The sequence below is a fragment of the Rhinichthys klamathensis genome, unplaced genomic scaffold, assembly GCF_029890125.1.
Source record: "Rhinichthys klamathensis goyatoka isolate OS25496 unplaced genomic scaffold, OSU_Roscu_1.1 h1tg000196l_1, whole genome shotgun sequence".
NCBI classification, from domain to species: domain Eukaryota; kingdom Metazoa; phylum Chordata; class Actinopteri; order Cypriniformes; family Leuciscidae; genus Rhinichthys; species Rhinichthys klamathensis.
Window position 1 is genome coordinate 3,214,321 of NW_026606722.1, and position 144,179 is coordinate 3,358,499.

Sequence of the window (144,179 nt, forward strand, 5' to 3'; positions counted from 1 at the left end):
GGTCACTGCTGCACACTAAATCTGAATGAGAATGTGAATTCCTCTGACATAATCTCACTCTTGCATTATTCATGGGGCGGCAGAGAGACAGACCGAGCGAGAAAGAAAGCTGTAACACGCAGTGGATGTGAGAACCGGAGAGCCTCCCCATCAACAGATGAGCCCACCTGTTTCCCTCCTGAACCTATCTCTCCCTCTCACACTCTTTTTCTCACCTTCTCCCTCTCTCTGGTCTGCTGTCTGTCCTCGCATCCTTTGGATCTCCGTGAAGCCTATGAGTGAGTTTCTCTTGGGGAGGAGGAAGGAGAGGGGGCGGCGTGCATGATGTTGTGTATCTGCATTCTGGCTGCAACTGTGCCTTCCATTCGCACTTAATCTGTCAAGATTTCTCCCCTCCTCACACATGAGATCGGTGCAGAAGTATACTGGCACTGGGAGAGAGAGCGAGAGAAAAGAGAGAGACAGAAGGAGAGAGAGTGTGAGCGCGAGAGAGAGAGAGAGAGAGGCTGTGTGTGGCTCAGACTGCGCAGTGATGCCTTGGCAGCTTCGGGAACCAGGCGCACGTTCGTTTCAGTAATATCCTCTTATTCCTTCTTCCAGGCTTCGGAAGAGGAGATGCAGACCATAAGGTAAGCAGCTTCACCTTTCTGTCGTTTTCTATTCTTCTACCCCTCTTTTTCTCTTCCTTTTATTGATGACGCTCTTTAAATGTCTGTTAAAGCAGTTTAAAGCAGGACTGCAGCAGGAATTCACCCCCGTGATGATGTAGGAAGCAGGAATAGCCCGCGTTCTCCACCGCAAAATAGGGGTTTAGTTAGTTGAAAAACCTCCAGCTTCTTTTGAAAGCTCAGTCGTTTTGGTTGGTTATATATCATAGACACATCCATTTGACTATTTACATTTGCTTTTCAGAATGTGCATGTTTCGTTTCCCTCTTTCCCAAGCATGATCGGAGAATACCTGTAGAGAGATAGCAAGGCGCATACTGGCCATTCCCAAACTGAACTGCGCCTTTCCATTGGCTGGAGAATATTCAAGCTGTGCATGTGCTGTCATCAGATCGCTGTTCCCTAAGGCGACATGAGAGATGGGGCTCGGGCAATTATTTATGAGCATGCTAGGTGTTCACTGCTGCTGCTGTATATTATAGTATAGAAGTCATGTGGGGGGGAAAGGGATGACTCAAGCTCTGTGAGGGAGGCTGGATGGATTTATTGGGGGTTTCCCCTCCTTCCCATGAATTATTAATAAATCACAGGGAGAAACAGAAATGTTTCGAGTCATGCTGATGGATTTTAGCTTACTTGTCTTCGTGTTGCTAAGAGAAATGAGAAACTGCAAAGTAAAGGTGCTTGCGAGGACTTGGCATCTATGATGAAGAGCACTTGTCACAGTTGGCAGAGAAGATGTCAGTTGGCAGAACAAGGGTCCAACATTCACTGTCTAAACATTTATTTACAAATTAAATTTACTGCAATGAACACATTAAAATGCAATCAAACATAGAAGAGATAGAAGTTTAGTTTAGTTCATTTGTATAGCACATTTAAAAACAACGTGAGTTGGCCAAAGTGCTTTACATTAAAACGATATTCCAACAGCATAAATAGCCACAAATACAGAAAACATTAAACACCACACCAAACCAAATACAATTAAAATGCAAGACAACAGTAAGAAGAAGAACATCGGTAGACTCAATCATCTATGTGCAATCACAGTAGGGGATGCAGTTCTCAGGTACTCTGTATAAAGTCTAGAACAACTCTGGGCAAACCCCCGAGTTCCAGTTTCAGCTCCAAGCATGATCAAACTCACCTGCCTGTTGCTTTCTAGTAGGGCTGGGTAAAAAATATCGATTTCTCGATATTAATCGATTCTCATTTTTACGAACCGATATCGATTCTTAAATCTCAAGACATTGTAGCGCGCATCCAATCCAATAAATCGCAATGATCTTTGTGCTTTGTTACTATTGATACTAAATAAAGTCTCAAATTTCAAATTACGTCCATTTTCTTACGAAATTCAAAAACATAAATACCATTTTGGCGCTGTGGCGTGAGATCGCTCTGGCTCAGCTCAGCTCAAGAGAAGCAGCAGCGCACATGATCTTCTCTTCCGCCTTAATAATACCTGTTACAGCGCGAAATAAACTTGAATGAACGTCTGAAACTGTGTTAAAAGATAGAGTACAACTTGTCGAAATCCGTATCATGTTACATGGAATCGCTCAATCAGTGTTTCAACCGTGGAAAGATGCCAGTAAAACAACTTGTAAACAATGTCATGTACGTCACATTTACCTCAGAAAAACCATATGTGACTATAAATTCGTTAGTCAGCTAGAAAAATTAACTCTAAAGAGGAGCATTTTGCTAAATATATGCACCATATTACATATTCAATAAATTCGATATTTAATGGATGTTTGAATAAATCTGGCAAGTTTTTATGACAGCTACCATTTAAATGTTTATATTTCATATAACTTTATTATTATAAAAATAAATAAAAGTGTAATTTAAGTGTTTGTATACAAATCAGTATACAATTACCAATATAGTAGGCTAATGAAGCCTAGTAGGCTACAACTGACTCCCATAGTTTACAGCATTAGTTAAGAGATTTGTTTTCCTTGAGAAAATTTGCCATGTATTGTACCTGATATCCAAAATAATCAATATTGAATCGAATCGAATCGGAATCGAATTGCAAGCTTGTGAATCGAAATCGAATCGAATTGTGAAATTTGTGTCAATACCCAGCCCTACTTTCTAGTGAACCTGGAAAACTTGATTAGCTTGTTCAGGTGTATGGATTGGGGATTAGGGTTGGAACTAAACTCTGCAGGACAGTGGATCTTCAGGGCCAGAGTTGAGAACCCCTGCTCTAGTATTGGTTCCTGGTCCTGGAGTACCAACACTGCACATTCTCTCTTATCTGACTCACCCATCTGAGGTCTTTACTAATGAACTGATGAGTTGAATGAGGTGTGTTTGATTAGGGAGACATCTACAGTAAGGGCCCGTTTACATGACAATGATGTACTAAAAATGAAAAAAAAATTCCTTTGCATTTTCGGTGTACAGCTGACAGCATTGTGAAAACGACCCCGTTCACAGGGATCTGCGAAACCGACTAAAAACACTATATTATTCTGCCAAGCCAGTAGTTGTCGATGTTACTTTGTAAAGGAAACACTACGCACCTATAGACTGAACACATAATACGCATGCTCGTCAAAAGTTTTTTTGGTTTTTTTGCGTTTTAAGGCCCCCAAAACGCTGTTGTCGTGTAAATGAACGGCCAAAACGCACAAAACTTTTAACGTTTTTTTGTTGAAAACAGTGTTGTGTAAACGGCCCCAAAATGTGCAGTGCTGGGGGAACTCCAGGACCACTGGTCTAGTGTACGCAATGTTTTAAATTAACAGTGCACCAAATTATAATCTGTCAATTTTGATCCTGCCTGAGCTGGATTGAATAATTAACAATTCATTTGAATTGATTACATGGGAAGCAGTCGTTGGATAACTTCCATTAAAAGCTGCATAGATGAAGTTGCTGCATTGTGTGGAATAACCATAAAATATGCTGAGGTCTGGATCTTTAGGTCAGCAATGATTCTGCAAAGGTGATACATGAGGGGTGGTGGACAGAATATGCACACATAAGGTGAAACACTAATTATCATCCCAAATTATTGCAAATGCCCAATATTGCCTTGACCCCTCAGTGCAGCAAATCTGATGTAACACACTGAAATCACTGCTTCTTGGTCCTTTTAATCTTCCTCTACAGAGTAGGACTTGCACCATTCACGTTTATTTCAGATATTACATTTCAAAGGACATGAAGTAACATTTGTTCAAGTCACCATATAAATAACCATAATAATATATTTGTGTGTGTGTGGGTGTGTGTGGGGGTGTGTGCATGAAATCTTTTCAGTCTGGACACAATATTTATTTATTATAAATTGGTATAGGTTAAAGAAAATACAACAAACACTATGATGGCTTTTTTTTATATTACATTAATGAGAATTAGGGGGGATGTGGGATGTGGGATGTGGGGGGGGGGGGTCAAAATATGATTCAGACATATTGTATTGATATATATCTGCAAAATGAATGCATGCATGGTTAGCCATTTCAAAATATGGTAATATTGTTGTTTTGTAGTATAGTTTGCTATGTAGGCTATGATATGTATAGAAATATATCCCGAGATGTGTATGAGAGTTGATTTCAAAAGTTAACAAAGACCAATCTAACAGAAATGTGCTTAATGTAATCAGGGGTTTAATGATTTGAAAAGTGTGTGTGGAAACACATTACGACAAGGGTTTTTGAAAAATATAATTATTTAGCAAAATTTTGAAATAATGCTACACCCCCTGAATGTCATCAATATAGTATTAAAAATGACTTCTGATCATATAAGCATAGATGGTATACAAGACTGCCCAAAACAGTTGCATATGATCATTCTGTTGGTTTCAGTTGATGTTGTTTTGAGTATTTACTCCATCAGTTGAATGATATCTGCAATGACGTGGCTGAAAACAATCCATGTTTTGCAGCCTTGGGCTCTGATGTTCTCTGTCTGTTCTGAAGAATCGTTTATTATAACATGTTTTAAATCAATCAGCGCTGCTATTTTTAACACACGTGAGCTCGTCTGTTTGCTCTTGTATGTGTTCAAATGCCCACATGTTCAGAATTTTTCCCGTACCGTTCAGCCTGCCAACATTCAGACTTGTAGGCTTAATATTTCATATCAGATCCCTGCCTCTCAGAGGTATTGGTGGTGTGTGCATGTGTATTTTCATTTGCTTAAAAACACGAGGAATGTATAAATCAATGAAATTGTTGAATCTCACGAAACTGTCAAGAACATGCACAACTTATATTTCGCACCAAAAGTATATAATAATGATAAAAATACAAATATTTTGCTTAAAGACAAATACTCATATTTTTAGGACCATTAGTTTTTTTTTATTGTTATTGTCATTATTTTGTTTTTCCCCCCAAAAAAGAAGTGTTCATTAAAGTAATTTCATATAGTATTAATTCATTTATTTTGGTGTGAAATATGATCATGTTCCTTTTGAGTTGCTGATATAACCTGTCCAGAGTTGGGTGTTGTAAAATACTAAGTTGTCAAATTACTGTAATTTAATTACTTTTCCTTGAAAAAGTAAAGTAAGGGATTACTCTTAATTTTTCTTTAATATATTTACAGTTACTTCTGAAGTAATTGCATTACATATTTTATAGAACAATTCTACATAAAACTATTAAAAAAAAAAATCTAATTTTAATGTTGAAACGCATTTTCTTTTAATGTAACCTTCTTCCTTTACACACTTTGGTCAGTTGGGGAATAATTTGTGCAATTGTATATTGTTTATTTGGAAGAATCAAGTTTTGTGTCTATCCTTGTATTGTTCAACTGGTCGACGTTGATATGGGATTTAGAAAGTAATCATTAATAAGTAATCCGATACTTTTTAGAGAGTAATTACATCATTACATTGTTGATGATGTAAGAGCTGCACGATTCTGGATAAATTGAGAATTTCAAATAAATGTCGCGATTCTGAACAGACAACTAAACAAAATAACGTAATTTACCAGAGGATCTGACAAAAATGATAATTGCTGCAGTCTGTTTAAAATGTTTAATAAATCTGAATTAATTATTTAAAAAAAAAATGGTTTGACTGAATGATTCAACAACTCATTTGTAAACACTTAATTGTTTCATTACTGAATAAATCAGTTTTTTTGAGCAAATCTCTTGAGTGAATGATTCAATGACAAATACATTTTTTAACAGTCTATTGTCGCCACCTACTGGCGTAACAATGTAATCGATACAATTGTTATTTGAAGCGTCGCGTTATTTTCAAAAGGTGATTTCTTCCGTACACATCAGTGTCTATTTCCGAACTATACACTTTTATCCCAGTACATCTGTGATAATATGAATATATTCATAACAAAGAAATAACAATACTGTGTTGTTGAAAATACTATTTGTGGAGCAGTTTCATACACTCTAAACAACGCTTGGTTGTTTTAACCCAAATTTGGGTCAAATATGGACAAACCCAAATGTTGGGTTAAAAATGTAATTTAAAATTTTAACCCAACTTCAACTTTCACTTTCAACTGTAATTTTTTTAATTACATTTTTAACCCAACATTTAGGGTTTGTCCATATTTGACCCAAATTTGGGTCGAAACAACCCAGCATTTTTTTTTAGTGTACTTATACATGACAACCGCTCTCTTTGGATCAGCGGCAGCACCGATGCGGATTTGAATGTGAATACACAGGCGAATCGTTGTCATCTAGGAATGAGATCGCATGGATGTCTGGATTGAGATCTTGATCTTTTAAGGATTAATCGTTCAGCTCAAGTAGCAATTAATTAATAACTTTTTTAGAGTCACTTACACTCTGGGTAACCTGTCCACCATCATTTGCGTTTTTGAAAAGTTTTGCGTACAGACGACAATGTTGTCAAAATAATCTCAGTTCAAATGGATCTGCGAAAACGATTGAAAACGCTGTATTCTGCTGCCAGGCCAGTAGTTGGCGATGTCACTTTGTAAAGAAACACTACACGCCTACAGACTGAACACGTAATACGCATGCGCATGATGTCACCGGTTTCACAATTCGTTTTTGTAGTTTACACAGAGACGATAACGATATCGTTTTCAAGAACGTGCACTTTGAAACACCTTTTCAAAAGTTTCCGTTTTCAGGCCCCCGAAACGCAGTTGTCAGGTAGATGAACGTCCAAAACACATAAAAAGTTGTGTAAATGGCCCCCTCGTTTTAAAAGTGCCAAATCGTAGGCATTAAGCATTGATGAAACAGCCCGTTCTCATCCCAAGGCGTCATCTAACTGACACTTTTGACCATGCGTCTAAATCCGACGCACATGGCACCCTTTAGCGTCAATTAGATGACGCTTCCGTTATGGGTAGGTTTAGGTCTGGGGTAGGGTTAGGGTTAGACCCAAGGGGGTAATCCATCGACAGGAAGTTGAAGCCGGCCAGGTGCCGCCATGTTGTAGCAGAACTTCACTTGCGTTAGCATTTCCATTGACTCCCATTCATTTTGGCGTCACTTTGACAGCGAATAACTTTACATCTAAGGCGTTTAAAGACTCCATTTGTCCATGATTTATTTCTAAAGAAACACGACAATGTATAAAGGGCTCCATTACCTTCTATGTTACATTATGGCCCCGTAGAAACAGATTTAGTAAAAATAGGCTAACGATTGCGTCATAACCACTCGACTCTCTGTCGCGCTGTACAGAAATTACCGTACAGACAGGAGGAGAAGCTCGCAGGCAATCGGGGGGACGTCCCGTCAAGGGAGAATCCCATAGATAATGAGTCCATAAAAGCAACGGAATACTTACTCCTGTATTGTTACTCCTGCTCACTCACGCCAAAGAACTCTTTGCTCAAGTTCCCCGTCTCTGCAAGATTAACGTTGGCAATTTTCACGCACAGCTACTAGAAGATTAACGTCTGTCAGACAGGTTGCTCACGTCATCAAGCTTAGTTTGAGTCGGTTTGAGTCTGCGCGTCAGGAACGGAAGTGCTCAAAAATCGCTAAAAATGGGCTTCAACTGTCTCAACTGAGTTCCAATGAGATGGCTCTGTCCACTTCTTATACTGTCTATGGTTAGACCACTAGGAGGCGCGTCTCATATTGACGCTTAAGGGGTACCATGTGTGTCGGCATGTTGACGCATGGTCAAAAGCGTCAGTTAGATGACGCCTTGGGATGAGAACGGGCTGGATGAAAAGCTTAACCCGACCAAAAAGTTCCTCCGGGATGACACATTTCATTCTCATTCGGTGTCAGGACATGATGGCGTCCCAGCAAACTTTCCTATCCTAACTTTCCACAAAAAAGCATCTCATCCAAGAGCAAAAATGACTCCCCAATTGATTTGCTGGGCACCATGACACATTTTAACATGGCCCTCGGCACAACGTGTTGCTGCTGCTTCCTGGAATCCCATTCCACCCATCAGATTTCCGTTGCTCATCCTCAATTCTGCCCGGATAGACTGTCCTGATTCATCTCCTTTTCGTTTATCTGCCATCTGCAGGCCGCATAATCCACTTAAACCATAATTATTCCCCGCTGTTTGCAAGTGGGTGGCTGGTGGAAGGAGGGATGATGCGAGAGTGAAAGAGAGAGTGAGAGATAGAGGCGAGAAAGACAGAGAGAGTAACAACAAATCAAGTCAGAGCAGATAAATGACTGGATTGTTCCAGTGTGCCTTGTGTGAGTTTTTCGGCTTTTCTTTTTAAAGCCAGAATGAAATGGCATTCACAAATCGTTGTACTTCCATAATATGAATATTCAGTGAGAAAAAGAAATGTAGGGCAGGGCTTGATTGTAGCTATTGGGAATTGAGTGCATTGTAAAAAAAGTGGGCGTTTCATGCCAGAAAGGAGCCAGACCTGAATGCGAGTTTACAATTGATTGTGGAGGAGTACTTCCGTCTTGATTTTTGAGGAGGATTTTTGGCCGGGAATGTGGAGAATGAAGCTCTAAGTTGTGTTTGCTAAAACAGTAGACTGAAATAATGCGTAAATAGTTATCACTGCTTCGGCTCTTACTTGCAAGTAGATTGTATTGCATTTTAAAATACTAATAATCAGACGACAGTTACTTTTTTATTGAGTCAAGTCACCTTTATTCATAGCGCTTTTACAATACAGATTTAGCTTTACAGCGATAACAGGTATATTATTCAGTTATTGAGTACCTGATTAATTAATATTCATAAAACGGCAGTAATTTTTTTTAATCATTTTCTGTATCTTTGTATTTTTTTTATCAATTTGGTACAATATTATACTATTAAAATCAATGTTATAAACAACTTCAAAATATAAAAGTAATTTAAAAAGTAGTCGTTACTTACTCATTTTACTGCAACAGTAAAAGATATTTGTTTTAAGAAATTAATAAATTTATTTAGCAAGGACAAAATAAACTGATCAAAAGTGACAGTAAATACGCAGGCTACTGTTACAAACAATTTCTATTTCAAATGCTGTTCTTTTAAACTTTCTATTCATCAAAGAATCCTTTAAAACACGTATCACAGTTTCCACAAAAATATTATGTACTTCAACATTGACAATAAAAAGGATAGTTCACCCCGAAATGGAAATTCTGTCACCATTTACTCTTGATGTTCTAAACCTGCATTAACTCTTTCTTCTGTTGAACATATGGGAAGATATTTTGAAGAATATTGGTAACCAAACTGTTTCTGGACCCCATCGACATCCTAGTATAAAAAAAAATACTATGGAAATTTGTTGTTACTGATTAAAGATACATATTCACAACAACACAACTTTTTTTTGTTGTTTATATTATTGGAGTAAATGTTGTACAAATGTTCACATGAGATACAATTGTAAATTTGGCCAATTTTGTTGCCATGTTGACTTTGAAAGTTTAGTTGATTCACGAGTGTTTGGTGCATCTTGGAGTCTATGTCTATGCAGCAATGAGTGTGTTTGTGATGAGGGGTTTCCTGGGAGATAATCTCCCTGCGTTGAGAAGTGCAGAATACAAAGTGGAGGTGAGATGAGAGGGCCGTTTCACACCTCTCGTTTTCTGTCGCTCTCATTCCTTTCTTCCATCTCACTCCTGCCCCTCTAATCTTCCAGCTCCACTTGTCTTTCATTCCCTCCCCTCGCGCCTCTAAAATGTCAGCTGCTCTTTCCGAAAGATCAAATGCAGCCAATGCAGTGGATGCAGCCCCTCGTGATATAAGACGCATTGACTTCCATGGCCTGCTGTGGGAGTATACTTGCCCCTCGTGATGTGGTAAATGTTCGTGGGCGAGGATTTAGGGAGATGTGTTATATTGACGCCCTGCAGTGATTCAGATGGGAGAGAGAGAAAAAAATGCGAGTGTGCGATGAGTCAGAGGTGGGGGAAACCAAAGAGAAATGCATAATCAGTTGTTGCAACAAATCTCTCCATCCTCACCTGATGGACTAGATGGAAATAAGGACAGGAAAACAGGAAAATGTATGTCTTTTATTGAGAGTATTTGTTCAAAAATAAAATCAGACAAGTAAAAAAAGTTTCCATAAATAGGGTTAAATGGGGTTTTATGCTGGAAAATATCAAATCAAAGATGGATAAACGAGGTGTAGTTGGTGCTGGATTTAAGAAAGCTTTTGGTAAATCATGATTTTTTTTTGCTTTATGTTATCTAATTAACATTTTTCAATCGAGGCCATAATGTGATTTAAATCATATTTATAAAATTGTAAGGGTTATAAACACAACATCAGAATATTTAGATTCTAACATTGGAGTACCACAAGGATCTATCTTAGGCCCACTGTTGTTTAGTATGTATGAAAATGATTTACCAAATGTCTGCCTGTCAAATGTAAGCTGATGATGTTATTTTGTACAGTCAGCAACAGGCTGCTCAGAAAATGACTTTTACGATGGATCAGGTTTCACAATGGCTTACTAAATGTTGTTTACACCTTTTTGCCATGTTTCATTTTTCTTTTCTTTTTTTACTAAAAGTGCAAATTATGATGCAAAACCACAAGTGTTTGTCAGTCCAGGGATAGAAACTTGAGGTCATACATCAAATTAAATATTTAGAAATACTAACAGTTTCTCTGAAAAAAAAAAACAAGTGAAGTGTGAAGAAAGTTAACACAGTGAAATTTAATTTAGCCAATTTTAGACTTTTTAGAAATAGTTTGGAAGGAAGCAGCAGCTTTATGTATGAACTCCATGATTCTTCCACATATCACAAACTGTATAACAACTGTATAAACAAGCTGTTAAGGTCATCATTTTATTGTTTCATTTTTTGAGTTGGGAACATTTGAGATAATATTCAAAACATCAACCTGCCAAGGGATTAAGGATGAAAATTAGCCAATTTGGCAAAATCTGGCGCATTTCATATATTGATGTATTATTAATGTGTATTGTCCTTGATTAAATAAACAAATAAATAAAAAATTGGTATCCCATTTGTGTGTAAATTAATCGAAAACAGAGCGTGACGCAGAAGGATTGTGATTCCACAGAACAAACCCTACATATTCACATATATGTTGACGCAGAACTAATATATATATATATATGTTATATATAACGCAGCCATTCCAGACGAGTTTAGACGTGGGAATATCGCAAATTAAATGTCTCACATCAGACCTCTGAGTTCCAGGCAATCAGACATGTTCACATGTTGACCCCATGATGTCGCTACGACACCGAGTGTATATCATGTTTTTCATGTTAACAGAATAAAAACAACTTAAAATCCCTTTGAAATCAGCTGTTGAACAGCAAAAACTAAGGTATTATTACATAAACTTAATGTCTAATGTTAAAGTTTGTTTCTACATTAATGCTCATCGAAAGTGGGACTTGCGACATCTTGGGAGTGACGTCAAATGACGCGTCTCACTGAGATTGGGGTTGATCGATGTATCTCGAGTTCACATGTCGAATGTCCGACTTTGAGTGGCGTTCCAGACGTTATTTCCAAGAACGAGGTGGGAAAAATTCCAAAGTCCGAGCTGTCTGGAACGCAGCGTAAGAAAACAGCTCAACAAGACAAGGAACAGGTGTGGAACTAATCAGAAACCATGGTAACAAACAAATGAGTGAGAACTGAGGGGTTGTTTACACAACACTCTTAACAACCAAAAACGGAAAACGTTTTATACGTTTTGGCCGTTCATTTACATGACAATGGCATTTTGGGGGTCTGAAAACGGGAAAACGATAACGTAAACTAAACGGTGATGCTCATGCTCATGCGTATTATGTGTTCAGTAGACGCATAGTGTTTCTTTACAAGGTGACATCGCCAACTAATGGCCTGGCAGAATAATACAGCGTTTTAGTTGTTTTCGCAGATCTGTGTGAACGTTGTCGTCTGTACGTGAAAAACAAAAGAAAAAAAGGAAAACCGTTTCCTTTTTTAGTACACCATTGTCGTGTAAACGTACCCCTGGACAGAACATGACTATTGAACTAAACAGGACATGATCGTGACACAAAAACCATGTTTTTTTTTTATTTTAACCATATGTTAGATTATCTTATTAACTAACATTTTAACATCTAAATAAATCTGTTACTGCTAGAAGGGTTATTATTAAAATCGTAATAAACGTTGCTATATGGCAATACTGTACCACAATGGAACATGGTCAAAAAAGTAGTTTTTTTTATAGAATTATGATTTTCTTTTCTATTTAATTGCACTTTTCTTTTAGAAATTGATAGATTTATATTGGGACTCATGCAAACCAAAAAATAAGAAGATCCCTGTCATTTATCATTCCCAACCATTGGGCGAACTCATCCTCACTCTCATCACATGGAAGAGCTAACTCTGCACTCTTCCTATTGCCCTTTCCGTAAAATGTTGCTGTATTCATTTTCTGAAAAGAAGAAATCAATTGTTATTTATACATAAATACAACTATACTACAATAAAAACTATTCAAATAAATAAATAACTGCAATCATATTGTTAATGCTACTATCTATAAAAAAAATCCAATGCGGAAATACAATACGTACATACATACTTTCATACAGTACGTTGCCACATGGAAACATTGATATTTTCTCAATTTACAGTTGACAAAGTTGATTTGTGAAGAAAAATATCTAATTTACTTATCAAAGACGCTGCGAAAATATCCCCCTTGAGAAGAGACGTTTAGAAATGAGGTTAATAGAGCAATTTCTGGAGCACTTCAACAGGTGTCTTCCGTGAGAGAGTTTAGGAGGGACGTGAATCCATAAACAGCACATCATTGGCTGTCCTATTAATTCCCATAGTGCAATATATTGTATTTTTTTCTGAATAACAAGAAAACGAGTAGAAATTAATTGTCTCCATATGGCAACACCGTACCATTAAGCTAGTTGCCAAGGAAACATTTCTCATTTTTATTTAATTTAAGTTGAATTAAATAAATAAACTAAATCTAAACTATATAGACATAAAAAACTAATACAAATTACAAAAACTTACTACTGCAGATAACCTAAAAATAAAATCCAATCTAAAATATTAACAAGAACTCTGATAGTCTGTCAATGATACTAAAATAGCATTGACTATTAGATACTGCCTGTGAAATGAAACCACTTCAAATGTCTGCAAAAGTCTAATTTTGTCTTGTCAAATTCTCATATATTTCTAATGATTATTGATCAAATGCATGAAATAAATATTAATTAATGATACCTAAATTAGATTGTAGTAAATGCCTACTTTTCAAATGTATGCATGTAATGTAGTCAAGCGCTCAAAATCACAAAATCCTAATCCCCATTGTGCACCCCAAAATCATTTTGCCCCACCACTTTTGGAGTCTGGTGCAACATTTGGTATCGCCAATTAAAATCATACCACAACGCAATAAATTTCACATATTCTGTTATGTAAGTTCTTTTAGTTAAAACTGAATTTAATGATTTACTCACTAATACTTACATTTTGCATGTCATTACAGAAAATGGATTCTTCCTTTAAATTGTGACAACAAAGTATTAACATAATTTGGACCCTTTCTATTATATGGTGGAATAATCTCATTAAAATTTCTCAAAGTTTGCAGATAAAGTAACAGCTTTCACACAAGCTCAAACATTCAGCCATGTTACTAAAGTTTTTGGAAGAAAAAATATCAAACAATTATTTTCTCCTATACAGTATAAGTTTTGGTCCCCAAAGTAACTAGCATCTAGTGAGTCATAGTTAAATTTAGGCAAAACCTGTTAACTATGACTGTTTCCTTCCACATATTTTTACGTGCAATTTGGAATATTACATAAAAAGAAATAAAAAAAAAAACACTTGATGGAAATGCCAAAATTAGCAAAATTTTAAAAAATACGGATCAGTTGAGGTGGATCATTTCTTGTCCGTTAAGAAAACACGCTCATAAATTTCCAACAAATTCCATTTTTATTACAAATATTGTGTGCTAAATTCCCAGGAAGTGACGATTTTGTTCTCTTGAACACATGGGATGGAAACGGTGCTTTATTCGCAAATGTTTTATAGTCCAATTTTGTGCATAAGTTAAATCCGCAACTTTGGATGGAAACATTGTATATGTGTTTTGTTTTTCATTATATATGTGTGTGTGTGTGTGTGTGTGTGTTTATCATACATTTATTTAACGTTTATTGCAATGCTTATAACAAAAGCACCTTATATTAAACTATATTTAGACGTGTTTTGTTCATTTTGGTAACAGGGTTGCAAAAATGTCAAACCTCTTTAAAAAATAAACACAATATCTCATATAAGATTTTATTTAATGTTTATTGCAATGTCTATAACAAACAAAAAAAAAACCCCACCTTAATCAGGGTATTAAACTGTATTCAGGCATGTTTTGTTAATTTTGGGAATGGTAACCCAACAGGGTTGCAAATATTCCTCATATAAGTCCTTTTCTGAAATTTAAGCACCTCCTTTCAAACTTTTGAAGAGTTTCAGGCCTTGTTTCGAACCCTATTAAGTGGAAAGTGTGGTATAAATATTCCCCAAGCTGCAGGGCTCTATAGATGAACTAGGCGGATCTACGTTCACAGAAGGTTGTGCATGTGAATACACTTTTGATGAAGTCGCAAGCTGTCTCATCGCGTTCCTACATTAATTCATCTCGTTGCTCAGGAACGCGCTTGTGACCCCCAGTCACACGAAACCTCAGTGCAGTGGCATCGGCCCAAAGAGGTTAATTACGCCTGTCGCCGCATGCTCGCTCTCGCCGCGACAGTTTCACGCATGAAGCTTCAAGATGAACCGCAAGTTTGATGACACTTTCTTAATTGCTGTGGCTATAGTTTTGTAATATGATTGCAAGCGCCACCCCAGCACTCTCTTTGCTCTGTTGGCAGGATCTCCAGCGGTCTGTCAGGACTGCATGGGAAAGCTAACCTCAGACTCGAGCAGGAATAAGCCGAATCCCTGGTAGGGAGCAGAGAATTTATACACACAACCCTCATGAGAGGTTGCCTACTGCGAAAAACCATGAAAAAGATATATATTGGGAAAACGGCCCTTAAAACCCCTCGAAATGGTTGTAAACATCAGAAAAAGAGGTAAGATGCTCTCTCAACCCCGTCGTCCGCCCACCGCAGTCATCCCATCAGCCATGTGCATCCGTCGAGTGCCGAACTCATAGTGCTGTGACAGATTGGTTCCACCCTCACCATCATGAGTGCTGTTGCTACAAGTGTTGGCCAATGAATGTGCTATTGTACACACACATACAGTGCGATAATCATGCTCTCCAATCCACTTGTGACTATGGAAGTGTTATTGGTTTGCTAAATAGGGCTGTTTAAAGGAATTAGTGAACCAATACACGAACCAACACTCTAGTGTTAGTCCATATATAGTGGGTAACAAGTGGAACAAATCATGCAGTGTCATATACAGACCCCTGTATATTACCTCCATCTTGTCTCCTTCATATGACAAATTCATATGAGGTAGAGTTCGGGCTAGTTGTCACACTCTATGTCAGTAACTGTAAGGTTATTAGTAAAAAATGCAAGGGCGTATATTTAGAAAAGGGTAGGTTAGGGCAAGTTGTCACATGTTTTTTTTTTTTTTTTAAATCCCCCTGAAAAACATACATTGGAGAAAACATTTGACAACTAGCTTGGTCTGCCGTTAATCCTGTAATAATTTGGACAGTTTCAGTATCTTTGCTAAATGTATTTTATATCTGTCTTTTGTGCCTCCACATGTTAATCATAAGCTGGCTGGCAGATTCACTGTATGATAATGAAAGCTGATTTTTGCTGGAATCAGATGAGATTGTGCAATTTGCATTTGGAAATTTGCAAATGGTTTATTTTCAGTGGCTAATTCTCACCTACCACAAAGAACATTTCTAATAAAACACATACATTAAATGAGACATTGTAGGCTTATGTGAATATTGTTCACTTAACTTAAAAGTTGTTAGAATAGGGGCTTAAATGTGAAATATAAGTTAACATTTTATATCGTATATTGTATTTATGTTGTTTCTACAGTAGGCCTGGGATCGCAAATTTTAATGTTGCATGGGACTATTTCCAATTATTTGTAGAAATGTGTTATTTACAGTGGGATTAATTCGTGAATGTTCTAAACACTCAACAACCCTAGTTTTTAATATTTAATTTGATGATTTTTTTGTTTATTTTTAATTCACTAGTTCACTTGCAAAAAAAGAAAGAAAAAGTGAACACTAGTGCATCGACTGAGGTGACCCTGAACGTGATTTCGGCTGAGCTAAACATAACTTCAGCCGAGCGATCTCCGACCGCCAACCCCCCACGCCCTGCTAAATGGCGTGTTCTTTGACATTTCTTGGAGTATTATGAATAAGAATATTGTAATTATTCATCATAATATTTTCATGGTACCAGCTTACTACATTTTGTAAAGGGAATTTTCATTTTCAGTCTGGCTTAAGGCTCCCCCTCCCCCTAGTCTCTATTGAGGCAGCACAAGTGATAATAGTGTGTGAAACTGTGCGGTGTGTGTGTTCCGCTGTACATGTGCCCTGCTGAGAATAAGTGTGTGTGGTCTTCCATGTGTGCTCGCTTCCAAATACATGTGTGTATCGATTGTCGGCACATTTATCTCTCAGACGTGTTAAATTCTCACTGCTTCAGACACGTGTTGTCTGACAGCCTGATCAAGCTTGGTTTGTGGCACGCCAGAGAAGTCATTATCGTTCACCACACATCTGTCCATCAATACAAACCCATTAAGAGCTGTCAGTGGTTTTCTTACGTATCGTAAAAAGCTGTGTTTGGCTCCATCCATCTCTCTCACCCCATCCGCTTGAGTGTTTGATCTATAAATAGATGTACATGGCATTGGTCATGTGACTAAGGATCAATGTGGGAAATGAGAAAAAAAAAAGAGTGTTGGGGATTAAAAAGGTCATCAAAACACTCCTGACACAAGTGCTAAACTAAATGCGATTAGTGGGTTATATGACAGTTATTGATCACATCAGTGACAATGAAGCGAAATACATTCGTAAATCTGGCCCAAACTGAGGTTTTGCTTCATGCAAAACAGCTGTTTTGTTTTTTACATTCCCATTATTGATCCTGAATCTCTGCCTGGTCCATGTAGAAAGGATTCAGGGGGTATTTTTGTCAGATTTTGTGTCTGTAATCACATGCGCACCTCTATGTAGCTCTCTGCAGGAACAGAAGGAAGACCTGCGGAAGCGTCTCTCTTACACCACTCATAAGCTGGAGCTTTTAGAGCGTGAGTTTGACTCCACGAGGCAGTACCTGGAGACAGAGCTGCGCAGAGCCCAGGAGGAGCTCGACAAGTTCACCGACAAATTACGCCGGTAAGGAAAGTGGCATCTGGCTTTAAAACAGTGGGGCTGTTACCGTCCACATATGCTAATTAACTGAACTTTTTTAACAGGACAATGGACTTGAAACTTGGCAATTGTCTTCATCCCAACTAGCCTACTTTGTACTTCGTTGGTGATGGAAAAGAACATACTTTTTTAGTGTGTAGCAAAAGAACATGGCAGTATGTTAGCATCTATTTAAATTCATCACTATACAAATGACTCGACTTTAAGGTTAATACTGTTTTCGTCTTTTATTACAAGTTTCTCTCTCAGTAGGGTTTTATATTAGTCAGAACACAAAGCATACACAGTATCTGCATATACTATAATAAATAAAAAACGTATGTGAAATTAATAGTATACTAATTTATAGACAATAAAAAAAACGTAACTGACACTGTAACATGATAAAGCCTACATTGCAGATGTAGTATGTCCGGATTTAATTCATATTACACACATTCATACAATATAGAACATAATTTTTAATGGGCATGAGGTTTATTCCTACTCTAATATATGATTTTGGATGCACCTATATATTTAAAAACCATTGTTTGTTTGTTTATTAATAGAAAAAGTCACCACTAAAGTGAACTGAAACTGCTAAAAAGAGTTTTGGGGTCATATTCTGTAGACAAAAATCAAAATGGAACTTTTTGGAGGTTGAAAGTCTGCTTGTATTTGGTCAGAAATGAATACAGTAACAACGTCATACTTACAGTGAAACATGATGGCAGCACTGTGATTGTACAGAGATATTTTGCAGCCGTTGACCTGGACAACGTACTATCATTGAAGAAAGTATAATTTCTGCGACATACCAGATCATTCCTAAAAAGAATGTCTATTTGTGTGTGAGCTGAATATAAATCGTAATTGGTACTGCAGCAGGACAATAATTCACACAGAATCCAACACCAATGCGGAATCAGGTGCGCATCTTAATGGCTAAAAACTAAATTAAGGTTATGGATTGCCCTATAGTCAAAGCCCTGACTTTAATCCAATAGAGAATACTTTTCACAGGGGACTTTATGAGTGTATTATAAAGGTGCATTCAGTAATTTTTTTCTCATTAAAGAAGTTTTACCCCTAGAGAAATAAACACTACTACACTAAAAAATCAGTAACTTAAAATTCATAAAAGCTTTTTTATTTTACACAGAGCAGGTCAACTCATTGGGGCCGCCATGTTGAGATCACATGACCAGTCAAATACTACCTACACTAACACAAATAAGCAGTCATGGCTGACTGCCAATTGCACATTTATGCAATGTAATCAGTAAACCAAAATGTAAATCAAAATATTCTCTTACACTCAATTTCTGTGAAATAGTTGAGAATACCATTCCAAAAAGTGAATAACAGAAAACATCACTGACTTCTTCAGACCGTGCACTTTTAAAAATTGCTTTTGGAAGGGGTTTGTGGACAATTTTATCCAAAAAAGAAAGTTGCACAGATGCACACTTCAAAAATCCACTGGAAAACTATATCATCCAGACACCTTTGCCTTAATATTTTAAACATACTATGATTTGGGATGCACTATTTCTTACCTAGCGTACTACTTCGGATGAATAGTAAGTGAATTTGGAGACAGAAATTGTTTCACTTAGGCTAGCCAGTGCCAAGTGTGTAGGAGTCAGTTGTACAGTTATGGCTTGGCAATGTGTTGGGCTCCTCGGTCCATTGTAAAATAAATGTTGTGAATTGATATTGCAACAGATACCATAACATAATGCGGAAGATGAACAGGTGCGCTGGTGAGAGTTTTGGCAACCGACTTAAAAAATAAATAAAACCTGGGATTATGTAACAGATGTGTCTAAGGAAATAAGGAAGGCGTAAGACCTTCTTGTGCGTGCAGGATTTGAAGAAAGACGTTTTGTTCATGTGTTTCCCACAGAATACAGAGCAGTTACTCAGCACTGCAGAGGATCAACCAGGACTTAGAGGATAAAATACACCGAAATGTGAGTGCACACATGTGGCCACACTCTAAAAAAAGCACAAATTATTCAAGAGGTGTCTGTGCGCACTGCTTTTTGTTTTAATGTGCGAATGTTTTTGTCCGTATGTGTTTACAAGTAGCCTACTCATCCCCCTCTTTAAATGTTTTTTTGTTCAAATGGGTTTTTGGATGAAAGTGTTTACATCGCTGTCCGCACTTTTGTCGATACGTGTACGTGTTTTGTGGTGTGACATATTAGTGAATGTGTTAAATGTACAATAGCGCTGAATGCACTAAGAGTCTATTTGAATATCAATACACTGCCACTGGTGCGGCTGACATTAATTACAGTCCATTACAACAACCTGTCCGCCTTCACATGACAGTGTGATAGTGAGTCTATTATGCTCGCTGAATCTGCATCACAGCCTGTTTGTTAATTTGAAGTTCGAAACAATTAAATTATAATTAGCCTGCCTGCCGCAGTACATCCTATGACCAGTACATGTCTGTATTAGGATCCACCCCTCACGGTTTACTCCAAGTTTGTAATAGTTGACACATTTTTTTTAGCAACATATTGCGTCAATGATGACCCTGAAGTTTATGGGTCCAGGTATGAAAGGAAAATTATGTGAAAATCATCGGATATCAGCCTGCTATTGATGTTCCTTAAAAGTACGCCAATTAATTCCCATCTGCTGCAGGGTGACTTAAGACGTGCACTGACTTCTCACTGTGTGAACTCGTCAATATTCCTACTGGTGGTCCATTAGGGCCTATATCATTGTAAATGCATACATTTTTTTCTGAAAATGTGCTCCTTTCATCCAGTCACAGCACCACGATGATGAGAAACGGGCTCTCAGCCGAGAAATCATCGTCCTGAACAATCATCTCATGGAAGCTAAGATGACCATAGAGAAACTGAGAGAGGATAATGTAAGAGAAATAATGACAATCTGATTTCTTTTACTCACGGAGGCTTAATGGAAGCCTTTTGGAGGACTGTGTATTTGCTTTGGATTATCAAATGTTCCTTTTCTACCACTCTCAATAGGACTTATACAGGAAGGACTGTAACCTGGCTGCACAGCTCTTGCAGTGCAATAAGTCACACTACAGAGCCCAGTTATCTGAGGTAAGTTAGCATGCATGCAATTTTAACAAAGAACAGCAGTTCTGAAACTACCTATAAGTGAAATGGTTTAAGCGGCAAAGCACACATCTGCTACAGTAAACATTTAATATATTCTGAAATACAATCGAATATGTCTATAACAATGATGAATAACAATAGAACGCAGTCTGTCAAAGTGCTGGATAATTGTTATTTATAGCACAACCTCTGGTCTCTATTTAGAGCCTATTTGCACATCCTCCACACAATACCTTTTCCAAAAGATATTTCATCTAAATAAACCCAACCATCCCCTTTAGTGCCATATTGTTTAACCACTAACTCTGTTAGCTAAATGTTTTTAGACTGATATGAATGTAGCAAATCAAGAAGCAGGATTCTTTTTATTTAGTGGGATATACTAGTATTTAGGTCAACTATAGTAAATCAAGTCCTCGTATAAAGAAAAATTGAGGTTCTGTCCCAATTAAGAATGAGTGACTATTCTGGAAGGGCGAAAGTGGGAGGAAGTTTAAATAATAATAGTGTGTGCCAATAAACTTGGCATTTTATTCATCGAATCTGCTCCATGCCTCATGCCAGTCCCACGATGTCTAGAACAGAGACTTATGTTGGCATGCTGCCTGCTTTAAAAACCTGTTCATACTTGATGAAGCAGATGTACCTGAATGGAAACATCAATGTGTCTGTAACAATGTGTTCAGGGAATTCAGCCTTGAATATTGTTTTATATGAGAATGTCAAAGAATTGGCACTAAGCATTCGTTAAAAATAGTCAGTTGGACATAGCTGAAGGTGTCACATGGTTATGAGAGTTTCCGTATAACAGAGAAATTTCTTTAAAAGCTGCCCAAAAGTCTTAAAAGCAAGAATACTCAGAAGGTCAATACATGTCGTATAACTTAGATATCAAATCGGATTTGTTGAACCAAGACCGACCCTATTGGTTTGAAAAAGGACTAAAATTTGCTTTGTCTTGGCTCCTCTTATCATGCTTATATAATTAGCCATGTTCTGTTAGCTAATTAGCTGCAATTTACTTTCTTCTTGTTGCTATGGTGAAAGAACTGAGGTAAGAAAAAAAAGAAAAAGAATTGTGATATTGGATTGATGCCTAGTTCTCTGTGTGTAGTGTCAGTGGCAATGAAATCTGTGGTTCTACCCTCTGGCCAATTTTCGCTAAATGAAAAACTAAAAACCATGTACTTACGTAGACCATTAGTACAGATTTGAAGTCTTAATATCTTTGACCGTCTGCTTTGCAAATGTACTTCCATTTCCAGTTCCATTCACCAATCTTGTATGTTTCTTACAGCCTCTTAAGGATATTGACCTGATCTGAGCTATTATTTCCCTTTTATCCCTGCCTGACAGGTTTCCATAACAGCCTACCCTTTTCTCTTTGTGTGCGAATCTCTCAACTCTTTTTGTTCATTGGGTACATCTAATGGAAATCTGTTTCACTCTCTCTCAGTTGCCTGCAGAGTTTCAGGAGCGTGTGAGCTTGCACATGGAGGGTTCTTCCCTCTGCCACTCCCCATATGCCGACACAGTGCCTGCCTCTGTCATTGCTAAGGTCCTGGAGAAACCAGATGAGGTCTGCAGCCGTCAAGCCTCTCGCTCACCTAGCCCACAACCCCAGGAACGCCAGGGCTTCCTCGTGGGCACCAGCCTTGTGGGTAGCACTGAGCGCCTCGGCCTCCGAGCTACTTACAAGTCAGATCTGTACAGCAGTGACACCGCACTTTATTGCCCTGACGAACGGAGACGAGAGCGCAGACCCAGCATGGACCTCCATGGACAGCGGAAGGTTTATGAACCCCAGAACTCCACTGATAGCAACCCAGAAGAGGGATCCATGGCACTGCAGCCTGGCTTCTCGCAGGACCACTTCAGGAAGTTTACAACCTCTCTGGGAGGCGGCTCCAGCTCTTACTCCAGCTTTAGTGCAGGAGGGTCCGAAGACAAGGGTCAGGATCCTCCGAGCAGTGCTGCATCTTCTCCTCGCCACCCTGCCCTTTACATGGAATGGAGGGATGGGGCTGAATACGAGCACAAAAGCGACTCTTCCTGGGAGAGGGAGAGTCCAAGCGCCTTCACAAAGGCCCATGCTTTCCAACCACCTGAGACAAGCCACCATCAGAATGGTAGCTCACCTATCTACAGCAGAACAATGTCCTCCTGTTACAGTGAACCTTACGAGCCCTTGCCAACTTCCACTTCACCCAGCATCACCTATGGTGACAGTCGCCGTGGAAGTGCTTTTGCTCCTGAGGAAGAAGAGCTGATTGGTCGGTGGAGGCAATTGAGTGTGGAGGATCTGAGTGCGCACTCATACCGCAGTCCCGGGCGGGCCTCACCTTACAGCTTCTCTGAGCAGCACTTCTCTGTCCGGCCTGCAAAAATTCGCCTTGGTCCTCTCTACAGTAGCTTCCAGGAGGGTACTGATGTATACCACCATCATGCTGGGGTACTAGACCCCTTCTCCAGCCCCAGCCCTGATTGCAGCCCAGGCCTACGGCAGCAGCAAAGCCAGCCTCACCTGTACCACTCCAAGGAGGATAGCCAAGAGTCTGAGCAAAGCCTCTACAGCCCCAAGGACGGTGTGGTGGCAGCTGGGGGACAGGCAACAGAGTACGTTGACGTAAGTCCCAACAGTTCAAATGAGTCACTGGACCATGGATCTCTGGAAATGGCTGCAGAGCTGCAGCATTATCAACCCGAGAGGCACAGCGTGTCCCCTCAGGGAACCACCCCACCACCTCCTCCACAACAACCGTACCAAAAATTTGGCACACTAGGGCTGTCACGCAAGGACAGTCTCACCAAGGCACAGCTCTACGGTACTCTACTAAACTAAGAGTAGGGTTTCCTGGTTAATCCTCTTTTATAGCTCTGTGGGACTCTACTAAAGTAAGAGCAGGGTATCCCGGTTACCTGCTTTTGTCAGTAGGATTCGAATGTTAAGCTACAGTTTGAGCCAAACACATGATGGGATTTTCTGTTGAATATTTTCAGTCCATCTGCTTTTTTCTCTCTATTTTTCTCTCTATTTATGTATCTTTTACAGTGTTTTCTAAACATCGAACATAACCGGCTCATGTTTCTACAGTTGATATGAAGCTCTAGCCTAACACTCAGCACTATTTGTATAGCCTATTTTGAAAGTTTATTAATGGTTCTGTGTGGTTTGTGAGAAAGTATTTTAAGTGCATTAGGTGCATTATGGATTTTTGGAAACTTGTCTTCAGAGAGATTATCTTCTTTGTTTTACCAAAAGCCTTCTGGGCTCAAAAAGGGTTTGTGAATGGACAGCACATGCTTTGTAAAAAGAAATGCTAATTTTGACAAGAAATTCGATCTTTTATTATATAATTTATGAATAGCTGTATTTATTAAGTATGCTATATCTATAATTGTTTAATAAATGTAACACTATGGAGAGATTGAACAATCTATATAATTGTAAATTATTTTTATTGCTATAAATAAGGCAATCGGCACAATTATACACGCTGCAAACAATTAAAAATGCCTCAAACGAGTTAAGTCATAAAAACAATTTGAGAATTAACTGACGGATATTGACGGATCGTTTCACAGATTTGTGAACAATACTTTGTGAAAATAATTTTGAGAATAACTCAGCATGGAATCATAATACCCCTAAGTCAGCCCGTCAAGATTAAGTCTCAACCAAAGAGATACTTCTAATCAGAGCCGGATTAACGCAAAGGCAAACTAGGCACGTGCCTAGGGCCCGATTGGCGGGATGGGGCCCAGACAGAGGGACAAAAAAAAAAAAAAAAAAAATGTACCTACAAATGTCCTATCTACAATTTATTTAAATATTTATTAATTAACTAAAAATAGTGACGATGTTTATCTTAACCATAGACTGTTACATTACGTCACATTAACGCCAGCCCATCAGGTGCTGCGAAGCAAAAGCCTAAATAAGCACGCAAAGAAGCACAGCTCGTAATGCAGGTGTGTGCGTTGTCGTCATCTATTTTGGAGTGATTGATTGCAATGTATTCTAAATATAAACTTGTACTGTAGATCTGCGTCATTTCTGGAAAAACCATTCACCGCTTTATTACGAGTTTAAAAGAGCGCGGGCGTCATTAACGTGCCCAGACGCGACGCTTTGAATTTGCGCGTACAATGAATAACATCGCGTCGGGAGCTGACTAAAAACGCTACAAAAGTAAAAGACAAGACGTTTGTATTCAAAGTTAAAAAGCCAACACACTACAACATTTTTAAATGTTTCAAATAAAGGATCTCGGGTCTATCTTCTAAATTCTGCTGATGATTAGATTATAGGGCTACCCTGTCTGACATCAGCCTACTTACGCCAATAATATCAGTTTAGAATTTCTTTTTCTAATCAGTAGCGACCGTGTCTTTCTCTTCCACTTGATTTGTGTATAGCAATTTAAGCAAGCAATGCAATGCATAATATCATATTACTTATATTAATAATATGACAATATCTGCAGTCAATATTGATTAAATGGGAGGGGAAAATCCTGGCCATACCAGCTATGAAAAAAATGATAAAAGCATATATCACTGAAGTGGTATTCTGGAACTGTGAATAAATTGAATAAAACAGCAAAATAACAATAACAATAAAATCTTCATTAAACAAAAAAGAGATTACCTTAGATGAAGTTTGATTAATATGTACATACAGTAGGCTACTGGTAAAAAGTCTGGACAGATTACTATTTTTAATGTTTTTGAAATAAGTTTTTTATTATGCTCTACAAGCCTGCATTTATTTGATCAAAAAAACAAAAAACAAAACAAAAAAAAACAGGAATATTCAGCAAGGATGTGTTAAATATATAAAAAGTGATAGTGAAGACAAAAAAAAACAAAAAACTTTTTAATAATAAAAAAAACCCTGAAAAAAAGTATCACAGGTTATAAAATAAATATTAAGCACCATTTCTAACATTTGATAATAAATCTGAATATTATAAAGTTTTCTGAAGGATCACATGACACTAAATTCAGCTTTGCATCACAGAAATATATTTTGAAGTATAGTAAAATAGGAAAACCATTATTTTAAATTTTTAATAATATTTCACTATATATTATTTTTCTGTATTTTTGATCAAATAAATCCAGGCTTGATGAGCGCAAGAGACTTCTTTCAAAAACATTAAAAATAGTAATGTGTCCAAACGTATGTACTGTGTAAGTAAAAACATTTAAAATTAAATGTTGTATAAATTAAAAGGTTAGGAATCATATATGTTTTAAGAGTTTTTTATTGGGGATGGGGGGGCCTCCAACATGAATATTGCCTAGGGCCTCCAAATGTCTAGAACCGGCCCTGCTTCTAATCTATTTCTATTCCAAATAGATCTGATACTACTCAAATCTATTGCTTCATCAAGTGAGTAAAATATCTTGAAAGCACTGGGCATTTTTTTTTTTTAACTCCTGATGTGTTTTGTTGGGCAATGGAATTTCTGAGGTGATAGTCCTTTTTGCTGTTTTCTCTCCTTTCTTCCTCAGTGCTGTAAGCCCCCTCCCTCAAGCCCTCTCTACCTCACGATTCAATCCCTCTCTTCTTTCTTAATCAGCTGGGATCCTGTGTCAGTTGACACAATGATGCATGACTCTGTTTCTTCTGTTTTGCTTTCTATATCTAATAAAGCACAATAGTTGCACCATGTCTGCCTCTTTAACTCCCTTTTGTTTCCTGCTCTGCTCCTGTCGGAGAGTGAGGCTGCTGCTGAGGTGTATTGGGGAGAATTTATAACTTCGAGTTCTGTTTCATACATGAAATGTTTCCTTGTACAGTGTGAATGACAGCATACAAAGGAAGGACCTTGGTCCTCCTCCACAAACGACCAACTACTTTTGCAGCATTGAATTTATTCAGTCTTTACAGTATAACAGAAGCACTGCATTTACACTCAAAACATTCATGTTAGTGTGTATGATTAAGGACTGTAGCCAGTAAACTCCCTACAGCTCCACGGTGAATGAAATTGATCTAATAATGGCTAATGCACAGCAGTATATAGCGGAGGTAATGAAGTTTAAACAGCCATTACTCTGGTTCACTTTTTTATTTGAGTAGTGACACCACCCTACAGTCTCTGCAGAGCCACAGCCTACGCATTTCCTTTTTTATTCCGTTTGGACACTGGGATGTCACAAACATTTTCAAATATATCTTGAAATAAGTCACAGGGTGGGAGTTGCCGGGTATACTATACAGCATAATGAAAAGATTATATTCAGAGAGGCTAAAGTGTCGCTATTTCACTTCATAAACGAATGAGTCTGTAAAATTAATTGCAGAACAACATTCAAACATCTTTAATCTATGTCGAGAGATATGCAATAAGTGTTCATGTTATTCTGTATTCATCTTATCTCTGAGCCATATGTTTCTTGGGCACGTTGCTCCTGTCATTTGTATTCAAGGGATATGTTGGACTCGATACTTTCAGGCTCTCATTCACAGAGAAGAGTGAGTCACAAGCCGGAGGCCATCTCTGAAAACACTGCAGCAAAGATATGGGGAACAGATGGACATTTTAATTTCCTGTCTCTTATCCAGCAAGTCCCTCAGGTACTTGGCCAAAAACACACCCCAAAAAAATCCATTGCACTAATGTTCGAGGTTTGAAATTGCCACATTTATGAAAGGCAGTTCTGCTTCTTCCCTTCACCTTCAAAGGCCCACCATGCTTTCACTCAGGCCCCACAGCCGCTTGGCTGTATGGTCATCTGTGGCTTTGGAAAGCAATTGTTCTTCTTTGCAATTAGCAAAGCATTTTCCAGACACACCTTCAACTTCAGGCGAGCATGCCAGGTATAGTGGGGTCTGAGCACCCTCCAGTGGGCTTTTGAAGAACAACCAAGAGACCAGGAAGAAAAGAGGCTTAATCAGCAGGGGTATGTTGACGTGTCGGCCCAATCTGGTCCTCACGATACCCGGAGTGAGGGCATTTACAGTGATCCCAGTACCATCCAGCTTGCTGGCCAGCTCACGAGTGAAAAGTAGGTTGGCAAGCTTGCTCTGGCTGTAGCAAAAAGCCTTGTTGTAATTATCTTCACTGTTCAAGTCCTCGAAGTTGATGCTGCCATACTTGTAGAGTTTGGAGGAAACCACAACGATACGGCTGGGAGCCGACTGCTTCAGGAGGTCAAGCAGGAGATGGGTCAGAAGGAAGTGACCTAGGTGGTTTACTCCCAGCTGCATTTCATAACCCTCTTCTGTCCTACTGTAGGGACACTGGTAGAGACCAGCGTTGTTGACAAGAACATCAATCCTTGGCTCCTCCTAATATTGTAACACAATCAGGTTTAGAAATTTTAGTTCATACACATCCAATCACACTTTATTAATATTGCACCTTCTGTATAAATGCAATAGAGAAAATAAACATTTGAAAAATGATTAATACATAGCTGTTTACCTTGGTTGAAATTTAAAAATACTGACAGATTGTGATACCCTTAAGTTCTCCGGCAGACTGTTTCTGAGGCAAGAATCAAGGACGGTGAAAACAATAACCTCAAGGAGGCTGCCTGAGGACTACAGGGATCAACTTGGGACGGTGGCACATCTAAGGCCCTGTTTACACCTGGTATCAAGATGCGTTTTGGTCGATCAGATCTCAAGTAGATGAGGGAGACATACCCATTCACACCTGGTGTTTTAATCTGTCTCTTTTGTCCTCTTTCAATCACTTATGTCCTGATTTCTTGAAAGGGAAGGTCTATGGGCGGATAAATGTATGAACCTTTTTCAGCTCTTTCGATCTAATGGACAAAATAAGCTAGGGCAAATTTACATATGAACACAACTGGGGAAGACAGAAAAACATACGGAGAGCAGTATCTTTAGTTTCTGCTTTGACAGCCGCTAAGATGACGCCATATGCTGTGAATGCGTGTTCATGCATTAGGTCAGTTGGCGGAGAGTAGGTGGACTTTTGCAGATGTTTGAACGCATTTGATCACATGAGCGTCTAGTACACTACGAAAGCAATCCGAAAGCAATGCGTTTTTGACTACCTCTGGAATAGGGCTGGGCGATAAAACGATAACGATAATTATCGCGATATAATTTTTCTCGATAAAACGATATCAAGAGGTCGATAAATGTTCGATAATGTGTATGCGCCAAAAGCGGAACGAAACTCATTTGAACCGCGCGCCACACGGACCGTTTATCCGCTCGGCTCAAAGTCCAAATGGCAGCGCGAGCTCACTAGAGCAGACGCGTTTACTCTGATCGGCTCGCTCACGAGATCCAGTGAGAAGCGCTTGAGTTCAGCGAAGAACACAAATGTCCAGTTTAAATCAGTTTAAAGGAAGATGAAACACCGCTGACAAACAGGAGAAACACTGTGCGCAACGATACAGTCAGAATCTGAATTGATACTGAATCTGTTTAGCCTACCATGGATTTACTGTAACGTTAGCCTAGTAATATTAACTGCACCATGACATGTGGGATATACATATTGAATTGTAAAATATTATTAATGTAGACAATGTATTAAATGACTAATGGAATATAATTACAGTATTTAATAATGTATTTAACTGTTAGGCTACTGTTTTTCATACAAATACCTAATACCATAGAAACAATAAAGTTACATTTTGCCATGATAGTGAGGTGCTATAGGTTATGCCTGGCTTTATCTGTGGCTATCATGATCTAAATGCATGATACTGGATGACCAATGGTTAATTTTAATAAAACTCAAACAGTTAGAATATTACATTTTACCAAATAAAAATGTGGTCCTTAAATAAAAAAAAAAAATAGATGTTACTGTTTTTGTTAATGAACATAAATTTAACATAGTAGCATTAGCTTGAGTTAGATGTAGATTTACTGTCAACTCACTGTCAAATATGCATTTCGAGACAAAACATGTAATTTGAATATTGCAGCCTGCACTGCAAACTGCTGAAGAAATATTTTTCTTTTCAGATATTTATTTTGTTAAGGAAAAATGACAAATGTTTGAATGTTCTACCTCAGATTTTTAAAACCACAACGCTCTGGTTTATACAACTTTCACTTAGGAGCAAAAATCTGCCTTTAAACTTGAAAGAAATAAAGATTTGACATTTATCGTGATAATTATCGTTATCGACTGATATAAAAAAAATATTGTGATAAATTTTTTGGGCCATATCGCCCAGCCCTACTCTGGAAGTGGTCCAAAGTGGACAAGCTCAAAACGTTTTAGACCCAATTTACACTTGTATTTAGCGTCGTCCACTTGTGATCCGATCAACGAAAATGCATCTTAAAACCAGGTGTAAACAGGGCCTAAGAGGGAAAATGCTATTCTATTTTCAGAATTTTGCGTATCGAGGCATTTACGCACTGCAGAACATGTAATTAGAATAGCTTTATTTAAATATCTTAATAAATGCACATGCTTTAAAGGGGTCATGAATTGAGAAATCAAACTTTCCTTGATCTTTTGACATATAAGAGGATATTGTACAATAAAAATATCCTATAAGTTTCAAATCTCAGAACTTCCTTGTTAGTCCAAAAACAGCTTTTATTGAAACAAAGCTCCCAAAACGACTCGTTTTGTATTTTGTCTCAGTCTGAAATCAAAGTGCGATGAAAGACCGCCTCTGCAGATCAATGCCTACTTCTACATCATTGCTTTTTTTTAGCCCCACCCACCAATTAATGGACATCATGTCATGATGTCACAGGATCGAGCAAAAAAACGATAGAGATGCCTATGAGGATTACAAGACATTTTGAAGTGCCTTCCTTGAAGTGCCTTTTAATATGCAAAGCTGCTATCCAATCACATCAGTGGGCATTTACTTCCAAGTCTTGAAAGCAGCACGCCTATCAAAGAGAGGGTCAAAAACAGGATAAAAAAAATAGCCTATTACTTCTAAATTAGGATGTTTTTTATGTAAAATTATAAGTGGACCTCAGAGAACATTTAAAAGAAAGAAAAAAAAAAGAGACCCCTTTAATAAACCTACATACACAGGACATCAGGGCTAGTTATTACATTAACTGACTCAAAACCTTTTAGATGACATACAGGATACAAAGTAAAACCATGCTGCCATGCTTTATATCAAATAGGTCACATTTGTTTTATGTCATAATTTCATGTAATTCATTAATTACATTTTCTGTTGGCCAAAATAATGGTTTGACAATTTAATGCATTTCATGTTATTTTTTTGTTGTTAAATTTCACTGAAAACTATCAAACTTTAAATTGTGTAAACCTAAGCACATTTAATGTGACTTCCTTCTCAATCAGGGTAGGCCTCCATAAAGTGTCAATAAAATGTAGAAATATGTTTTTTTTTCATAGCCAATTATGGTGGACATATTAAACTAACCAAGGTGTCATTTATGAAGACACAATTGATCAAGGTAACAGGATACCACAGTTACTATGATGCTGATATTTTATCATACTAATATGTGATAATAATAATTATGAAATCCCTTTAATATGTCCTTTAATAATTATTAAGCAGCAATGATGATAGTGGTCGTTAATACGACAGTTTAATTGTGCTATTAATTGTAGTAACAATTGTAGTGATACATAATTTTTCACATCATATTTCAGAACACTGGATAGCTCATTTCAACACACACGCTCACTGCTTGACCTTTACTTACACAACATGTAAGTTAAACGTTAGCACTCCTCATGGTCGATATGGACTAATTCAGCCATTTGCTCAATATATTTTGCACGGTTTGTGCTATTTCTGCGTTAATTAATAATTCATGGTGCAGTAGCCTATATTTAATGTCAAAGCAACACAGTTTCAGGGACTGAAAGAGAAGGCGAAAAATGTAAACAAACCCTGATAACTTCCTCGCAGAAGCTGCGCACAGAATGGAGCGACGCGAGGTCCAAGTGTTTGATCACGATCTCTCCCTGATTCGGACCGGCCTGATTCTTGATGTCCTGGGCCGCCTCCTCAGCCCTCTGCCTGTCCCGACAGGCCATGATCACACGGGCCTGCAGCTTCAGCAGCTCCGCTGCCGTCGCCTTCCCGATGCCGCAGTTCGCCCCGGTAACTATCACGGTCTTTCCGCGCATCAGAGCCGTAGGGTAACTCAGTAATTTCATTGCTTTCCGCCTGAAGAAAATTTTCCGGGCAATGAAGAGAACCCCACCGCCGAGGACAGCGGCTAAAACGACCGCTGCCGACATCAGTGCAGTGCAAGAATACCAAAGTGTTGAATGACAGCGTGTACGAGTGAGAGCCGTGGACCACATTACCCAGAATACACTGCTTTGTTATGGTTGAAAATATATTCCCTTTTTTGGAGGGGTTGACGGTTCAAGCCTAGTAGTTTTACACGGCATTGGCTACAGCATGAGTATACCTAAAGTTATAATCTTTTAAATTTATAATCTAATTATAATTTTAAATTTTAGATAGTTTATTTAAAAAAAAAAATCATTTAACATTTATTTGTTTGTTTGTTTGCAGCAGTGAAAATCCATCTATTCACACTCCAAACCGCTTATATTTTTATGTATAATCGCGGGGATTGATGTACAAATATTCAAATGAAATTTGACAACATTCAACATGCTGTAAAATACATTAAAGTTTGTTTTAGACCTGTCAAGCCCAAGTACATTTTGGTTACGAATGTCATGGGATTAAATCTTTTTTAGATATTTATAGCACTCATTTGGTTTGTTTTAGCCTTCAATATGACTTGTGGCAGATCTTATAGGCTATTTTCTGTGCAAACATGGATATTATGTATTATATTATAACAACATATTCATTATAACAGCATCTTTTCCCATCCAAAATTGCCACAAAATGTGTAATTTCTACCCAATTTTAAGAGTTGGTTTTTCTTTTCTTTTTCTTTCTTTCTTTCTTTCTTTCTTTCTTTCTTTCTTTCTTTCTTTCTTTCTTTCTTTCTTTCTTTCTTTCTTTCTTTCTTTCTTTCTGTGAAAAAGTGGAATGAAACAAAACAACTCAATACACTTAACAATATTTTTTAATTACAAATACAAATATTTGTTTAATACATTAACATATCTTAAGTGCAAAGTTTGTGTCAGTAATGTATAATAAATAAGTGTGCTAAAATGCTACACAACCAATCATATGTATTAATGACAAAAACATTTTATTCTAAACTAAATGTTGTTGTTATCTGTAATTTAACGTCACAGACCCCAAAACAAACTCAATATATTTATCTACTACATTCTTAAAAATATATATAAAAAAACATACATAAATACAGCAAAAAGGCTAAACACATATTTCTGTTAGTAATTAGTAATACTAGCTCATTTTGAGTAGAATTAGTATGTAAGTGGCACTCTGTAGATTAACAAGATCAGTGCAGATTCAAGAAAGAGAGGAAGATTCAAAGGAAGCAGACGAAAGGCTTCAATCTAAGGTTGCTAATACTGCTGGTGTGCTCGTGGTTCTTAGGACTGGCTTTCAGTGTTTGGGTCCTCGTATATGTAACTGCCAACACCTCCGGTATTAACTCCTGAACAAAAACAAGGAGAAAACATCATGCTCATATCATGATGAGCATATATATATATATATATATATATATATATATATATAATTGATATAAATAAAATTAAATTGGGAAATGTACCTTTTGGCCCAAAGAGAACAGCATAACAGGGTTTATGGCAGTAGGGCTGGCCATCGTGCTGTAGTTTAAAACAGAACCCATGCACACTATTAAATAATATTTGTTTTCACATGTCATTTCAGTTTAAACCCGAGCTGCACCTTTATGGTATTACAAAGCACTGAGACATATACACTTCCACGCAACCCATACAGATTTTAATCTGACCAAATTAAATTTCAAATATATGCTGAATATAAACAGCATGGTGCAGGGAAATATGTTTTTCAAATTTAAAATATATTCAAGTAAAACCTAAAAATGCTTATGTACAGGTCCTTCTCAAAAAATTTGCATATTGTGATAAAGTTCAGTATTTTCCATAATGTAATGATAAAAATTAAACTTTCATATATTTTAGATTCATTGCACACCAACTGAAATATTTCAGGTCTTTTATTGTTTTAATACTGATTATTTTGGCATACAGCTCATGAAAACCCAAAATTCCTGTCTCAAAAAATTAGCATATCATGAAAAGGGTCTCTAAACAAGCTATTAACCTCTGAATCAACTAATTAACTCTAAACACCTGCAAAAGATTCCTGAGGCTTTTAAAAACTCTCAGCCTGTTTCATTACTCAAAACCGCAATCATGGGTAAGACTGCCGACCTGACTGCTGTCCAGAAGGCCATCATTGACACCCTCACGCAAGAGGGTAAGACACAGAAAGAAATTTCTGAACAAATAGGCTGTTCCCAGAGTGCTGTATCAAGGCACCTCAGTGGGAAGTCTGTGGGAAGGAAAAAGTGTGGCAAAAAACGCTGCACAACGAGAAGAGGTGACCGGACCCTGAGGAAGATTGTGGAGAAGGACCGATTCCAGACCTTGGGGGACCTGCGGAAGCAGTGGACTGAGTCTGGAGTAGAAACATCCAGAGACACCGTGCACAGGCGTGTGCAGGAAATGGGCTACAGGTGCCGCATTCCCCAGGTCAAGCCACTTTTGAACCAGAAACAGCGGCAGAAGCGCCTGACCTGGGCCACAGAGAAGCAGCACTGGACTGTTGCTCAGTTTTGCATGTCATTCGGAAATCAAGGTGCCAGAGTCTGGAGGAAGACTAGGGAGAAGGAAATGCCAAAATGCCTGAAGTCCAGTGTCAAGTACCCACAGTCAGTGATGGTCTGGGGTGCCATGTCAGCTGCTGGTGTTGGTGCACTGTGTTTTATCAAGGGCAGGGTCAATGCAGCTAGCTATCAGGAGATTTTGGAGCACTTCATGCTTCCATCTGCTGAAAAGCTTTATGGAGATGAAGATTTCATTTTTCAGCACGACCTGGCACCTGCTCACAGTGCCAAAACCACTGGTAAATAGTTTACTGACCATGGTATTACTGTGCTCATTTGGCCTGCCAACTCTCCTGACCTGAACCCCGTAGAGAATCTGTGGGATATTGTGAAGAGAAAGTTGAGAGACGCAAGACCCAACACTCTGGATGAGCTTAAGGCCGCTATCGAAGCATCCTGGGCCTCCATAACACCTCAGCAGTGCCACAGGCTGATTGCCTCCATGCCACGCCGCATTGAAGCAGTCATTTCTGAAAAAGGATTCCCGACCAAGTATTGACTATTGAGTGCATAACTGAACATAATTATTTGAAGTTTGACTTTTTTTTTTTGTATTAAAAACACTTCTTTTATTGGTCGGATGAAATATGCTAATTTTTTGAGACAGGAATTTTGGGTTTTCATGAGCTGTATGCCAAAATCATCAGTATTAAAACAATAAAAGACCTGAAATACCCGTCGCGGAAAACCCGATGTTGCGCCGCGTTATCGACCAGGCAGAACAATCCTTCCAATCACTATAGATAGATTCTCAAATAGCTTACCTGATCTATCTCAGCTGCTCAGTGAACCCAAACAAACAGATGAACTAGAGGAAATGACCAGCAGTTTGAGCACCATTTTCTCTAGTACATTAGATATTGTTGCACCAATTAGATTGAAAAAGGTTAGAGAGAAAACTAAAGCACCATGGTACAATAGTACTACACATGCTATCAAGAGAGAAACTCGTAACTTAGAGCGTAAATGGAAACAAACTAATTTAGAGGTCTTTAGAATCGCGTGGAAAGACAGTGTGTCACGTTATAAAAAGGCTCTAAAAGCAGCCAGGGCAGAGCATCTCCGCAAACTAATAGAAAATAACCAAAATAATCCAAGGTTTTTATTTAACACCGTGGCTAGACTAACAAATAAACAGACATCACCAGAGCAAAATATTCCGTTACAGTATAGTTGTAATGATTTTATGAATTACTTCAATGAGAAAATAGAAAGCATCCGAAATACAATTGTAAATGTACAATCCTCTATGGTGTCTTGTGATTCAGCCTCAATTATCGTCCCTCAAGAACAACTACACCGCTTTACAACTGTAGGACAGGAAGAGCTAAATAAACTTATCATTGCATCTAAACCAACAACATGTTTATTAGATCCAATACCCACTAAACTTCTGAAAGAAGTGTTACCTGTAGTGGAAGAGCCTCTTCTTAATATTATTAACTCGTCTTTATTTTTAGGTCATGTTCCAAAAATATTCAAGCTGGCAGTAATAAAACCTCTTATTAAGAAACCGCAATTAGATCAAAATAACTTAGCAAATTACAGACCCATTTCAAATCTTCCATTTATGTCTAAAATACTAGAAAAAATTGTGTCCGCTCAATTGTGTTCTTTCTTGCAAGAAAATGAGATATATGAAAAATTTCAGTCAGGATTCAGACCGCATCATAGCACAGAAACTGCGCTAGTTAAAATTACAAATGATTTACTTTTAGCTTCTGATCAAGGCTGTATCTCAATACTAGTTCTACTCGATCTTAGCGCTGCGTTCGACACTATAGATCATAAAATACTCCTGGATCGACTACAAAACTACACTGGTGTTCAGGGACAGGCATTAAGCTGGTTCAGATCGTACTTATCGGACCGTTACCATTTTGTCTGTTTAAATGGGGAAAAATCGAAGATAACGTCAGTAGACTATGGAGTGCCGCAAGGATCGGTGTTAGGCCCTCTGCTATTCTCAATATATATGCTGCCACTTGGTAATATTATAAGAAAACATGGAATTAATTTCCACTGCTATGCTGATGACACTCAATTATATATTTCATCACGACCAGATGAATACACTAACTTATCTAAATTGACAGAATGTCTTAAAGATATAAAATGCTGGATGACGTGTAATTTCCTGCTACTAAATCCAGATAAAACTGAGGTATTACTTATTGGTCCAAAAAACTACCCACAAAATCTCTTACAATACAACTTTAATATAGAAGGATGTCCTGTTACCTTATCGACTACAGTAAAAGACCTGGGTGTTATACTAGACCGCAACTTGTCTTTCGAAAATCATATTTCGTATGTTACAAGAACAGCCTTTTTCCACCTTAGAAACATTGCTAAATTACGTAACATGCTATCTGTTTCTGATGCAGAAAAGTTAGTTCATGCATTCATGACCTCGAGACTAGATTATTGTAATGCTTTATTAGCTGGTTGTCCTGCATCTTCAATAAACAAGCTACAGTTAGTCCAAAATGCAGCCGCTAGAGTTCTTACTAGGTCAAGAAAATATGATCATATAACACCGATTCTATCATCTCTGCACTGGTTACCTATCAAGTTCCGTATCAATTACAAAGTACTACTACTGACCTATAAAGCCCTAAATGGTTTAGCTCCTGTGTATTTAATGGACCTTCTATCGCCCTACAATCCATCGCGTTCTTTAAGATCCCGAAATTCGAGGCTTCTGGTCATTCCTAGGATATCTAAGTCCACTAAAGGAGGGAGGGCGTTCTCACATTTAGCTCCTAAACTCTGGAATAGCCTTCCTGATACTGTTCGTGGCTCAGACTCGCTCTCCCAGTTCAAAACTAGATTAAAGACGCATCTCTTCAGCCAAGCATTCACATAATGCTTACCTTTTATACCACTGTTGAATCAGATCGACTGCATTAATATTATGAACAGCAGCTACGCTAATAATTTCCCATCTGCTTTTCTGCTGTTATCTCGGGACGCTAGTCCCGAGGTAAATAGCGTTCGTCAGCTCCAGTTTGTATCCAGCCTCTCACGGAGACTTCAGACGCTCCAACACCTGCGATGAGACGACTCGACGCCTATGAAGAGACGACTCGACGCCTGTGAAGAGACGACTCAACGCCGGCGATATGTTATGCCCTAAATTAATACATGATGATTAACTAACTATATTATTCTATGTACATTTCTGAAATGCACTTTCTGTAAAGCTGCTTTGAAACAATATGTATTGTGAAAAGCGCTATACAAATAAATTTGAATTGAATTGAATTGAAATATTTCAGTTGGTGTGCAATGAATCTAAAATATATGAAAGTTTAATTTTTATCATTACATTATGGAAAATAATGAACTTTATCACAATATGCTAATTTTTGAGAAGGACCTGTATATATATATTGCACAATATAAAATTGTTATTAATGTTTTTCCTTCATCACTGCATCTGGCTCAAATTCACAATCTCAACCATATTCACAAAACAATCATTTCCAATGTCTTCAAAATCAATATTTTCATCACTGACAGCTTCTTCATCAGATCCACCATCAAGTGACAGTAACACTAATATTTGATTGTGTTCAGTACTTGCTCTTCAGTAAATCAGTGATCACTGAGCCATTTCAAGTTTTGCTGATGATACTTCCTATTCTTTTGTTTTCTGCCTGCAGTAACTATGAGTGAAGCGTCACTTCATCACTGTGTATCAGACATTGCCACCATGTGCAATAAAGGTGAATTGCACTTATTCAGTCATCAAAGATTCAAGTATTGTTGCGCAGAAAAAAATATATACTTACACTATTACACACCTCGGGTCACTAGCGACCCTATACACTTTTTTTTACAGAAAATTATATAAAAAAAAGAAAACAGACGTTCTTTTATAATTGTATTTATTTAGATTGTTTATAATAGGTTGTTGAATACTAAGAAGGCTGATGTCTAACTTTAAAAAATGAATGACAGGAAGGGTAGTGAATGACATCCCTGGTCGATAAAGACCTGAGGTATACGTTTAAAGGGATAGTTCAGCCAAAAATTAAAAAAATCAGCCCATGATTTACTCACCCTCAATTAATCCTAGGTGTATATGACATTATTCTTTCAGACGAATACAATCGGTTATATTAAAAAATGTCCTGGCTCTTCCAAGGTTTATAATGGCAGTGAATGGCCGTTTTTGTTTTGAAGTCCATAAAAGTGCATCTATCCATCATAAACGAACTTCATTTTTTATATTACTCCAATTGTCTTCATCTGAAAGAAGAATGTCATATACACCTACTGTAGCATGACTTTAGGGTGAGTAAATCATGGGCTGATTGTCATTTTTGGGTGAACTATCCCTTTAAGAGTTAAAAGCACAGCAATAAAGCTGCAGTGTGTTTCTGTCGCTCACCTCTGCATGGCTGCCAGGAGCCAGAGTCTTCTTGCACCTCTCACAGCGCAGACAGGGTCTGTGCCAGTCTTTACCCAGGGAACAGACCTTTTCAGCTGAAACACACAGGAAACACAGGCCCTTCTGTAAGCATCAGTCGACCACAACAAAATGCTAATGTATGTCCTGGCACTGCTGAACACACATGTCCCTGCACAAATCCATTTTTGGTGAACTTTTATGTCTGAATGTCAGCGCTTACCAAAGTATACAGTTTTGTTGCACCTTGGGCAGATGTTCGGCTCACCAGAGAACGAACTGAAACTTGCAGCTGGAGGAAATTAGGTGAATAATTATTTTTATACATAGCATTAGTTTTTCCTATTTAAGACAATACAATACGGAATTCATTGTCACCACTGATATTATTCTAAAGAAACACAGTAGAAGTAGATTTCCCATGTAATGCTAGGGGATTATTGGAGTGTTCTTTAAGGCAAGTCACTACAGGCAAAAACATTTAGGCTTTTCATAACATGCTGTTTCAGACTAGTGGAAACATCTAAAAAATACACTTTTATAGGGATAGTTCACCCAAAAATGAAAATTCGGTCATTAATTACTGGATTAATAAAATGATTCACCATAAAAAAATAAAAAACCTATGAACTTAAGTTTCTGTATTATGATCTACAGTAGTACAACCAGTATTTCAGACAAACTCACCCTTCACTGGACCCCTGGTAGCCTTTTTCTCTTCAGCCTTGGGTTTGGTTTCCATGGCAACAGGGGCAGCATCATCGTTGACAGGTGCTTCATAGACATATGATCCCGCCCCACCAATATTCACACCTACAGGAAGAAGACAGTTGCTTCTTTTCTGATTCTGTTATATGGGAGGTTTTTAAACATTGCAAGAATTCAACATGGGCTTTAAAATCATGTAGTGTTAATCCATATCTCAAGATCAGAGATTTATAAGATTAACTGCTCCTGCTCTCTGTCTCATTAAAAAAACTGTAGCATCAAAGGAGAGAGTGTCCTACTTGCTGCAAGCCCCACAAATTATGAATAGTTGGAACCAAGACACTAATTAGATGTACTGTACCTTTTGGTCCATAGAGGGCAGCATAGCATGGCTTGTGGCAGTATGGTTTCCCATCATGCTGTTAACAGTGGAGAAAGCACATCACTGGGATTAATTAGGCATCCAGTTCCTGCCATCCTTGTCTGCTGTCATCAAAAATTAACACTCATGCTGTCCAAAGATTAGAGCATGAAATATTCTCAACATCGAAAGAGCAAACAACTGTACCGGCCCTTGTGAAAATTACATACTTATTACAGAAATAATATACTTTAAAAGAACATCCTTAAGTGCAAACTGAATGTTTTGGACACTTAACGGCATCTTATTTACAATTAAATGAACGTGTTATTGTTTGAATTTATATTAAATGCAATTAGTTTAAATTAATAGTGCTTTTTTGACCCACATAAGTAGGACTTAAGTACATCTTGGCATTTTCCCCAAGGAGGCAAGGGAGGCAGTGCCTCCTCAAAAAAATTATTGAGAAATTAATCCATATTACAAAAATAAAACAGCGGGTAAAGTTACAGTGGGACACTGCGTGTGTCTTGCCTCCCCTGAGCCCATTAACAGAGCCTCTAAAGCATGCGGTGGGTTTAGTGGGGGGTAATTGAGAATGAATGGGGAAAAGTCACGTGAGAGGAGGCAATGCCTCTATCACGTAATGATTGGTTATGGTTAGTTATGATTGGTTCACTTGATAAATCCCACCTCTTGTTTTCGTGCATGTTCCGTGTTAACGGATAAGTCTGACTGAGCAAAATTATGGTGTTAATGGGAAGACTAGGGGGAGACCGGGGATGGTTGTAACAAATTTGACCTTTCTGTCTATATCTTGTAGTACTTTGAAATCAGTGTGTTCAAAATGTGATCCAAACTATTTACAAGTGTCTGCTATTAAATGACATAGCTATTATCTTTGCAACACAAACAGAAAATGCATGGTTTAGTTTCAAACACGAGGAGTGAAATGTTACAATTCACCCCATAGTCTGGGTTAGTTGTAACATACCCTGGGGTGAGATGTAACATTATGATATCCACCGGGGTGATATGTAACATAATGAAATAAGGATTTTGACAAAAAAAAAATATTTTGAAAGGTTTTTATTCAACACTGACTTTTCAATATAACTGATGTGTGTGTGTCACTCTTAGTCTCAGTGTGTTTGTCACTCTCAGTCATAGTAATTGACCATTATAAATTGAACTTAAACACAAACATTGTTTGTAAGCATGTTTGTTACTGCCAGTGTTAGTATTGACCATAATAAAATTGAACACTTGAACATTGTGTGTGTGTGTGTGTGTGTGTGTGTGTGTGTGTGTGTGTGTGTGTGTGTGTGCGTGTGTGTGTGTGTGCGTGCGTGTGTGTGTGTGTGTGTGTGTGTGTGTGTGTGACTCTGTTGTTACTCTGTCATAGTAATTGACCATAATAAATTGAACTTGAACATTATATTTGTGTAAGCACGGTTGTCACTGTCAGTCTATAGTATTGGCCATAATAAAATTTTAATAAATTTGAATTCATTGTTGTTACAACTAACCCAGAGTCTTGTTGTTACAACTAACCCAGAGTCATGTCGCCATGTACTAGGTCACCTTACAGCTAACAGGCAAACAATTAGCACTAACAACTTGCATGGAAAATATCTACACAGACACACAATAAACATAATAAAAGTTTGATGAGTTTGACTACAAAGCAGAAATTCCCATAACAAAAACAAAAAAAGTAAAAAAAGTTACTTTCTTACCTCAAAATTGTTTTTTCAACTTTAACATGTGCTGTGTCTGCCACAGGGCTCTACTTTATCACATGTGGAATAAGAACTAAACTAAGCATGTGTGAAGTGAATCCGGTGATTTGTAACTAGTTCCTGATTGGACAGATTGGAATTGTTACAACTGACCCCTGTTACAACCATCCCCGGTCTCCCCATGGAAAAAGTAAGTAAACAGCTCAGCCACTGAGATATCACCCCTTCATGTCACGTCAAAATAAAAATTGAAATGGCTTGAAAACATGATGACTAAGGGGGTGAAAGTGGTGAAATTAAAGATACATCTTCGTGTCTGTGACAAACAGTGTTTACTGAGCATGACTGATGATCCAAAAATAAGTTGACTAGTAAAAAGAACTGCTAAACATCAGTTCGCAAAAAAACTATGTTGTTTAAATTGTTACTGCCATTAGTTATTATGGAATAAATGTAAAAATACTTAAAACACTAACTTGATGAGATTTATACTTGGTTTTAATAAATAGAACATTTATTACATTGTTAATGTAAAAAAAATTCAAAAAGATTTGTATTTTTTGTTATGTAACGTAAAGTGATATTTAACCAGTACAATGTGAATGAATGAATGATTTTTTTTTTTTATATATATATATGTATGTATAAAAACGGAGGACTTTGCCTCTTCATTTCAGAACACATGCACATCACTGATGTAATTTCATAATTCAATACAATTTCAATTCAGATTATCTGTAAGGCACATTTAAAATCAACCTTGTTTGGCCAAAGTGCTGTACATAAAAAAGAGAGAAGGAAAATAGGAGCAATAAACACATAAAAGTTACAAAAGATTAAAAGCACAGAAGAAAAGGACATGGATTTAGCCTGGTTAAAACCAGACCATTCTCAGTTGTAACTGAGTTATGGTCTGGCAAAGCGTCATAGACAAATCATTTCCAGAGGGGCGTCACCAACGGACGTCGCGGATAGACCTAAACCCAATCAGAGCGATGAAGGAGATGACGTATGCAGAGCGGTGGAGAAACATCTCCGAGTGTTGTTCTTTGCTCGGTTTTTAACAAAAAGGAAACGTTCAAATCGCTTAAAACAGACGCGATAGCTGATTCGAACGAGTGATGTTCGACGGCGGCATCCATCTTTGTAATGAAGGCTACAAAATCTGCTTCAAAATCCCAGCGCTGTCTTCATCGTGTAAAGCCCGCCCCAACGTTTCTGATTGGTGCCGCGATTTCGACGGATTAGAAATGGGTTTTGAATGAGCTCTTTGCCAGACTAACTTTGAGAGCAAATCTAAATTTGCCGGAAGTTGTCTGGGTTTTCCCAGGCTAACATGGATTTGGACATGGATCTGAACTTGGCTGACACAGGGAGCTGTTCTAACAGGTAGTGGTAGGTTGTTCCACAGCTTAAGGCCAGTCACTGCGAAGGCACTGGCTTCATCTGTGGGAGACAGGAGATGATGATTTCGTGATCTAAGTGATCTGGATGAGTTGTGAGTAACAATTAAGCTGGGAAGGTATTTAGGGGCTAGATTGTTGAGAGTTTTGTAAACAAATAATAGAATTGTAAAATCAATTCGGTATCGGACTTGCAGCCAGTGCAGAGAGCGTAAAATCGGTGTGACAGGATCTCGTTTGTGGCTTCCCGTGAGCAGACAGGCAGCCGCATTTTAGACCACTGGGAGATGAGAGAAAGAGAGGTTACCCGACATACAATGAATTACAGTAAACGAGTCGTGTTGAAATAACGGTGTGAATAACAGGTTCGAAACTATCCCTGCTTAAAAGGGTTTAACATTGGCTAGCTGACGAAGATGCTAAAAGCTAGTCCTAACTATGACATTAATTTATTTGTCTAATTTAAGACTACTATAAACTTCTTAAATCTTTTTTAACGTCAGATGTAAGGTACATCGTGAGGGTGCCTCGATCAAGTTATCATCAGAATGCTCTTTTGGCCCGCATTGGATAATTTGGGTTTTAACATTGGCTCACTAACACTTTTATGCTACTTAACACAGTATCAGTTTGTGAAGACTTCCAATCTCTTATATGCAGAATTATAATTGTGTGTTATAGGTATGTAGTGTTGGGTGCCGTCCGCATAGCAGTGGTACGACACCCCAAATCTACTCATAACTGATCCATAATCGATCCCTGGTGTACACCACAGATGAGGAGAGTCGCCAAGGATGAATGAACATCTATACTAGAGAAACTTCTATTAGACAGGAAAGACTGAAACCATTTGAGTACCGTACCTATGATACCAATAGAAAGTTCCAGCCGAGATGAAAGAATCTTGTGGTCTAGGGAGTCAAAAGCGAGCTCAAGTCTAAAAGCACTAAGGCCATACTTCTATTGTCTTTGAAATATGCTCTTTTAAGAAATGAAGTACACCAGTACACATTTTTCAAAAGGGGGATGATATTTTGCACCGCTGATAACAGTGGGCCTCATACACTAATAATTGCGTGGATTATTTCTCATTTGTACGCACATGAGAACTTAGCCTAATTCACAACACGTGAGTATGCGCGTGAATTTGTTCTCAATCTCGTTCTAATATTAGTGAATTTAGAGTATTCTTAATGAGCGTGCGCGTGCACAAGATTAGTAATTCGCATAAAAGATGCCCACACCATCTCCATATAAGGGCTTTCTGCACAACCTTTCCTTTACAGCCTTTCGTCACTCTGGTCAACATGAGGTCTCATCGGCTCTGCCAGGGTCTCCAACTCTATCGGCTCTCCATCTGTCGTCCCTCCACCTGCCAAATCTCCATCATGGCTTCTCCCTCTTCTGACTCTGCCGTGGGCCTTCGTCCTGGCTGTGGTCTCGGTCCCCACCTGGCTCATCCTGATCTCCCTGGCTCCTCCCACCATCATTGCTGCCTTGGTTTCTCCCACCACCATCTCATCTTGTCTCCTGCCCTTTGCCAGCCCCTGCCCGAGTCTCCGCCCTCCCTCTCTCATCAGTTTAAACTATCATCGGCTTGAGGACGGGCCGGAAGGGGGAGCTACTATAACAGTTTTATTATCATCCTGTTTTGGTCTGCCTGCTGCTGCTGAGTTGGTTTGCGTCTGTAAGCTTCGTATATCTTTCTGTTTTAAATCATTATTTACTATCATTCCCTGTTGTTTATACTCCTAAATATAACTTACTCAACATCACATATTAACCTGACATCGCTGGCTTCAATCTAAATCGTTGCTAGCACAACACACTAGTAATTCGCTACCCTGTTAGCGTGCCCTCGGTGCGCTCTTTATTTATTCATTTATTTCGCTCGTGCCTTTTACAAATCCATCAAACAACTGTGGTGAGTATCAGTCAGTCAAACAAACACGGTGAGTTATGTCATCTTCTCCTCTTCTGTCACTTTCACTTCATGTAACATGTATAGCATAGCCTTCTCTGTCAGCACAGGATTTACATGTGATAAATGCAGGGAGATAGTCAGGCTGACAGAGAAGATTTCAGAACTAGAGACACGCATCCAAACTTTAATTAAGGTTAATTGTAAGAGTGCAAGGTCTTTAGATACTGCTTTGGATGCGACTAGCTTAGTGAACACTGTACGTTGTTCGGTTCCGGCTGTAGTAGAGCCTGTGCAGCAGGGCAATTGGGTGACGGTGAGACGCTGTAGTCGCGGGACAAAACACTGCTCTTCCGTTCCGATTACAACATCAAACAGGTTCTCCCCTCTCAGTGAAACACCCACTGAGAATCCTGTTGAATGTGCCCTAGTTATTGGCGATTCTATTACACGGAACGTGAGAATAGAGACACCAGCCACCATAGTCACATGTTGGCTGGGAGCCAGAGCGCCTGACATCAAAGCAAATTTAAAAGTGAAAAGTTTTTGGGGCAGAGCTGACCTGTTGAAAATAGATGGTATTCATCCCTCCTGGGATGGTGCTGCTCTTCTCTCTAGTAATATGGCAAATAGTCTTAGAGCTCAAAAATGACAATCTGGGGCTCAGGTCAGGAAGCAGACAGACTGGCTAAACTGACCGTCTGCTAGCTGTCTCACGTCACTCAGGAGAGATAAATCCCATCACATAGAGACTCTTTCACCTAGATATCATCATATTGAGACTGTGTCTGTTCCCCGAATTAGGAAATGCAAAAAACTTCCAAACCCGTCTAAGGGTAAAATTTTTATTCATGTTCAACAAATAAAAAACAGATATAATACAAATCAACAATTGATAAAGCTTGGGTTGCTGAATATTCGATCGCTTACTTCAAAAGCACTTATTGTTAATGATATGATTACAGACTATAACCTAGATGTTCTGTGTTAGACAGAAACCTGACTGAAACCAAACAATTACATTACTTTAAATGAGTCCACCCCCCAAGATTACGGTTATAAACATAAACCTCGTATGAAAGGCAAGGGGGGGTGGGGGGGGGGGGGGGGGGGGGGGGGGGGGGTGTTGCTGTAATTTATGCATTAGTGCATTGTAGTCTCCCTGACAAAAAATTTGATTCATTCATTGCTATAGGAGAGGATGAATCATTAAATCGTTAAATCATCTAAATCGACAACATGTATGTTAGACCCTATACCGACTAAACTACTGAAAGAGATGCTTCCAGAGGTCATAGATATCATTAATATCATTAATTCATCTTTGTAATTAGGATACATACCAAAAACATTTAATCTGGCTATGATTAAACCGTTTGTTAAAAAAAACGCAACTTGGTCCAACAGAATTAGTCAATTACAGGCTGATCTCGAATCTACCTTATCAGTATCTTCACAACTATGTTCCTTTTTAGAAAGAAATGATATCTGCGAGGATTTTCAATCAGGATTTAGACCGTACCATAGCACTGAGACTGCTCTCATTAGAGCCACAAATGATTTGCACTTATCATGCGATCGTGGTTGTATCTATCTATTAGTGTTACTCGATCTTAGTGCTGCATTTGACACTATCGACCACAACATTCTTTTAAATAGACTCGAAAATTATGTTGGCATTAGTGGAATTGCATTAGCATGGTTTGAATCATACTAATCTGACCGTTATCAGTTTGTAGCAGTAAATAAAGAAATCAAAAGTCAAAAGTTCAGTATGGCGTACCACACGGCTCAGTACTAGGACCGTTACTGTTCACTCTGTACATGCTACCCTTAGGAGATATCATTAGGAAGCATGGCATTAGTTTTCACTGTTATGCTGATGATACTCAGCTCTATATTTCTTCACGCCCTGACTAAACTTACCAATCCACATAATTAACGGAATGTATAGCTGATATAAAAAACTGGATGACTAGCAATTTCCTACTACTTAATTCTGAAAAAAAAAAACAGAGATTCTAATTATTGGACAAAAAACGTCCTCACGTAATAACCTAGAATACTGTATAACACTTGATGGCTGATCTGTCAAGTCCTCGTCGTCGGTTTGGAACCTGGGTGTGCTCTTTGATACCAATCTTTTATTGGAAAGTCACGTGTCTAGTATCTCTAAAACCACATTTTTTCATCTTAAAAATATATCTAAATTACGTCATATGCCTTCAATTATAAATGCAGAACAATTAGTTAATGCGTTCATGACATCAAGGCTAGATTATTGTAATGCTCTAATGGGTGGTTGCCCTGCATGCTTAATAAACAAACTACAGCTAGTTCAAAACGCAGCAGCTCGAGTTCTTACCAGAACCAGGAAGTATGACCATATTAGCCCGGTTCTGTCAACACTGCATTGGCTCCCTATTAAACTGTTTAAATTATCAATTTTTTTTATATTGCTGATTACCTTCAAAGCACTAAATGGTTTAGCTCCCCTGTACTTGAGCAAGCTCTTAATGCATTATAGTCCTTCATGTCTATTACGATCTCAAAATTCCAGCCAGTTGACAATACCTAGAATATCAAAATCGACTGCTGGCGGTAGATCCTTTTCCTATTTAGCACCAAAACTTTGGAACAATCTTCCTAACATTGTCCGGGAAGCAGACACAGTCTGTCAGTTCAAATCTAGACTAAAAACACATCTCTTTGGCCTAGCATACACATAACACATTATAGACTTCTATAATTCAATGTTAGGCTGCATAGTTTAGATCAGCCGGAACCGGGAACACTTCCCATAAATCCTGATGTACTTTGTACATTATAAGAAGGATGGCGTCTACGCTAATGTAAGTCTCTGTTTATCCTGAGGTTTTACTGCAGTGCACCGGATCCAGGCTGTATCCAGATATGATGAAGGACCAGCGCCTGGACACGACGACAACGCAGTCCTGAAGTGTCAACTAGTCTCTCTCCTGTGAAGGCGTCCCTCCCTTTACCTCTGTACAGATAAAACGTTGTCGGGATAATTCCGGTTTGCGTGGCTACGCAGACGCGACAAAAATTCTGTTTTCTAAATTTTTAAGACCAGACAAGTAGTTTGTTGAGGGTTGATTTGTGAAGAAGGACTACATACCTGCGCACATATATATATATATATTCAAACACGCATACGGCATACCTATGGACTGAACACGTGATGCGCATGTGCGCGCCGTCTGCGTTTTCGCGGTTTGCGCAGAAATAACGGATAATCGTTTGCACATTCGAACCTATTTCAGGGAGTGCGCTCTCGAGACACCAGGCACTGTTTTGTGCGGATGTGTGGCAGGAGCGCGTTAAGAGTTTTCCTGCTAGAACGGTGTCGTGTTAGCGGCCCCTAAGTAATGATCTTCGCAACGGAAGTGAATCAATCAAAACTAACTTTAGCTCATACCTGTCAAGTATCCCGTTTTGGCCGGGAAAGTCCCGTATTTTACCCTTCTTTCCTGCCGTCCTCCCGTATTAGGATTTTCCCGTAAATCTCCCGTATTTTAACCTGCGTTATTGAAAAATAATAATACCCCGGGCGGAGTAAAAAAAACAAAAAACATTCCCAATCTAAGCTCTGTCACTAGCCTCACGAAAACTACAGGTACTGTAGGTGGCAGTTGTCGCGAGGTTAGTGTGTGAGGTCAGATGATGAGTGACAACGCGGGGGAAACAAAAAACAAACAAAAACAGAGTCGGATGATCTTCGCTATGACAGAGCAAGGCACTCCTGCCAAAAAACCAAAACCCTCATGTACTAAATACCACGATCAATGGGATAGCGAATTTACTTTTCTGAAGAGGAGCAGGGTGGGGGACAGTCACGCGTTTTGTAAGTTTTGTAACTGCGACTTTAGCATCTCACACGGGGAAGGAATGATGTATGTCAGCACGAGAAAGGGTGTTTAGCATGGTACGAAATATTGTTACAGAGAATAGGATGACGTTAGACAACAGAACTGTTTGCTCTACTCTCATGTAAAATTAACCACTCTGGCCCAGCCCACAAATACACTCCTTCCAAAACAGTTAATACAAAGTCTGCAACAAATTTGTTCAATAACTCACTAAAAGAGTAAAGAAAAGTTATGTGAAATGAAAAGAAAAACTGCAAATGAAAAGAAAAACTGTAAAAGAAAAGCAATATGAAATGAAAATAATGTGTGGAATGAAAATAAAATGTAAAGACAAGTAATGTTAAATGACCAGAAAATATGCAAATAAGCCTTTAATTAATGCTCTTAATATATACCCTATATATACCAAATATATATATGTATATATGTGTGTGTGTGTTTTTTCATTTAGGCTATAACACCTGTCTTAAAATTTAAGGGATACAGGAGCTTGGTTGGGGTGGTGGGACTGCTCGCGGTGGGCGCCGGAAAATTTCCCTTATTTTCAAATCCAAAACTTGACAGGTATGCTTTAGCTGGACAATAACTTATGTTATTTAACAGTCCTAGTGCTGTTAAAGCCTAAACAATCTGTTACGGTAATTTCTATTATAACGGTAAAGCTGCTTTGAAACAATCCATACTGTTAAAAGCGCTTTATAAATGAAGGTGACTTGACTTGACTTTTCCTGTTTGCCTGTCTGCCTGTGTTCCCTATTAGTTTACATAGTTCCTAATTAATTGCGCACCTGTTTCTGTTTGTTACCACTCCTTGTGTATTTAAGTCCTAAGTTCCTCAGTTCTGTGTTCCTTGTCGTCTTTGTATAATGTGGTTATGTTATTCTGTTCTCCTGCATGTTCTATCTTAAATAATATTAAAATACTGTTTATTTTGTACTCCTTTTGTACTCTTTATGCGCTCATTATACCTAGAGTGATACCAAAAAGATAATCTGCTTCTGCTACATAAAACTTACGAACATACTATTTTGCTAAGCAACAGTGAGGAAGAGAGAGAAGAGGAAGAGAGAGGAGAGGAAGAGTCCAGAACCGGCTCTTTTGTCTCTTGAATTCTTGGTTTCTTATGATTAACAGCATAGCTAATACTGTAAATACTGTTTGGCTTTTTTCCCCACGACAAGCAGGTTAGAAACAGAAAGTCGCACCGCACTGTTTTGTCGACCACAGCAACCAGGATGATAGCTATATTTCTGCTTTTCTATAACAGCCACCTACTGAGAGAGAGTTTTCATGTTTTTGCATTGTTGTTATTGTGTTGATATTTGGAACAGCACTCTTGCTCATGTAATATTACTTACTTTTATACATTTTCAGACTGTAAACCAATAAACCAGTGTTATGTTTTTTTTTTAAATGGGGTTTTATCTTCAGCACTTTCTTTTTCTCAGTTATTAACTGCCTTACTCTCACCTCAGCATGTCCTCCTGGATTCAGGGTCTTGTTGCAGCGTTCACACTTCAGACAGAATTTATGCCAGTCCTTCCCCAGAGATGTCACTTTCTCCGCTACAAGACACAAACAGATTTATCCCCTTTACAGATCATCATTCGTTTGAAGATGAACATTTAAATGATGCCTTAAGAGGCTCTTTGAATAAAAGTGTTAAGTCTCTCCACTGAAGCAACTATATTCATTATAACAATTGAGCTGAAATTACTCTGCAGAGACTCTTACTGTAATGGTGCCTGGCAAAGACCAGAGCTTCTATGAAATGGTGGCTTGAGTCTTGTTTGAGACTTTGTCTCGTTAGAAAAAAAAAAAAAGCTATGAACCACATACAGATTTATTTAGATATCACATAGTTAGTTATGTTGCACAAATTAAAGTCACCATGAAATCAAAATGGACAATTCTTATTTTTTAAATGGAATATTGCAGTGTTTATTAGAAATAATTTATCTGTGCACATAATTGTTTTTACATTTCATGTGCACTTGTAATCTTTAATAGAAGTACCTTCCCCTCATTCTTGCAGTAACATCTCTTCTCTTCTCTGATGTTTACTGGCGCGAGGGCGGGACAACCTGTCACTCACATGAGGTTGACCAATAGCAAACCACAACCATCCAATCAATTCCCCATGCATAAAATCAAATCCCGACCTTTTTTTGTCTTGTTCGTGAATCCGTTTCACATGAATATATGTCACAACATGGAAGAAAAGACTATCGCAGTTTCTTTTTCATGCCGACTTTAATGCGTGTAAGTGAGTCCAATAAGAAATAACATGAATATGCCTAATGTCCATCTGTTTACTGTCTCGTAGATTACATCAGGGATATGTGGATGAGAGAGGGGTTCTTATCAAACCTGACCCCTTCATATCGAGGCCAGTATATTCCAGGCACATGCCTGAGGGAGCACAGAACACCCTCATGAGCCGTTCTTCACATCACGTCAGTGTGAGTCAAGACTGAAGAACAGCACAATAACATTTTAGGTCAAACTTTGTGAAATCCATTCAGGGATGTTTGGGGAAGTATGTTTATTTTTATGTGTTCTATTGCAGGATGCTGCCTCAGGGTAACAAATCCATTTTCTTCACTTTTCAAGCACATGATGCATATAACACAAAACAGCTAATAAAGAAGAGACGACTTTGAATAAACCAATAAACGGGTTATTTTCTTACACTATAAATTCTAGTGAATAATTGTCTTTAAAAAAAACAATTTTCTCTAGCATGGTACACCATGTGAAAGGCACATTTTCAGCGTCGATAGTAATAAGAAATGTTTCTTGAGCATCAAGTTAGCATATCAGAATGATTTCTGAAGGATCATGCGACACTAAAGACTGGAGTAATGAAGCTGAAAATTCAGCTTTGCCAACAGGAATAATGACATTTTAAAACATATTAAAATGGAAAACAGTTATTTTACAGTATATACTGTTTTACTGTATTTTTTGATCAATCAAATGCAGGTTTGGAGAGCACAAGACCCTAAATGTGTAATGCGTACAGTATATAATTAAATGCATCAAATTGAACGGAATGCAGTGAATATGGACCCAGTCAATATAGAGAGTATACATATCCAACTTTTTAGAGAAATTTAGATAAAATTATATTATTAAAAACTTCTACTTTCTGGCATGTAGCAGTTTGGCATCTTCCATTGGCATGTAGTGTTGTTTCTAGGCAACTAGCTAAAATGGAAATATATTTATTTATTATAATATATTATTATTTTAATATTGTTATTTTTAATAACATTGTTTTTCAGCATTTATTTTTGCCTTTTGATCTCCATTTCATGCTAAATGCATGCAATTTCACTTTCTGTCTTCAATCGCATCTGGCTAGAAATTAACAGTTTGAAAAACGAAATGTTTTGTGGTGCAGACGAATGTGCAGAGAGTTGAACAGACAGTAATTAGTCCTTGTCTAGATTTGCTGTTCTGCTTATTGGTTGCATGATGCCCACTTCACCTGAGTATCAAATTAGCTATTTCCATATTGAGGATATGCATAGCAAATTTCAGTCTGACAGAAAGAAACAAAACTGAAAAAGAGTTTTAGATAAACTAATAATCTAAATAATCTAATAACTTAAAGTAGTATTTTCTTATTTTCTAATAACTTAAAGTCGTATTGTATTTTCTTTCCTATTGTGACGTATATTCGAGTGAAATCAAACAAGAAAAAAAAAAGAGCGTGACTTGATTTTGACAATTGGGCACAATATTGGATCATTGGATGGTTGTGGTTTGCTATTGGTCGATCTCATGTGAGTGACATCAGATTGCCCCGCCCTCACGCCAGTAAACTCATCATCAGATAAGAGAAGAGGGGATGTTATTTTGATTAAAAATTACGAGAGGACATGAATTAAAAAAAAAAATTAGGATGTACATGGATAAATTATTTAAAAATAAATATTGCATAAACAACAAGAATTGTCAAGTTGTGGTTTGCTATTGGTCGATCTCATGTGAGTGACATCAGATTGCCCCGCCCTCACGCCAGTAAACTCATCATCAGATAAGAGAAGAGGGGATGTTATTTTGATTAAAAATTACGAGAGGACATGAATTAAAAAAAAAAATTAGGATGTACATGGATAAATTATTTATAAATAAATATTGCATAAACAACAAGAATTGTCAATTTTGATTTCATGGTGTCTTTAAAGGGTTAGTTCACCCTAAATGAAAATGCTCACGTGAACTAAATGCTCACGTGAACAGTGCAGAGACTGACAGGGAAGAGAATGAATTGTTGAATAAAGTCGTTTTCTTTTTTTGCACACAAAAAGTATTCTCGTCGCTTCATAACGGTGAGGTTGAACTGTAGTCACATGGACTATTTAAAGATGTCTTTACTACCTTTCTAGGCCTTGAAAGTGGTTATGACGTTGCTGTCTATAGGGGGGTCAGGAAGCTCTCGGATTTCATAAAAAAGATCTTCATTTGTGTTTCGAAGATGAACGAAGGTCTGACAGGTTTGGAGCGACATGAGGGTGAGTTATTAATGACAGAAATTGGGTGAACTAACTCTTTAAGGACAAAAAGGTTATTAAATACTGATTGAAGAGAGAAAGTCCTGCACACATCAGAGGATGAAGAAGTGGTTCGCTTCCGCAGTAGCCTTATGGCATAACTGCACAATTATGTGGGCACAAAGGGTGTTCCTCCACTGAAAGCCATTTCAAAGTAGCCGTGTGCCAGCTTGAGTACTTAAAGACTTTATGTGGTATTCAATTTAATAGGAATGCTTTTTCCAGGTCACACTGCTCAGCTGTTCAAGTCTCATGAGAGCTAGTAGCAGCCAGAGACAAAGTAGATTCTCACATGTTAATTATTAGGCTATAGTGCTCAGTGGGAGGGAGTCAGCTCAGACTCAGCATATGATATTAGCACGGATAATTTTTTAATCTGCTAATCTTAGGCCCTGTTTACACATGATATTAAAGCCCCCCTGTGGTGAAAATCAAGTTTTTAATGTTGTTTATATGTCTATGTGGTGTGTGTTTAATAGAAGCCATGTGCAAATTCATTAGTCAACAGCATTGCTGAGTATTTTCTCTTTAAAACTGCAGTGAACCAAAGAAAATCTCAAAAACAGTTTGAAATCGCTGGTGTTTCTGATGTCACAAACTACCTTGTAACCAATCAGGTCAACCTGTGATCGTCAACGAGTGGATCTCTGAGCTGAGTGAGTGAGTGGAGGCGGGGCTCATTTGCATATTCATAGAACCGCGTATACTAAATGAGGCAAGGGTGTAAAGTTACATTCAAGCTATTTTAAGGCAAGAAGGAATTTGTTTTTTAAATATGTAATTTTGGTGATCAAAGATGAGTTTTAAGGGATAAAATTATGGACTACAGGGGGACTTAAAGATTCGTTTTGGTCGATCGGATCTCAACTAGATGAGGGATACACATTCCCGTTTACACCTGGTGTTTTAATCCGTCTCTTTTGTCCACTTTCAACCACTTCTGTCCTGATTTCTTGAGGGGAGGGTCTATGGGCGGGTACCGGTAAATGTATGGGGTTTTTTTCCAGATCTTTCAATCTAATGGACGAAATAAGCTTGCACAAGTTACATATGAACACGAAGCAGAAAAATCCAAGGAGAGCAGTAGTTTTAGTTTTTGCTCTGACAGCTGCTATAAGACCATGCCGAACGCTGTGAGTGTGTGTTAGAAATCAGGAATGGTGAGAGAACATGCTTGGTACGTTTTTCGTCTTCCAACGAAACCGAAAGGTTTAAGTCCCGTCCTGGCTAGTGCGCTTCCCATAATGTTTACACATTAGCTCAGTAGGCAGAGGGAGTAGATGGTCTTTTGTGGCTATTCAGATGCATTTGACCACACAAGTGTCCACACTATGAGAGCAAAAGTCGAATGTGGAAGAGAGTGGACAAAAGAGATGGATTAAAACAACAGGTGTAAACAGGTTTGTGTCTCCCTCGTCTACTTGTGATCCGATCGACCAAAACGCATCTTATACCAGGTGTAAACAGGGACATGTTGAGCGTCATGGTGTGTTGCTCAAAACTAATGCTGTTCATTTACAGTGAGAGTATGTTTTAGTATAAAAATGAAACCTTGTAGGGAGTTTTACAAAAATGTATTCTAGCTGACAGAAGTTAATGATAAATAATAAATAATGACTAATTACATAGGGACAAATGCCAAATGACACCTGCAGTTTAAAATAAATTTCCATCTATGCAACCAGAGAAGATAAAGAGGAAGACAAAAGCAGAGCACTGTTTAACATAATCCAATAAATCAAAATGTGGCAAACACTACATTCACAGGAGGCTTTTTGAGAATGAAAGGAAAGTAAAGGCCTATAAATAATGTATAGTGTAGAAAGTGTTAACCGCATTAAATGGGTCAAACCAGATTAAAACTGAATGTTCAATCTAGTTATGCATTTCAATTTGTGGTGGTGTTGTAGGCTATTGGCTGATGCTAATTATGTAGGATAGTAGGCTATTATGTGTCTTAGTAGGCTACATAAAATAACGAATATGAACCTGAGTTTTATAATCCACCTGATTATTATATTTACCTATTGTAGTAACCCATAACAAAATAATATAAACTATGGGATTCTGAGCTCTAAGTGTCATGTGTAATACACAGTTATATAGGCTTTTCATTCATCCCGATTCTGCATTTCATGCGTCATACATTATTAATTCAGTAATAACCAAAAACTTGTTCATATTGGCGATTTCCATGGTATTTATTTCACTGCACCACTTCAATATTCATTGTATCTCAAATCTCAGCAGATAAAATAGTTGTATTAGCTGCCGCGTCTGTAATCAGGTACAAATCTTAATCATAAAACGTAATTAATTTAGTAAGAATATCGTGCACTCATGATTAGCCAGTTAATTATCAAGCCCACACTGGGTGGTTTGTAGACGTTATTTACAACGCATACCACGATAAATGAGAATGAAAGTAGGCGAAATTCACACTATCATGACATCTACGTTGCAGACAGCGTGTGCATTGTTTTATTCATGGAATTTCGAAAAGGAAGCAAAATTGATGACTTACCAAAATAAACAGTTTTGTCACATTTGGGACATTTTGATGCCATGTTCCGTGCAAAGCTAGGGTTTCCTTTTGATATGAGCAAGTTGTCTTTAATTTAGATCTGACACAGTAAATGCGACTCCTTCGTTCTTAGCGATGCTCCGAGCGCGAGCGCATCCTCTCTTTCAACATTGCCAGCGCGAGCGCGGATCCTCCCTCGATGACGTCAGGGGGCTTGTGAATGTGCTCACCCTTCAGTTCATTAAACTACTGATGTCTGCTCTTTCCCCCTCTGTCTGCAGAGCTATACACAGCACAGACATAATGGAAATGATATAAAAGATTATATAATTGATATATCAATATAAAAATTTTAATACAAAACAAAACTGGATGAATACCTTTTCATTTTTTTTTTATGTGAACAGCTTTGAGTGAATATATTTGATCAACCAATACAACACCACCACCACACATTTAAATGCATAAACTGTAAGTAAATATTGACTCGTTTAAGATGATTACAATTTTGAAATTGAGATCTCATGGAGCTATGACTGAGAGACCTACTAAATTATTTAATATTTTTACTGAATAATTAAATGTCATTTAAACCCTGTTTCTTTGTCAATGTTCTTAAATCAATGTGCTGATTCCAAATCCAATATCAGGTAACACGGCTGCTTTTCCTATATTATATGGTGTAGTGAAATAATTTATGTGTAATATAGGCTATTTGAGACTTTTGCCCTAAATTTCATCATCTTGAATTTATATTTTTTTATTTCCAAATAGTAATATAGGGGTAGCAGGACACACTCTTATAAATAAAGGTTCCAAAAGAAGCATTTTGGGTTCCCCAAAGAACATTTCAGAGAACATTTCTTAAAGTCCCCCTGCATTCAATAATTGTATCCCTTAAAACTCATCTTTTATAATCAAAATGACATATTTAAATGTTTTTCCCCTGTGAAATAAATATGCAAATTAGCCCAGCCTCCACTCAATCACACCAGCTCGGACTACCTGATCCACTCGCTTAACTTTACTGTAGTTAACGCTGTCGCTACATAATGGCAAGTGAAAATACTGGTTTAATTCAGTCATATATGTTTGAACCAGAAACTGATTCAGAAGAAGAGGAAGAGGGAATTTTACAGGGTTGTCTACAAATGGTAACGCGTTTTATGTAGCCTATCGCTCTCTACAACGTCTGACATAACGGTAATTGATAAGCCTTTGGCTTGACTATGTTATCAAACAGCTAATAATGTGTTGCTAATGTTACACAAACCATGTTCCCATTTGCTATAGAGTCAGACAGCTGCCTCCTAACAACCAACATCCTTAAGGGTCGTACACACTGGGACGAATATTGGCGCGCGTTATTCGCCAGCGTTTTTTAACGCGTTTTTTGTGTTCACACCCAAGCGATTTTCGCTGACGATGAGCCGAGTGAACATGCAAATTCATTCCCTGACATTAGATGGCGCCCATTTGCTCTGCAATACCACTCCATAACATTCTCTTTTATCAAGATTTTTGTAGTCGCTGTCACGTTTGTCATATAGTTATTTATGTTCCGAAACCAACGAGACCAGCAGCTCTACATTCATCTTGCCTTGCATCTTCCTCGTCTTATTTCTTCCCGGCAGTGTAGACGCTACTTGGCGTATATCTTCTTCGCCGTTACGTATGTGTGCGCGGCAAGACCGTTTTGTGTTTGAGCGCCCCCAAGTTGTGTTTTACTGTAACTTCAGAAGCTCCAGACACGTGAGCAAAAGCGCCAATCTCATTGGTCGGATAGTCTTTGACGCGGTGCGTCAAACTAAAAAAACGAACCCGAGGCGTTTAAAAAAAAAAATGACGCTTTTAGGCGTGACGTTTTTATCGTGTTGGTGTGCACACTAACATTGGCGCCCTTTGTTTAGTCACGAGGCGTTAAACGTCGGTGAATATCGCGAAATTCGTCCCGGTGTGAACAGGCCTTTAGAAAGTCAGTGTAGAAAAGCCCTGCCCCTCTCGTGACGGGATTGGCTACATGTTTGTGACGGTAGGAGACAGGGGCGTGTCAAACTGCCTTTTTTGAGACTGTCTTTGGTTCACTGCAGTTTTAAGGAGAAAATACTCAGCAATGACTGATGAATTTGCACATGGTTTGTCTTAAAGCATATTAAAAACACCACATAGACATAAACAACATTAAAAACTTCACCACAGGGGGACTTTAAAACAAGGCCTAATTTGAAGTGACTTTAAAGGCCCACTGAAGTGCCTTGAAACACACAGCATTATTCAATGTGTTGAAGTACTTTCCACTGAAACAGGAAAACAGGGCGGGACATATCGAGCAGCTCCTCCCTTTTTTAAAAATAGCCAATAGCTTTTCGTTTATATTAGTTCGACCAGAGCAGTTGAGCTTGGTAAAGCCACAGTTTCCTCCTAATCTCTAACCTTTTCTCCTCCTAATCTCCTCCAAAATACAGCATTCTGTAGAATTCAAATGGGTCGTATATATTTTGCGGTCTGCGGCGGTTCGCGCACATGATCCGCTCTGTGCTATCGTGTCTCTGGACCGGAGTAGACTGTGTCCGCGGTGGTCCACGCGACACTATCATGAAACCAGACTTCATTCGCCCCCAATGGAAATCATATTTATACTGTCTGAATCATTCCCTATCCCCTATATAGTGCACTATTTGCCATTCACCATGAGAACAAGTGACCAATTTTATCCACAGCTTCAGTGTCTATTTGGGGGCGGGGCTTTATATTCTAGAGAGCATTTGATTGGACAGGAAATGTGATAAGAAGCTAAAGTGCAGAGTGAAGTCTTCAAAATCATTCATCCATTTTGGCGGAAGTGAGAGACTGTACGTTTTGAACGCTTATATCTTCTAAATGTGAATTTTGTCATTGTTTTGGAGCACACTAGCTTATAGATAACAGCAAGGCTAACATATTCATAGTAAAAGACAAAAAACTTCAATATTGTCTTCATGGCGACTTAAAGGACTGAATGAATAATCCCTCATACACATGCTGTTTTTGACCCGCTTATAAAAGAGAAAGCAAGAGGAGTATGGCGTATGTGTGAGATACAAATGAAGAGAATGCCACTGACATTTTTCAAACTGTTTGCATTTATCCATTTTGACCCTTGTATGCCATTACAGTGCTGTTTACAGAACTAGAATAACAAGTGAACAAATAAAGTAAATCAATAAATGAAGGAACCACTGATAGCAACGAACAAGGGCCATTTACTGTAGACAGAAACAGGTGGATCATGTTGTTGAGCACAGAAACCTTTAAACATCGGTTCAGGACGATTGATTTTGTTGAGAATGTTTAAGCTTTATAAAAGTCCTGCATGTGTCTGTATTTCAAACAGTTTCCCCCACAGGGTATTTATAATTAACAATTGACAAAATGATGTTTTGAGTTCTGTTGCATTCAATATTTTACTTAAGTAATTTATATTAAAATGATATATTATATGTATATTTATATCGGACAGATTTATCTGCAGTAATTCCTCTCAGTCTATTTTAACCAGACCTTGGCGGTGGATCTTTTGCCAAGTGTCACAGACAGGCTGCTTATCTCTATCAGGTACAGAGATAGTGAAAGACAGGCCCGATACTTTGTCCATACATGGGTCTCCTGTGTGTCCCAGTCAAACTTCACACCGGCCGTCAGATGCCATATGAGAGCATTCTCAAATAGCCTACTTGTGGCTCAAACGTCTGTGACGGGTCAGAGAGTTTCTCTAGGGCATGTCTTTCCATTTAAAAGGGTATTTGAGGCAGTTTGATTTGATTATAGATATTTAAAATATTTCTGGAACTGATTTTATCACAATGATCTCCTCAAAGACTTGGTCATCTGATGTGGCGACTATTATACACTCCAAAAAAAGGAATCTTTATTTTCAAAAGCCATAATGACTCTAAACTATTTATGATTGGTACAGTGGGTCCCACACATTTACCATGTTAAAAAAACTGTGGGAAATACTTTAAATTTGTCATCTCACTCCCTTGCATTTTTAGCCAAGTGGAACGTTGGAACTCTTTTCTCTAAAAAAAAAATAGGTACAAAAGCTGTCACTGGGATGGTACTCTTTCAAAAGTGTCTAATATGTGCCATTTAGGTACTAATACGTACACTTTTGGTACCAATATGTAGGCTACCTTTGAGGTACTAGGAACAAATATGTACCTTTGCTTTTGAACTTTTTTTTCTGAGAGCTATGACAACATGTGTAAAGCAATTTTCATTTAAAAAAAAAAAAGTTATTCAAGATTCAACGATTTTTTAAGTCAGTTTAATGTAGGCTAATTTAAGTTGATTTTACTTAAATTTTTTAGATCTTCTGACAGTTTTCTGTCTCTTCTCTTTGTGTAGACCCTGAAATTGGTTGAATCTTACCACACTTCTCCTCCATGCAGGTGTAAATTAAGTCTCTTCTCAAGAAAATTCCCAGGATTATTAAAATGAGGAAATCATAAAAAGACCTCCATCGTACTGACGTCAAGAGGGCAGAGTTGACAGCGAGGCATGACAAAAATAACTTGGGAGGATCACCAAGGTTATCAAAACATTAAGAGGTTTAAGAGGAAAGCATTTAATCAAGCCAAAACAAACAATATGGTAAATAGGATTATGATTTCAGCTGTTAAACCATAACATTCTTTAGTTATAAACACAACATCATCATTATTATGGCATCCCCTATCAATGTTTAATCAACATAATTCTTTCAGTGTCATGATCAATTATCAAAATAATTTTGTTATTGTTCATCAAGAGTGGCCCACTGAAAATGATTTTTGTCATCATACATTTATGATATAATAAATATCACATACACACATGTAAATGGAAGAAATGTAAACCCTCATTTACTCTAGTTCATTATTTTGTGAAAATATTTTGGAGTTTAAAATACTTTAACCCTTATGAAAATTAACCATGGTATTTACTATACAAATAAAACCAACAAACTGTCTTATTGTAGTTACTGTAAACCATGGTAACCACAAATTAACCACATGGTTTTGCTACACTAACCATAGTTTAACCATGGTATGTGTAGTAAAACTGTGGTTATACAAATGGTAATCAATCTGCCAAAAACTGTTTACTACACTTTTACTATAAAACCACGGTTATTTTTTGTTAAAACAGAGTAGGCTAGAAATAAGACAGTAAAGGTATGCTCATCTACAATATGCCAGAATATTTACTATTTTAGTCCTTTATTGTCCTGGTTTATATTTTTGTTTATGAGCCCTTTGATCATATTACTACGGTTTTTTATATTAGTATTATAAACTACATTACCCACAATCCACATGCGCTGTGTTTTTTTGTTCGTTTCCGGGCGCGCTTCGCAAAACTCATAACGGTGTTTTTTTTATTTATTAAACCAAAACCTACTGTCTGTATCATGTGTACAGTCGTTACCGAAGGTTGTCATTTAGCCAATTATAGTTATATCACGATTTCATAACTCTTTTAAGGTTTTGTATGTGTGTGTGTGTGTGTGTCAATGGCAAGCAAGAAGTTACGGAGGACGGGCGTCTCAGCTGATCTCTGCGAGCGACTCAAGCGGCATCAGGTGGAAACCTGCCAGGTAAGAGAGTTCAACCATCCTGACCTGCTCTTTTATTAATGCCCAGCTGTTGGAGGAACAGTCGTACGGTGAAGACTTATGTAACTTTGCCCTTTAGGATGTTCTGTCTGCCACTCCCGTGGAGCTCATGCGGCTGGCCGGACTCAGTTATTCCGCTGCTCTGGAGCTCCTGCGTCTGGTCAGTAAAGCTTGTTCACCGGCCGTGAGAACCGTAAGTCACTCACACACCCCATGAGGTCCTGTTGACTTAACGCGCGAAGCCTTTCATTAGTAGTAATGCTGTTTTTGGTGGCAGGCACTGGATTTATGGAGGAAAAAGGGAGAGCTGTGTTTCTCCACATCACTTCCTGTCCTGGACAGATTACTGCAGGGAGGTCTGCCACGGGGTGCTCTCACTGAGGTACAGTGGTCTACTTCTGTATCATTCTAAATTGACATTATGCCATTTACTTCCCCCTCATGCTGTTGAATCCCGTTTTTACCACACAATGAAATGAAAATCTTAAGTTGTAAATCATTATTATGAGATAAACAGTCGAAATTGACAAGCCGGATGCACACTATGGGTTAACTTTTTGACTATTTTTCAAATAAAAGCTTTACTCTATCATAAATTGATGAACTTTTGCTTAATAACAGTGAAAAAGGCCCTAATTTCTCTAAGTTAAAACAAGTCATTTTAGATAAACAATTGGCTTTATGCCACAGCTTCACTACTTCCTGAACTTCAGCCAGCCCTTTGTTTCCTGTCTGTCATTATTGGACAAACTGATTAATCCAGGTGTGCCTGGCCTCAGTAACAATAATCAGGCACACCTGGATTAATCAGTTTGTCCAATAATGACAGACAGGAAACAAAGTGCTGGCTAAAGTTCAGGAAGCAGTGAAGCAGTGCATAAAGCCTATTGGAACAACCATAACAGATGTTACTGCTTATAAGTAAGTAGCCCTTCCTAAAACTTCCTAGAACTGTTTAGAATGTTCTGCAATTTTCTAGAACAATCAAAATCTCGGTACATAGGAGACAGGGACTGAGAGAGAGAGAGAGAGAGAGAGAGAGAGGGCAAACTCAACTTGATACTGTTTGATATTTGTTTCAATAGCTATAGCCTATAATGTTGCACAAGATAAGTGATACTACCTTATAGAAGAACAAGGCTATCTGGAGTCTGGACCAATAATCTTGTGAGATCTCAGCAGTCACATAGAAGAAGAAGAAGAAGAAGAAGAAGAAGAAGAAGAAGAAGAAGAAGAAGAAGAAGAATCTTCACTAGAAGAAACACGCAAAATGCCACGACAAATGTTAATTATTGGACGGAACCAGTTTCTTGGAGCAGAAATCAAAGGAAGCAAGGAGTGAATGGTGGTAATAGAAGTCACAAAATTATGTAAGAACAAATTGAATTTTCCAGTTCAATTTATTCCATAATTTTCATCAGACGGAATTCTGATGAATTTGACATCAGACGAAATTTTGGCAGTGTCAGAAATTTGAAGGCATAGTCCTACAGTGTGGCTTCTCCTACAACAACCATCAAATAAAAAAACAATAGGAGCGCAGAAACTGAAGACGCGATTAGTGAGACAACAAACTGCCACATGCTATGCACACACATCTTAGTTTTTTCCCCCCAGTTTTCTTTTCAAGAAAAGCCATGATCAAAATTAACGCTAGAGATTGTTTTTGTTTTCTAGCTATCATTTCTATTCCTCATGTAAATGCAGCTCAGAGTCACCGTATCACGGATTGATGATTTAAAACTCCAGATGAGTTTTCTTGAGTGCGTTCGTTTTTAATGCGTCTTGACCGCCGTGCAGTCGGACATTTATGACTGTGATCCTACAGTGTGACATGGATTACAGTGGGGATCATGTTAGTACATTCTGAAAAGAAACAGTCGTAAATTACTTTTATAAATCGTACAGTGTGCATCCGGCTTAAGTCATAATCAGAAAAGTCTAAACTATGATGTAAAATGTTGAAATTATGACTTACTAGTTGAAATAGTAGGGAAAAGTCTAAACTAGAGATGCACCGATGTATCGGCCGCCGATATTTATCGTCCGATTTTAAACTATTTAAAACCATCTGAATATCGGCTATAGCATGAAAAAGGCCTATATAACAAACTGATGGTTTATTAATTAACTGCGTGAAGGCCCTGAATTATATAATGTCTGTTGCATAATCCAACATTTTTCTCTGGGTAAAATAATCAAATACTTGCTAAAACAAAATACAGCAGGGCTTGACAATATGTGTGTGTATATATATATATATATATATATATATATATATATATTTATATTGCCTACTGTATAATACACTCACCGGCCACTTTATTAGGTACCCCATGCTAGTAACGGGTTGGACCCCCTTTTGCCTTCAGAACTGCCTCAATTCTTCGTGGCATAGATTCAACAAGGTGCTGGAAGCATTCCTCAGGGAGTTTGGTCCATATTGACATGATGGCATCACACAGTTGCCGCAGATTTGTCGGCTGCACATCCATGATGCGAATCTCCCGTTCCACCACATCCCAAAGATGCTCTATTGGGTTGAGATCTGGTGACTGTGGAGGCCATTTTAGTACAGTGAACTCATTGTCATGTTCAAGAAACCAATTTGAAATGATTAGAGCTTTGTGACATGGTGGAAGTAGCCATCAGAGGATGGGTACATGGTGGCCATAAAGGGATGGACATGGTCAGAAACAATGCTCAGGTAGGCCGTGGCATTTAAACGATGCCCAATTGGCACTAAGGGGCCTAAAGTGTGCCAGGAAAACATCCCCCACACCATTACACCACCACCACCAGCCTGCACAGTGGTAACAAGGCATGATGGTTCCTTGTTCTCATTCTGTTTACGCCAAATTCTGACTCTACCATCTGAATGTCTCAACAGAAATCGAGACTCATCAGACCAGGCAACATTTTTCCAGTCTTCAACTGTTCAATTTTGGTGAGCTCTTGCAAATTGTAGCCTCTTTTTCCTATTTTTAGTGGAGATGAGTGGTACCCGGTGGAGTCTTCTGCTGTTGTAGCCCATCCGCCTCAAGGTTGTGCGTGTTGTGGCTTCACAAATGCTTTATGCTTTGCTGCATACCTCGGTTGTAACGAGTGGTTATTTCAGTCACTGTTGCCCTTCTATCAGCTCGAACCAGTCTGGCCATTCTCCTCTGACCTCTGGCATCAACAAGGCATTTCCGCCCACAGAACTGCCGCTCACTGGATGTTTTTTCTTTTTCGGACCATTCTCTGTAAACCCTAGAGATGGTTGTGCGTGAAAATCCCAGTAGATTAGCAGTTTCTGAAATACTCAGACCAGCCCTTCTGGCACCAACAATCATGCAACTTTCAAAGTCACTCAAATCACCTTTCTTCCCCATACTGATGCTCGGTTTGAACTGCAGGAGATTGTCTTGACCATGTCTACATGCCTAAATGCACTGAGTTGCCGCCATGTGATTGGCTGCTTAGAAATTAAGTGTTAACGAGCAGTTGGACAGGTGTACCTAATAAAGTGGCCGGTGAGTGTATATGTGTATGTATATATATACACTCACCTAAAGGATTATAGGAACACCTGTCAATTTCTCATTAATGCAATTATCTAATCAACCAATCACATGGCAGTTGCTTCAATGCATTTAGGGGTGTGGTCCTGGTCAAGACAATCTCCTGAACTCCAAACTGAATGTCGGAATGGGAAAGAAAGGTGATTTAAGCAATTTTGACCGTGGCATGGTTGTTGGTGCCAGACGGGCCGGTCTGAGTATTTCACAATCTGCTCATTTTCACGCACAACCATTTCTAGGGTTTACAAAGAATGGTGTGAAGAGGGAAAAACATCCAGTATGCGGCAGTCCTGTGGGCGAAAATGCCTTGTTGATGCTTGAGGTCAGAGGAGAATGGGCCGACTGATTCAAGCTGATAGAAGAGCAACTTTGACTGAAATAACCACTCGTTACAACCGAGGTATGCAGCAAAGCATTTGTGAAGCCACAAAACTCAAATCATTTCAAATTGGTTTCTTGAACATGACAATGAGTTCACTGTACTAAAATGGCCCCCACAGTCACCAGATCTCAACCCAATTGAGCATCTTTGGGATGTGGTGGAACGGGAGCTTCGTGCCCTGGATGTGCATCCCACAAATCTCCATCAACTGCAAGATGCTATCCTATCAATATGGGCCAACATTTCTAAAGAATGCTTTCAGCACCTTGTTGAATCAATGCCACGTAGAATTAAGGCAGTTCTGGAGGTGAAAGGGGGTCAAACACAGTATTAGTATGCTGTTCCTAATAATCCTTTAGGTGAGTGTGTGTATATATATGTATACATATATATATATATATATATATATATATATACATATATTATACAGTAGGCAATATATATCAACTATTATGTATTATGAAAGTATACATACATGGGCTATACATGATATATATATATATATACACTCACCGGCCACTTTATTAGGTACACCTGTCCAACTGCTCGTTAACACTTAATTTCTAAGCAGCCAATCACATGGCGGCAACTCAGTGCATTTAGGCATGTAGACATGGTCAAGACAATCTCCTGCAGTTCAAACCGAGCATCAGTATGGGGAAGAAAGTTGATTTGAGTGACTTTGAACGTGGCATGATTGTTGGTGCCAGAAGGGCTGGTCTGAGTATTTCAGAAACTGCTAATCTACTGGGATTTTCACGCACAACCATCTCTAGGGTTTACAGAGAATGGTCCGAAAAAGAAAAAACATCCAGTGAGCGGCAGTTCTGTGGGCGGAAATGCCTTGTTGATGCCAGAGGTCAGAGGAGAATGGCCAGACTGGTTCGAGCTGATAGAAGGGCAACAGTGACTGAAATAACCACTCGTTACAACCGAGGTATGCAGCAAAGCATTTGTGAAGCCACAACACGCACAACCTTGAGGCGGATGGGCTACAACAGCAGAAGACTCCACCGGGTACCACTCATCTCCACTACAAATAGGAAAAAGAGGCTACAATTTGCAAGAGCTCACCAAAATTGAACAGTTGAAGACCGGAAAAATGTTGCCTGGTCTGATGAGTCTCGATTTCTGTTGAGACATTCAGATGGTAGAGTCAGAATTTGGCGTAAACAGAATGAGAACATGGAACCATCATGCCTTGTTACCACTGTGCAGGCTGGTGGTGGTGGTGTAATGGTGTGGGGGATGTTTTCCTGGCACACTTTAGGCCCCTTAGTGCCAATTGGGCATCGTTTAAATGCCACGGCCTACCTGAGCATTGTTTCTGACCATGTCCATCCCTTTATGGCCACCATGTACCCATCCTCTGATGGCTACTTCCACCATGTCACAAAGCTCTAATCATTTCAAATTGGTTTCTTGAACATGACAATGAGTTCACTGTACTAAAATGGCCTCCACAGTCACCAGATCTCAACCCAATAGAGCATCTTTGGGATGTGGTGGAACGGGAGATTCGCATCATGGATGTGCAGCCGACAAATCTGCGGCAACTGTGTGATGCCATCATGTCAATATGGACCAAACTCCCTGAGGAATGCTTCCAGCACCTTGTTGAATCTATGCCACGAAGAATTGAGGCAGTTCTGAAGGCAAAAGGGGGTCCAACCCGTTACTAGCATGGGGTACCTAATAAAGTGGCCGGTGAGTGTATATATATATATATATATATATATATATATAATGTATAGCCCATGTATGTATACTTTCGCTTCCATATGCTTCTATATCATGAAATTCCAATGATGTTATTTTCCTTATGCAACACAATTTCAAAAAAAAATTATTCCATTATGCTGCTTAGATGTCAGTGAGATCAAATATCATTAATCATGATGTTAAACTTGCATAATAGTTGATTAAAAGCGTCATCGGAGGAAAAGTTGATCAGTGAAATACAATTTCTTTTCCTTACACAAAGCAATTTTATAGCTTTAAAAGTATAGAATATAGCACACAAGATGTACAGACTATTTTATGGTGCTTTTCCATTGTCACTAGTATGAACTTAAAAAAAAAAAAGAAAAGAAAAAAAAGAATTCTATGGCCACATACAAACTGCAAACCGTTTTGGAAGTGACATTTAAATGCGTCCTTTAAAATAGCGAATCCCCTATTTCTTGGGTTTTAAACAATTAGTTTAGTTGATGTCATCGAGAGCCAAATATGTTTATATATAAAATATAAAAACACATACTGTATTGTATAAAAACCTATTTGTACTGTGTAAAGTATTATCTGATTTTTGTAAATAATATATTAATACATAAATAATAATAGAAGAATAATTTCTGGCCAGTTTTTAGAAAGCCAAATTAAACAATAATGCCAGTATTGGTCATTTTAACATGCTTTATTTATTTAGTCAGAGTTTTAAATGACTTTGAAGTTGCTGCTTTGAAACAACGTGCTCTCTGGTTGTAATATTATGGGTTAACTCTAGACCCCAAGGCTGATGAGAGAAACTGTGATGGAGAGAGACAGACTTGTTAAAAATCCTGACGCGTACCAGCACTTCTCCTCAGACGAGCTGACAAGTCAGTGTGTGTCTGAAAGAGACTTGCGTTTGCATTACTACCTGTTCACCTCCCTTCTCTTCACTACAATAGAAGTTTTACAACCTTTTTAAATCCAAGTCCCCCCAATATTCAAAGTCCCCCAAAGATGTTTCTGCTGTACAAAGTTGCTAATTTTTCAGAAAATAGGAGTGAATATATATATATATATATATATATATATATAAAAAGAAATCATTTAAAATAATTAAAGTGATTAAATTATTTGTAAATCAATAAATAAAATTATTAAATTATGAACACCTTTTCAAGTCATTTGAAATGTAAAACAAATATTTTTTTTTACTCAGAAATAGCAATTTCTACCTGATAAAATATTTTAGCGCTTTTGACATAATTATATAAAATCTCATTTATAGAAATGTCAATGCTATTTTTGTACATTTAATCAATATTTTTTATATTTGATCAATTTCCATGACTGTTCCAGGTCTAAAAAATACCTCATATATATCCAGGTTTTCCAAGACTGGGTGAATCCTGGTTCTTAAATAAAAATCACAGTTCATGAGGGTACAGATTAAAATGCCAGTTCACATTTAGATTTTGACATGAAAGTGAGTACCGTAAATAATGGCGATTGTCATTTTGAGTAAACTGTCTCTTCAAGTAATCATGACACTGTCTGTGTTCTCAGGTGACCGGCCCATCAGGCTGTGGAAAGACTCAGTTCTGTATTATGCTCAGCGTTTTGGCTACATTGCCGAAGAGCATGGGAGGTCTGGACAGTGGAGTCATCTACATCGACACAGAGTCGGCATTCTCTGCTGAAAGGTGTTAAAAACGTTTGCACGCTCTCTTTGATATGCACTTTTTTGTGTTTCCTCTTAAACTAAGCATCTTCCTCTCTAAGACTGATAGAAATGGCACAGGCCCGATTCCCAGAATTCTTCTCGGTGAAGGAGCGTCTGCTGGAGATGGCATCTCGTGTTCATCTCTTCAGGGAATTGACCTGTCAGGATGTCCTGAATAGGTTAGAACACATCCCAAACACATACTATTTAATTCCAGTTACTGTACTTTTAAAATAATAGTTTTTAATTAAAAAATGACACTTGCCATTATATCCTTTTATTCATGAGATTCACTGCTTTTTAGGTGTTTCCTTGTAGCTCTTAACAGTAAATCATGAAGCGTGCAATGCCAATGTCTTTGGTTCGATTCTAAGCAAATGCATGCCATGAAGTGATAAAATGTACACTACCTATCAAAATAAAATAATGTTTTTTTTATGTTTTTGAAAGTAGTCTCTGATGCTCACCATTTATCAAACAAATACAGTAAAAACAGTAATATTGTTAAAAAATATTACAATTAAAAATACGTTTTTTATTTAAAGGGCATATTGCAGGTTAGAGGACCCAACGAGTCAATGTATAGAAAAATAACGTAGGAACTATATTTTCTTTACTAAAATTTTACTTCCGCGTCTGAAAATGGGCGTGACGTAACGGGCGGGAGAGCGGTCGATTCAAACAACAGGAAAACAATGGATCGCAATGACATTTCGGACGCTGAGGAAATACTTACTCGTATGAGTATTGCTGCCAAGAGAGCAGGACAGGCCAGGACTAATGTCAGACAGAACGGTCAGAGACAAATTGAGTTGTGGTGTGAGGAGAACCAGTGGAGAACAGGACAGCTGTCTTAGTGAGAGAGACCAGTGTTAGCTAATAGATATATACACGTTCGCTAACGATATACACTGTGCTCACAATATTGTACAGATTATTGCTATCATATATCAGGCCAGCAGACATGAGTATGTTTAGGGTAGATATATACTAACTATACATGAGTATATTTGTACTGTACTAAAAACATACTCAAGTACATTTTTAATACATATTTTTCACCTGGGTTAAAACATAAACAGAAAAGTAAAGATTTGAATATTTAAACAACCTAGTAATTTTGTTTTTCAATTACAAGTTGCCTCTATTTAGGGCATGACTACCTATATCACAATATTTGATGCCATTGGTACAGTTAGTATAAGACGATCAATATTTATGCTGCGGCATCCCATGTTAAACTCCATCATATCGCCGGGATGATAACCCTCTGATCTGAAGTGAACGCTACACATGACCGCGTTTTTCGAAGTCGAAGCGGAAGAGAAATCCCGTCTCTTCACCTGCACAAACCGCACCAGGCATGAAAGATGTATAGCACCGTCCTTTTTCTTGTTATGGAAACCTGTGGACTCGATGTCCTGACAGGCCGGAGTTTTTGCAACCTCCACAAACACAATAATTTACCATGACGATGATAAATTAAAATACAAAAACTACCGAAAACACACTGACTCACGACTGCTCTCACTGAATACCAGCCTACTCTGCACTGAGGCGAGGCTGAGGCTCCCTGTCGTGACGTAAAATGACGCGATGTTGAAAAAAAAAAAAGCCGTTTTTACGAGCAGTCCAAGAAACGCTCACTTTATCTACTAAATTAGTGCCCTTATGTCGTTTTAAAACATTTTAAACCCTGCATTAACTTTTCATATGGTATTTTCATACAAGGTTATATATAATTTTTTTTTTTTTTTATTACCTGCAATATGCTCTTTAAATTAAAAATGACTTTTTAGTACACATCTTTTTTGAAGTCATGGTTCTGCATGTTTTCGGTACAGTATTGGGAAAAACAAAACATTTTTATATTTTTTATTACTAAACAGTGCTTTGTTGAATAAACTGTCTGTATTTAAATAAAGTCAATTAAAGTCAATATTACTTCAACCATTAGTAACACACTTTTCTTTTGGCGCTTTTCCACTGCATAGTACGGTACGGTTCGGTACGGCACGCCTTGGCGCTTTTCCACTGCATAGTACGGTACGGTTCGGTACGGCACGCTTTGACGCTTTTCCACTGCATAGTACGGTACGGTTCGGTTCGGTTCGGTACTGCACGCTTTGGCGCTTTTCCACTGCATAGTACGGATCGGTTCGGTTCGGTACGGCACGCTTTGGCGCTTTTCCACTGCATAGTACGGATCGGTTCGGTTCGGTACGGCACGCTTTGGCGCTTTTCCACTGCATAGTACGGTACGGTTCGGTTCGGTACGGCACGCTTTGGCGCTTTTCCACTGCATAGTACGGTACGGTTCGGTTCGGTACGGCACGCTTTGGCGCTTTTCCACTGCATAGTACGGTTCGGTTCGGTACGGCACGCTTTGGCGCTTTTCCACTGCATAGTACGGTATGGTTCGGTTCGGTACGGCACGCTTTGGCGCTTTTCCACTGCATAGTACGGTTCGGTTCGGTACGGCACGCTTTGGCGCTTTTCCACTGCATAGTACGGTACGGTTCGGTTCGGTACGGCACGCTTTGGCGCTTTTCCACTGCATAGTACGGTACGGTTCGGTTCGGTACGGCTCACTTGTGGTGGTTTTCCACTGCATGGTACGGTTCGGTTCGGTACGGCACGCTTTGGCGCTTTTCCACTGCATAGTACGGTACGGTTCGGTACGGCTCACTTGTGGTGGTTTTCCACTGCATGGTTCGGTTCGGTACGGCACGCTTTGGCGCTTTTCCACTGCATAGTACGGTACGGTTCGGTACGGCGCGCTTTGGCGCTTTTCCACTGCATAGTACGGTACGGTTCGGTTCGGTACGGCACGCTTTGGCGCTTTTCCACTGCATAGTACGGTTCGGTTCGGTACGGCGCGCTTTGGCGCTTTTCCACTGCATATTACGGTTCGGTTCGGTACGGCGCGCTTTGGCGCTTTTCCACTGCATAGTACGGTTCGGTTCGGTTCGGTACGGCGCGCTTTGGCGCTTTTCCACTGCATGGTACGGTTCGGTAAGGCGCGCTTTGGCGCTTTTCCACTGCATAGTACGGTACGGTTCGGTTCGGTACGGCTCACTTGTGGTGCTTTTCCACTGCATGGTACGGTACGGTACGGCTCGCTTCGGCTCGCTTTAAATGGTACCTGGTCTGTTGAGGTTCCAAGCGTACCGTACCGGTACTAAAATGTGACGTAAAAACACTGCAGATCACTGATTGGTCAGACAGAATCGTCACTACCAGCGTCATTGGATTTGCGACACGAGACACTAAACCCGCTAGATTTAAATAACCAGTAGACAACAGCCAATGCGGTAGCATCTGTTTTTTGCTTTCTTGGAAAAAAAAGAGATCAAATCTTTAAAAAAGAAATGGCTGAATCGTGGTCAGTGGAGGAGGTGCAGACGTTCCTCTCGTTGGTTGCCGAGGAGCGGATCCAGCGAGAGCTGGATGGGGCAAACCGGAATGAAAAAGTGTTCCAAGAAGTAGCTCAGCTCTTAGCCGCACACGGCTATCACCGGACCTAGAAACAGTGTAGGGACAAAATAACGATCAGTCCCACCCACTTTGAAGGGGTACTAACTGCGGTGGAAAAGCAACCGAGCTAAAGCGAACCGAACCGTGCCGTACCGAGTCGAGTCGTACCACGCAGTGGAAAAGCGAAGCGAGCCGAACCGTACCGAGCCGAACCGAGCCGAACCGAGCCGCACCATGCAGTGGAAAAGCGCCATTTCACAGATTTGAAATGCTTACACTTGTCTTTTGGATAAAAAAAAAAAAAAAGAAGCAAAATATTTTATAATAAGGTTAAAATTATGTCTTTGGCTACAGGATGATCTGGCTGTGTGGCAAAATAAATTACATCAAAATTACATTTTAATATATTATAATCTATCAAAATAAATCCTACCTTGGTGAGCATATAGACTTCTTTCAAAAACATAAAATCGCAATTATTCCAAACCTTTCACCAGTAGTGTATAGAATAATAAATGCAACTGAATTAGCTTGGGATCAAAGCGTCTGCTAAATGCATGAATGTAAAAGTAAAATGTAAATGCAATGAATACAAATCCTGAATTTAAAATTGACTACAAGATCATGATGGTCCTGGTAGGCCAGGCTGTATTTAATCTTGTGAACACACATTAGTGGGGCGTTTTATTGCTGCTCTGATGTTACACAGACTGGAGCGTCTGGAGGAGGACATAATTGCTTGTCGAGTGGGGCTCCTTATTTTGGATTCTGTGGCCTCTGTTGTAAGGAAGGAGTTTGACACGTCGCTGCCGGGTAATCTAACGCACAGGAGTAACCTACTGGGCCAGGAAGCTGCTGTACTGAAGTACCTCTCGCAGGAGTTCTGCATCCCAGTAAGATTGTTTACATGGTTTTGTATGTCTGAATTTTTCAAATATCGCACACTTGTAGTGAATATGGTCAACCACAAGGTGTCGCTATACATTTATGTTTATGCATTTCAGTGCTGTGTTATAGGTCACCTCTATATTTCAAACACCAGAGGGCGTTAGAGAGCCCAGATGAATTAGAAAAACACTCTAGGCCTGTTCACACAAAGCCTGCTCCTTTTCCATGTTATTTGATCTTGGGAATTTCCACACTACTTTAAGATCTTCAAAGATACTTACGCGAAGCCTTTACTCACCTCCTGCATCACCAACACATTTATCTAGAAGAGGAAAGATAGGATTGCACCGGAATATGGTTTTCCGCTTCCTACTCATAAAGAGTGTAACAGCTGGAGGGCTGTTCCAGGATCAGGTTTTGCTCTGTCTGTATTCTTCTTATCCACTAGTTTACTACTGAAAACATAAAGTGGGTTCCGAAAGTCTGAACAAATTATTTTTTGAATCATTTACATTTTTATGATTATTGTATAAAGAAAAGTACAGTATAAAATAATAGGAAGTTCATGTTAATGTAAGCTAATTGCTTCTGTAGTTCTATTTACTTTTGTTTCATTGAATACATATTTCCAGCTAATTATATTTTAATTTACATTATTATTATTGCTATAGTTATAGAGAAAAAATTTGTGAATGTGCTAGAAGTGAATGTGCTTTCCATTAAATGAATCACACACAGTAAACAAATCCTTAACAAAAAAAAACAAAAAAACGTTGCAATGAACGTGTTTTGTTTTAAATAAATCACACACAGTAAACAAAACCTTAACAAAAAAACTTTGCAATGAACTGCAATTTTGCAATTTAGACGCGCAAACTGCATGCCGGTACGGTGAGACGTACATGCTCGGGCAGATTCGGCTTTAAAGCCCAATTTATACTTCTGCGTCGACCTCGAGGCCTACTAGCTACGTCGTAGGCTGTGTGTAGCGCACGTACCCTGACGTGCACCTCTCCAAAAATGTAACAACGCGTTAATTTTACGCATACCGCAAGCGCTGTGATTGGTCCGCTAGAACCGCTCCCCGGGTTTCACATGCTCCCTCCGCATGCGTAATTGCGCGTCAAGGTGGACAACAACGCAGAAGTATAAATGAAAACCAACGCGTAGTCTATAGCGTAGAGGCTCCGGCGTAGGTCCGACGCAGAAGTATAAATCAGCCTTAAGTCGTTAATCCTCGGATGCGGCGCCGCGACCGCTGTTACAAAAAAAGCCGTGCACACAGCCAAGCGAAATGGGGTCTTGCCGGTCGGACCCCAACGCGTCATTTTTGCCGTGCGCACCTTCGCGGACGCGTCGAGTATAAACAAGGCTTTACTTCGTGTTAGCGCGCGCTCTGATCGGTAAAGGTGCACAGACCTCTCCCGAATCATCTCCAGCACTCAGCCTCCGAAGCACCACTAACTCCGCCTCCGTTTCCCTCGTAAGCTGATATTAGTATTTAAACATTCTCTATGATAAAAAATGTTTGTACAAATATTTTAATAGCACGGTTTTGGCGGTTATAGAGTTCTAATGATGGTGTTCAACTATAACCGTCGGTCTCACGGTTATATAATAAACGTCACACCCCTAATTATTATCTAGAAATTTGTTAATTACACAGTTTAGCTGTATAGATAATCCAACAGACAATGTGTGATGGAGAACCAACAATCAGGAATAACTTTAATAAACACAGAAGAGAACACAACTACCATAACTTTAACACGATGTTGAAGTGAGGAAAACTGAGGGCTTAAATATCAACAGAACAGGGAACAGGTGTGTACTAATAAGGAACCATTACAACTAATGAATGAAAGATGATTCAGGCAAAACAATGACAAGGAAAACCATGACTAGAAACTAAATGGAACAAGACAATGAACCAGAACATGACTATGAACTAAAGACATGATCGTGACATTACACCCCCAGGAAAGCACGTCCTTACGCTGTAAACGTCCAGCAGAGGCGATAGGGGGTTCTGGTGGAAATGAGGACCTGGAGACAGACATGACCTTGAAGGGGCTGGAAGAAGAGAATCCCAAGGGGGAGACAATGGTGGGAGGAGCCAGGGTGGAGATGGGAGGAACCAGAGCAGAGATTGGAGGAACCAGAGAGGAGATGGGAGGAGCCAGAGGATGACCTAGAGCCAAGACAGGATGAAGGCCCACAGCAGAACTGATGGATGGAGGAGCCAGGCTGGAGTCAGGAGCCTGACCGAGTGAGGTGGAGACTTGACCAGAGGGAACCTAGGTGGAGGTGTGGGCTTGGCAGACCGGGGGAGAGACAGTGAATACAAGAATGAAAGAGGAGTCTGGTGGAGCCAGAGGGGTGGAGGGTCGAGGCGCATCTGATTACTCGGTCCAAGGCGACGATTGACCAAGGTTGAGCCAGAGGGACGAGGAAGCCCGGCGGAGCCTGAGGGATTACAGGCGAGGGTGAAGCCTAGGGTGAGCCAATGGGTCGGAGGGCTGAGGTGGAGTCCGGGGTTGGAGTCTCGTGGCGGAGATGAGGGATCCACAGACCACGGCAGAGCTGATGACTGGGTAACCCCAGGTGGATCTGTGCAGCCAGGTGGAACCACTGGAGGAGCTGAAGAGAAACAGTGGAGATGAGGCAGAGGAATTGGATGGCTTTGGCAGAAGAGGAGGAAAAGGGCGGGACCATCCAGGACGAAGGAGCTTTGGAGCTGGGCAGAGCCAGTGGCAATGAGACTTGGTGCTGGATGACGAAGGAGACTTGGTGCTGGTTTGACTCAATGGTGACAAAGACGACTTGGAACTGGGCTTAACCAGCAATTACGAAGACAACATGGAACTGGACTGAACCAGCAGAGACTGAGACAACTTGGGACTGGATGGAACCAGAGGTAACTGTGGACCAGTAAATATTTCCTCATCAAGCTCATAAAATAATTCCTCAGTAACCTAGCTCATTTCACGGACCTCAGCAACGTGAGCGTGGGCGGAGCTCCAATCCATTCCAACGAACTCTACTAATATGACCTCGACGACAGACGCTGATGCCGGCTCACACTCCTGGGCAAATTCTATGATGGGCTTGGGCTCCGGGATGAACGTGGCCTCTGGCAATGGCCCTGGCTCTGTTTTCATGGTGGGCTCTGGCTTTTGATCCGCTGCGGGAATGGCTGTAAGCTGGTTGGGCTCTGGGACCGGAGTGGAGCTGGCGTTGTCCTCATTCGCTTGGCAGATGGTAAATAGCAAGTTGCACTGAACCAGCACCCACTCCACATACTTTGCGAAGCTCCCTCAAGCACCATCCATTGGTAGGCATGCCTTTGACCCCGTTAAGGCTTGTTGAGGCTGGTGTTCAAGAATACACAAAACAAGCTGTCTGGGTAGTGGGTAAGGCATGCCAGATCTAAGAAGGCATGTGATCCTCGAGAAAGCGATTCCCCTGCTCCAGCAGGAGGAGACAAACAGCGGGGATATCCATAATTTTATTCCCCTTTCGTTGTTTTACCGGATGTATGCCGTACAAAGGAAAATAAGCTGTTTATTTCAAAGAGCAATGACTGGTCTGCTTGTTGATACTAGCACCCCTATGGTCGAAGTCAAAGCTTAATGGTCCGATGCTTCTATAATAGTTAATGTTTGTTAATTGCCTCTGTTTTTCTGTTCGCTTTGTTTTTGTTAAATGCATATTTCTAGAAAATTACAATTAAAAATTTCAATTATTATTATCATTATAGAGAAACATTTATGTTTCTATTATGTACGGAAATTTTTAATACATATTTTGATATTATAATCACAGCAATTTAAATAAAGAAATTGAATTTTCAATTCAGTTATACTACAATTGCCTGAAAATACAAAATAGAAGTAATGAACTCTATATGTCTTCGAATTTTGTATTTCTTCCTTTTGCTTTACTTTTTTCTTGATTCAAATTTGATTTTGAATTCCAGATTTTCAGACTTAAGTTTGGACTCCAGTGTATCTACAAACTATAATTTAAAATGGGTTGTGTTACAAATGATGTTACAGATCATGTTTATTGTTACTTGAGGGAAATTAGGATAGATATATCATTTTATTGACTATTTTTGTGCTTTGTTGACATTAGGATCAGGTTTAAATGTAAGCGTGTTTCAACAAAATAATGGGCATTTCCTTATTTTAAAATGACTAGTCAACTATTCCCAGAGGACATCTCAGGCTGTAACCCCAAAACTCATCTGATCTGCAGTTATTTGCCTCTCGTCCCCCTGCAGCCATGCTCATTTTAAAGATAGCTTTTGTGTTTTAAATCAGTGCAGTAAATGTCTGGCTTGACACTGCCAGTGGCCACAAGTGAGTTTTAATACTGCTTTCCACAGCAGTAGAAATGGGCCTCAACATGAAACCACATGGCAGATAACTCCTAGAGGTAGGTAACTATGTTATAGCCCCCCTCATACACATAAAAGCTCATAACCGTAAAATAGGTCAACCCATTAAGTTTCCAAAATAAAACCTTACACTTTAGCACCTAGAGCCAAACCATAATGAGGTAATTAAGTTTGTTCTCCCAAGCTTTAGAAATATAAAGGAATGTTGAAATGTTTTAGGTTTTGGCTGATTGTTTTTATTTGTGTAGTTTTTATTAAAAGAGCCGTGGAAGACATACACTAGTGCAGTGGTTCACTTTAGGCCGCTTTAAATACCACGTTTGATCAAATCAGAACATTGGCCTAGTTTCAACAATGTTAGCTTTTTGTGTGCAAGCTTAAGTACTGTTAATGACATACTGCTATATTTTAATTAACACCAATATTAATGTACTTAAGATAGATCATGTTGTAAGGCCCTCAACAATCCCTTGTTTGACCCCTCTTCATATTTCTGGAAGAGCCCTAAGCCTCTAAAAACTCACACATTACACAATAACAACATTTATTACAATGTAATTTCAGGCGAATACATTTCATATAGGCTAATATGTATTATAAAATAGGATACAATTTCATCTTGAAACTGTTATTGCACAATTTCTGTTGTCAACATTTTTTTTTTTAAATATATATATATGTAAATGTTGTGGTTTTTTTTAATTTCAGAATTTATACAGTAGTGACCATTGATAAAATTGCCATCACCTTATATATATATAGTATCTCACAAAAGTGAGTACATCCCTCACATTTTAGCAAACATTTTAGTCTAAATTTATTTATTGCCATTTATTGTCAAAATAGCTGGCAACAAAAGTGAGTCATAAGTGATAATAGATGTACGTCTTTTAACCATGCAAAGCCACATGTCCTATTCATCATTTTCATGTTTTTGTCTGCTTGACAGGACCATACAAATTGTTGTATCTTGTATTAGAGCAGTTCAAATTTGAGCTTTGAGTACAATTCTCTCATACTGACCACTGGATGTTCAACATGGCACCTAATAGTAAATAACTCTCTAAGGATTTGAGAATTCGAATTGTTGCTCTCCACAAAGATTGCCTAGGCTATAAGAAGATTGGTAACACCCTGAAACTGAGTTACAGTACAGGCCAGGGTCATACAGAGGTTTTCCAAGACGGGTTTCACTCGTAACAGGCCTCGCAATGGTCAATCAAAGAAGTTGAGTCCTCGTGCTGTGCGTCAGGTGCTGAAGCTGGCTTCAAAAAACAGAAGCATAAGTGCTGCCAGCATTGCTTTAGAGGTCTCAGAAGTGGAAGGTCAGCTTGTCAGTGCTCAGACCATACGCTGCACACTGCAACAAGTCGGTTTGCATGGCCGTCGTCCCAGAAGGAAGCCTCTTCTGAAGCTGGCTCACAAGAAAGCCCGCAAATAGTTTGCTGAAAGCAACCTGTCCAAGAGCATGAAGTACTGGAACCATGTCCTGTGGCCTGATGAGACTAAGATAAACTTGTGTGGCTCAGATGGTGTCCAGCATGTGTGGCGACGCCCTGGTGAAGAGTACCAAGAAAATTGTGTCTTGCCTACAGTCAAGCATGGTGGTGGTAGCATCATGGTCTGGGGCTGTATGAGTGCTGCAGGTACTGGGGAGCTGAGCTTCATTGAGGGAAACATGGATTCCAACATGTACTGCGACATTCTGAAGCAGAACATGATGCCCTCCCTTCGGAAACTGGGCCAAACGCATTAACGACCCCAAACACACTGCCAAGATGACAACTGCCTTGCTGAGGAAGCTGAAGTTGAAGGTGATGAAGTGGCCAAGTATGCCTCTAGACCTGAACCCCATTGAGCACCTGTGGTGAAGTGGAAGGTGGAGAGGCGCCATATTTCTAACAGCCAGCAGCTCCGTGATGTCATTATGGAGGAGTGGAAGAGGATCCCAGCAACAACCTGTGCAGCTCTGGTGAATCCCATGGCCAGAAGGATTAAGGCAGTGCTAGATAACAATCGTGCTCACTCAAAATATTGACAATTTGGACACAGTTTTGACATGTTCACTTAGGGTGTACTCACTTTTGTTGCCAGCTATTTTGACAATAATGGCTGCATGTTGAGTTATTTTCAGAGGACAGTATATGACTTTTGTGAGATATTGTATTTAGGCCTATGCATTTGCCTGTTTAAAATTTACTTACCACATGACCCAATAAATAGCATTATGTAATGAGTTATGTCGCGTGATGATGGAATTCAATATCCGCTGAACTTGCAAAGTGTCAGCAGACTGTTTATTCTCATCTTTGTGTGATCTAATCTAACTGAACTAAACTGCAGTACAGATGTTTCCCTTCTGTCTCCCTCAGGTGGTTTTAACTAACCAGATTACTACACATGTGGGCGAGAAGGTTCACTGTCCTCAGAGGAGTCAGGCAGATGGTAAGAACAGCCTTCCATCGTCTGCTGGAGTCTAAACTGATTTTTGAGGAGAATGTTTTTGTTTAAAATTACCGTGTTTTGGGATTTGATGGTGGAAATTTAGACCAGAAATTCCTGTCAAGAGGCTCTTCTGTTTCATCCATCCCTAATGATCCGTTCTCTGATCTGGCTAATGGAAGCCATCGTTCCAAGCCATTCCGAGATGGTATGTGGGATAAATGAGCGTCAGATATGACCTTCCACACAAGCAGCTGTTGTAGGTTCTTCGGAACTACATCATTGACCCTGGAGAAGATGGTATTACTCTAACCAGGGGGCTGAAAACACGATCCACTCGCTCAACAAACATGTCTGGGCCTTATGCGAATCCCACGACATCTCTGATTCCATGGCTGTGCAGTGACCCGTGTCTTCTGTCACTTTATATATGGAATAGTGCAAGTATACTCTGGCATACATCCAGGTGTACAGTTGAAGAGGGTCTTGTTTTGGGGCAAAGCTTTGAGGAAAGAGAATCAGGCTCCGTTCTCATGTTATCTAACAGACACGTTTCTGTCCTGTAACTTTACCCCCAGACATCGGTTTCTTTATATCTCACTGTTCCACTCGGCAAGGTGGAGTTACCAGGAACTCTTTCTCCCACTCATTTGCTCTGTATCTTTCTCTCACACATGCACACAAATGTTTTTCTATCTCTTGGGATTATGTAGGGAAAGAATGGCCCTTATACAGCCTCACCCTGTTTATCTCCATCCTTGGTCTTATCTGACCTCTCACTTTAAGGGATAGTTCACCCAGAAATTAAAACATTGTCAAACATTCCAAATTCATATGAATTTCTTTGTTCTGTATGAACACAGAAGCAGAAGTTTGTTAGATTGTTCACACTGATCTTTTTCATGTAGCGAAAGAAGATTGGTGTCAAGTCCCATAACCCCCATAAAAGTACAATTTTATCATGCTTGCGTTTGAATCAACATTTAAATGCATCCAGATTTGTCACAAGACACTAGATAACTAGTATCGTTGTCCTGTACATCTTTGAGATGCCATGTTTGAATATGCACAATATCATATCATATCATCTACAAAATATTTCGAAAAGAAAACGCCATAACTTATTCCAGTGCAATGATTTACTATAACCCTTAAATGCACAAATGTTTCACCAATCATTATTACATATTCGGGTCTTTAGCGACCCGCATCTATATCTAACACGGATAGATCTCTCCTGTCGCAATAATATAAAGCTCTCTTGAAATTAGAGTAACAATTACAGAAGAATAAAATAAAGCATATTTTGTTACCTTTTGGAGCTTGGAAGGACTCAGTTTAAGCAGATGTTTAATATCATCATCACTGTCCTCGTCAGAGCTCATTTCCCAGTACATTCAGCATCTGGCTCATATTCGCCATCTCAAACATATTCTCAAAACCAAAGTTTTCAAGATCTTCAAAATCAATATTTTGTTAGCTGACAGCTTCTTCACCAGATCCACCATCAAGCGACAGTGACACTAATATTTGATTGCGTTCAGTATTTGATCTGCAGCAAATCACTGAGCCATTTCAAGATTTGCTGATGATACTTCCCATTCTTTTGTTTTCCACCTGCAGTAACTATGAGTGAAAGATCACTTCATCATTGTTTCAGACATTGCCATATTTTGGAATAAAGGTGAATTGCACTTATTCAGTCATCAAAGATTCAGTTGTGCAGAAAACATATACGACTAAAATAGTATTCTGCCAGGCCAGAAGTTGGCGATGTCACTTTGTAATGAAACACTACACGCCTACAGACTAAACGCGTAAAATGCGTGCTCATGTGACCGTTTTCACAAATTCGTGTTTCTGTAGTTTACACTGAGATAATAATGTTATCATTTTCAAAAACTTGCACTTTGAAACTCGTTTTCAAAACTTTGCGTTTTTAGGCCGCCAAAACCCTATTGTCGTGTAAATTAATGGCCAAAACGCATAAAATAGTTTTCATCTTTAGTTGAAAACGGTGTCGTGTAAACGGCCCCTAAGACTAGGGATATGTGTCATGACTAGTTTCATTGACGTTTAATCAGAAATTTTGTCACCATCTATAGTTAACAAACAGTTGAAAAGGTCTGTATAAGCAGTTAATTTAAAACAGCCTACTTAATATGAATTAAACAGTCCAATCTCATACAAAATACCACTGAAAAATATATGCAATATCAAAGTCTGGTAACATGAAATTATTTTGTTTTCCACTCCAGATATACAATATGTGTTATATTCAAATGTAACATTAACGGCAGTAATTTGAACATGCCCTTTGTAAAAATAAAGAGCAACACATAAATGTGCAAAAAAGATTTAATAAAACAACTAATATTTTCAATGCTGACTAGCAGCAGTATCGTTTAGACTTGTCTCACACATCCCTGATTAAGACAGCCAGTTCTTGAGAAAATGTGTTTTCCTCTTGGCCTTGGTATTGGAAACTACTTTTGAGGTCTTTTGTTGAAGTTGTAGACAAAAGGCCACACCTGCAGTTTGTATCTGCTTCCATAGTTAATCTGAGATGTTGACTATTGTCCAGAATAGTAGTTGCTCTCGGCTACAACTGGCTGCTGCTTCAAGCTTGTGATGAGGCCAAAACACATACATCATAACAGACCTCAGCAGATTTACTCACCATTTCCGCTCTAGTCACCAGCCATTGGCTTCAAATTACTTTTGGGGTCAGATTTTATTCCAGTGCTTCTAGTGTAAGGTCTGTGCGTAAAAGAGGCCACTGTGATTTAGTTCAGAGGTCCTCTGAACACTGATAAGAAGGCTATTTTGTGCTGTACGATAAGAACAAGCATGACAGAGGAGTTTTCCTTTGTTTCATTTTCTCCTGCATTTCTGTAACTTTCTAGAGGATTTTAGCATGCTGATATTATGTTGTGAAATTTCCTACAAAAAGGGAGTTTGAAGTATGAAGATGCTTTATGAAAACATCAAGCAAGCTCAAATCAGGAGTTTAAAAGCGGTGGTAGCTTTAGGTAAGATTTATTGTCCAGTAGCTACACTAAAAAAATCCTATTACATAAATCCTATTATCCCATAAAAATACGGCAGCTGAGTTTGCAAGAAATTCACTGTTAAAGATACAGTGACAATATTATAGATATTACGAGTATTGTATATTTTACAACTTATATTTTATTAAAGTCCCTCTGTGTTGAAAATCAAGCTTTTAATGTTGCTTATATGTCTATGTGGTGTTTTTTATATGCTTTGAAACCATAACCATGTGCAAATTCATAAGTCAACACCATTGGTGACTATTTTCTCTTTAAAACTGCAGTGAACCAAAGACGATCTCAAAAACACGGTTTGAAATCGCTGGTGTTTCTGACGTCACAAACTACCTTGTAACCAATCAGGTAGTGTTGTCACGATACCAAAATTATTGTTTCGATACCAATACCAAGTCAAGAATTGCGATTTCGATACTTTTTCGATACTTTTCCTGAAAAGGGAGAAACACTCAAATATCATTGCTGTGCTTTATTTTAAAACTGGGACAACATTCTAATCATATAACACACTAATAAATGAACATATGAACAGCATATAGGCTATATTAACCATTTGAACAAAATATGAAATATGAAAAATATAAAAAATAAATTAGAGCAATGACATTCAAGGTAAAATAAATAAATAAATATAGCAGCATTATCTCAGTTATCATAAGAAACATAAGATTTTATCAATATCAATGCCACTGACGATTCTGCTTATCGATCCGATTCTTTAACGATTCTCTTCTCGATTCCTGATAGCACTGTGTGGGAAAAAGTAGTCAAGGGGGGGGGGGGGGGGGGTTATTTGTTTTAAAAACTTACACTTGAGTAAGCAAACTGTAGCCTACTTTTTATGTAATTTATGAAACCTTATTACAAAGTGTTAGCGATTAGTTATACACCGATTCAGACAGATCAGTTGTTTTAACCAAAACGAATCGGTTCAAATGAGTCATTAGTTCGCGAATTGGATGTGTCATTATCGGACGTGTGCGCGTTGTGTGATTATCCCGGCGGTTAGGACATCCCACAAGATTTGTGTCATCACAGAAAACATTTCATGACTGGATAGTTTTTTTCGTTTATTTAAAGTGTGGTTTATGTCAGCTGAATGTGCGGAACGCTTTTCAGAGAAGATAAGGCAACGTATTTTACCACTATTTACTCCTAGCGGTAATTCAGGAAAACATTTTTTTAATTAATTTGATTAATATGTGCGAGGGAGAGAGAGAGAGAGAGAGCAAGACAGCGCTTAGTTTAGAGACGGTGAAGCCTTGTTTATACTTTCGCTTGGCTACGCAGAGAGAGAGAGTGCGCGCGCGCGACCGGGGCTCTCTCGCGCTCTCTCTCTCTGCGCTCGTTCAGTTCACGCGCCCTGTCACACGCGCACAGTGTTGCCAACTTAGCGACTTTGTCGCTATTTTTAGCGACTTTTCAGACCCCTTTAGCGACATTTTTTTTTAAAAGCGACTAGCGACATATCTAGCGACTTTTCACACAAACCTCAGTAATCTCCAGATGCTGCCAGTACTGTCCTGCGAGCGCGAGGTCTTGCCAGTAGCGGAGTGGCAATCGGGAGAGTCGGGAGTTTTCCCGGTGGGCCGGTATTGTTTCGAGGCCGCGAGGGCCGGTCTGATAAAATATATTCATTGCAAATTCGCCATGCGCACTTGGGGCCCAAGCGAGGGGAAGAAAACATTTTTTTTTAACATTTTCTATAACAGAGCGTATATTTGCACTGAGTGCCTGTCTTTAATGCAAAAAGACACTCGTTACGAAACAGCTACAGTGGCGTAGGTCGTAACGCGTGAAGTGCTTGAAAGTAGCTTTTGATGCGCTCGACCCGAGTTCGAATCCGCCTTTTGCCGAACTCTCTCTTCTCCCTTTTCCCAACACATTATGTAAAGATGTAAAATGTATAACCTAACATTAAGGTCTCTAGCGTTATATTTTGCCAACGAACTAAAATTGAAACCATGATATGGCTTTGTGTCTTTATAAAACAGCACAAGACTTTAAGAATAGGCATCCTGTCTGTGCTGGGTGATTTAAAGAAAAGTGCGCTCTTTGCTCACGCGATCAGCATGGTTATCTGGTGTTTTCTCCTAAAAGCTCAAGGGTTTATTTCTTGCAAATGAAAAAATTAGGACAAAAATATTTTAATTGTCCTATATTATAGTGTAATGTAGGCTAAAATATACTTTTGAAATATTCATTTTCATTTATATAGTACATTCAGTAGCGGAGTGGCAATCGGGAGAGTCGGGAGTTTTCCCGGTGGGCCGGTATTGTTTCGAGGCCGCGAGGGCCGGTCTGATAAAATATATTCATTGCAAATTCGCCATGCGCACTTGGGGCCCAAGCGAGGGGAAGAAAACATTTTTTTTTTTAACATTTTCTATAACAGAGCGTATATTTGCACTAAGTGCCTGTCTTTAAAGCAAAAAGACACTCGTTACGAAACAGCTACAGTGGCGTAGGTCGTAGGGCGTGAAGTGCTTGAAAGCAGCTTTTGATGCGCTCGACCCGAGTTCGAATCCGCCTTTTGCCGAACTCTCTCTTCTCCCTTTTCCCAACACATATGTAAAGATGTAAAATGTATAACCTAACATTAAGGTCTCTAGCGTTATATTTTGCCAACGAACTAAAATTGAAACCATGATATGGCTTTGTGTCTTTATAAAACAGCACAAGACTTTAAGAATAGGCATCCTGTCTGTGCTGGGTGATTACTTTGCTCACGCGATCAGCATGGTTATCTGGTGTTTTCTCCTAAAAGCTCAAGGGTTTATTTCTTGCAAATGAAGAAATTAGGACAAAAATATTTTAATTGTCCTATATTATAGTGTAATGTAGGCTAAAATATACTTTTGAAATATTCATTTTCATTTATATAGTACATTTATAGGCTAAATGGATTTTACGTCATAGGAATAATTATATAAATCATTATTACATTATAATAATAATTGTTTGGCATCCTAAAACATCATTGATAATGTAATGCAGACTGAGACTCTCATAACTAAAGAGATGCCCTCTTTATTGTCCTGGTACAAATCAATGCTTTTTCTTTGTTCAACGAGCAGTTCATGGGTTGAAGCTCTTAATTTTGATCTCTCAAAGAGCACGAGATTGATGCATTTAACCTTAAAATGTAAAAAAAATTCTTGCGGGGGAGCATGCCCCCGAACCCCCCTAGAGGCACAGAGGTCCACCCAACATAGTTTTAAAAATTCCTATGGGAAAGAACGACCATTTATGAACTTTACTCCAGCATAGTACAACAAAGTTACTTTTAAATCAGTAAAACTGTAAATGCCGTATTAAAATGTCCCTGGACAAAATATACATTTGGCCTGCCTAAGAGGGGACCTACAAGACATTGTGCCCAGGGGGCTCTTAATCCGGCCCTGCCGGCGACGAGGGCCGGTGGTCTACGAAATTTCCCGGTAGATTTTTTGGTCCCACTCCGCCCCTGGGTCTTGCCTTCTCCCGGCCGTCTCTCTCTCTCTAACGGCGTCTACCTTGTTCAGTGAATGGCTGAGACGAGCAGCAGCACATTCATGTGTTGAGCTCGCGCCAGTTTTTTTTTTTTTTTTCACGGACTTGTCACTTAGGCCTATCAGCTTCTCTTTTGTTTTATTTTTAAAGAGTTTTGTTTGACCATTTTAATTCCGTTCTTTTCTTGTGCTTATTACTTGTAATACTCACTATCACAGAGCTTTCACCCATTTCCCGAACTCTCTCAATTCAGATAATTTTACACATATAAAAAAATTTAGTCATTCACTAGCCTATATCATAGTTAGCCTACTTGTTCTACTGTCTGACAAAAATAATATAGGTAATGAGAACAGCTTTATTGGACATTCATATTATATTATATTAAAATACAGAATGTGAGCATGAATTTAGAGAGAAAACACATTAGGCATGGCAGAACGCAAGTACGACGCGATGACGTCATGAATATGCTAATTATCGTATGACGTCATCTAGCGACATTTAGCGACTTTTAGGGAAGGCGTTAGCTACTTTCCTTAGAAAATAGTTGGCAACAGTGCACGCGCATGAGGAGAAAAACACAGACGTCCATAGGGAGGCACTGGAAGCGTGCGTTGCACACACCAACATGCAACATCTCTCTTAAAAATCTGGAACGCGGTCATTCTTAGAAGTATCGATACTAATAAATTTAGGTATCGTGAAGTTTTTAATTTCCGAGTATCGCGATACTTTTGAAGTATCGGTGCACCGTGCAACACTACAATCAGGTCAACCTGTGATCGTCAACGAGTGGATCTCTTAGCTGGTGTGAGTGAGTGGAGGCGGGGCTCATTTGCATATTCATAGAACCGCGTGTACTAAATGAGGCAAGGGTGTAGAGTTACATTCAAGCTATTTTAAGGCATGAAGAATTTATTTCAAGGAAAAAACATTTAAATATATCATTTTGATGATCAAAGATGAGTTTTAAGGGATACAATTATTGTCTACACTGGGACTTTAAGTAATATAATGTTAATAATCTACTTGAATTCCCAAAATCTTTAATTTAAACACAAAAATGCAATCACCCGTTGAGAAACACAACTGATCAATTTGTAGTAGATCTGACCTCAAAACGGTGTAATTAAATGGGCCTCCTTAAAACCAACTAGTCATTCAAACAACCCACCAATGAAAGCATATCGTTTTGCAGATCAGCAGATGAGCTTTATAAACATCAATGAAACATTCACAAATGTTTTTTTTTTTTTTTTTTTTGTAGGAGGATAACATTAGAGAGAAGACTGTTGGAAAAATTGCACCTCTGCATGATTATTGGCCCAATTCAGCTTTCAAACCAAAATCAGCCCAGAGGACAAAAGAACTCTTGCACATTTTTTGAACCACATTATCTTCAAATCTACATCACCACATGAAAGCCATTCCCTTGTCTATGTCCAGCCCAAGTCAACAACTCTCCCATTCCCCTTTTTGACAATCCATCAATAAAAACATTTGGACATGCTGAATTTGGTGCAAATGCAAATTGGATCCTATAATAACTGATTTGCAGGGTATTAAAAAGACAGCTGATTGAATTCTTTGAATAGCCCTGTTGTCAAAGTGTGGGAAAGCAGCACCCATGGCTTCATGGGATCGGAGAGAGTAGGCGGATTATACTGGAACCCAGAGCATTGATTCAAGAAGCTGGGTCTTAACAGGGCGTCACATTTGTTTAGTCTGGCCCTTTCCAACCTTATTACCATGAACTCGCATTAAGTCACATGGTCATTAGTCTGCGATTCTTTCAGACATTGTTAGGGGAATCCACTTAGAATGAGTTGTTCCTGTTGATAGTGCTGTATATTTGCACATGGTTTTAGTGCCTGAGTCACTATATATTAATTATGCAAATAAAGTAGCCCACGAAATCTGTTGAACACAATGCAGTTCCCCATCTTGCGGGTCGGTTCTGAGCGGAGAATACAGCAGACTACCGTTTTTTGGTGTATTTTGCTGGGACTCGTCTCTTTAAAATGTGCTCATTTACACACATCGGCATGTAAGTGTTTATTAGCAATAATAACTGTCTGACTGACTACATTATATTACTTATTACTCAGATACTCACCAAATAAATATGTGGACATGAAGTATTGGTTTGAGTTTAAGTAGTAAGTACAAGTTTATATTGTAAATGAAAAAGATCAAGATGAACATTACAACAATATTAAAGTAATTAAATTAATTAATATTGAAGTTCACTAAGGTCATTTTCACTTCAGTCCTATAATCGATAACTGAGATGCAAGATGGTTGCAGTTGCATTTGTATTAAATGAGGAAGCGAGTCTGTGGTGTGATACTAGACACAATAATAGGTTTTCAACATGGAAATGAAGATTCTGTTAACTATTACTCGCCTTCATGTCGTTCCAAACCCATAGGACTTTCGTTCATCTTCGAAAAACCAATGAAAATATTTTTCTTGAAACTTAAACGATTTCTGTCCCTCCATTGAAAGTCCATGTAACCAAAACTTTGATGTTTCAAAAAGTTCATAAAGACATTTAAAGTAATCCATATTAATAGAGTGGTTTAATCTATGTCAGGGTTTCGTAAGCCACTGGGGGTTCACGTGGTAGTTTTTTGAAAAGCTAATAATTAACATAATAATGAATTAAATGAAGAAAGATTAAATTGATGAAATATTTTATGTTTGCCCACATAACATGTGACCAACATCAGAGAACTGTGAACATTGAAATTATTGAAATAAATCTCAGGGGGTATTTCAAGTAAATGTTTTAGGTTAAAGTGGTTCGGCTGTCAAAAAGGTTGCGTGTATCAACGCATACACATAGAACGCATCAAATATGCTTTGCTTGATGCGTTGATCAATGTTTATATGTGAATAAAAGACTAAATGAAATCTGAACATCATATAAAGCGATCAAGTCTCTTCAGAAGACTTGGATTAAACCGCTCTATTCATATGGATTACGTTTTTGTGGAATAGACTTTCAATAGAGATACAGAAATCTATCAGGTTTCATTAAAAATATTTTCATTTGTGTTTTATACCAGCATGAATTTTAGGAATGCCACAAACAGAATGAAGTTTTCCAGAGAGCTGAGTTTAAAAGGTTGTACTGATCTTCTTATCTAATGACCTATTAATCAATAGAACATATACGCAAACATAATTTTTAAGTGAAATTCAGCTTAGGAAATCTTGAAATGGTAAATAATTTTTTTTATGTATTTTAAAATGAAATTTCAGTCATTTGCTCCAAAAAGAATGACTGACTTTATTTAAACAGTATTTCAGTCTAGTTAGCACCTGGTCCGACTGGATTGCGTGTGTTTAGTAAATAAAGCACAGTTTTGTGGTAAAACTCTGTGTGAAAAGTGGCGCTGTTTAGTGAATTTGCCCTTTTTATCCGTTAATGGGAAACAGAGCTCAAAACCCATCTGGAGCTGTAAAGTGGTTGGCTATTGTTTCCATTTTTTTTTTTTCTTGGGGGGGTTATTGAGGATGTTGTTTTTTTTAAGAGGAGGGGCCTTCCAGACATCCAGTTCACTGACATGCCGTGCCAGCCTTTTCAGGTTTCTCCCGCACTCGACTTTCCACAGGAAATGTTTTGAGGAAGTGAGAGTTGCTGATGTGACAGTTGTGAATAGTATTGTCAGATTACAGCATGGTGCTTAAAATGTTACACAACACAGAATCATGAGAAAGACACTCAGACCGTGACCTCGGAGGCCCTGGCTGTTTCTGGTTGCGGCGCAGTGGGCGAACATAAACACACAGGTGTGTTTACATAGCAGTTCGAAGAAGACCCGGATGAGAGTTATGTCAATAGTAACATTGGTAACTTCCTCAGGTGTCTGACCCAAAGAAGCGTTTCTATTGTTCTTCGGGCTTATCATCTGTTCTACACTCAGTCCTTAAACCGCAATAATGACTCAATGGCTCCAAGTGTTCGTGATTCACTGTAGATGAGTGAGTTATAGCAATTGGGGAAATGGTGCAATATGTATGCAGAGTCCAAAATGAACCACCTAATGGTGGGTGAAATGAGAAAATGTACTAGCTATACATATGTTACTGACTATGAAACTGTATTTTTGCATTTTATATGTACTCTATCATTCAAAAGTTTTGGGTCAGACTGTCGGTGATCAGATCTGACACTTTAAATTGATTAAAAGTGACAGGAAATACATTTGTATTCTTACCAAAGATTTCTGTTTCAAATAAATGCTTTTCTTTTAAACATTCTGTTTTATCAAGGAACACTGAATATCACAGTTTTCCACCAAAAGTTAAGAAGCACAACTGTTTTCAACATCGGTAATAATAAGAAATGTTTCTTGAGCAACACATCAGCGCATTGAAACTATTTTTAAAGGATCATGTGACACTGAAGACTGAAATGATGCTGAAAAATGCAGCTTTGCATAATAGGAATAAATTACACATTCTAATAGAAAACGTTGACTTTTTAAATATATATATATATATATATATATATATATACACTCACCGGCCACTTTATTAGGTACCCCATGCTAGTAACGGGTTGGACCCCCTTTTGCCTTCAGAACTGCCTCAATTCTTCGTGGCATAGATTCAACAAGGTGCTGGAAGCATTCCTCAGGGAGTTTGGTCCATATTGACATGATGGCATCACACAGTTGCCGCAGATTTGTCGGCTGCACATCCATGATGCGAATCTCCCGTTCCACCACATCCCAAAGATGCTCTATTGGGTTGAGATCTGGTGACTGTGGAGGCCATTTTAGTACAGTGAACTCATTGTCATGTTCAAGAAACCAATTTGAAATGATTAGAGCTTTGTGACATGGTGGAAGTAGCCATCAGAGGATGGGTACATGGTGGCCATAAAGGGATGGACATGGTCAGAAACAATGCTCAGGTAGGCCGTGGCATTTAAACGATGCCCAATTGGCACTAAGGGGCCTAAAGTGTGCCAGGAAAACATCCCCCACACCATTACAGCACCACCACCAGCCTGCACAGTGGTAACAAGGCATGATGGATACATGTTCTCATTCTGTTTACGCCAAATTCTGACTCTAACATCTGAATGTCTCAACAGAAATCGAGACTCATCAGACCAGGCAACATTTTTCCAGTCTTCAACTGTCCAATTTTGGTGAGCTCTTGCAAATTGTAGGCTCTTTTTCCTATTTGTAGTGGAGATGAGTGGTACCCGGTGGAGTCTTCTGCTGTTGTAGCCCATCCGCCTCAAGGTTGTGCGTGTTGTGGCTTCACAAATGCTTTGCTGCATACCTCGGTTGTAACGAGTGGTTATTTCAGTCACTGTTGCCCTTCTATCAGCTCGAACCAGTCTGGCCATTCTCCTCTGACCTCTGGCATCAACAAGGCATTTCCGCCCACAGAACTGCCGCTCACTGGATGTTTTTTCTTTTTCGGACCATTCTCTGTAAACCCTAGAGATGGTTGTGCGTGAAAATCCCAGTAGATTAGCAGTTTCTGAAATACTCAGACCAGCCCTTCTGGCACCAACAATCATGCCACGTTCAAAGTCACTCAAATCAACTTTCTTCCCCATACTGATGCTCGGTTTGAACTGCAGGAGATTGTCTTGACCATGTCTACATGCCTAAATGCACTGAGTTGCCGCCATGTGATTGGCTGCTTAGAAATTAAGTGTTAACGAGCAGTTGGACAGGTGTACCTAATAAAGTGGCCGGTGAGTGTATATATATATATACATACAGTATTACTGTTTTACTATATTTTTGATCAAATAAATTCAGCCTCGGTGAGCGGAAGAGTCTTCTTTCAAAAAGATGTTCTGATGAATCTTACCCCAAACATTTGAACAGTAGTAATTCACCTAAATGTTGACATTAATTAAATTTGCAACAATACAGTAAAGTGTGAACCCTGACTGTATGAAATCTGTTTTGTTTTTTTGGGCCTTCAGTATCTACTGAGGAGGACTCTGGGTTTGTGACAGCGGCGCTGGGAAACACATGGAGTCACTGTGTTAACACACGCCTCATTGTCCAGTATGAAGACACAGAACGGAGACAGGTAAACACCCTTTTACTCCTCTGTGCGAATTAGCAAAATTTTGTTTGCCATAACGAACAAAATTCAAAACCAACCAAAAGACACCTAACCAAGTGACCGAAATATTTAGTAGATATACTCATTAAAAATATAGTTATTCTCTTGCGGAAAAATGGACCAAAGGTACTGATGACATCATTTTGAACCACACCGTGTTTTTGTCCAATTAGATTCTCTAGAATGATAATGTCCCTCCCCTAATAGAGTGCAACAGTTGGGTTCCAGAAGTTAACATTCTGTTCATTTCCTGTTTCTGTTCATAGGGACATTTATTTTTGACAAAAACGTATAAACCTTTAAAGACACACCTTTTGTGAGCTACGAATTTGTAGTAGAAAACCACATCACCCATGATGCTGTACAGAAAACTCCACCAATCAGAAGCTATGTTTCCATCCACACGTTTTTATCCGCATTAAGTGATATCGAATAAAAAATGCCTTATGGAAACAGTAAAATTCGATTGAATTTCATGAATATCGACTCAAATGAAATACGATCGGTCTCATCGGATTTTATCTTGATCGATATACGGCTTATGCGATAAACGCGGATGGAAACGTTGTTATGGTGCAATCCATTTTGCCTAGTAAAACTTTGTTCGCAAATGTTGGCTTGAATGTTGTGCAATTCGGTGAGAAAATGAATGGAAACACCTTAACATGTCTCAAATCAATTCGATATACCAATTTGATCGCAAAACAGCATGTGACGTCTTTACGCACAGGTTTTTATCCGCTTTAAAGCCGTTTGATGGAAACACACTTTCACCAGCTTTATTCGCATGACTTTTTTTTACCGAACTTCAGATAATTCGATTGACAAGTGGATGGAAACATGGCTAGTGTCACGGCATTCAAATCATTGTGTTATTGTCTCCCTATGCTCTCAAAATAGTTGTATACATATGCGCATATTTTGCAATAAACTTAAAATATGTTGTTTCCATAGATAATCAACACCTTTTTGATATTGCGATTCACCCTCTGGTTCAAAAATAAATCAAAAGAGACTTCTAGAACCAATGCAACTTAAAAAGTGGGCCATCTGCAAGTAGCAAATCATGATTCAGCAAATACTTTTTAAAGGACACTATCTTCAATTTGTCCCCTTAAACTTCCTGCTTCAACAGGAAATACGTCAACACAAGCAAATAAAACTGCACACATCCAGCGATTTCATCTTTAAGACAAGCTTGAAAGAAAGAAAACGTCTTACTCCACCACCCCTTTCATTGTCTCGGTCTGCCCTACTTGTTTTCGTCCTGTCAAATAATGGCATACCTCATTGCCCGTACACCCTTAGAGCCCTGAAGACTTTGTTTTTCTCTTTTCCGACTGAGCTCCCACCTAAAGAAAGGCACACTGATAGAGAGGCAGTGGTCCAAAACTGCTGGTACACAAGGAAGGCAATGGTGCCTGGCTCTTTTGTGCGGTTCAGTGGCTCTGGCAGGGCCACTTCAGTGAAAAAAAAAAACCTCAGAAACTCCCTGCTTTTCCGCCATTTACTGTGGATGTTATCCATTAGAGGTAAAGTCATACTACTTCATATGTGAAAGATGTGCGTTTGGGTTAAAGTGAGGGGAACTGGGCTGGTTTGGGTGGCTGAAAAGCTTTGCGTCTGTGTGTCACGGCGCATCAGTGAGGAATCGCATTCACACAAAGCAACTGGCAGCAGGTTTGTAAAAACTAACTCATTCTTAACCACAAGTAACAAGATATCCCTGCAAAGACGAAACTAAGAAAATGCACCAGTTTATTTTTATACAAATAAGCCTAGAGCAAGTCTTGCCGTCTGTGGATGGTTAACTTGAGACGGAAATGCCTTTCATTTCATGAGTACACAAGTTATAAAGCAGTCATATTAGGCAGAAGGCACAAACGCTTCATTTGTTTACTTTGGTTTGAGGGATCTGATTCATTTCCGATTAATGTTTTTACGCAACAGTTACCAGACAGTTTCACCCTTCACCTCACGCCTGTTTCCTCTTTTGAGTTTTGTTGAGTAGTTTTCACTAAGGTATCTCATTTTGAACAAGACGCACCCCTAGTGCAGGGTTTCCATGTTAGAGGCTGATGACAAAAGGAGTAATGTAGATTCACCAGAATCTCTAATAGGCTTTGACGCAGGTTGCCGGCAGACACTGCTGAGTCTGGTAACCCAATGCTGCTGCTTCCCTAAAGGCTGTTTTCCAGGATCCTATGCTTGCTTTTATGCCCATTGACGTAGCAGCCAGATAGATGCCCTTTTTTGTTGCATAAGGGGAAGGAGTTCAGACATGTTAAATAATGAAGTGCAAGTAGGGTTATTGATTTAGTCTGATACATTTAGTAAAAACAAACAAAAAAAGTGCTTTATTTTCTGAAGTACTTTTTTTTTGTTTTTGCTGTGGAGTAAAGATATAAAATAATATCATATAAATATAACCAAAATAAACAATGCATTATCTTCTAAAGCCATTTTTTAATTCAGTGATTCACTTCAGTACTTCAAAATAATTACCACAATAATAATGTAATGCCTTTTATTGTTTTTTTTTCATTTTTTTTTTCATTTGGGGTCTTCCCCCCCCCCCCCCATAAGTGTGTGTGTGTGTGTTTGTGTGTGTGTGTGTTCACTATTATTCAAAAGTTTTTATATTTATATTTTATATGCAAGACATTGTTACAATATATATATATATATATATATATATATATATATATATATATATATATATATATATATTTCTTTTTTTTTTTTTAAATAAATGTGTTGTTCTTTTGAGCTTTCTGCTCGTCAATGAATCCAGAAATATTAAGCAGCACAATTGTTTTCAACATATGATAATAATCAGAAATGTTTCTTGAGCAGCAAATCAGCATATTAGAATGATTTCTGAAGGATCATGTGACACTGAAGACAGGAGTAATGATGCTGAAAATTCAGCTTCACCTTCAAATGAATAAATTACATTTTAAAATATATTAAAATACATCTTAAAATTAGGGAAACGAAAATTCTGGGCCAAAACTGAAACCGAAAATTCTCGATGCAATTACCCTTTTTAATAAAAAAAAAAAAAATGTTTTTGTGTATAATTGAATTAATTAAAGACTTTAATTAAATTCAATCATTTTATTGAGCCTGATTTTAACACACCAAAATTGGATAGAAAATATATTAAAATATTAAATATCAATATATTATGCTTCATTCAGTTCTATGCAACATAATTAGATTTAACAGATCAAATTTTTGACCAATTATCAAAATGAAGTATAGTCCTAGAAAACGATCATTATCAGAGCATGTGAGCAGATGGCAGAGAGCGGATCAGGGAACGAGAGGGTAGCGTCATTTTACCAGCGTTGCCCAGCACGGCTTTACCACAGCATGTTACAGAACAGTATAGGGCTATTGCAAACAGAAACGGGACTACTACTACTACACAGAAATTTCATATTGGGACATTATTTGCTAACAGACAATTATTTGCTTTTCTGGTGAGCGTAAGAGAGTACATAAGTGGAGCGTTTGCTTGGGCCGGCGACTGAGCAGAGAGCTTTTTTCTCTTTCGGCCCAAATCCAAAAAAATGCCATTTATGGAACTTTTAGTGGATCCCTATTTAAAATAGAAATAGAATTGACAGTATTTTTGATTAAATAAACATAGCCTTGGTGAACATAAGAGATTTCAAAAACATTAAAAAAAATGACTGACCCAAAACCTTTGAACAATTGTGTGTAATTATTAAAATAATCATTGTGATTAGTAATTAGTTAGTTCTGGCATGAAACTAGATGGTGCAGGCTGAAAGGTCTTTAACTCATTTTGTAACGATCACATCATTATCTACATAGCACAGCTGATTGGTTGCTGTTGCATCAGCGGCCAATGAGCTGCAGCTCAACATTCAAACAAACACCGGTAGTGTTGCTGTTAGGAGTCTGCAGCGTGCTTTCAGAAACCCTCCAACTTCCCCAGCTCCACCTGTATAGATCTGCTAATGGCCATATCTTGCGAGAGTTGTCATGACATAATTAGAATTACTTTGATTAATATATTAATTGAATGAATTAAGTCTATTGTCAGCCCAATTATTAGCGATTACACTTTGGCCTTGTATTGATACCGTGGCCAATGAGTGACATTGAGCCCTTCTCTTACTACTTCTACATCTCTTCTTGTTTCTTGTTTTAGATTATCATTGCCAAGTCTCCCGTGGCCCCTTTTGCTGTGCTGAGCTACACTGTTCAGAGGGAGGGCATCCGTCTCGAGGGTGAGTGTGCTTGAAGAACACTGTACTAACAAAACTGAACCTTAAAAACATGACACCAGTGTAAGGCAGGTAAGGACATGTTATGAAGTGGAAATGAAAATGATAGGAATTGAAGTGAAAAATGAAGTGCGCAGGAACTGATTTTAGGTGACATAAAATTGACATATTGAAATTGTTTATGTACACATCCTCAAAAAGTATATGTATAATTTATTTCAAAGGGGTCCTATTATGCTTTATACATTTTTAACTTTCTGTAAAGTTTAATGTTGCTGTTTGGGCATAAAAAAAATCTGCAAAGTTACAAAGCAAAGTCACTCCAAAGGGAGTTAGTCACTGTTTCTGAACTCCCTAAAACTGTGTCATTGTAGTCTTGAGTTTTCTTCCGGTAACATACACATCATAATATTCATCATTTAAAGGGGTCATGAACTGGCTTTTTAATTTTTTTTATATTGTTGTCTGAGGTCAACTTATGACGTTCGCTTGGTTTTTACATTCAAAAACATCAAAATGAATAAGTAATAGGCTATTTTCTACCCTAGTTTTGAGCCTAGCTCAAAAACGCTCGGTTTTTATGGGCGTCTCGCATTGAAGACTTGGAAGTAAACGCCCACTGCTGTGAGTGGATAATAGTTTTGCATATTATAATGAGTTTCGTGTAATGCGCGAATCGGTGGGCGGGGCTAAACCGTCCGTGTTGAAGTAGGCGTTGATCTTCTTCTGCGGGGGTTGGGGTGTTTTATCCTCTTTGTCGTCATAGTTCCCCACTTTGAAAAACAAGTCGTTTGCTGAGCCTGGTGTCAATAAAAGCTTTTATTGGACTAACAAGGACGTTTTCAGTTCTGAAACTTACAGGATATTCTTATAATATGATGACCTCTTAGATGTCAAAAGCTCAAGGAAAATTTGATTTCTCAGTTCATCACCCCTTTAAATAATTTCCGCTCAAATCATGCTAAATAAAGGGGGTGAGGCCTGTTTGTGTTTCTTTAGTAGTGTGAAACTCGCGGTTATGGGAAGGGGTTGGTTTCCCAAACACGCTCAAAGCGGTTGACCAATCACACAACGTTACAGACAGACTGGGAATAGAGGTGCTGCAACAATGTAAAAAATAATGTGGTTTTTGAACATTCAAATGTATTGTTCTAGTGGACCCTAAAAACAAAATCAAGACTTTGAAAAAGGGCATAATAGCTCGCCTTTAAGGTTTAGATTTGTTTGTCATGCAATGTGTATTTCAGTTGTTGTTCTATGTCTTCAGTTGTTCGACTCAGTTGTTCGTTTTTAGTAACTGAAAGTCACACGGTTTATTTTAGTGTCATTAATCGGAATCCTAAAAAGTACCGTGGTTGGTTTTTCAAAAAGCTAATAATACAAGTACAGTCATTTGTGCGTGTGGTTTGTGTTGTTAAACCTTCTGGGTCAGAACTTCTGCCCACTGCAGTTTAACTTCCAGGACCTCTGGCTGTCCTGTCAGGATCATTTGAATTCATCCGTGGGCTTCACAGTTTACCTCGGGGCGGTTTGTGTGGATTCCCAACACCACAAAACTTTAATGGGAAACAGGATATCAGAGGAAAAACACAGTTGGGGCTGTTTTGGCTCTTCAGCAGAGGTTTATGGTGGTATATATGTGGTGGACTTTTAACAGCACTTGGAGAACAATTCAAAAGTAATTCACCTTGATGTACTCGTTCATTCTCGGGTTTGGAATGGAAGTAGTTTGCTTGTGCAGTTTTACTTAAAGCTATGATTGATATCAGCGGTATCAGTTCAGCATAAACTAATAACAATGAATAATCGAACAGCTCACACTTCCTGTTGACGCCTGTCTCATGCTGATATGAGCTCACATTCAGGAGCTTGTTCTTGTTTTTGCTGGGTTTTATTAGAGGAAGCAAGTACTAAATTAGCACATTCGGTGCTTTTGTTTAGAGAGATGCTGTGGATTTTGTCTGGGAAATTAGTGTAGCGCAAAACATTTAAGGCCGCAACAAACTACTATTCTGATTTTCTATTAATTTTATTTAGTTGATTAATAATCAAAATAATTAAAGGTTATTCCACATGAAATGCAACATGTGAAAAGTTAGAGAATCTTCTGCTGCTGAAGAACCTGCCACATTTCCTTTAGAAATGGAGAATATACATTTGTCCTTTGTCATTGAAAGGTTTAGGGTTGCAAGATTTGTAAAAAAAAAAAAAAAAAATAATAATAATTAAGTCCCTTATGGTTACCAAGACTGCATTTATTTTATCAAAAAATACACTAAAAACAAAACATTTTGTGAAATATAATTACAATTTAAATGTTCTATTTTAATACATTTTAAAATGTAATTTCTGTGATGGCAAAGCTGAATTTTCTTCAGTGTCACATGATCTTTACTATCACTTTTTATCAATTCAATTTGACCTTGCTTAATAAAAGTATTAATTTCTTTCCCATATATATATATATATTTGCACTGCCCCCCAAACTTTTGAACGGGAGTGTTTACTTTGTGCATTTTATAGGTTACAAATGTGCTTAGATTAGCCAAATGTCAATAATTTACTTACAGTTGTGCAATATTTAAAAAAAGGATTATCCAATTTTTTGAATGTTGGAGCATAGATGATATGGTAGTAATGATGGTAGATGTTATGGTAGTAAAGAACCTGAGAAAACAGAAGTCGAAGTTAAAATATGTGGTAACACTTTATTTTAAGGTGACAAAGTTACACTTTACTACATGTACTTACTATAGTAATAACAGTAAATTATGCATAATTACAAGTAACTAACCCTAAACCAAACCCATAACTCTATAATAAGTACATGTACTTAATTAATATCACTCAGTGCTTATTTGAGCAAGTACAATATAACTACGTCACCTTAAAATAAAGCGTAACCAAATATTTATTTAATATTTTCGGTTTAAATTTTCACCTCAAATGTGTCGTGAATTTTTGGTTTCAGTCAAGAATTTGTTTTTCGTTGTATCACTACATCTAAGCAATTCCCTATTTCTGTACTTTGCTGACAAAGCTTCTCTATGAAGAGATTGTGTGGTTGTGCATCTTTGTGTTGGAGAGTGAGAAAGTCTTGTGTGTGTCCAGCTCAATCCAGCTATTGAATAGTTTTGCTGTGGTCTGGCTCTCTGCATCAGTTGTGTTAATCAGTCTCTCTCTCAACAAGTGCATCTTTGATGTGTGGCTCGCAAAGCCTGCCAGCTTCAAATAAAGACCCTGTATGAGAAAGACCTTTGAAACACTCTTCACACACTTCTCTCAGAGCTTCTTACACGACGTCCTCAAGTCAATCGCACACGCATGCACTAATGCTTCCTGCCAATATTTGATATCAACACGCCTCTGTACTTCACTTTAATCCAGAAATGATTATTGTTGGTTACTGGTGTGTTGGTGATGCCAAAAATGCTAATGCAAATTATTGAAATAGTAGAAACCTCAACTTCCTCATCTGAAACAAACACCTCTTCCTCCAATTCCGTTTTAAAATATGATTTATTTCTGCCATTCCATTCTTCAGTGTCACATCATGACTCTTCAGAAATCATTCTAATATGTGTTGCTGCTCAATAAACATCTCTTATCATTACCCCAATCGAAAACTGTGCTGCTTAGTATTTTTCTGGAAACGCATTCCAAAAACAGCATTTATTTGAAATAATTTTTTTTTTATAACATTTATGTTTGATCAATTTAATGCAACCTTGCTGAATAAAAGATTTTCGGTAACAGTTTATTTTAAGGTTACATAGTTACACATGTAACATATACTAACTAGGGGTTGCACAGACCAGTCGACTTTAAGCTCGACGTTGACTAGTCGCTGATCATTCATGGCCTATAGAGGGCGCAACAGGATAAGAAATCGTTGAAGTCCACTTTTACGCTCAGTTTCCAACAGTTAAAATAACAAATAAATGCCATAGAGTTTCAGCTCGAGGTTAAGGCTTATTTGTTCATTAATGACGTCATCAGCGACTAGTCGACTCGATTTGAATCACATAAATGTTGACTTAAAAAAATTTGAAGTCGTAATATGAACTCTAAATGAAACTCCTAATACGTAATAGTAAAAACAGTAAATCTTGCATACAAGTTATTAACCCTAAATAAAGTTATTTCAAATAAACCTTCAAATAAAGTGTTCTATATCCACTAGTTGACTAGGCGTCTCGAGTCAAGTCTCTTTTTTTAAAACAATTTTTAACGCGACAACTGCTTAAAGACATAAAACTTCTCTCATTTATATATAAAAAAAGGAAAAATAAAGTGTTCTATATCAACTAGTTGACTAGGCGTTTCGAGTCAAGTCTCTTTTTTTAAAACAATTTTTAACGCGACAACTGCTTAAAGACATAAAACTTCTCTCATTTATATATATAAAAAAGGAAAAATATACACTTGACATGAATAGTTTGGCACTTAACCTTTAATTATTTAGCATGACATACCAGTCAACTCTGCCTTATCTTGATAAATGAGCTCATTACTTCTAACTCATTATATATTGCTGTTATTCTTACATGTTGCGTAACTTCCTTTGCCATAAGTCATGAGACATTTTTATGTGATTTTTGAAGGAAGTTGTGAGATGATCAGTTAATCTCAGCGTTTAAACTTTCCAGTAAGCCTCAAGTCAATGTTCCTGCCAAGACACAAAACCATAGGCACTCTTACACCAGATCTTGTCAAAACATTTTTAGACATGAACAATTTTCACCATCTGTCACATTTACATATTAGAGGGACAATAATATTTTTTAATTAATTAATATTTATATTAAATAATATGCATTAAAGGTACAATATGTAAGATTTTTGTAAAATATCCAAAAATTACTTGCACAGTGTGATATATTTCCTGCAGTTGTGTACTTACAATATCCCAAAAGTTCCCAAAGATTTTTAAATAATGGCTCACTTGTCACCTGTCAATGACGTAATATCCACGTTATGCCTAGTTTCCGCTTGTACTGCCATAGTAGCCATGGCGACAGACGTGGACAACTGCGTTACGTCTAGTGGCACACTCACGCTGTCGTTGTTTCGTTAAAACATTATGGACCATGGCAAGCAGACTTTGGGACAAAAGGAGAAATAAAACAAGGATCAATATTAGCATTGAAATGTATTCAAATAGGAAATCTACATGTAGTTACTGTGGTAATAACTATAACTTATTACTCAAGTCTTAAATGTATAATTATAGTGTAACACGGACACCTTAAAATAAAGTGTAACCTAATTTTCTCATTTTTTGGGGAAAGCCTTGTGAAAGAAGTATGCTTAAATGTTGCATCAAAATATTTGTAACCAAAAATCAGTTGAAACCAATTGTGCGCATGAATTAAAATGGCAATTATTTGGGATTGTTGCAGGGTCTTGACTGCATGCAAATAAGCAATCATCAGTCACAAGTGATTCTGTGTAGTGTAAACAGTGTAAATGAGAGCACTTGTGCAAGTCCATAACTAAAACATGAATAAACCGAGGAACACAATTCTCAGCTTGTTTTTCAGTTGTAGCCTTCATAAAGAAAAAAGGCATGCAGTCGATCCCTACAAAATAAGTATTTTTAAAGTAAATAATTTTTATCAAAATAATCTTGATCGCAATATATGTAGAGACATAATTGATTGTGATTGCCATCATAATCGCGCAGTCCTAATACAAGGCAGAATGGAGAGGAGAGAAAGCAACAAAAGAGATATTACCCAATATCTCGCATGTCTGGGATTTCACTTATGGATACAGGATTGTTTAACAGCCTGCTGGGACTCACCATGGAGCACATATGGAACATGCTGTCACTGCAGAATAGAAGAGCTGGACGGCACTGTGTGTGTTTGTGTCTGCCTGCCTGTCTATCTGTCTGTCTGTCTCCATATGGTCGCCCTTTTTATCTCACCATGAGCAAGAAGTGACGTAAAATTGCTTTCATACGTTACAGTAAATGCCGTAGTGCCAGATGATATAAGCATGCTGACATTAATCATGAATTTCCCTCTCTCTCCTCTCAGTCTTATTTAGCACATGCTGATTCATTTGACTTCGCTTAGAGCTTCACACCTAAACAAATATCAGGAGCCGTCATTTAAGAACTCAGCAGATAATGAGCTCTACGAGACTATCACTATGAAAAATTAAGGCCATAATACTAATGGGTAATACATATAATGTCTATATTACCGTTTACACATCACAATCTCAAAAGAACAAAAGCTAAGAACAAACTTATGCCTCACATGTCTTATTAACCTGTCACCATCCATAATAGTAACAGATTCATGGATAATCACCTAAGCTTTGCCAATTGCCACTTTGAGGACAAAATTAAAAGTCTAACAAAGCGTAACTAGTCCTGGGTCTACCATTAAGGGCGACCTAGGACAATTTAGACCTTTGGGCTGAGAAATATACTGTACATATTAAAATAGCGCTCAAGATTTGATTTATTTTTAGAGTCCATGTTACGCTCTTTATTAATGACACTAACATAAACAGTGTGACTTTCAGTTACTAAAAACTAGAGTTGCATACCACAACAACTGAAATACACATTGCATGACTAAAACAAATCTAAACCTTAAAGGTGACTATTATGCCCTTTATCAAAGTCTTGATTTTGTTTTTGGGGCCTAGTAGAATGGGTTTTTGTGCTATAATGTTAAAAAAACACTGTGTTTGAGTGTGTTTCGGAAATGCCACACCCTTTACCATTACTGTGTGTTTCAACACACAACTAAAACAACTCATCCAGACCATATTGTGATGTGTATGTTACCGGAAGAAAAGACAAGACTACAATCAAGGTGTTTTAGGGAGTTCAGAAACAGTGCTTACTTATATAGAGAACAATTCTCTTTGGAGTGGCTTGGTGCTTTGTAACGTTGCAGACCTTTTTCATGCTCAAACTAAGGAAAGTTGAAAATGTTAAAAAGCATAATATGTCCTCTTTAAATTGTAATCAAAAATTTGTAGAAAATATATATTTTGTACACTATTGGACCACAGTCAAAAGTCAGATTTCTATCATCTGAGTCATTACTCAAACAAAATGAGGTATTTCATTACCATTTCCCCTGTATGAATTTCTGAATTTTTATCCAGTCAAAGGGATTGTGAAACATATTTTGGTAATACGATTTCTTGGTTTTTAATATCTTTCGCTTCCTCTTTTGTTACTTGTGGTTTGTCTTATTTTGCTTTTTATTAATGTTTCCATTGCAAGAACTAAGAATGCGCATAAGAAGCTCTAGGATTTTAAAGGAATTTTATATATTTGAATCCAAGTTTGCTTGCTTCCAGGCAAGGGCAAAGGCCAAGTCATTGCAGAATGACTTGTGAATATTGGTTTGGTACTGTAAAAGTTCTCTGGTAGAACCGCATCTTGGCAAAGAGAATGTTATGTGGTGTACCACTCATGACTTGCCGGGAAATTTGGAAAACGTGTTTCTTTACTAGTCATTTTTATATTTCAGTACAACATTCTGCTGGTGATGAAATGTTGTTCTACTTGCTTAAGAAGTTGATCTTTTCTTGAACACCTATGAGAAATGCAGACCGCATCAAGTCCAACTTGGTCCCATTCTTATCGAATTGAAATAATTGGACTTGTCAAACCTTAATTATTGGCAAAGGAAAATTTGCTCCAAACAGCAGACTGACTGTCTATAATAAACAGACAGCAGGCTACATGTCCAAACTTTCTGTGCTTGTGCCCCTATCTGGAAGAAACTCATGTGTTACTGCAGATCTAATGCAGACACGTGCTAGGTTTCCTGAGAGTCTCGCGTAGCCAGACCTTCAGACTAGGGGTGTCACGATTCTCCAAATCTTCGATTCGATTGAATTTTCGATTCTAAGGTCACGGTTCGATTCGATTCTCGATTTTTACATTTATTTTTTTAAGCACAGGTTGCTATGCCATTTTTAGAATATACTTTTATGCAATATAATATCTGACCTTTGTTCGCAATGTACCACACTACATTGTCAAATTTAAACCATTTATTAACAACATAAAGTGCTTATAATATATATATATATATATATCTTTATATCTTTAGTCAATTGGAAACTTAAGCAAAATAACCTGCCATATTTTGCCATAACCTGCCATACGCAGATTATAAAATCAAATCAGTCATTTTAAACTGTCTGCGAAATGCAATTTCACAATTTCACAAACAGCATGAGTGTTCAGCGGTGCCGCGTCTTCTCTCTCTCTGTCTCTCAAAATGGGTTGCACAAGGCAATCGTCAAGCGCGCTGCTCTCACGTTTCGGGAGTCGTGACATGACGGAATTGTCACTTGCATAATCGGGCCATTGCATCGTGAGTAACTAAAGTTTACCATTTGCACATCTTTTTAAGTCTCACCAGTTTGAACATTCAAGCGATTTTAAACTATTCAGTACTCGCGCGCTCTCTGAGAGATGGTTTTCTTTGCACACATATAAAGCCGCCTCGCAAACAGGCAGATGACGACATTCAAGTTCACAAAACAAACAAACAGTTGTTGATTTAACAGATAAATCTATGTTTTTCTGGAGATTCCCTGCCATGTTAGTCGTTCTGCCAATGGAAGAATATGGTACACGCACATAGCAGAGCTTGCAAACTGTGGCTTTTTTGAAGTGCGAACGTTGAACGCGAACGTTGACAACATAACTCACTGGAAATCCAAAATACTTCCACACCGGTGACTTCAATGAAAGAGTCGACGGTTCAAGTTCTGTCGATGGGTCTCCTGCATCTGCAGTTCCCATGCTATCTTTGGACTGGCTGTAGCTAAGTTAGAGGAGGTTGACTCGCAGCACTTCAACACGCGTGTTTTTTTCCGTGACATTTTCCGTGACACCCTTACTTCAGACTGATGGCAGAAGCTCTGGACTCAGAAGATCTCATTGGCTAAGGATCGCCCAGGGGCCTTCTGACTGACATGTAAAGCAACCAATCACAGTTAGTTTTGTTCCGTATGATGCTTAGGGGTCCCTACAATAACAGACTGGTGTGTAAAACTCTTGGACATATTTTAAAGAGTCTATGCCGCGAACTTAACATACTTTTGAAAATACAGCGTTTAGTTGATCCAGATAAGCACTCATTGTCACAACTGTAAACACAAAGGCTTGCTTCTTCCACGAAGGGCTTTGGTGTCACTGCGTCTTTCTTTCCAGTCGGACCTTTAAAGAACGTGACATACACATCTCCTGGACATCCTGTAGATTTCAACCAATCAGATGACTTTGAAAATCCTGAAGTGTTTCTAATTAAGTGTGCCATATGCATCAGAAATTCATCCAGCGCTCCGTGGGCGTGACATCTGAGGCTGAGACTAGGTTTCCTGTATTTGCTTGGCCAGTGATATGACCCGGTCAATCCATGAGAAGGATATGAATGCAGCTTTTCTTTGTGGCACCACTACTGGGTATCATGTGACAATCCACCACCACAGAGATATATTCGGTTGACACTGGCACCCCTTTTAAATCCACGTGGATTGTCTTAACATGGCTTATTGATATTGGGTAGCACCGCCAGAAAATTTAGGAATGGCTGCATGGACTGTTCTTTTTTCTGTTATTTTGTAAATGTACAGCCAAGAGACATCTACTGAAACCCCTTTATCAGCTCCCTCAACTAGGAACAGATTTCCTTAGTGTCATCTTTCCTCCATTACATTTTTAAAACTGACCATCCCCTTTCACGAGCATGCAGTTAAGTCTAATACTGGGGTGTCCAATCCTGCTTCTGGGGGGCACTTAAGTAAACATACCTGAATCAGATAATCAAAGTTTTCCAGATTACTAGAAACTTCCGGTGTTGGGGCAGGTTAGCCTTCCAGGAGCAGGATTTAACACCCCTGGTATACTGGGTATACTGGTAAACAGGATGCTCAGGTCTCTCGGGCATCAGAGGCTGGTCCTTACCTTAGAACCTCAACAATACTTTGCACAGTTCACGTATCCTTCTTACAAACTAAATCTTAAACATTACGTCCTTGAGGTTTAGTATTTGAAGTAGTACATTAATTCTGTGCAGAAAATAAAACTCATTGACCTCAAATGTGTGATTCAAGGTAGGTTTGCAGTTCAAGTCTGAGATAACCTGGGGTAGTCATGGGGTTAGTCATACACCTCTCTGTACCCAAGAGATGAGTGTAGGTGTATATGCACTTTAATGATTAACCTTTACACCAGTGTTAGTGAGGTCACAGACGGCAGCTTCTGGTGTAGGTCAGAACACAACAGCTGCTTGTAGGGATTAGCTGTCTATTTCTCCCTTCTAGCTGTATACCCCCCCCCCCCCCCCCCCCCCCCTCTCTCTGGCTTTTAACACACGTCCTCTTTCAGATCAGTAATTTTGCCCAATGATTAGTTTCTTCAAGTTTCTAATTACCTCCTAATATACAGTATTGTTCACTTAAAGGCTTTATGTACACTTCTCGCCCTTAATGCGTTCAATATGAATTGTATTATCACTGTATCAGATTCGCTGCCTTTTGCTCATGACATGATGCTGCATTTGAATGTTGCACTCTTGCTAAACTCTTAGCAAGTAGCTGAATTGAAACATCTTAGCACTTTTCATTGTATAATTGGTTCCCTTTCCCTTGACCTAATGCTCAGAGCAAGCTCAGGCTCAGCTGATGTGATGTAACTCACTTACATCTTTGAATTTAATTATTTTAAATTTTAATACAATTATTATTATTATTAATATTTATTCTGTTGTCTAAATAAAGAAAACCATTGAAAAACACTATTAATGCCTAATTATGGATAATCTGAATGTAAAAAAAAAAAAAAAAATGCTCACCAAGGTTGCATTTATTCATGTGATGGCAAAACTGAATTTTTAGCAGCCATTACTCCAGTCTTTAGTAACACATAATCAGAAATTATTATATGCTGATTTGCTGCTCGAGAAATATTTATTGCTATTATCAATGTTGAAAACAGTTGTTGTGTATCTCCAATATTAGGAATCAAAAAATATTTAATACTAGCATCTGAACTGAGACTTTGCCTCTCTGAAAATAACACAGTTAAGTTTTCTAAGAAGCTGAACTTCAGATGTGCTGGCACAGCTAAAACAATGCGACTTTATAATTGTCTTAGCCCCACCTATGCACTATTAGATTATGTTCGAAAACTTTTATGTAATTCCTTTAAATGACAGTAGTGTTGGATAAGATTCTTTGGTCCAACCTCGTAGGATTGTGGTTGGACTGACAGAACTTTCTTTCTGTAATGGGCAGGAATAAGCAGGTCTGGAATAATGCTGCCCCTGTTGCTACTCTACAGCTTAAGACTCTGCCTTTAATGAGAGGGGGAACAGGCCTAGTTGGCTGGAGGCAAGGGGAAGCCTTTGGGAACGGCAATATCCTTTTGGAATTAAATTGCCAAGTTCAACTTTGATCCTTTGGAGAGGGGATTTTATTTAGGCCAGCATTGGTTTTGCTATATATTTGCCCACCCTACCTCTCTCTGAAAACTGTTTTTTTTTTTTATCCCCAGCAAATGGTTAGAGATCAGTTGTAGAGAGGAGTGTAGAAGTCTGTATGAAGAGGTGGCTTGATAATGAGTTGGCTACCATATTTGTGGCCTCAGGAAGTGGTCAACCCCAATGATGTGCTGCTTTCTCTTCATCATCTCATTTTCCCTCTCTTTGTGTAAGGTGTAAACACATAGAATCACAGAGGGTGCTAGGGTGGGCCCGTCAGAATAGGCACTGGTTGTCTTTTCTTGCTGACAGACCTGTGTGTGGTCTTCCAGGACTTAGGAAACAGACCTAATCAAAGAGGTCAGAAACCATGATCATCAAGCTTGGCTCAACAGATCAAGCTAATGCACAGCTTTGTTCAAGACACTATGTAATCTGCAGAAATGACTAATGCTTTATTTACAGATCTTTTGAAATGACTTACTATAATGAATTACCTTTGTGAAATTGTTCATTTTGTTACCCTAAATGAGATAATGCAGAACCATTGTATTTATTCTGGTATTTTTCATCATCAGGCTGAACAGGTATCGTTTCTTTATAGTGTCGTCCTCTACTATTCCTGTCTGGTTGATACGGTTATAGTTTATTTTTCCTTTATGGTGCTTCTGAATCTGGATTAGAATGTATAAGACCAATCGTGAGTCCCCACATCACTAAAGCTAACATGCTTTTTCTGTCATGATTGCGGTTATCTAACCTTGCTGAGAAATCAGAACATGAAACGGTTCGTAATTGTACTGTACCAAACCGCGTTCTAATGAAAATACACTTGGTACTGTTATTCACCAAGCTCAGAACCGTTTGGCCCAATAGTGAAAAGGCATTTTTAGTTTATGCAAGTTTTGTTGTTAGTGTTTGGTAAGAAACATTTGGTCCTTACACGGTGCTTCTTTCATTACGTGCATTGGCATGTTTTGAGTCCATCCATCCATCCATCCATCTTACCACTTTTCCTCTCTAGGGTTGCGAGGCTAGATATGTTTCAATTTGTTCTAGCCAATTTCCTCAACAAATACTTCTAGTTTCAGATAAAGCATGTGAAGTTTCACCTCAGATGTGCCTTCGTGTACGTAAAGAATATCAAGTGCTGGGAATCCCCAGTGTAATCGCTTCAGGCTGAATTAGCCTGGATTTAGGGCTGCCTGATGCCGCAAAACACAAAGCAAAGTCAATGAATGACTGTAAAGCAATCACCATGAACTACAGAGTCTGTAGTTGGGTCTTTTGGCAAGCTGTGTTACGTCATAACACAACTATTTTACTTGCATAATATTTACTTACTGGATAATTATAAAGGAAGAGATTTCAGGTTCAAGACCAGTTGATGAGAGTCGCTGGACAGTGAAGGGTTAAGTGTGTTTCCTGCAGGAGAATAAATTAAATGTGGCCATAATCACATTGCAGGAATGCAGTCAGTGTACTCTTGTGAAACACCCCCTAAGCCCTGGCTCTGCTCCACTCTCTCAGCGCCTCACACAAAGATGGCTTTGTTCTCTCCCCCCCTCTCCCCTTTCTCTCTCTCTCTCTCTCTCTCTCTCTCTCTCTCTCTCTCTCTCTCTCTCTCTCTCTCTCTCTCTCTCTCTCTCTCTCTCTCTCTCTCTCTCTCTCTCTCTCTCTCTCTCTCGACTTTTTATTTCTTTGACTCCTTCTAACTCTCATTTGCTTTGCTCTATCCCAGTTTTACTTTTTCTCTCTCTCAGCCACTTAGTCAATGTTTTGTTTTCCACTTTTACTTTCTCTCTTTTTCATGGATTCTGGGGGTTTTTCCCATACCTTCCCCTACTTTTATTTTGTTTGGAAGATCATATTTCTGGACTGCTGTTTCATTTTGTTCATGTCGTGTTATTGCTTGTTTTCTCTAGAAGAAAAGCTTTATGATTTATAAAGGAAATAAGTTGCTGAAAGCAGCAGCACAAGGAAACATTATTTATTTTACATTGCCCCACCAAACACTTAAACTATATTTGTGATTCTCATATGGGATAATTAAAAATATCAATGACTATGTTATTTTCAAAAGATGCATTAATGCAAAATTTAGTTCTGCTTTGTCATTGATGATCGACAGTTTGCAAAATCTCAATTGGGAGAGGACCTGACCAAATTGTCACAAAAACATAACTTGCTTGCTGCATTGGACTTCATGCTTTAGTTTTGTTGTAAGACACTTCCTCAAGTTCATATTAGAGAGACATTGAGAGAACTCCTGCTGAGAGGCAGTTCATTCTCGGTTACTGATTTACCCAGGTGTTGGGTAATTTTTGGTGAATTCTTTCCCTCCTGCCTGATCAATTGGATAAAAGACGTGCAAGAACTGGCGGGTTTTCTTCTAGGAACCGTCATCTGCTCACATCTCGGACTGCAGCTGCTGCTCTGTATTCCAGCCACACGTGCATCCATGTGAATATGGAAGCAACAAACGAAAGCCTCTGCATAAGCCATGTTTCTCTTAAGATTGATTCTGTTCACAGGTGCTGGTTTACCAGTGCCCATTGAGACGTAGTGTATGTGTGTGCGTGCACATAAGCACATGTGCAGATTTCTGTCTGTACTTATGTGAGTGTCATTGTTGAACAGAAAACCCCCTTTCTATTTAAGTGCTAAACAGAATGACTCACCCTGTCACAGCTGCAAATGTCCGCACTCCCAGAACTGTGTTCCGCTTTCAGCAGAGGACATTGCATACATGGGTACCAAAACCCAAACTCCTGAAAGTAAAATGGGCTTTGCATTACACTTTCAGGCTCTGAGTCAGACCTGTCAGACTCAGATGACTGTCAGTTGAATTCATCTTTCCCTGAGGTCTACCCTAAAAAGAAGGTTAAGTTGAGCTACATGAACTATCCTGACCCTACCTCCCATAAAAAAACAAGCCTGCAAACAATGGTGTTTACTGTCAAGGGTGGTTATCATCCAATTCATTAAATTTATATTGAGATTATGTAAGGGTAATTACACAACTGCAATTCCCCCTTTCTGTCCTTCATTTTGGCTCTCTTAAAAAGCCACAGCGTCCTCAAATCTCACAGAGGAAATGGAGCATTTCTGAATCAGAACATTTTTGCTGATGTACCCAGCCTTGGCTCACAAAGGACAAAACGAGGCCCTTATTAAGCTGCCCCTTTGCCAGGCCACATGGAGGATTTGCGAGTTCAATGGGATCTGCAGGAACAACAAGGGAACAACGAAACTCTTCATCCTGTCAGGAAAGCATGGCAGAGGATCCTAAACCTACGGCCTATTTTTCTAGACAAACTAAGCAACTTATTTGAAGCCTAGGGTAACATGAAGGTGCCATTTTATTTACCCAGTGTGTCTAAGCTGAAGCCTCACATTATCTTCACACAGATAAACTTGAAACAAAAGACCTTGGCTGACTCAATGTTTCCAGCAGGGTGAGGAGTAGAGGGATTTTACAGAGCTGTACCATGTGTCTTGGCCAGTACCGCACTGACTCATTATTAGCAATCAGTGTTGGATCTGGATGGCTTTAGCTGCTGTGGTTCTGCGGGGTAAAAGCTCCCATGATTGTGAGACGTTTTTCAAGCTGCTCATCTCTGTAATTTAGCAATTCGGTTTGATTATTGTGGGGGGTTTGTTTCGACTGCACCCAGAATAGCTCAGGCCTATGAGAAAAGGGGGCTTACTAATGATTTCTGTTTCCTAAGACTTACAACATGCTACTCAAGTGCAAAAACACATTCTTGGTGGGGCCGAGACGGTCTTACTGATGTGTCCCCCTAAGGAGAAGTTTTCGGGACTGCAGTGCTCCAGGTGAAGGGGCCCTTTCTGTGTTATGTTATACAGCAGCAGGTTTCACTAAGGTGTTCATTTCAAGAAACCTTTTATCTCCTCCTCGCAGCCCTCCAGACTCCATCTGAGCTCCATAAATCAAAGTGGCAGAGTTGTGGGGGTCAATGAGAGAGCCCTCAAGAGGAGTCTTCTCTTGTTCACTCTCTGCTTGTCCTGGATCATCGAGTTGGGCGTTGCGAACCGGATCATTTATTTTACATATGTACTACTACATGTTCACTTGTGCTCGTTCTAAGTTCTTAAAGCTCTTGCATTCCATTTCCAAAAGGGCACAATGAAAAACGGTGAGTGATAGGCCATGTTCGCGCCTCCTGAAGGCTACAGGTTTCTTTTCGCTATTTCCTGCCTCGCCAATCTTGCTAAGACTTGCCCCATGTGTTCTGCTTTATGGAGTAATAAAAAAAAGCGTAATGGCTCTCATCTATTCTTGTTAACAGCACAGTGTGCGCTTGTTTGAGTGTGACAAAGGGTGAGAGAAAGGCTGGATATTAAGTTAAGCTTCAAGCCCATTTTTGAAAAATCCCCAGATATGGCATTCCCAAACTGAAACAGATACAGTTCATGAACCCTTTGTACTAAAAGCACAAGTAAGATCTCATTTGAAAGCTGACACCTGGAAGTTTATTGTAAATGTAGAATTAATTATTATCATAATGAAAAAAATAGTTATAAATAGCTTCAAAGTTTTGTAAAGTTATTATACATTTATTTTTATGAAACATCTTCATGAAAATAAAATTGAAGTTGGCATTGTAGCAATCTAGAAATGCACTGCAGCTAAAGCCACATGTCTGGCCATGTTATATTTAAAATTTGAAGATGATAAGTCTAAAACTCTGTATTTAGTTCAATGTTTTTCAAGATCATGTCATATGACTTTATTTTGATTAGACTGGTGTTTATTGTTTTCTTATAAGCATCTATTCAGTCTATTGCCTCTATTGTTTTGTGATGCAAAAACGAGCCCCATTCAGTCTCAGTCTCCCCTGCACATATTCACACCTCTCCAGCCAGTTTATTGCTCTAAATATGCTTTTCTTTTGTCTGCATTATAATCACTAACGACTAGCAATTCACACTGTTTCAATCCCTCATTTATTTTATAAAAGTTCTCACTTCACAGTGAAACTGTATCAAATGCCCTTTTTGAAAAACGAAACATTTCAGTAAGCATTCTTATTTAGAAAAAAATCATAAAAATTACACCGAAGTAAGGTAGCAGGTGCTCAGTACTAGCTAGCATGTTAGCTTAGCACACCATCAATACACGACAATTTATGAGAATAAAACTATGTTTGTTCTCCAAACTTACTTTATAGCGCAAGTCGAGTGTTTTAAATAACTTTCTGTAATCTGATTTGGCTTCAGATAAAAAAATCAGATAGAAAATATATTATTTTATTGTATTCTGCACAATTTGAAAGTCTATCTCGATTAGCATTACATTATACATATAATCAATTATTATGAAAATACCTGACATGACTCGAAGAACACAGGTAAATCAAATATCATTGCAATCATGTTTATTGTCTTCAAAACATCTTTATCTGCACTTTACAGCGATCTCGGATAGCTTTGTTGTGGCAGGACTTCCTGAATGTCACATGATTATGGCTCTTCTTCATGTGATCCATATATTATGGACTTCTGTTCAAACAGCGCCCTCACTTTCAGGATGAATTGATAACACAGTACAGAGTATACAGCGCTCAAAATGATTACATCGACGCATTTGGGTATAAATTCAATAAATATTATTCCTGTCTATAGAAGTCTAATGTAAAGCTATGAGAATCTATCAATATTTCTCCAAATCTGCACATGTTTGAGCTAAAAGCCCTGAGGGACGTTGTTTTGTCAAGCGCTGTCATGACGATCGCACGGGAGTTTTTTTCTGAATGAGACCGGCTGAGGCTCATAATTCATATTAAAGGTAACGACTCATTTTTTAATTTCATAACTCCTGACACAAATTAAGACATAACTGTCACTATAAGTTTCTCAGAATACAATAGTGGTCAAATACTGAATCTTGAGTCTTATATCTTTTTAATGATGTATAGTTTGTCAAGGTATAACATTAAATCTGATAGTATATTTGAACTAAATAAATAAAAAAACGCTTCAGTGCGCCGACGCTCTGGAGACGGTTAAGAGGTTAAGAGAATTTGGAGCAGCCCCCTTAAAGGCATATGTAAACATTTACGGTTTGTCTCAAGCTGCTGGTGTGATTACAGAGGCCGTACTGTACAGAGGCAGTCGAATGGAAAATGCAGAGCACATGAGTATGAGTGGCCTACTTGCTTGCTCCCGACCACTCTGCTTCATGGTATTAGCAGGGCGCTGCCTCTCGAAACTAATGTGTTACATCTCATATAGAGGCTTGTTAGGAGATCCAGTCAACATCCGTCTGCACTCTGTTCAAGTATGTTTATGGGTTTGCTTATCTCCAGATTGAATAGATGTTTCGGCGGCGTAGAATGACGCAATGGAAACCAAACCAGATGAAGTGAATAATTATGTTTGTAAGCAGTATGTTCACGCTTATAGCTTTGGAATACCAGTCATGTGATATCATCACTAGTCATAGTTTTGAAGGACTCTTCCAGAACAAACCCTCTTGTTTTGATGTGTCATGCTTTTTGCTGATTGTTACTTCTATGGGGAATTGGAAAAATCACTCATGCCTGTTATTACTCCAAGCATAGAAGTTGCCAGTGTGTGGGATGCTAATATCTCTCTACAGAGGTTGTGCTAGCTTTAGTACACGAGTCTTAAGTGCGTTTACACTGATGGTGATGTGCAGTGTCAAAGCGATGGACATCATTCGTTTTCAATTAGAGTTTGCGATTTAAAAAGATAAGCAATGCAGAGCCTACCAATGTGAGTGCCTACAGTGATCTTCCACCCGATACAGATTTTTATCTCTGCCGATAGGAACTGCTTCACTGAGTCTTGAAGTTTGATGTTCATGTCTTTGCCTTCTATTTTAGGGCCCCATCATGAGGTTTTAACAGAAAATGAAACAAGACTAGCACCCAGCCTCATGGGAGGTGTTGTTCTCATGAAAAGCCAGAGCTTGGGAATAAAGACATTTCATAATAAGCATCGCAGCCACAGGAATGACAGTGGCAAAACATAGCTGGATGTGTATTTAGCCATGTTCTACACTGTATTCCCCCTCAAACCTGGCCACATTAAATTTGGCACTCATTTCCCTCAGCTGGTCACTAGGAGTATGTTTTCGTGGGTTTTATAGGAATACATATTGGTCATTTAACTGCTTCTGTTCCTTACCAAGACTTGCAGTATCGTAGATTGCAATGGAGGTTCAACCTAAAGGCTCAGTGGAGCCTTTATTTCCTCCCACAAACCTTCACTCAAATTGATACTTGTTTGTATACTGTATATCTGTGTATAATACCATGATGTCAGCCTGTGCCAAAGCAAAACCAACCCCTATTTTTCTTGTCTAGTATATTGTGGAGTAATTTTTTCAAGCAGTTACCGGAAACATGAGCCACTTGCATCTAATCAGGTAAACTAGCGAGACAGTGGACAAGACTAAAGGGTTGCTCATGGGTCAATGCAAAATAAGAATGCCCAAGATACAATGAAATGGGGAAATCTTTTAAAAATGTAAGTTTTTAGAAACTAATTATTTTTATTCATGTTGATTTCATACTTACAACAAAATTGACCTGAATTAACCTTACCTCCAAATATCTGATATTTTAGTCACTTTTTGAACTTTAGTAGACAAAGTCATGGTGGTCAGGGGTCCTCGATGATATAACTTCCTATTTTAATTTTATGCTTTTATGTTTTCCAGGGAATGAAAACCAAAGTTCTTTAATCCATGGAACAGATCCAGGGCTTCAGCCAATCAGAGTGAGGACGGGGTTCATCTATAACCTCTCCCAGGCCACGCCTTCTTCTTGCTGAGAACCCTTGGCTGCAGAACTTCGTGGCTGTTATTGTCCTATTTTTAAGGCCAGTAAACAAATGTGAAGTGACTAATGTTTTCTATGTCAGTTAAACACTCAATGCCGTCCATTATCTAAAGATAACGAAGTGTGATGATGCATTTGAACATCAAGGTTTTTTCGATGGTCATTTGACTGCCCCAATATGACTATACTGACACTTCAGTTAGCATGAGGCTATTGAAATTGTAGAGGCACACATAATTTAATATTTATCATGCACCATAGGTATTCCTAACAATTAAATAATATGATATCTTTATGATTTCTTTCAGGTACAAGTCATGGTTAAACATTGCAGGAACATGTGGTGGATCAGCAGCTTCTTTATGGCAACAAAGAACGACAGACACAAGGCGGACAGAGCAAACTCCACCAGTCGACGGCCAAGACTCCCCTTCGTAGAACATTACCTCAGTTTTCATCTAGTTAGAAAACTGCAACATCAGTCAGCTATTGATTGACAGGCTTAATTTTCCTCTCGCTAGTCGTGTGATAAGACAGCAGTCTTGGCCAAACGCTTCTTGACCCTGACTGGCCGTTGCCATGGCTTCTGTTCCCATGACTCCTGTTCCCATGGTTCCTCTGCCTTAAAGGGAAGTTTGTCTGATTAGCTGAACAATGGTGTTATTTTGGGTGGTTCCTCCTTTTTCGGCTTGTTTTGCTTTTGGTTGTATCTGCACATATAAGCATTGACACATCCTCTATGGTCTATTCCTTTCTAGTGAGTAAAGTGCAGTAAGTACAGCTTTTAAACTTCTGACATTAATAAATCTAATTGATTTTCAAATTCAAGGTCTTCTAATCTCGAATTATTTCAGCTTCATTAGCAGATTGTGCTGACAGCGCAAACGACGATCTTTAGCTCTCTCCACCAGCAGATAAAGTCAGTTTTGACTACCCATTCCGCAATGCTGAGTAGGTGTTCTTTCTGTCTGTCTTTCTCTTTCATCCTCTTTCTGTATATCTCTCCTCCCTTCCCCCCATAAGCAGGCTGATAGGCTGAGAGTTCACATGTTTTGACAGATCATTTAATGGTTGACCTGTGGCGATATCGCTGCCTGTGCCTGTACTGAGGGGAGGAAAACTCTCATTCCTTCCAAATAAACTCCTTCTTTCCCTGCAAACCAGAAGGCTCTGGAGAATAATGCATTCATAGTAAATTTAAAAATCAGAGCAGAGAGTCATGAGATTCTGACATGAGTCTAAAATCCACAGTGATCTGTACTCATCCCTCATATCAGGCTTTCTATGAGTGCCACAATACAAACCAACCACAGCATGCACACACATTGCTTGGGGCTTTATTGTTCTGAGAGATAACACGGTTAAATGATTTCTGTCGAATATCAGTATATTCAAATTAGCCTTGATTCTTTTTTTCCTTTTTTTTTTTTTTTTTTTGCAGTGTTTGCTTTTGAATTGATACAACTGGATACTCGTGACCTGAAGTCAGTTCTGTTTCAGAACCTTTTGTTTTGTTCTTGGCTCATTTAGTCTTGAGGTTAAACCAACAACCACACATTCCCCTAGCTCAAAACTCCCCAAAACGCCCCTTTTATATACACATTAGAATAAATCGTTAAAATTTTCTGACATTGTGAACTCTTCTTTGTTTACTCATTGCAGTCTGAAACACTCAGAGGAACAAAAAGAGCTGATAGAGGAATTACAAAGTCTATGGTGCGAGTATTGCTCAACTGCGACTTTGGCCTTATTCCTCGCGTCTGTTCTTAAAGGCCCAGTGACCCACAGCCCTGGTGTGCATACTGTAGACACTGACTGGCGTGTGCATTCTTAACAGAATACCTTTTTTAACAATAACAACACTTTTACCAACAGTGACAACCCCAAATACGGGATTGCTGTTATGCTTTGCTGCATAATTTGTTTTTTAATGGGTTGCTTCACCTAAAAACGGAATCCTATACTATAAAGCAGGGGTTTTCAAACTTTTTGGATCCACAGACCCCAACCCCCCCCCCCCCAAAAATATTATCATCCCCTTGTTGAGGGACTCCTTTCTTAACTCTTTCCCCGCCATTGACAGAATTTTCCCCGCCATTGACAGAATTTTCCGTCATTTGTGAGACAACGCTTGCCATTGACGGAAATTTCCAGCTTTCCGTGTTTTCACTGTTATATAGAGGGGGCGCTATTACACATCTTCTGAAAGAGTACTGAATCTCTAGATCAAAACGCAGGTGAATAAGAAGCAGAAACAAGCGATATCACATGTAAGCAGATGCATATGTAAAATAAAGCGATCAACAATATTAAACGGCATATAAATCAAAACTTAATTAAATGTTGACCCAGGACGAGCTTTAGGACTGTGAAGCTTTGAGCTACTTGAATGATGTTCTGAAATATCTACTTTTTATAAATGAGGGGAAAAAAAGAAGTAAAATTTAGTTAGTAAATGACAACAGGATTTTCCAAGACCAAAATCTAAAGCAGTGAAAATGCTAAACTTTCTACTACACTGATGGCCATCTGGCTCCTATCTGCCATGATTGTATTCATGATCACAGATTTCGTCGGGAACTTAGCTTGGTATTCTCTCTCTAAGGGAAATTAAACTACAATCCAGCAAGGACTGACAGCGCTCGCAGAGCATGGATGCTTGTTTAGTGACGTAGGGAGCAAACACGTAGACCCCTCCTGACTGTTGCTACAGTAACAAACTGTCTGCTCTCAAGAGGCCTGTTCTTTCTATCTAGTAGTCCAGTCATTGCCAGTACTTTTGAAAGCAGCCCAGAGATTCCAAAAGCCATTGACATCAGTGCCAAGGAAAGACATAGTTTAGGGGCTTTCACATCCTTACTATTGGGCCGGGACAGAATTTTGATTTCCTGTCTATGAGCACTTTTCCAGTAAAGCAGTTTGAGCATTTTAGCTGGTTTAGCCCCCCTCCCCCCTTCAAATGGCATGAAATAATAAGCACAGCTGTTTGCATTTTTTTGTTTAGTTTATTACCCTTGCTTTGCCAAACTTACAAAAACTGTTCTGAGAGTCATTCTTGGTTCTTTTGTCACATTTATCAAGCTTGTCATTCATGTGGAAATAAAACACAATGTTGGTTTGCTTATAAATAGGTATTTTATTGGTTTAAACTGCAATCTGTCGTTACAAAAGAAAACATTTTGATGTGAACAGCAATAGCTGCTAACATAGGACACATTCAAATGTAGCTCTCTCAATGTCAATCCTGTTAACCTCGAATTTCCACTAAAAATCTATATAATGAACTCTGGATTACAACCCTAAAAGGTACAAGACTCTTGGAATGTACTGTTAGGCACTTAGCAAGTAGAAGTGGTCCAAAATCTGTAAATAAATAAGAATTTTGAGTCATAACAAATCAAAACAACACATGCTTGCTGGTGTACGTAACATGGTTTCAAAACGGGCAAAATAAATACACAAATGCATATTTCACAATTCCCTTATTAACCGTCCGTTTTAGACATGTCAGATCAGAGGTTTGGACCACCGCGGGGGTCATGAGATTGGTACTATAATGCATTTATTGTCTGTGATTTGTTCATACCAAAAGAAGTCTTAGTGAGAGGATCCCAGTCTAAACATCAGATTTATAAAATCACAGGCACAGGACTGTTATTGTCAAGAAAACTCAGTTTACATTCTAGACGGTCGGAGCCAAATAATAAAGGATTATAGAGGCATAAACATCTTGAAACTGCAGTCCAACATTAGGGAGAAAAAATAATAAATAAATGCAAAACAATCCTCTTGCATTCTCATTTTAAATTAAGCTTCACTTTAAAAATAAATCAAAATGTAGTTACAAAATGTCATTGCAGTATAATATATTAACTGTTGAAACTTAACGAAAAAGGTCTTCACAATCTTACGATTAATACGGAAGATCATAATTTAACATAAAGGAAAATATATTCTATTGTTTCATTATCCAGATAAATACAAACAAAATAAAAAAAATGCTTACAATCAGCAATAAATACATTTTGATAAGTTAAATAAGCACTGACAAGCAAAACTCTCCGTCGGAAAGTTCTCATTTCCAAACAGAAAATACCAACAATAATTGTAATGATGCAATAATAACTATATTATAACAATAATAGGGGAAATACAATATTGAATTAATGATAGAACATTTCAACGATCTGTTTACAACGAAACAATTAGTGGCCACTGAAGTCACATCTTTAGTGGTAATATGAACAGAAGGAATTAAGGAAGGACGTCCTCTCTCTCACACATGTTCTCTCTTACATAATCCAACAACCAGCAGACACTATTTTAGCGTAAGGGATCACATGTTCTAGGGATAATTACCATTTAGCACCACTAGACGTACAAATATCTCTCAGAATGATTCATATAAATCTAAGATGGGTTTTCTACCCCAGATCTCCAAAAAATCGACGTGATTGGAAAAGTAGGGAAGTAATTGTTTGATAGGCACTTAAAGTCCCGACGATCTACCGGCGAGAGTTTTCTGCAAGAAAAGTGGCACTTTCAGGTGTGTAAAGCACATCGTTGCAATAATATTCAGTAGATTCTTTGAACAAGAACATCCTTGAACAATTTAGGAAAAACTATGCTCTTTAGTTTGAACAAAAGTGAACTAAATAGGGATTTGTTTAACATGTTCCACTGAGGATTCCGAGACCTCAACATTTGAGCGGGCCTAGAGGCGAACAGTTCTGTTTTTTTTTGCATTACATCAGGCATGTTAAGACGTGGGTATATGCTCAAAGTTGATGCTGCTACAGGGTAATATGGTATCTGATTTGACTCAGTGGCTACGAGAACACTGTACTTTATTCCACTTCTCTGCTGTAAACAAACCGAGGACAGGAAGGGATTGCTAGGAGGAAAATGACTCTATCTTTGCTTTGTCCCTCTCAAGGCCTGAGATCTCTGAGGGCCAGGTTTTAGTCATCAGAGATAGAGAGTCTGCTGAAGATGGGGAGGCGACGTGTCGCGTCCAGCACGGGTGACTCGGATCCGCTCTGGCTGCCCAGGCTGCTCTGGTAGCCCTCCTGGTCGGAGAGGGAGTCCGGAGGGCTTGGTGGAGACTCGGACATGGGCCTGAAGAAGGAGGGTGCGGTAGGCGAGTGAGGACCGGGCAGATCAGGAACAGTGGTGCCACCTAAACTGGGCCCAAACAGGTTGGCGAGCTCTTGACTCGAGTAAGTGAAGGGGTTGCTGGGCCACTCGTTGATGTCTTCGGTGGAAAATATGGGCGGAGGTGTGACCGAGGTCGGGCTGTCCTGGGAGCCACCTGAGCTTGGGAAACCGGCAAAACTGTAGCTGTGATGAAGGCGTGGGCGCTCCATCTTGTTGAAGGCAGAGAGCGGAGGGGGTCCGCGGCGCTCCTCTGCGTTGTGGATGAAGTGGCAACGCGGCCCGTACGGGCAGTAACCAATGCTGTGGAAGGTGCGACAGAGCTCGGTCTTGTACTTGGGGTGGCGATTTAGACTACGAAGCTCGTGCATCCCGTGGGCAAACTGGCACTTGTCACCATATTTACAAGTGCCGTTCTCCTCGAAGGGTCTGCAGAGTTCGGTTTTATAGCGGCTTGAGTTGATCTGGCTGTTTCCGTTGGCACTAACGCACGTGATGTTGCTCGGCCTTAGACGCTCCCCGGTTTCAGAGAAGGACCGGTCACGAAAGCGGTTCTCCTTGTTGTTACTGCTCCCATTCATGGAAACCGAGCCTTCCATCTTGAGACTGTTAATAAATTGGTTCTGCATTGATTTGGAGCTGGTAACGGACACAGAGTGGCGACGCTGGTAGAGTCCCATTGAAGGGGTACCCACCACCTTCCTGTCCAGCAGGGACCCGGTGGGGGTAAAGGGGGAAGTGGCACCGGTGGAGGGGACAGACTGTATATGGGGACTGGAGAGGGGACTGTTGTAGGTCATCATCTTATTGTTCTGAAAATAAAGTAAACAGAACAATGTCTCAAAAATTTGGCATGATTATGACTCACTTTGCTCCAAATATCACCAGTGGGAGTTTATTACATGCTGGTGGTATTCGCTCTCTTCAGGTCAGCTCTAAGGTCTGTTTTTTAAGAGATAACACTAATGACCCAGCACTTTTAACCCACACAGCAATCTCTTTAAAAGTGAAAGGTTTATTAAGTCATAAAACTGAATGTGCAAGACTCATGTATCATCTGAAATGGTGCGCATTAGCATGATGATTTATTGTATAACCAATAACTACGAAACACTCTCGTTAAGTTACAAAACCTCATTACTTTTTCTGTCTTTCTATAAGGTAAGAGAAAATATGCATTTTAATAAAATCTATCTTTTGTATTGGGGATGATAAAAATGACCACCCAGACTTTGTTTGAATTCTAGGTAGGTCACATGTGTCTGAGACAACTTTGGCCATTTCGTTTCTTTTTTTAATCTTGTTCACTGAGTGTCAGGTTTTTAAAAGTGGTACGGCAAAAATTGTGTCATTTACTTGCCCCATGCAATTCTATGCTGAATGGTGAGCAATACTTATTTTTTTGTGGTAAAATTACAGCACATGGTGAGAAATTAAAGTCGTAATTGACTGATAATATTCCCATAAGTAATAACTCTCAAACATAATTAGCAGTTGGTTCAATTAAAATATTATGTGACATTATAGGGTGGATATGGCTCTCGCAAGTCACGTGATAGCAACACTATGTTTAAAATGAATGATGGCTTCAGAAGAATCACAATATTGCTCACCAACTACTTTTGCTTAAACATAGGTGTTTAAAACAATTATCCATTTTGATTAAAGCGAAACGCCACCTAATGACATCAGCCTAACATCTCCTTTTGTGTTAGAGGGATAGTTCACCCAATAAAGAAAATTATGTCATTTACTCACCGTTATGTTGTTCCAAACCTGCATGAGTCTTCTGATGAACTAAAAAGCAGATATTTTGAAGAATATTGGTAACCAGACAGTTGACGGTAGCCATTGACTTCCATAGTAGGAAAAAAAAAATACTATGAAAGTCAATGGCTACAATCAACTGTCTGGTTACCAATATTCTTCAAAATATATTATTTTGTGTTCAGCAGAAGATAGAAACCCGTACAGGTTTTGGAACAACTTGAGGGAGAGTAAATGATGACATTTTTATTTTTGGATGAACTATCCCTTAATAACACTACAGGAATGGCATGAGTGAGTAACTTTTTTTTTTAAGTTTGGGGTCAAACAATCCTTTTAACATTGGTTTAACTTTTAAAAGCACATCCCGAGACCCTTCTTGTGTTTAGTTTCATTCCGTCCAACTGTTTTGTATGAAACGTATACGCCCCTTAAAGCATTCTGCTGAAAACTATTGTGCTTCTACGTCACAGTTAAGATTGCATGTTCACAATACAATGTTGCATGGCTAATATAGATCTTTATATGCTCACAGCTGACCAATAGATTATTTCAAAAGATGTGTGTAACTAAAGTAATACGATAAATCAATCAAATTGCCTTCATTTTAGGTTAGAACTGCTACCGTTTAAAAAAAGGTCAATAAAAGTAAATCCATTAGGCTAAGTCTAACCCATGTTACCCATGTTAGATAACTCGTTTTATTCCAAATGAAATATAGATTTGTGGCCTTCCCTGTTTTGTATAATCGAATCGAGAGCAAATAATGCAAACCTTTATGTGAAGCATACGTTTTACTAATGACGCATAAACGCAGATGAATGTAACTAATCTAATCTATTAGCTTTCCTTAATCGATTAGCAATCGATGACTGCAGATCATGAGATGCACAAAACTAGATAAAGTTCACAAGCAAGATTCTCTCTCTCTCTCTGTGTGTCTGCCTATCTCACTCACAGACACACACATAAGCCAGAAAAGTTTGACATCGATGTAGAAAACAGCATCTCAAACTACTGCTGCATTTTTATTAGATATAGATCTGTTTAGCACTCAAGTTAAATGCTTAAAACTAACTTACTTCCCCAAAAATATTAATTACCTTATTCGTCACTTCGTAATCGAAGAAAGAAGACACGACGGTTGCAGTCATTGTGGAATCGGGAGTTGTTGAAAATACTTAAAAGTTGACAAACAGATGGTTTGTTAAGGCACGGTGGGAGTATTCCTGTGTTTGAAGGGTCTTTGATATAGTTCTGCCCCGCAGAGAGCCCCCTCTGTCCTGCCAAAACTTGCGCCCATATCCTTTATAAAAAACTTGCGCAGTCTTCCTGACGGAGTGGGCGGGGCTGTTCCAGGCCACGCCCCTGTTCCGCAAGTCTCTCTGGCGCTTTGACGTGATGTAGACTCAGCAGCTGATTACGAAACTTCATTTCTACGAAACTTCATTACATACATTTAATCACAGCCTGGAGTTCTTCCCGAGCGTATTACTTAACCCATTCAGTGCATTCCAAATATAGCTGTTATATTTAAATCAAACAGCACAAATATGAATTTGACTATTTAAAGTGAAGCTAAGAGGTGACATTAGAAGCAGAAGTAATAATTAAAGGTTTTTATTTATTTATTAGATTTTTATTCTAATGGACAGTGGGTCTCAGTGTATAAGTAAGGCTATTGTACACTATATTAATAGAAAATCCAGCTATTAGTTTAAATTTGTAACGTTTCCGTATATTTTTAGAAAATCACTTAGGCTACATTTGAATATGCAATGATTTTGTATTCATTTATAATTTATTTAAAGGCTCCAGAAGTATTATTTAAGGCGAGACACTGTCTTCAAGCAAAAACTGTGTTATTTTCATGCATCTGTCAATTTTGAGTTTTTTTTTGTTTTTGTTTTTTTGCTTTTCCAAAAGTTTTTTTTTTTTCAGACTAGTGGAAGGAAACATCCAAAATACTATTTTAAGTGTATATTTTATAGCACCTTATCTATTTGCGTCTGTTTCAGACATCTCCAATTCAGCACTTACATACACCAAACTTTACAGTATTATTCTTATCTATATTCTGAAGGTTTTTACACAGGGGTTTGTACATGTATACTTTGCATAATTTTAAAACAACATGTTATTCCTAAAATGACAGTATTTTCTGATTTAAAAAGTGATATCCAAAATCCCTTCTTTGACTAATATTTAAAAAAAAAAAAAAAATTAAACAAGAATTTTGAACTTGGCTTTATCCAATGTTCAGATTTTTGTTCTAGAAATGTATGCAAATCAATGCATATTTAATTATATAATGCCTAATTTTTTGCATATTTAATACTATATTATACTTTTTGCAATTCCTAATGTAATCAATCAACTGGGGAAGTATGATGATATCTATTAGTTCATTTGTTTATGTTCACCTGGGGTGTCTTGCCTTAAAAATATGATAATAAAATATAGGTGCATTTTGAATAGAAAGAAAGCATGGTCATTTTTTTGTTTTTGTTTTTGTTCCTTGATCTGGACATTTTAAAGAATGAAGTGAAGGAAAGGATGCATGAGTGAGGGAACGTGAAAGATGCATAAAATAATTTGCCTTGATTTAGTCATTTTTATTTAGTTTTTATTTAGCATTGAATTTAGTCATTTCCTTCTCTCTAAAATGTGCAGTAGTGATGTGTGTACATATAGATTGTTTTTTCCTTCATTTTAATTTTCCTTTAATGATTGAGTTTTTTTTTTTTTTTTTATGAGGCCAACTAACTCAAAGGCATTGGTTGATGAATAGGACGCACAGTATACAGTTCATGCTGGACAACAGAAGCCAGCATATTCTCCTTTACTGCTTCCAGGGTCTTGATCCTGTAAACCCATGTGTTGGCATGTTTAGCATGTCTCTAGTTTCTGATGTCTCTAGTTGTTTTCTCCAAACATTACCCGAAAATAATTTCTGCAGATTCAGCTGACCCATCAGGACCTCCTGTCCTCGATGCTTTGTCAACCGCAACGTCCCTCGCCAAAGACCCTGACCTTCGGTTTCAATTTTTATCAGAGCCTTAGAGCTGTATCCAAAGTATTCACAGAAGTGCTTTTCAAAGTCTATTTTAACTTGTTTTGTATATCTAGACTTTAGTAATCATGCTTAGATATTTTATTCATGGCAGAATGCTAATGAAATAAAAGTTACTTTAAAGCAGTAGATCACTCACTCTCATGTTGTTCCTAACCTATGACTTTCTTTCTAATGGAGGAACACAGAAGACGATTTTTTTAAAATGTTTTGTTTTCAACAGGGTTCAATCGTTTGGATCCCATTTAGTTTCAAAGTATCTCCTTTTGTGTCCCACAAAGAAAGAAAGCCAGACAGGTTTGGAAAGACATAACAGTGAGTAAATTACACAATGAATTGTTTGATGAACCCACAAAAGTCAAAACATCAGTATATTTCTTTAGAATTAAAGGTGCAGTAAGCGATTTCTGAGAAACATTGTTGATATTTAAAATCAACTCAAACACACCCCTCCCTTCATTGCTCCGCCCCCAAATTGCACATAATGTAAGAGAGTATGTCTCTTTATCATAGATGAAGTGAAGCAAAATAATGCTTCGCAAAAAATAAAGTGAGGATGACGAACAAACGATAAGGAAGAACAAAAAATTAACATACAGTACAAAAGATATAATAATAATAATAATTCATTACATTTATATAGCGCTTTTCTCTGCACTCAAAGCGCTTAAATATTATAGATATACAAGCAAGAGTTGGTTGTTAGTCTCCAGCAGCACACCAGCTCCAGATGAACAACAACACTCAAAACTGTCCTGTTACTAGAGCTAACGTTAAAACAATAGCATATCTTGGTCCTTTGAAACATTACTCACATATGGAGCAGGAACAACACAACCTCGCGTCTGTTTTTCAGGCCTTCCTGCTTCGTTCTCTCCAGCGCTGGAAAGCTTTTCTAATATTAATGCGGGTCCTAAAGCTGTTGTCTGATCATAACCCTTCTTTTTCCAGTGACATTTCTCTTTTGTAATGTCTCTCAGCCATCTCTCTTTCTACAGTCTTTCTTCAAATCTCCTTCTTGCTCACTCTCTCTCCTCCCCCATCATGAGTGTACACGCCCCCTACTGCTGATTGGCTCACACTCTCCTCCCCCATCATGAGTGTACACGCCCCTTACTGCTGATTGGCAACAAGCATGTTGTGCTGCTCGGTCCGATCCACTTTCAACAGCGTTTCTCAGAAATTGTTTTCTGCACCATTAAGGGAATAATTCACCTAAAATTTTAAAATGTTTATTTTTTTTCCCACTGTCATGTTGTTCTAAACTCATATGACTTTTAATGGAAGTTTCAAACTGTTTTATATATATATATAACAAATGAGGATTTGAACTTTCAAACATTAAAAGGGATGCAAAAGCACCATTAAAGTATCATAAAAGTAGTCCATACCTCATAATCCAAACCAATTTGAAATGACACATGGGATACTTTATTCATTTTGGGGTGAACGATTCCTTCAAGTCATTGTGATTCTGTTAAATAATTTTTACCTCTGTAACCAGTCATACAAGGACGCTAAAGACCGTAGACATTAGTGTCAGTCGCTAGTGTGCCTCTTGAGATCAGGGGAGTGAGGTTTACACGCACAGCTCTTACTGGCCTACATAACACTCACCCCCCTAAACCTCACCCCCATAAGGGTCACGGCACCAAATGTAACCGGTCCTACTCGACCAACTCCGAGTGGGATTAAAAACCGGGGTCTCCAGCGTGAGAGGCGGGCACACTAACAAGGACGCTAAAGACCGTAGCCACTACCGTCAGTTTTTTTCAACTGAATAAAAAAATACAAGGTTATTTACATGCCACATTTTATTGTACCTGAACTCAGTATTGGAGGGAAATATTTAAAATAGCTTACCGTTTATCACACTCAAGGATTGTGTTAGAATTACGGATGGAGTTCAACTGGGAAGGCATGTTTTTTCATGTTGTATCTGGTGGGAAGGTCTGTTTTCAGGTATTCTCCATTTTATTAGAGATTCATGAGGGATGAGTTTATTTTGGACTTCTAAAAGGTTGTTCCATGGAAAATTTGTTTTCCCCGAAGCACTTGAAAACCATAATCTCCGCTCAATTGAGTCCCTCCAATTACCCAACAGCCCATTTGTTGTTTTTGATGCCTTTTCACATCAATAAAAGTATGTGTTCTGGATGTGACTGAATTTACAGAACAAAAGGTCACACTTGAGGAGGACTTCCAACAAACTCAGAACCTGAACCGGCACAAACGGCCAAGTCAAATTAAGTTTTGTTTGTCTTTTGGGTGGGTGACCGCAGGGACTAGTCCTGTTATAGTCCCCGCTCGTGACCATAGGTCATGTTTTGCTTCCTATTCCGTTTATGACATTAACTCAGAGATTAATTGCTGAAATTATTCAGTGAAGTCAGCGGAATGTGAGTCAGATATGATTGTTCCTGTGAGAGTAGAACTCGCAATGGAAAATAAAACCAAAAGCAAGGTGGTGACATTCCATGGCTCCAAGTCTGGATGTGATTAGCCTGTAATGTGCAACATATGGGAACAAGACAAGAAAAGAGATGGATAGACCTTTGTACAGACGTTCTCTAATGTAAAGATGCACACGTTTCCTTCTCTCATGTCTCCTAAGTGTAAAAAGTGTCAGAGGAAATGGAAAGTAACAAGACAAGGGCTAGGTTTGTGGCGCCCGAGTGGCATTCAGAAACTGCGGTTAGTTGTCTAGATGTTTCAGGTTAGAGACTATTTCAGAGCAGCATTGCTAATGTGAAACAGCTTTTAGATTCAAACCTGTGTGAAAGGACTTCCACTTATGTATATGCATTGATATGAAACCGGAGAATGTGTCCCCAGGCAGCTGTCGCTTATAGCTTATGCTTATTATCATCTGCCGTGTCCTGATTTACCTCGGTATGGGCATCTGAGGCTGAGGCTGTGGCCTTGGAGATGGCCTGAAATCACAGTTGCATGATACTGATGCTCTACAGGTCGCAGCAGGCCACGTTCGCGCATGACTCGTGTCTAAATCATCATGCCTGAAAATGTATAGAAGCACCAAAGCCATGCCTGTCTTTACTCATTGTGAGTCAACCGAAAACATTTTTTTTTTTGTCTTTCAAAAATAATCAGAACCAGTTTCCCTCAGCTTTTAATGAAAGCAGTACAATGAGTTCATTGTCAACGTCATAACTGCTCTATCCTGATGATGCACATGTTTTTTTTTTTAGCGTGTTAGTGATCTATTATGCACCAGGGATTTATCATTTGATGCTTGCTTATTCTTAACAGATTTCTCTGCTCCAATCATGGTGCCATTGGGTTCACGTTTGCAGTGAGCTTATTATAGTTAATTCTTAAAGCCATTTGAATTAACTGCTTTTTTTTTGGTTCAGACAGATTAAAATAATCTGCAGTTTCAATGTCTTTTTTTCCATTCTGTAGGAAATGTTTCTGCCGTCCAAATGTTTTACTTCTGTGATGTTATATGTGACCATTAGCTTCCCCTGTAATGCCAACTGCTGTTCCTCATATCTTGCTATTTTTTTATGTCTCTATGTTTTTGCAAATTGGTAGCGAATTTGTTGGATTGTTTTTAAAAAAGAAAACAAAGCACAAAGTTTCTCCTCAAACATCACCCCTTAACCTTAACCAGAATGGGGCGTAAGCAGGTAATCGGAAAACATGAATGAGATGTGAATCGCTACCAATTTAACATTTTGATTTAACATTTAAACAACGCTCAATTGGTACTAAGGGGCCCAAAGTGTGCCAATAGAAAATATCCCCTGCACCATTTACACCACAACCAGGATGGATCCATGCTTTCATGTTGTTTTCGCCAAATTCTGACCCGACCATCTGAATGTCAGCAGAAATCGAGACTCATCAGACCAGGCAAGATTTTTCCAATCTTCTGTTGTCCAGTTTTGGTGATCCCGAGTGAATTGTAGCCTTAGTTTCTGTTGTTATCTGACAGGAGTGCCACCGGTGTGTCTTCTGCTGCTGTAGCTCTTCTGCTTCAAGGTTTGTCGTGTTGTTTGTTCAGAGATGCTCTTCTGCTGACCTAGGTTGTAAAGAGTTTTTTTTTGAGTTACTATTTCCTCCTTTCCATCAGCTCAAACCAGTCTGGCCGTTCACCTCTGACCTCTGACAACAACAAGGCATTTTCACCAGCAGAACTGCTGCTCTCTGGATATTTACTCTTTTTCTGACCATTCTCGGTAAACCCTAGAGCAGGGATAGTCAACTCCGGTCCTGGAGGGCCACTGACCTGCAGAGTTTAGCTTTAGCCCTGATAAAAACTCACCTGCCTGTATCTATCTAGTAATCCTGAAAACATTGATTGCCTTGTTCAGGTGTGTTTAATTAGGGTTGGAGCTAAACTCTGCAGGACAGTGGCCCTCCAGGACCCAGTGCCCAGCCCCCCCTCCCCTCCCCCGTTTTCCAGACTTATTTTTGGGAAAAAATAGATTTTTGTGGAAAAAATCTGGTTTTCAACAGAAAATAATTTTAAGAGCAAATTTCCGAGGCGTTGTTCCAAATGCCTCGCATCACCTGTGCCTCGTGTAGAGGAGCCGCTCGTTGGCGGAGACCGGCACATCCTATGCGCTTCCTGCATGAATTTAACCATCCTGCAGGATTGTCTGCCGGTTTTCGACGACGATCCGGCTCCCGCTCTCTCTCTCCCTCTGCTCGAGCCGCGCAAGAAAAAGCGCCGTTCACAGAGGATGCCAGAGCGGACGGAGACAAGCGAGTAGAGACCCGCCCCCTTCTTCCCGGAGGTACATCACGATCTGACCAAGTCATGGAAGGGGCCATATTCAGCACGTCTGAAACCCTATTTCTCCTCTGCGCTCGACGGCGCGGGAGAAAAAGGCTATCAATCGGTTCCTCCACTCGAATATAAGACGACCCCCCATTTTTCAGCCTATTTTTAGGACAAAAACCTCGTCTTATATTCGGGTATATACGGTAATTCAATTAGGGTTTTTTCAGTTACTGTCATATTTACATTTGGCAGAAGCTTTTATCAATTTGCATTCAAGAAATTTGACTGAACATCTGAATACGGAATCGATCCTGGGAATCAAACCTATGACTTTGGGGTTGTTTGCGCCATGATCTAATGTTTGTTAATGCAAATAAGTTGAGGGATAGTATTTGGGATAGAAAGCCCCCTAATTGAAGGGGTTAAAAAGTCCATTTCTTTTTGCACTCATTTTATTTCTTCATCAGTATTCAGTCATATGGACTTTTTGCCCTGTTGTACCCAGAGCCCAGAGACCTTGGCAGGAACTGTAGTTTTCCCCAGACTGATGATGTGTTTTGTTATTGAAAATGAGTTGGTTTAATTCTCAATAGTGTTTTTATGCCAGAATGTTGCAACTTGTTGCATCTCATTGCTGATATTGTAGACATAGCCTACCCATGTATGATAAAGAGGGAACGAGAGAAAAAAAAAATCAAGGGGAAAAGGGAGTGCGGTGATTTATTTTGGTTCACACACTGTGGAATGTTATTTCACAAGAGGCCCTTGGCCAGATAAGGGCTTCGAGTTTTAAAATATGATTGATCGTGGAATTCTGCTCTGTGCACTTACAACTATTACGCTCATATATCGTTTTATGTATACAGAAAAGAGATAAAAGATATCATTTCCCAATCCAGGTCGCTGTCATACACAACATTTTTGTACAAAAAACAGTGCCAAAACTGTTGTGTCTAGAGACCCCACAACATCTGGGAGGTTTAAGGAACTGGAACAGATAGACACATGTGTGATTTGTGTTGGCCAGAAATGTTTGTTAAAGCTGCAAGAAATCAGGCATGTGTGATAAACAGAAAGGACAACGTATAGCGTAATTGGAGACGTTTCGGAAGAGTTTTCAAAAATGTTGCAAACTTGGCTCCGATTTGTTGAGATATCAAAACGTGTTATCAAAAGTCACAGATTTGAATCTAAAGGAACAGTTAAGGAACAAATCTGTGATAATTTACTCACCCTCATGTTGTTCCAAGCCTGCATGACTTTCTTTCTTCTGTGGAACATAAAAGAAGATTTTTTTTTAAGAGTGTCTTTGGCCCAAAACCGCATTGACCCCATTGACTTTCATCGTATGAACAAGCAAACATTTTCAAATTATCTTCTTTCTTAAACAAATTCAATAGTTCAATCAAACATAACTAAGATCTCAAATGTGAGATAAAAACTCAAAAATGCACCTCCAAAGTCTCCTAAACTAAAAAAGCAACATTTGAGCTTCATTAAACATCCCAAGATATTTTATTTTACTAAACGAGTCTCAGACGAACCCACTGACACTCAGGCCAAAGCTTAAGGGTGTTTCTTTGCGAAGCTGTTTATCTGCATTGGATTATTCCTTTTAAACAAGTGTTAAGCACAAGGGAAGAATTAAATACAGCCCACGATATAGCTGGAAATGGACAAGGACCTTATTCATTGAGACGGAAGACAGGAAAAGACAACAGTAGTTAATTTGAAAGGAGTGAAAGTAAGAGTGAAGTGCAGAGAAAGAGAGGGAGTAGGAGGAGTGTGCATTGTCACGCTGCTGGAATGTTGTGCGGGCGTTTGTCGGTGTGACTAAAGCATTTCTCAGGGATGTAATCTGAGCAGGCCGTCTTCAGTGTTAGATTGGTGATGGAGGTCCAGGATGTGGGCGTTTTTTTTTTATATAAAGAGGGAACAGTAAACAAAGTAGTACTATGCTACTATAACGTTCATGGGTGATGAAATGTGGCCTGAAATTACCCTGTGCATTCTGTGGAGCTCAACACTGTGGCAAATTTTGACTCATGCCTCCATGAACCAATTCAAAGCATGAATTCAGATTTTTCATATTAGTTTGTTTTAAAGGCACAGTTAACTCCAAATTGAAAATGCTGTAATATTTACTAACCCTCATGTTGTTCTGATTCCAAACCCATGTGAGTTTCTTTCATACGGTTTGTGGAACTCAAGAAGTGTACTTTATAAGAATGTCCTGGCAACTGTTTTCAATATAAAACTGGTCTGAAGGTGTCACGGTCTGGGTTGATGAAAAGGAGCGATGACTCAAATGCAGGAACAATGGATATTTTAATAAGAGGTAAAAAGAAAACAAAGCTACAAACAAAAACTCCCCGTGGGGGAAAACAAGACAGAACATAGACAACGAACCAGCACAGGACTGCCAGCCTGATCTCACGGCAATTCGTACGAATTTTACGAGGTGGCTAATTCGTACGAATTCATACGACCTCACTCGTACAAATTCGTATGATTTTTGCTAATTCGTACATATTTTACGAGTTACCAAATTCATATGAATTCGTACGAATGACCTACCCCAGATCCCGCCCCTAAACCTACCCATCACGTGGGTTTAGACAAACCGTACGAATTCGTACGAGTGAGGTCGAACGAATTCGTACGAATTAGCCACCTTTTAATCACTCGTACGAATTCGTACGAATTGGTCGTGAGATAGCGTTGGGACTGCAAACACAGGGAGACTGAATAGGGAAGCAAACAAAGGAGGGTAACGAAGAAAGGCAGGTAGGGCAAATGTCAGGTAACAATATGGGAGGGGCTAGAAAATCGATTAGTTTAAAGCAAACATCTTTACAGTATTAAATGTGAACAAAACAAAACAGTGTTAGTATCACTTTCAGTTAGAATGACACCTTCAATTTCTATTTTAAAATGGCTCTCCAGTGTGTTCTTGTTTTTACTCGGGCCTAACCGTGACGGACTCAGCCGAACAAGATTTCCATGTCAAAGAAGGCAGAGAGCCCCAGAGCCACATCTACATATGACATCATCGCCATGAACCAATGGCAGTCCGACTTTTCTGGAAAGTTCGCTTTGGTAAGCTGTATCAAACTCCAAACGAACTTCGTTTTGGTCTGATTTTGATCATAATGACTTCACACCAGTTCGTTCTTTGATTTCGCTTCAAGTACATTTAAGTCTTCTAAAGCCATACGATAGATGCTGTGACGAACAGAACAAACTATAAGGCATTATTCACTGATAATCTTTCCCTCCAGTGAGCTAACATTGTGACTGAAGAATTGAATCAATAAGTTAAACTCAGTGTGTTTCCCATACTATGACATAACTATAACTACCATACAATAACAATAATTAGCTAGTCACAACTGTTTCCCAAAAGCATAGGAAGTTTGTCATATATCTGTCACTTGAACCACATTGGTAGAACTGTTGCAAATGACATAACGCAGGTGATTTAATAGATGTGAGGTCAAATTAATGTCAGATTATTGCTGTAAAATGAACATGGGATCCGATGAGTACTTTTCTTTATTGTTCTCTGTTGTTTTGCTCTGTTATTTTTGTACAATGAACTATGTTGATGACGACAGAACTTGCGACCATAGTTGGCGCATAAAGATGCATTTGGGAAGCACCCACCAGATCTGTCAGTCACATATTCCTAAATTAATCAGGTTTTGTGAAGTGGAGGATTTATTGAGGAGATAAGACTTACATGAAACATTCGGTCTTGAATCAAACATTGCTTCTCTCATGAACTTTCATGTCAAAAATGTCAGTGTATAATGACTTAAATTTAGATCTATTCATCTTTAGCTTCAAGACTTTAGAACAATGAAAGCATACAAGTCACTTTCATAGTACTTTATATAAATTTGAGTGGGTAGTGAATCCTTCAAAAGTCCATAAGAAAGTCACACATTTGAGGCCTGTTGCATCAAGCAAGTTGAACAAACTCTGAGTTTCCAAGTACGTTTAGAGTTGACAAAACCATACAAATCCAACCTTCAGCAGGCTCACAACGCTTGCACATCCAGATTCCGCAGAGTTAGACGCGTTATTGGGTCAACATATTTTGTTGATCCTGGATCAACATCCTGGTAAAAAAAAAATTCAGGGTTTGATCCAGAGTTTGTGATTAACTCTGAAGCGTGACATGCAGCGAACAGCCAATCACGCGGAACATTGATAAATAACTAGGAATAATATAATAAATGGAAGGCAAGACAGGCCAATTTTTCAGTATAAACAGCTTTAATTTGGAGCAAGAGATATAGGGGGAGTGGCTTTATTGCATCAGATGTATGTCACTTTGCTCTCAGCTGATTGGTCACCAGAAGAAACATGTGCACCATATGTGGGCCGGATCTGGGCCGACATTATGTTGCTGTGTGGGTCCAGTTTTGGTCTGCAATCTCTAACCCAAAATAAAACCTGCTCCAGAGCAGGTTTGCCTTGTAGCGTACGTTCCCATGGCAGTGAACTATATAAAAACCAATCCACGTTCTTGAGCCCGAAAAAACAGAGTTTGCGCGAAATAATCTAAAACTTACCTGGTAGCAACCGAAACCGGTTTCATGCAACAGGCCTCTGGAAGGATGAGTAAATAATGACATTTTCATTTTTGGATGAACAAACCCCATTAAAGTATTTCTACTGTACCACTACTGGAAGACTGATTCAGAGTAATGTAACAACATACCATGTTGTTTTATGTAATGAAGGATAGTCAAGTGCAAATGAAAAGGCCATCTGCCGAAAGGAGCCTTGGCGTGTCAAAAGCATTGCTTGAAAAAGCATCAAAAAACCACCCTATAACTCTTGTTAAATTGCAGAAATACAGGGAAAAACAAAGGCAGATTTAGAGGATCACGAAATGTATTACATTCATCTGTTTTGCATTAAGCTATTAAGTGTTTTGGTGAGAAAATATCTGCCAGGTGAACATATGCAAATACAGTAATCAGTCACGACAATCTCTGCAAGTAATTCTGTGCCGAAACACTATGTTCCGGTTGAAAATGACACATGGTACAAGAAAGCAGTACAATTTATTTTCTTTAGTTTGCAGCATTGTTCCCTTTGGACCATGACGTGTTCATTAAACGTAAGCTGAAAACATACTTTCATACCCTGAATGCAACAAATTCAAGGGAAGAGTTGTGCGTAATAAAGGTCATAAACAAAACCAATGACCACAAAATGTCCACTACATTGATACACAGAGATAACCGTTTGGCACCATTTGAAGACTTTACGGTAAATTAGAGCAGTCTGGGATATTACATGTTTTTCCACCATGGTTTGTAATATAAAAGGGATAGTTCACCCAAAAAATTCAAACTCCATCATCAAATAATCACCCTCATGTCGTTCCAAACCCATAAGACTTTCGTTCATCTTTGAACACAAATACATTTTTAAATGAAACCAAAGAGATTTCTGTCCCTTCATTGAAGACTTAAAAAATCATGAAGATATTTTATTGTATAAATATTGAGCGGTTTAAGACTTCTGAAGAGGCACGATCACCTTACATATAAACATTGAACAACGCAATCAAATATGATAAACGGAAGCTTAACTGTACTTTCTTGACATGCGAGAACAAACCTCATCGGTTCTTGTATGTCACGTTTGAGCTTCAGGTTTAATCCAAGAAGCCTTGGATCAAACCACTCTATCCATATGGATTACTTTTACAACGTCATTTTGTACTTTTTGAAGCATGCAGATTTTGGCTGCGTTGACTTTCAATGGAAGGGCAAAAATTATGAGAGAAAATTTCTTCAATTGTGTTTCAAAGATGAAAAAAGTCTTGATGAGGGTGAATGCATTTTTATTTTTTGGGTGAACTAACCCTTTAACCAAATAAATATAATGAAATACAATTAAATACCCCATTTGTTGTGCATATGATAACATGTTTATGAGTTATCAATCAATACTTAGAAATATATATATATACAAACTACTCTAACAAGTTCTGTGAATGTCTTTTAATCATTTTAATTTGACTTCCTTTAATTCAAATGTGAAATACAACTCTGCATCCAGTCTGTTACCTCAAATCAGTTCAAATTAGAGACTTGCACTCTTTTGACTTAGGTCATGTAAGCAACCACTCAGCAATCGCCCAGAACACCCTAGTGATTCTCTAAAAAACTACTCATAACACCAAGAAACGACAACAATAGTTTAAAACATACTTTTAAATCGAACAATCTTTTAAAATGACTAAGTAACTTTGTGTGCAAAGCAGTTTAGATGTATCTAACACACTGTCATCCTGATTTGCGAAGTTATATTTTGTCCTATTCGTAGGGCATTTCCCACTGCAGTATCAGCTGACAGTACCTATGCATTTAGGTCACTGGCTCTTTCCAGGGGATGGTTTTGTGGTATTTGCATTTGTGATATAACAATCCCCATTGTTCAATTGCAGCTCCCGTCACTGTCTAGAGGGGAAATCAACACGTGAGGTTGGGGATCATCTACGAGACTCTTCTGTAGTCAGGAGTGAATCTGCAGTGCCCCGGGCTTTAGCCGGACTCCAGGAGATCTAGTATTTCACCTCACATGAAAGAGAAGCCTCTCTTTTGTGGCTGGAAGATTATCCCTATTTATTCCCATTCCTGAAATCTAAGCCTTACAGGACAAGAGCAGCAAGATAAAGCTAGACAATGAATGACGCAGATTTGTCCTTTCTCTTGGTTTTGATCTGCCCCCATTTGATTCTTTTTAGAGTGTTTAAATTAGTAGATTTGATCTGTTTTCTTTTACAGTGACATTGTAGCTTAATAGGAAGATATAAACTTACAACATACAGTAAGTGTTAGCTTACTTAAAACCTAGTCAAGCCTAGTTGTCTGGTTGAAACCTCATGAGTGACTCAATGACATCAATGACAATTGTTCGGCCCATGAACATCTTTCCAAAAACTTTTTTAGGGGAAGGAGAGTTGTTATCCCTCACTGCTTTATTTACATTCGCATACAATTCAATATGGCGTCCACCCTGACTAAGGACTATAGGGTTGATGTTAGCATGTTGCTAAGCTAATGGTGTGATACATTACCTTAATATAAATAATAATGTCATAGCTAACTAGGGTTGCCACCTATGTCTGATAAAAAACCGGGACATGTCGGGACCAATGGGGGGGGATCTTACATTCGCCTCTTTACATATCGATGACCCGCCCAAGTTTGAACATACATATTCACGTAGCCTTTCGAAAACCGGGACATTCGGTGTCCCGGGAGAGTGCATAAATTTCCTGGGACAGGTTATTAAAAAGAAGGACAATCCCGGTAAAACCGGGACAGGTGGCAACCCTGTAAACACACACATTGGGTCAAATGGTCTAATTTTAATTAGCTTGAATTTCAAGTCCTCTATTGAGAACTATAGATAAATGTGCTTTCGGAATACTTAACTAGTTTAATTTACACTAGATATAAGAACAATATCTAGTGTTTAATTATTAAGAGTTTGTTTGTTAATAAAGTTGTACATTTATCCCCAACAAAAACCTTATTCTGTTAAAAGCAGAGTGTTTTATCACAGTAAACAATATATGTTTTGCTAACATTTCTATTAAGTTATTTCTGAATGTTTTTTAAACATTCTAAAAAATGTTAGATGAACGTCCAACTAAACCATTCCAAAAAATATTTTCCATGAACAATATATAAATAAAATTTTTGTGATAGAGAACTTTTTTAAAGACCAGCTTAGAACAAATGTTCTATTAAAGTTACTGGAAGAAAGTTTGTTCATAACTTTGCCAGAACGTTAGCTAAAGTTCTGAGAACATTCCCTGAGCTGGGAATCTGCTAAATGCGTCAATAAGGCATGAATATTTTAAGAAATTATAAACATTATAACATCATGATTTTCTGTAAAGCTGCATTAAAACAATGTGTATTGTGAAAAGCTCTACACACAAAAAAATGGACTTAGACTTTGACAAATAACACTCTAAGGACGTTTCTTTAAAATTGTTCTCACAATGAGAACAATTTTATGCTCTTGGAATGCTCTTGGAACGCAAACATTCCAAGAGCATTCGAGTATTAATAACATCATAAAGACGTTCCGAGAATGTTGTTCTAAGAACGTTTTCTCTCAATGTCATGAGAATGTTCCAGTAAAAATAACATTGTAAGGACGTTTCAATGAACGTTGTACTCAGAACGTTTTATGATAACATTATGAAAACATTCAGAAAATAAAAATAACATTATAAGGATGTTCCAAGAAAGTTATTCTAAGAACATTTTCCCTCAACATTATGAGAACGTACAGTATATTAACTATTATGTGAACATTCCATAAACATTATTTTAATAACGTTTTGTCCTGTAATTTACATAACTTTTAAAGAACATTAATGAAAGTTATGGGAACGTTCTTTACAACCCTGAAAGCGTGTTTTTGTTTGGTGAACTTCTAACTTCGTCCTTAACACCTGCTACTTTTATAGAATGAATGGTTAAAGAGCTAAAAAAAAATAATAATATACATAATTAAACACTGTAGGCAGCCTTGGGCAGTCCATAATGTGGACACTACTTCTATAGAATGAATGGTTAAAGAGCTAAAAAAAAATAATAATATACATAATTAAACACTGTAGGCAGCCTTGGGCAGTCCATAATGTGGAAGCTCAATCAACAACATTTGTGACCTAAGCAGACTAGCGGCATTTCGTTCTGCAAGTGTGCGGAATTTGGGCGTTTGTCTGGATGAGTCTTTAAATTTTGAAAAGCACATCTCTTCTGTAATAAGCTCTAGTTTCTATCACCTGCGGCTGTTGTCAAAAGTCAAACCTTTTCTTAATCACAAAACGCTTGAGATGGCTGTTCATGCTTTTATCACCACACGTGTAGATTACTGCAATTCACTTTACTGCGGTATCTCGAAAACGCAAACAGCTCGTCTTCAACTGGTGCAAAATGCCGCTGCAAGATTCCTCACTAATAGTCGTAAAAGTGACCACATCACCCCAATTCTGAGGTCCCTTCACTGGTTGCCCATTCATTTCAGAACTGAATTTAAAATCCTGTTATTTGTGTACAAAGCTCTATGCAACCAAGCGCCTATAGCTACCTAACTGAACTGCTTCAACCTTACACGCCGTCAAGAAGTCTGAGATCAGGTGGAAAAAATCTGTTACAAGTCCCTCAATGCAGACTTAAACGTAGAGGGGAGCGAGCCTTTTCTGTGGTTGGGCCTCGGCTGTGGAACAATTTGCCCTTGGACGTTCGGATAGCCCCTTCTGTGATTTCTTTTAAGTCACTTTTAAAAACGCACTTGTTCTCTTTGGCCTACAAATAAGGTGCATGTACAGGTATATATATGTGTATATGTGTACATATATGTGTGTGCATGTATCTATATATATGGGTGTATATATAGATATATTTATATATATATATATTTTTTTTTTTTTTTTTTTGTCTATTCTATATTTCTCTCCTTCGAGTATGATACTAGTTTAAAACCTGTTACTGTCTTCTCTGTTTTATTTTCTACTACTGATAGTCTCTGAGACTTCTTGAAGGTCTCCCGTTTTAAGCTGTTCTTAACCTGTTGTACTGTTCTATGATGTGCTACTACGCATGGTGTTGGTGTCTTTTAATTTTGTAGTTCTGTGAAGCACTTTGGTCAGTCAGTGGCTGCTATAAAATGTGCTATATAAATAAAATGAACTTGAACTTGAACTTGGCATAATGTTGAATACCCCATAGAATTATAGATTGATGCAGGGATGAGGTATTTTTATAGGCCAAAATTACGGACATTAGCATCATCTTGTTTTCCTTCACCAAATACCCAGGATTTTTCCATTAGCTTTTTGGATTATTTCAGAAAGTATGGTCTATGACTAACAAAAGCTTGTGGTTCACGTTTTGTTCATTGTGATAATCTTCACAAATTAACATAACTGAATTTTGATACAATCAATCGTAAATACAATCGACAGAAGTCGAAAGCTAGGCTAGGCTAAGGTAGGCTATATTCAAAAGCTAACGTAGGCTATAAGAACTGCACAACAGTCACATGACTTCAACGTCGACCATCATAGGCTATAAAAGCAGACCAGTGAGTAGATGAGTTTACCTGTTCGGTTTGATGACGTTATTGTACACGACAACCTCTGTAGTCGCATTCAGCCACTTGTTAGCAACCGCCTGTTTCAAGAATAACAATGTAATAATGTATTTTATGTCATAGAGAAAAAAAGAAAAAAAACGTGAAAATATCTTGAGCTTGTGTTCACCACATACCATATTTCATGCATTTGACCAAAACCCCATTCAAAAAACCCAGGACAATGGAACTGGAAGTGCTAAAATGCTAACTCATTTCAGGATTTGGCCAATACAGAAATATATTATCTCTGCACCACTCTTGAGAAAAAAGAAAACAAGTTACAGGGCATGAACAATGGAAATGAATAGCACATATACTTAGTTTTTAAGCAGAAATATAACGCTTATTTAAACATTATAAAACACCTCCTCTGTCAGAACTGTTTTATTTGCGCTGTAAAGCTGTTTAAATCAGCATTTTTTCTGTCACTCTTTAATGTTTATGACACTGCATTGTAAGAATGAGTGGAACATTTTTTGTGGTAATCAGCATTATGCTACGGTACAAATGGTGTCGGTTGAGCTTAACTTGTAGAAGTATTCCTTTAAATGCTTTCTAGGTAGGCAGCGCTCTATTTTGGACAGAGCTAATGTGTGAAACAAATGAATTAACACTGATTGTTTTGACAAAGAAACCTTCTTCCCTAGGGGATCATGAGGGAATTTCCCATCATGCTTTTTTCTTACTTTTTGGCACCCTATATCGCTACTACCACACCACTTCAGAGCGAGACTGTGAACCTTGCACCGGTGAACGGCTGCCAAATTCAACAGCGTGTGGTTTCGCAACACCTCCGTCACCCTGATGAACCACACTTCGCTTTATATCTACACTTTAGCTTTAAGTTATTTGTTTACTACTGTATGTCAGCCTAGTAGAACATCTGCACGTTATCGCTACATTTACTTTAACTGCGCTGTACCGTCTGATGCAAATAACAAAAGAAGCTGTTTATCTTCCTGGCCTGTATCCAAACGGCCATTCTGCAAGGTCATTGTCGTTGATGACCTAAGCTCAGTCTTCCTGTGGTTTACACAGAGCCGAAACTTGAGGCGAGATGATGTCACCGTCTATTTGAAGTGTCTGAGGCATGTCACAAGTCAAAGCCTCACAGGAAACGATAGAGCTATTCATGTTTTCATGCAGTGGCACCTGCAGCTGAATGGCTGTACACACTGTGCATACTGCGTACCATAAGTGCTCAGACTGACCTGAGAAACGTTCTCCATGCGAGTATGTCATCAGTTGTTATGTGTGTCCCTTATATCTGTCGACTTAACCAGCGATGCCAACCGTTTGTGAATTGATCGTTATTTTGAGTTGGTTCATTCTTTTCAGTGAATTGACCAAACAGAAATCGATTCGCATTGGTTCAGATCGCCTCTAACTGAACCACCTGAAGTAGTTTCTCAGTCAGTAAAACAAACATGGTTAATGTGCTCAGATTATTTTTTTATTAAATAACAGATCAAAACAAGACATGGCTTGATAATGTTGATTATTTATGTCAATCCATCTGTACCGCTTATTATATAGGGTCGCAGAAGTACTGGATGATTACTGAAGTATAGCATGGTAAATGATAGGAGTAAAGAGGTTAGGGGAATGTTCTGATAATGTTAACAAACTTTTAAACATGTTTTGGGGACGTTAACTCTTTCCCCACCAACGCATACCTCAGGTCTTTAGTGACCCGGGACGTCATTCACTACCCTTGTCCTTATTCATTTTTAGTATTCCTCAATCAAATCATTATAAAATTACAAAAGAATTCCTATTTTCCTAATAATTTTTTTGTAAATATTGTAAAGGGTCGCTAACGACCCGAGGTGTGTAGCAGTGTAAGTTTTTTTTTCTGCACAACAATAATTTAATCTTTGATGACTCAATATGTGCAATTGACCTTTATTCCAGAAGGTGTCAATGTCTGATACACAGTGATGAAGTGACGTTTCACTCATAGTTACTGCAGGCAGAAAACAAAAGAATAGGAAGTATCATCAGCAAAACTTGAAATGGCTCAGTGATTTACTGAAGATTAAGTACTGAAAGCAATCAAATATTACTGTCACTGTCACTTGATGGTGGATCTGATGAATATTGATTTTGAAGTAAATGTTGAAAATTATAGTTTTGACAATATGTTTGAGATGGCGAATATGAGCAAGATGCTGAATTTCCTGGGAAATGAGATCTGGACAGTGATGATGGTATTAAACATCTGCTCAGACTGAACCCTTCCCAGCTCCAAAAGGTAACAAAATATGCTTTATTTTATTCTTCTGTGATTGTTACTCTAATATCTGGAGAGTTTTATATTATCGTGACAGGTAGTGATCCATCTGTGTTAGATATAGATATGGTTTGCTAAAGACCCGAATATGCATAATGAGTGGCAAAACATTCATTCATTTAAGGGTCTAAAAAGTTTTCATTTGGGCCAGCATTTATTATAATTTTCAAAAACTTTCGTGGCCCCCATAATATATTTTAGTATGCATATCTGAGCATACATAATGCTTTAAAAAAAAACATTTAACATGCAATCTTTTTTATCAAAACAGAAAATTGAATTTTTGTCAAAGACTTGCACAGTCCTGTACCTCTTCATGGGTTTGACATTTCATTCAGTAGCATTGGTCAGTTTTGATTTAGGTTATACGCTATAAGTTGAATGTCGATCGCTTTAGCTTACATGTGAGTAAGCAATGCTTCTATCACTTGTTTCTGCTTCTTCTTTGCTTGTTTTTGGATTCTGCGATGATCTACTCTTTCAGAAGATGCGTAATAGCAGCCCAAACTTTATAACAGTTAAAACATGGATTGCTGGACAATTCTGTCAATAGTGGGGAAGCGTCATGTCACAAATGACAAAAAATTCCGTCAATGGCGGAA

At 38.5% G+C, this 144,179-nt stretch overlaps 5 protein-coding genes across 6 annotated transcripts; 2 read left to right on the forward strand and 3 right to left on the reverse strand.

Moving 5' to 3' along the window:
- The first annotated feature begins 316 nt into the window (after positions 1–316).
- Positions 317–23,941, forward strand: si:dkey-174m14.3 (uncharacterized protein LOC563117 homolog). 2 transcript variants are annotated; one of them, XM_056262703.1, is made up of 7 exons: positions 319–629; positions 14,997–15,200; positions 17,309–17,470; positions 19,398–19,464; positions 20,277–20,384; positions 20,503–20,583; positions 22,058–23,941. In XM_056262703.1, exons 2-7 carry the CDS (start codon positions 15,103–15,105, stop codon positions 23,441–23,443), a joined length of 1,902 nt encoding a protein of 633 aa, XP_056118678.1. In that variant the 5' UTR covers positions 319–629; positions 14,997–15,102; the 3' UTR covers positions 23,444–23,941. The 2 variants fall into 2 exon arrangements, with proteins under 2 accessions (XP_056118679.1, XP_056118678.1); XM_056262704.1 differs by lacking the exon at positions 14,997–15,200 and having other exon boundaries at positions 317–629.
- Positions 23,942–26,462: 2,521 nt separating this feature from the next.
- rdh14b (retinol dehydrogenase 14b) lies at positions 26,463–31,875 on the reverse strand. The gene is made up of 2 exons (XM_056262708.1): positions 31,458–31,875; positions 26,463–27,904 (listed from the first exon to the last, which is right to left on the reverse strand). The coding sequence occupies exons 1-2, from the start codon at positions 31,809–31,811 to the stop codon at positions 27,293–27,295; spliced, it is 966 nt and encodes a 321-aa protein (XP_056118683.1). The 5' UTR covers positions 31,812–31,875; the 3' UTR covers positions 26,463–27,292.
- Positions 31,876–33,037: 1,162 nt separating this feature from the next.
- Positions 33,038–56,065, reverse strand: crip2l (cysteine-rich protein 2-like). Its single transcript, XM_056262709.1, has 8 exons — positions 55,883–56,065; positions 50,267–50,361; positions 39,841–39,898; positions 39,459–39,584; positions 38,995–39,063; positions 38,754–38,848; positions 33,248–33,305; positions 33,038–33,130 (listed from the first exon to the last, which is right to left on the reverse strand). The coding sequence occupies exons 1-8, from the start codon at positions 55,923–55,925 to the stop codon at positions 33,066–33,068; spliced, it is 609 nt and encodes a 202-aa protein (XP_056118684.1). The 5' UTR covers positions 55,926–56,065; the 3' UTR covers positions 33,038–33,065.
- A 5,198-nt stretch (positions 56,066–61,263) lies between these two features.
- On the forward strand, positions 61,264–117,180 carry rad51b (RAD51 paralog B). Its single transcript, XM_056262710.1, has 10 exons — positions 61,264–61,502; positions 61,600–61,713; positions 61,798–61,902; positions 68,742–68,878; positions 68,958–69,077; positions 73,085–73,268; positions 80,038–80,110; positions 92,639–92,748; positions 96,971–97,049; positions 116,232–117,180. Exons 1-10 carry the CDS (start codon positions 61,419–61,421, stop codon positions 116,342–116,344), a joined length of 1,119 nt encoding a protein of 372 aa, XP_056118685.1. The 5' UTR covers positions 61,264–61,418; the 3' UTR covers positions 116,345–117,180.
- A 2,288-nt stretch (positions 117,181–119,468) lies between these two features.
- Positions 119,469–124,573, reverse strand: zfp36l1b (zinc finger protein 36, C3H type-like 1b). The gene is made up of 2 exons (XM_056262707.1): positions 124,377–124,573; positions 119,469–122,318 (listed from the first exon to the last, which is right to left on the reverse strand). Exons 1-2 carry the CDS (start codon positions 124,425–124,427, stop codon positions 121,314–121,316), a joined length of 1,056 nt encoding a protein of 351 aa, XP_056118682.1. The 5' UTR covers positions 124,428–124,573; the 3' UTR covers positions 119,469–121,313.
- Between the last annotated feature and the right edge of the window lie 19,606 nt (positions 124,574–144,179).

Bases quoted from the DNA above. Each gene is read 5' to 3' on its own strand.
- zfp36l1b (XM_056262707.1), bottom strand. From the start codon at position 124,427: ATGACTGCAACCGTCGTGTCTTCTTTCTTCGATTACGAAGTGACGAAT. The intron at 122,319-124,376 runs GTAATTAATATT...CTTTATTTTCAG, and splicing joins ATTACGAAGTGACGAATAAG to AACAATAAGATGATGACCTA.
- rad51b (XM_056262710.1), top strand. From the start codon at position 61,419: ATGGCAAGCAAGAAGTTACGGAGGACGGGCGTCTCAGCTGATCTCTGC. The intron at 61,503-61,599 runs GTAAGAGAGTTC...TTTGCCCTTTAG, and splicing joins ATCAGGTGGAAACCTGCCAG to GATGTTCTGTCTGCCACTCC. The intron at 73,269-80,037 runs GTAAGATTGTTT...TGTCTCCCTCAG, and splicing joins CGCAGGAGTTCTGCATCCCA to GTGGTTTTAACTAACCAGAT.
- crip2l (XM_056262709.1), bottom strand. From the start codon at position 55,925: ATGGCATCAAAATGTCCCAAATGTGACAAAACTGTTTATTTTG. The intron at 50,362-55,882 runs GTAAGTCATCAA...TGTGTCTTGTAG, and splicing joins TGACAAAACTGTTTATTTTG to CGGAGAAAGTGACATCTCTG. The intron at 33,306-38,753 runs GTGAGCGACAGA...TTTAAACTACAG, and splicing joins CTCCTGGCAGCCATGCAGAG to CACGATGGCCAGCCCTACTG.
- si:dkey-174m14.3 (XM_056262703.1), top strand. From the start codon at position 15,103: ATGAGAGGTTGCCTACTGCGAAAAACCATGAAAAAGATATATATTGGG. The intron at 15,201-17,308 runs GTAAGATGCTCT...ACCTCTATGTAG, and splicing joins TGTAAACATCAGAAAAAGAG to CTCTCTGCAGGAACAGAAGG. The intron at 20,385-20,502 runs GTAAGAGAAATA...CACTCTCAATAG, and splicing joins AGAAACTGAGAGAGGATAAT to GACTTATACAGGAAGGACTG.
- rdh14b (XM_056262708.1), bottom strand. From the start codon at position 31,811: ATGTCGGCAGCGGTCGTTTTAGCCGCTGTCCTCGGCGGTGGGGTTCTC. The intron at 27,905-31,457 runs GTTTGTTTACAT...TTACAATATTAG, and splicing joins TCTGCGAGGAAGTTATCAGG to GAGGAGCCAAGGATTGATGT.